Below are 144,179 nucleotides of genomic sequence, written 5' to 3' on the forward strand. Positions count from 1 at the left end.
AAATGGGACAATTGTAGCTTCATATTAAGAGCTTTTCCTTGGGTGGAATAAATGTTACTGCTATACTGAAATCATACTGTTTGTCATTCTCTAAGCTGAAATGTTTAATGACGTGAAAAGGCGAGAACAGACAAAATACAATTATTCTCTGCGTTTCTTTCACATAGTGAGCTTTGCAATATAAATGAGTCTGTTGGTGAATGGACAATATAAATAGGCTCTGCCTTGCCTTGTTGGAAAAGCATGGTTATGACCTGTTCTCAGCTCAGGAACTAGGACCCGTATGATATCTGGTTGTTCAATAGGTTTGCCTAAATAAAAAATTTAGCTATGACTTATAAATATATTCCTGCAAAAAGGTCTGATGTTGCAGGGGAAGGTAATGAAAAGTGTTTGGAGCATGCTCTGGTTCTGATGCCAGTTTGTTTGAGCCTTATCCAGTCTCCTGTAAAAGGGCTGGTCACATCACAGGTTATTAGCATTGCAACAAGGACAGTTAGCAAGGTAGAGTGAATACACAAACTTGAAGAGGGGAGGGGGGCTTGCAGGAAAACTGAAATTCTCCGGGACATCTAGTGTTAATTCTGCAGGGATGTCTGGTCTCACAGTGTGATGGGGAGCAGGGCTGCTGCACATAGTGTCATGTAGTCTGAGAAGCTGGTCTCGCGTGTAAACAATAATATGATCGGAGTCACAGAAAAGGGTTCTCTATTTGAATCATCAAAAGTCCCGAAAGTAGGAGAAAGCTCAGCACTATAGTCCAAAAAGTTGGCTTCCTCTGTGCACATACGTTCAGAATACCAAATATTGTATTAACTAATGGAAAAAAAAAAATTTTTTAAACTATAAAGGAGAGAAAGTAGGAAACGAGAGCACGAAAAGACGTAATAGGGTGCTGCATCACAAGCGCCATCTTGACCTCTCCAGTCTTTTTATTTCTCTCTTTGTCATGGTTTGGTGGAGTTTTTGGAGGACCAAAATGAGGAGATCAAGAGGCAGAGGTGAGTCTTGCAGATTTAATTAGAAGTCTAATGCAACAGAGAAAAAAAACAAAAACTGGGAACCAAAAAAATCTGATACTTTAGGGAAAACTCACGTGGGGAGCCAGAGGTGGAGGCTGGTTTTACATTGGAGCTCACGTACCCTAATGTACCCTAACCCTTACAGATGGAACCAGTATTCAAGGAGAGACAGCCAGTAGGCAAGTTCAAAACGTTTGTTAAAACAAAAACAGACAGAACAGAAGTGTGCTGCTCTGGAACTGCAACCACAGCGACTACAGAGGTGGGACGCAACGCATCACTGGTTCTTTAGAAAAAAACACAGGTAAGTGACCACTATCATCTGACAGGAGATGATACGGAGTGAGTCACTGACCTGGTTTAACAGTTCAGTCCATTCTCTGCATGATAGGCAGGTTGCATCCGATGGAGTGCTGAACGGGATCCAATGCAGAACAATCCAGGGTGTCCACGATCAATGAACCAACCAAAGAGAGCTGACACGAGACCAATCCAGGCAAGAACCAGACAGTTCTGAGATCCAGGAGATCTCTGCTAGGTCAAGGGTACAGATCCACACAGGAACAGAACAGAGTCCAGAGTCAGACAGATGCAGAAGCGTGCCCACAGGCAGGCAGACTCAGTGGTTGAGGGAAGCAGAAACGAGACATTGTTCCAGGGTTTATACAGGACTTTAAACTGGTCTCCTCCTAGGAGCCAGGCTTATGGGAATAAAACGGACCCTCCCCGTGTTCTGAGCCAAAATCCTGAGGACTCCGTGGAGAAGGATCTGAACAGGATCAGAAAACGAGACAAACATGAAACCTCTCAACCCACTGGCTGCCAGGAACCAGGACATGAACCTGGGAATAAACTAAAAACCAAACAAACAGAAAACAAATAATGATCTGGCCCTGATCACTCGGGCTGGACCAGGTATAAAGCAACAGACGCAGGTGGATGAGATTAGTGATAATTACAAAACCGGGCAGAGTTAGGCAGGTGAGTGAAATTAACAATTAGGGTGAGCTTTCACGACAGATCATGACATTACTCTACATAAACTATGCTTCAAATTTGATCAATACTGACAAACTGTCACATCATCAATAGAGAATCTTCGGACGGAACTCAAACTCAGCGACTGCCCAGAAAAGATCTGTGTGGTAGTGTGGGCCAAAATCCCTCATGCAGTGTGTGCAAACCTGGTGAAAACTTCAGGAAACATTTGACCTTTGGAATTGCAAACAAAGGCTACTTTGTTACTTACTCAATGTTAATATCACTTACATAATATTAACATTGATTTTCTCAGGTGTTCAAATACTTATTTTAAGCTGAAAGGTAAAAAAAAAATATATAATAATTTTTCATCAGGGGTGCCACTTTCCAGTGCCCAGATTATATTGTTATGAAGTTGCATTTCTGTCCTTCTGTGAAAGTTGACAATCGCCAATATCTGTGACATTGTCCATGGAGATCTGGGGGCTTTGAATCAGAGTGCCAATGCACGATAATTATCAGGTATTCTACCAACATAGCACATTCAAGACAAAGTATTAGTTTGTCGGTTTCTCCACAAACCTGTCTAAGCTGAAAGACTCAGTCAGTGAAATGATGGCCTCCTTATGGTGATGGAAACTTTTCCCTGGTTATATCTAAAAAGGGGTTAATCTACTGCAGAAAATGGATTATTATGACTAGAGCGTCTTTCCTCCATCTGAACAGCAGAGGTTGCTGTTGTTCAGCAGACAAGCCTGGCCTGTAGGTCTGACATCTGCCCAGTGTTGCCAACTCAGCGACTTTGTCGCTATATTTAGCGACTTTTCAGACCCCTCCAGCGACTCTTTTTCAAAACAGCGACTAGCAACAAATCTAGCGACTTTCCTGGTGTCTGCCGTGGGGCGCCTCCCGCGTCCCAACCTCGTTCTCCTGCTTCCGCAGCACTCCCTCTCAGCGCTGCAGTCAGAGCCACAGCATGTTTACCCTCAGCTTCCAGACTGCAAATGAACCGCTCGCATGCGCCGGGATTGACGGCGCAGGTTGATCACGCTGAAGTCAGCTCCCTCAGTTGCTGAGCCTGCCATAGAGAGCCTTGACCAACATGACCATGATCCACTCTTTCTGTGAGCAGGCAAGCACAGCCTGTGTGTGTGGAGGGAAATCTTATTAGTTTGAAAAAAAATTCACAATAATTACCATTATTTGCTTACATTGTCATTGATTCTTTGTAGCCTTTTTTTGTTCCATTTAGATAGTTAATTGTTGTTGTTCAAAATGTTAATGTTTTACCGTGATTTTTAAGCTCCTTAGTGGACCAGAAGGGGAAAAGAAAAAGTAAAAAAAAAAGTTGAAAAGTATATATATTATGCAAATTAGGCAATGACGTCATTCAGCGACTTCTAACGACTTACAGCACAGCCAATAGCTACTTTCCTTTCTGAGGAGTTGGCAACACTGCATCTGCCACCGAATTATTTTCTGTCTCATTCTAGATTTTCCTCACATATTTAGAAACGTATAACTGGGCATCAAAAGCATTTTTCTGTAATGCAGTCAAAAAAAAAACAGTGTCATCGGCTTTTTATGATGCAGTCATTCCTGCGCACAGAGGCACAACTGATTGGCTCATTTTCTAGTCTGATTATGAATCATTTCGAGTCACACAGTTTTTTTATTAAACATTACATAAATCTTATTCTAAATGTTTAAAAATTTAAAAGAAAATCTGGCAGAAGATGATCTCTTAGCAGTTCTCCATTATATGTCTTCAACTCTATTCAGTTTATTTACAGTGGTGAGAAAACATGCTTGCCCCCTTCCTCATTTCCTGTTTTTTCGCATGTTTGTCACACTTAAGTGTTTCGGAACATCAAACCAATTTAAACAATAATCAAGTACAACACAAGTAAACACCAAATGCAATTTGTAAATGAAGGTATTTATTATTAAAGGAGAAAAAAAATCCAAACCATCATGGCCCTGTGTGAAAAAGTGATTGCTCCCTAAACCTAATAACTGGTTGGGCCACCCTTAGCAGCAACAACTGCAACCAAGGGTTTGCGATAACTAGCAATGAGTCTTTTACAGCGTTCTGGAGGAATTTTGGCCCACTCATCTTTGCAGAATTGTTCTAATTCAGTTACATTAGAGGGTTTTCCAGCATGAACGGCCTTTTTAAGGTCATACCACAACATCTCAATAGGATTCAGGTCAGGACTTTGGCTAGGCCACTCCAAAGTCTTCATTTGTTTTTCTTCAGCCATTCAGTGGTGGACTTGCTGGTGTGTTTAGGATCATTGTCCTGCTTCAGAACCCAAAGTTCGTTTTAGCTTGAGTTCACAAACAGATGGTCGGATATTCTCCTTCAGGATATTTTGGTAGACAGCAGAATTCATAGTTCCATTTATCACAGCAAGTCTTCCAGGTCCTGATGCAGCAAAACAGCCCCAGACCATCATACTACCACCACCATATTTTACTGATGGTATAATGTTCTTTTTCTGAAATGCAGTGTTCCTTTTACGCCAGATGTAATGGGACACACACCTTCCAAAGAGTTCCACTTTTGTCTCATCTGTCCACAGAATGTTTTCCCAAAAGTCTCGGGGATCATCAAGATGCGTTTTGGAAAAATTGAGACAAGCTTTAATGTTCTTTTTGCTCAGCAGTGGTGTTCTGCATGCAGGCCATTTTTGCCCAGTCTTTTCCTCATGGTGGAGGCATGAACGCTGACCTTAACTGAGGCAAGTGCGGCCTGCAGTTATTTGGACGTTGTTGTGGGGTCTTTTGTGACCTCTTGGATGAGTCGTCGTTGTGCTCTTGGGGTAATTTTGGGCGGCCGGCCACTCCTGGGAAGGTGCACCACTGTTCCATGTCTTCACCATTTGTAGATAACGGCTCTCACTGTGGTTCACTGGATTCCCAAAGCTTTGAAAATGGCTTTTTAACCCTTTCCAGACTGATAGATCTTAATTACTTTCTTTCTCAATTGTTCCTGGATTTCTTTGGATCTTTGGCATGTGGGAAGCTTTTCAGGATCTTTTGGTGGACTTTACTGTGTCAGGCTGCTCCTATTTAAGTGATTTCTTGATTGAAAACAGGTGTGGCAATAATCAGGCCTGGCGGTGGCTGGAGAAATTGAACTCAGCTGTTAAAAACCACAGTTATAGTATATATTAATGAGGGGGGCAATCACTTTTTCACACGGGGCCATGATGGTTTGGAATTTTTTTCTCCTTTAATAATAAACACCTTCATTTACAAATTGCATTTTGTGTTTACTTGTGTTGTCCTTGACTATTGTTTAAATTGGTTTGATGTTCTGAAACACTTAAGGGTGACAAACATGCAAAAGAAACAGGAAACGAGGAAGGGGGTAAACACTTTTTCACACCACTGTATATAGTGGCAATTTACAACACTTGTAATCTCAGGTCACTTTCCAGTTCACCAGATCATCCATTCAGATTGATTCAAAGTTTTCTATCTAAGGAAAACCAGCTGATTGCATCGACTCATTGACTGGAAGGTATTCCCTTCGAGTCAACGAAGGGAATACCTTCATTGACCCACAGCCATACTTAATGTAGGGCTGTGGGTCTGTGGGTAGAGTCAACATGTAGAAAACACAAGCACAGAGTGATGAAGGTTTATTGTCTCCTTTTCCTTTACTCATCAGCAAGACTTGACTTGTTTCAGGAATGTGGGACAGATTAATCACAGTTGCAGCCTTCGGCACCACATCAGGTAGATGTGTTTACTGCGTCATACTAAGGAATGCAACAGAAGCTTCTAAGTAGTTGAAGAAAAGACAATCAAAGTTTTAATATTTTTTATTTCCAAGTACGTTTTGGAAATAGTTCCAAACTATGTATCAAAATCTTTAAAGATGCAATGAAACCTATTTTCTAAATCTGCTCAATGTTTTTACTAATGTTGCGTCTGTTTAGCTTGGGTCTAAACAAAGAGTGAATGGCTATTCATGCATTCCCACTTTTGAAAAGAACACAAGGTGTCACTCTTCTATTTAAAACGGCAAAAATGTCATTCTGCCTTCTCTGGAAAATCTGGGGCTAAAACAGTTATTGATGAGAATTTTGTATTTAATGAGAAACTCAAATAAAATTCCTGAAATCCAGCCCTTCATTTTTAGACCAACCTTGTAGTGTCACAGAAGAGCTATTATTCTGATGATCGTGAGAAAGGTGCAGGATACACCTATGTCTATTACACAGCAACCCAGCGACCAACAGAAGCCATCAGTCCTGTTCTGCAGGGTTCATGCGTGATATCTAAGAGCCAATCAGCAACGACGTGTCATGTTACATTTATATCTTGAGCAAAGTCAGATTGTTAGAACAACAGAGAAGTCAAATCAACCAGACAGTCTGTGGACATCTATAAATCAAAACCACAAGGTAAGAAAAATGAATAATTCTAAAAAGTTATGAAAGCTAAAATAAATCCAAAACAATAACAATATTTTTTTTTCCTTCTTGCATTTAAACATTTATATTATAATTATTAGAAACAAAGAGACACTTAATATCATGTTGGATTACAATGCAAACCTCTTTGGAGAGAGAGAGATGGAAAGTTTATCAAAAAGTTGGTCCTGAGATGTATGTGATATATGCGCATATACTATTTTAAAGCATAGAGTAGGTTTGTAAATAGTCTGTAATCAGTTTGAATGTAACAGAGACAAACTTTGTCTCTGAACTTGGACCGACCATCAATTTTCCTTGAGTGGATCACTTGTTTTGCATCCACACCACCACAGTCAGTTTGTTTGAATCATAACCACTTTATCAAGAGGAATCAATTCAGATCACATGAGAAGTCACATATAAAACACTATTACATTATTAGTCATGAACCCCTCCCCCCCCAAAAAATAAAAACAAAATAAAATGTAGTTGTTGTCTCCAAATATAAGATCTACTAAAGGATCTGTTGATATAAATTGAGTATTTGGGTTCACATAAACTCTCCCCATTGGATTAGTTAAAATGTCCTAGTATCTTCCTGGGTTTTGTGGATATAGAATATAAATCTAGTTGCTGTTGGTGAATCTGTGGTGCCCCAAAGTTTCAGGACACATTCTAAGGATATGTGTGATGAAATGAGTCTGCGTTTTGTATAAATTTTCAACAGCATGCCTGATAACAGGGAAACTAAAGATCAACAGGAAAGCACACCTTACTGCTTTTCTATCATAATTTATTAATATGGTTTTTTTCCTACATTTTACATCATATGTAAAGTGAAGAAAAGATTTTATAATAGAATCAAGCAAGAGAATATTTATTAATTCATAAACAGTCATGCATTAAAAAAAAAAAACAAAAAACAGCGGAAAGTAAAAGGAGCTGGACAATAATCCAGGCATTATGATTATAGACTGTCTCATCAGAACTGAGAACTTTTCTTGAAGAGATTATACAGGGATTATTTTTCCTCAAAAAACAGATGTATATGACATGACAGATTGGAAAAGCCTCTCTGTTTGACTTGTCTGCTTCCCTGCCACTAGAGGGTGCTACTGCTGCTGTTGGTCAGAGGTATTGTCTTCACTTCGTCTTTAGAATACTGAGCAGTGTTCTTGCTGTCCAGACGATCTCTGTCTGAATTAAGTTATTTTCTCTGTGATATGTCTGTATCTAAGTAACTAACTGACCAGAACTACTTTAAGACATAGCGCCTTCTGTTGCATTTTTCTACTGAGCACTTGTCAGTTTCACACGGTTTTATTTCTGATAGCAAGGAGTAGCTAGCCTAGGCTAGCACTAGCTTAGCATTGCTATGGTTTCTCTCTCTCCCTCCCTTGACTCTTTTCCAACTCTTCCTTCTTCCTCTCCTCTCTCCTGCTCTCTGTGTCAGATGTTCAGTTATTCCTCTGCCTCCTTTAGTGATAATGGGATGTGTAATAAGTGTAGTATTTATGTAGCTTTGGAGGCGAGGGTGTCAGAGTTAGAATCCAGGCTTCAGGCTGTTGAACATCCAGGAGTTAAAGTAGGCCCCCCACGTAGCTGTCCTCCAAAAGTGCCTGAGCAGCCAGGCGATTGGGTAACTGTACGCAGAAAGCGTAGTCGTGGATCTCTGCCCACTGGTCACCACCAACCGTTCACTTTTCTAACCGGTTTTCCCCACTCAGTGACACACCCACTGAGAAGCCCACTCTGGTGATTGGCAGCTCCATAGTCAGAAACTTGGCATTAGAGACACCAGGGACCATAGTCAAATGTTTGCCGAGGGCCAGAAATCCTACCTGAAACTGCTGGCTAAGGATAAGGTTAAATACAGTAAGATTGTTATTCACGCTGGCAGTAATGACACCGGGTTACGCCGATTGGAGGTCACTAAAATTAGTGTTGCTTCGGTGTGTAAGTTTGCCAAAAAAATGTCGCACTCTGTAATTTTCTCTGGTCCCCTCCCTGATCTGACCAGTGATGACATGTTTAGCTGCATGTTGTCATTCAACCGCTGGTTGTCTAGGTGGTGTCCTGAAAACAACGTGGCCTACACATTCACAGGTTGATGACAGGGTTGCTAGTTCTCTGCGTACTGCCTTAGACAACACAGCTCCTTTGAAAATGGAAACTGTTAAAAATAGAAAGCTGGCTCCTTGGTTTAATGCAGAGCTGCGTACTTTGAAGCAAAATGCTAGGAAACTGGAGAGAAAATATCGCTCCACAGGCCTGCGGGAGTCCCTCCTAGTCTGGAAAAATAGTTTACTGCTGTATAAGAGGACCCTTTGTAAAGCAAGAGCAGCATACTTCTCCTCATTAATAGAGGAGAATAAGAATTATCCTAATCTTTTTAATATTGTTGCCAAACTCACCCAGAGCCATAGCTCTGTTGAACCAACCATTCCACCTGCTCTTAGAAGTAATGATTTTATGGGATTCTTTGTAAATAAGATTGATTTTATTAAAAATAACATTAGCACTCTACGATTGGTTTATCTCTGGAATCTGAACCAGGTTTAGACTGCTTTGATCCAGCTGAACTTTCAGAGTTAGCAAAACTATTGTCTTCATCTAAGCCTTCAACTTGGATGTTCCAACCAGGTTATTTAAGGAGGTATTCCCTTTGATCTCCTCCATTTTAGATGTGTATAATGATCCAGTCAGAAGACCCAAAGTTTCAGCCAGAACACAGAATAAGGATTTAAACAGTTAATTAAAAACTCAGGACTTCAGGAGCACATCCACCGTGGGCCAGGGATTTCCAAGAAGGGAGATTTAGGTTAGTGGATTGAAGGAGTTCAAATAATGAAAAGCATGAAACCGACAAAACCACTAACCTTAAAAGAGTCCTCCCTTCAGTAAAATCAGCAGCTTGAATAGAGCAGATTGCTCCTTAAACTGTTGTTGGGTGACCAACAGTTGGGTGGCTTGGAGCACAGAGGCAGGAATTAGGTCCTGAAAGCCAGACTCGGGCTTAGTGAACAGGGAGCTTGGCAGGAGGCAGAAGTCAAGAGGCAGAAACAGGGTCGTTGTCCAGAGGGCAGAAAAATCCAAAAAGGGTTAGGCAAAAAGGTAAAATCCGTGAAGCAAAGACTTGGTCAGGTAACTTTAAGTGCTGGATACTGCTTGCTAGTTGGTTTGCAATTATCTGGCCCTGTCTGCCTGCCACAGGCAGCCCTATAACTGCTTGAACACAGGTGAGAGACATTCTGCTGATTGCACTGCAGTGCAGCAGGCAGCAGCTGGAGATGATTGCTCACAGGGAGAGCAGAGCAGGCAGACAGGCCAGAATCATAACAATGTGAATAATCTATCTCCGTTACAGGGATATGTACCTAAAGCTTTTAAGGTTGCTGTAATTAAACTTCTGCTTAAGAAACCGTCTCTTGACCCAGATGACTTGGTCAATTATAGACCTATATCCAATCTTCCTTTCTTATCCAAAATTCTTGAGAAAGTAGTTGCCAAATAAGTTTGCGATCACTTACACCATAATTAACTTTTTGAAGAGTTTCAGTCTGGCTTTAGAGCTCATCATAGCACTGAAACAGCTCTGGTGAAAGTCACTAATGATATTCTCATGGCCTCAGATAATGGACTTGTATCTGTGCTCGTCCTGTTGGATTTCAGTGCTGCATTTGATACAGTTGACCATAATATTCTTTTAGAAAGACTTGAATATTTTGTTGGAATTAAAGGAACAGCTCTAGACTGGTTTAAATCTGATCTATCTGATGGAATTCAGTTTGTTCACGTTAATCAGTATTATGCTCATAGGTTACCTGTCTAGCAGTGTTAATTTTGCCAGTTTTTAAAATTTAGACTTAGTCTGAATGACCAAAATCAATTTAAGTCTTAGCCATATTTAGTCATTTTTGTCATTTTAGTCATTTCTGTAATTTTCGTAATTTTAGTCAACACTGTAAATAATAAAACTTCTCCACATATTGCTTCTCTTTTTCTGTATTTTATTTATATAACACTGTAAATAACAGAACTTTTTCACACACTGATTTTCTTTTTAACATATATCCCTCTGCACACATTGAACCTTTAGTCGGCTTGTTTCATCATATCCACAAAGTCTTCATCCTAAATGGTCCTCGCAGGCAGGCCAGAATGCCCAGTCTGCTTTTGCAATTGAGTTCTCCAGGGCTTTCTGCTCTTTGGCGTCAGGTTTGCACGGTGGGTGGGGGTGGGGGGTCTCCCAACATCTCTGCAACAGACTTCCCTTCCTTCCCCAACCTCTGATCTGGCTGTGCTGTCACTATGTCAGGAATCTAGCTGGGAGGAAGAAATTTAAACAATTAATATCCAGAGTATCAGTAGAACATCTTTCTTCTATGACAGACAGACAGACAGACAGATACAGGCACAGGAAATCAAACACACACATAGCTACATGCATGCGCGCCCACACACATACATTAACATGCATGCACCCCTGTGTGCACACACACACACCCGTTCCTACCACTACAGGCCCATCCGTTCCTTACCTTCTTCCATTTGTCGGCTTTTGGCTCCTCAGAAGTAGCTTGAGATTCATTGTGTTCTTTCGTGCCATTTTGAAGCCGCAGACTCTTTGGTGGCGTCCTCCCTGCTGTTTTTTCCTTCGAGCTGTAAACGAAATGGCTCCATACATCGAAGCTTTGTTTAACAAACCACACACCGGTATCCGCAATGACTGCAAAGTTGAGCTAAGAGTATAAAGGCTGATTAATACTTCGAAACCGGGTCGTCTTCGTAGGTGTCGCAGTGAACAAAAAGACGTCCCCGCCCCCTCCGCAGGCACTCTGCTGCAGCTCTCCCAAATTGTAACTGACCGCAGACAGTGCCACAGACAGGAGGTCGGCTTGTTTTGTTTTTGGCAGAAAACAACTCGTGAAGTTTGACCAGCTAGAAGATCGAGATGCTCGAGCACGCCGGAAGCCTTTTTCCACCTGGATCCCCGCACTTTTTAACTGTCAAGTCCCTCTGTTGTTGGACTTACTTGCTCCAACTTCCTCAACGCCTCGACCGTATCTAGACCCACAGCGTATAGTGCAGACCACGCTTCATTACTGAGCATCAATAAAAAAAATGTCTGCGTCAAGCTCACTGCGACACACCCCCTCTGCTGCTACTGACTGAGCGGTGTGGGGGGCTATGGGACAGGTGCCGTGTAGGGACAAACAAGGCAACAACACGTAATCTTCTATGAAGCTCAAGAAACACTTATATTAACAATTACAAATTCATTATAAAAAATGACATTTCTTAATGTCATTCGTCAATAGATCGTGAATTTTGTCTGTCCCAGTCTCGTTGAAGAAAATCATTTTTTTATTTTCGTCTTATTTTTATTTTCCAGAAACAACTTTTGTGCGTTTCGTCTCATCATCTTTGTGGTTGAAAAAATTAACACTGCTGTGGAGAACCACAGGGATCAATGCTAGGACAAATTCTCTTTACTTTATACATGCTCCCAATCGGTAGAGTTATTAGACAGCATGGGATTAATTTCCACTGTTATGCTGATGATACCCAGCTATATCTGTCTATAATCCAGATGAAGCTAACCCATTACATAGATTACAGGCATGTCTGAAGACATAAAAACCTGGATGACTCTTAACTTTCTGCTTCTGAATGCAGACAAAACAGAAGTTATAGTATTTGGACCAGAGTCTCTGAAAAAGAAGCTGATTAGCCAGTCACTTCATTTGGATGGGATTAAACTGATTTCAGATAATAAAGTAAAACATCTTGGTGTTATTTTTGATCAGGACCTGTCATTTAAATCCCAGATCAAAGAGGTTTCTAGAATTTCCTTCTTTCATCTGAGGAACATTGCAAAAATGAGCAATCTCCTGTCCAGGGGTGATGCTGAGAAACTAGTCCATGCATTTGTTACTTCAAGGCTGGACTATTGTAATTCTTTACTATCAGGAAGTCCACAAACTGTAGTTAAAAGCCTTCAGCTGATCCAAAATGCTGCAGCCAGAGTTCTGATGAAAATAAAAAAGAGAGATCATATCTCTCCTATCCTGGCTTCTCTTCATTGGCTTCCTGTTAAATCCAGAATAGAATTTAAAATCCTCCTTCTCACATATAAAGCCTTAAATGGCCAAGCTCCATCTGATATCAGAGATCTGATTGTTCCTTATGTTCCTAACAGAGCCCCTTCGCTCTCAATCGCCAGGTTTACTAGGGGTTTTCCTAAAATTTTTCTAAAAGTAGAATGGGGGCAGATTTTTTAGTTCTCATGGCTCCCCCCTGGGGAAAACCAAAACCAAACCATTTTTTAGCCCTGAGGCAGACCCCCTTTGTCTATTTTTAAGGCAAAGGTTTAAAAACTTTCCTTTTTGATAAAGCTTCATTTTAAAGTGCTCAGGTTATCCGGAAGCTATCTCTAAGTTCTGCTGTAAGGCTTAGCCCGCGGAGGACATGGGGACCCCTTTTTCATCATTCTCCCTTCATTCTATCCTATCCTCCCATTTTTTTAAAGAATCTTTTTAAATCTCAACTTTTTTGCTCCCCTCTCTTTTCTCATAGTATTTCATCTGGTCTTTCCTGTTTGGCTGTGACCCCCTTTCTGGAGAAAATATCAGCTTGCTGCGCCTTTGTTTGGGCTTTTAAAAGGTAGAAGAAAAAAATTTCGGGACCCTTCATCATCATCTGATTCCCCCAAACGCGGAGAAAAAGCATTTTTTTAAAAGATAAAATTTGAAAAGCTGTCCCCCTTATCGAGCGCTGAACTTTAAACCCGAACACATCTGGTTTTTTCTCAACTCTCTTTAATTCAAACCCCGGGGCTTTTATATATTTTAAAACATTGCACGGTTTTGGATCACCGCAAGATTTACCTCTTTAGAACCTTGGGGGATTTTCTTGTCCTGTGACCCGTTTGGGCATGCGCGGGGCCTGAAAGACCCTGTTTTTGTAAAACTTGTAATTTCCATTTTGTAAACATTCTTTTTTGGCGCATAAATTTTCCAGCTCGCAAAACAACTTTTATTGCAAAAAAGGGGCCCCTTTTGACTTCCAGCCGTAAACATGTTGTTTTTGCCAAGATTCGCATGATTTTCCAACCCCCGCTTCCCTCGGGTTTTTAATCAAGTGACCTTAAAAAGTCACAATAACATAAAAACAACACAATATCTTCTATATCCCCCCTTTAGTTCATTAAAAAATAAATTCCCAACGAAAAGCTGCATATTTGGGGGAAAAATTTTTACGAAACTAATTTCACTTACTTTAATGTAAAGAAAAAAATGAAACGGTACCCAAAGGGTTTTAAACCAGACCACCCTTTATGGATAAAAGTTGAGAAAAAAAAAATTTAAATGAAAAAAAAAAGGGGCCCATGATTAAAACAAAATTTAAAGTAATAACAAAGAAAAGGGGAATATTACTGAACCTTAAAAAGGAAAGATCATCTTTTTTCCACTGGCCATGTTCGATTAAAGGGGGACCCAAAAAAACCCCTTTTTTCTTTCCTTGGCATTTTAAAACCTGTAAATTTAAATACTCATGAAGGGGAAAACAATCCCATCGCCCCCATGTTTCCCCCCAAACATCCTCCCCGGGCGTCGGCCGTACACAAATCCATCCTGACCATGCTACCCACAGGGTTTCTGTGAAACCAACACTTTTTTAAACCCTTTTTAAAAAACCCAATTTTTGATTTTTACTTAATATGTGAAAGAAAACTATTCAAAACATTTTCAAATAACTAAAATTTAAAGTTATAGTTTTTTGTAGTATATAAGGCAAAGGTAAATAAAAAAAAAAACAAAAATAAAAAAAAAGAATAAGTAAGTTCATCAGTTCAGCCCATCTGAGCCCCCAGCCTCTAAACGCCCCCAGGGGTATACTTACCAAAAAAATTTAATAAACAGTAATACAGATTAAAATTTCAAAAATAATACAACAAAATAAAAGTTTAAAAAGTAGAATAATGGAACAAATACATCATCAGGATTATTTTATAAAATCCCAAAGGATTTATGTTGGGATTTTTTCTTATCTGTGAAAAATCAAAAATATATTCTTTCACTTCCAGGGCTCCCCCCGGGCCTTTAAAAAGGGCATGAACACGGGAGCACGCGTTTCCCCCCCCCGCCTTCAGCATTCTTGCAGGGGCTGTTGGATGGTTCATAGTTGGGCAGTCCCTGGCCCCGGGTTTCGGCCCGTCACCCCTTTGTAAACCTCTTCGTTTTCCATCCCCTTTAAATAATAGGCAAGATCAACACACAAGCAAAAAAACAAAATTTCAGTGAATTGTCACAACCCCCCCACCCTTAATTTGCAAGTGCTCCCCTTTCCCTAAAATTTTCCCCAAAGGCTTTTTAAAGGGAAAAACCACTTTTCCCAAGCATTTTTTTGCATTTCTATTTTTAGCTTGTTTAGTTTACAAAAGACCGTGTGAAAGGTTCCTTTTGGGTCATTATTAAAAGGTATTAATACAGCATTGGGTACCAATAAGATGACACACTCCCCCCTTTTTTGGCCCAAAAATATAATCTAAACCCTTGCCCGTTTTAAATTTGCCTTTCTACGGTCTCATGAAAATTTGGTCACCTATTGCTATAAACCCCTTCCACGGTAAAAGTTAACCATTCTTTTTTATTATAAAAAAATGGGTTTATCCATTCAACTTTTTTAATTAATTGAAACCCCCGGGGCAAAAAAGGGGATTTTTATCCTGCAAGAACCTCATGGGTGTTTTAAAATTCTTTTTGGGAAAACCTCTAGGCTTCCAATTAAACCCAAAAAAACCCCTCTTCATTAATCCAAATTTTCTGTATGCTTCTGCGAATTTTGGGTTTTGGGTTGCTCCTAACCCAATTAAGTCTTTAACTCCTTCTAAAATGGGGAAATTTGGGCCCCTTCTTTCCCTAACAAAGGGAAACGAGCCCAAACCCCATTTAAAAGGGAAAAAGGTTTTTAAACCCAAAAATACCCTTCCCCCGCACATCCATAACTGCTGCTACGGGGTATGTTTGATTTTTCTAAGAAAAACAAAGTTGGGATGGGGCCCATGGGTTATTTTTTTCACATTGTTTTTTCCCCGCAAAGTAAAAGGTTTTTAAATACCAAGGGGTTTTTTTTCTACAAAAACGGGAGTTACTTTTGGGCTTTTTTTAAACCCAGGGACACCACCCATTTTTAAATTGCTTTTCCACTGTATATTACCTACAGGGTTTCCCTTCCTTTTGCTGCAAAGCCTCCACGGGGAAAAAACTTTTCGTATTCTGCACTTATAACTTTTTAAAAATTTAGTAGGTGGGCCCCTTTTTTGGTGCGGGGTTAAATTCACACACAAAGACTAAAATCGGTCCCCCCCCCATTTTTTCCCCAAGATTGTTTGAGAATTTCGTGAACCATAAAAAAAGTCGGGCAACTTATCCCGCCCCCATATAATTTAAAAAAATGACACAACATCATTTTCCGGGGAGTAAAACCCCCTTTTTCGACTTTTTCCCTTCTTTGAAACCTCTGAAACATTCACAAAATTTGGGGTTTTTTTTGTTTTCGGAAAAAACAATGGGGGCTCCCCAGGGCCCCGGGAAACAGATTAAAAAAACCTTTTTTGGCTTTTAAATTCTTTACCCCGAAAACCATAACCAATTATACCATGTATTCTAACGGGCCCTCTGCCATAGAGCATCACCTTTTGGGTCTAAACCCATACCATCTAATGCCAAGTAATCTTTTCACAAAATTTTTGGTAAAAATATCTTATGGGTTTCATTATAAAAGGGAAATTAAAAGGTCCCCCTTTGATAACCCACAGCCCTGTTTTTTTTCAGAAAAAAAAACCAAACTTTTTTGTTTCCCCCAATTTTTCCCTGTTTTTCCCTTTCTTCTACAGGGGAGTGTCACCACTACAGTCTCCCTCTTTTAATGGTAATTGGTTTCTCCCTTTATTCATTTGGTTATTTTTTTGGGGATGTTTTGGGGCATCGCCTTTTTGGGTTTGACATCTTTCCTGCTGAATGCGTGTTGATTGTTTGACCCTATTTCCCGTCGCTTATCTATATTACAAAGCTTTTCCTCCCTTTTTATTGGGGGAAAGGGGCCGTTTTTTTAAAAGGGTTGTGGTTGTCACCCTATTGGGGTAGGTGCGTCCCTTTTTCGGGTAGAAGGCATCAAAAAATTTTTTAAAAAAGGGAAAAAAATTCGGGGTGGGGGCCCTTTTAAACATGCACTTCACTAAAATCGGGACTTTCAAAATTTTTGGAAAATTCTGCTTTTTAATAGTCTTATTTAAATCCCCCAAAGCCCCTTGGTGTTGTCAAAAGAAATGTCGTCCTCTGGGGGAAGTTTTTGGAGAAAATTTTTTGTCCTCTAGAAGAGTCCATCTTTGGGGTTTTGCCCATAGAAACGGGACCAAATTTTTTCAACCATCGGGTTTATTCTACCTTAATTTCTATTCCCCCCTAAAAAGGGAAAGCTATTGCATTTTCTTCAAAAAACACACCACAATTCGTTTTTCCTAACCCCTGGGGTTACATTTTTACACCTTTTCATCCTGTATCTTTTCCCATCGGGGAAATCAAATGAACCACCCATTTGGCCTTTAACCCGGGGCCCAAACAAGCAAAAATTAAAAGTTTCTTTTTGAAAGGTAAATAGCTCCTCTTTATCTGCACCTTTATCATTTTTTTCCCTTTTTAACCTTAGTTACTTAAACCGGTCAAAAATCAGTATCCTTTTGCGATTAGTTTACCTTTCTCCTTGAAACCCTTTACGTTTGTTTTAGGGTTAGTCATTAACATGTTATAAGTATAATTTTGGGCATATCAAACCCCGGGGTTTCAAATTTTTTACTATTATACCCAAAACCAAAGCCCGGGTTTTTATAAAACTAAATTTTTAAAGGGTTCCTTTTCCCCTTACTTCTTTTTGCTTCTTCCTGTCGTCTCCCACAAAATACCCCCCACCCATTTTTTACTTCTACCCTTAAAAAAGAGTGTTTGGGATCGAGGAAAAGCCTCAGTATCACTATCCCAGTTTTTCCAAAACCATTTTAAAATTTTTGCTTGCCCAACCCGGCGAAATTTATGGGTAAAAATTGGGCGTTTGAACCTTTTTTTAAAACATTATGTTCTATTTTGGCTGGCAGAGATAGGGGCATTGCTTGTCGGTTTTCATTGCTTTTGTTGAAATTTATCAATTGTTTGGAGATGGATCCCTCCGGTTGATGCGCCCTCACACTTTCGTCGGGCAGAAGCTTTTTGGTTTTTGGTCTTCTGCCATTTCAGGCCCTCGGGAGGGGGAAACCTTCTTGTCGTTCAGCCCGAGATTTGGCTGTTCCGGGGTGGCTTTTGCCCCACTCCCGACGCCCATCCCCTGTCTTTTTTGTCACCCCGGTTTTCACACTTCCCCAACCACCCAAAATTGAACAATTTGCATTTCCCATCCTCATCCCCCCGCACCCCTTTTTGTTCCACATTTCCATTTTCTATTTTCTTCACTTGGGTTTTTCCTATAACTTTATGCAGTGACGAGGTGGAACCAAACGTTACCCCCCCCTTCTTTTTGTTTGGGGTTTGGATTTTCCCCGCGTGACCTCTTTGGGACCACCCCCATCTTACGTCAACGCCACTTGCCCAACCGTTTTAAAAAAAACCGGGTCCCCGGGCCCTCCACTGGTTTTTTCACCACGCTCTGGAGGGGAAATGTCGGGCCCTTTTTTCCTTCCGCAAATAGTTTGCTCTAGGGTTGGCAGTTAGTTGTTAAACAAAACTTTTCATCTCTGTTTGCATTTTTTCAAGAGAAAAAAAAAGGCCCCTCAAACCACCTCCATTGGGGCCAACAGGCTTTGGTCTGCCAGAAAAGCATTTCATGCGGGGTTAAATTGTACTTCTATGCCTTGCATGCGAAAGCTCAAAGTGCAAATGGGCAAAGCATCAACCCATTTTAAGCTTAGGGGAAAGAAACAAATTTCAATATTTTTTTGTTTTCAAATATTTTTAAACCCTTCTTTCCCAAACGGGGCCTTCCCTTTTGGGGGTGGTAAACCGCACCCTTTCCGCGCTTAATCTGCAATTTTTTTAAACACGCCTTTTAATTTTTTCTGTAAAAAACCACCGTTTTTCCAGAACTTTTTCAGAGGGTACCCCCAAACCCTTTGGAATCACCTTTTTTCCCCAAAAACTTTTTGGGCGTTTCTGCCCCCATTTTTTTTTGATGGAACAGCCTAAAACCCAAAAAACGTTTAAAATCGATAAATAACAACAAGCTTTAAACTTTTTCCCAAAGAACAGATTTTATCAGTAAACATATCCATCACCGGGTTTTTAAAAAGGGTCCTTTTCGGGAATTTGGTAGGTTAACCTGTTGTGTTTAAATTTCCCTTTTTTCGAACGTTAGGGTTTGTGAAAAATTTTTTCCACTTTGGGCTCAAAGTTTCGTCAACCAATGCTCCATGTATGGAGCCCAAATAACCTATTTTTTAAAATTTTTTCACATTTTTCCCTTTTATCACAAAAAACGGGTCCTTTATTCTGAAATTAACCCTGCCCAAAAGTGCCACTGGTGCCACCAAAGGGCCCAGTCAGTGACCCGCCCCCCAAACCCTTTGTCACTTCGAAACACCCTCTTTTTTCGCCCAAAAGCCCCCTTCAGCTGGACTCGTTCCGGTTGCATCGAATTAAATCTTAGGGGTTCCCCCAAGAGGGTTTTAAAAAATGTGACTGTTGCTATAACAAACGGCCCGCAAACCCGGGTCCTTTTTAGCGGCTTCGGGTGCTTTCATTGTTTTCCCCCTTTAAATGTCAACCCACTTGGGCCCTCTGGCGCCCTTTAAAAACTTTTCAAATTTCCATTTAGGGAAAAAAGCATCATTGCAGCGATCATTTTTTTCAGTTTGGTTTTTAAAGGGTACTGGGGACCGTCTGCTCTCCTGAAAACCCCCTGCTCCACACCCAGCGAACAGATAACAGAAAACCATGTTTCTAAGCGAATCGGGATAAATGTTTTTCTACTTTTCCTTTTGCTAACTTACATCTTCTTCAAGCTTTAAAACTTTTTGCCAACTGACCGAGCAAGGTTTCTCGCACATTTCACTTTAAAAATGTCACAAAAAACATTAAACCCTTTTTGTTCAACCCCTGCAAATCCTCATGGGTTTCCCAAATTTATCCTTGAAACAGGAAAACCCTCAACAAAGTATTTAACTTTACATTCATTAGCGGGGTCGACTTCCCCAAATCTGGTCCCCTTAAATCTGGTAAAACTTCATTGTTTTCTGCTACACACCGGGGATTTTTCCCCAAATTTGGGGGAAAGGGGTGGGGTTTTGGGAGGGTTTTGGGAGTGTGACATCTTGGGATGGGATGTCCCGGGTAAGTCAAAAGGGGGTTTTACTGTAAGCATCTTTTTTCCTGTGTTATTAAAAAATTTTCCAGGGGTTTTTCAAATTTAGCGATCTTTTTGGGTGTCAAATCGCCACTGGATTTAAAACCCCTATTTATTGTGGCAGCTTTCTCATAAGCATGGGTAGACTGCTGCTAGTTCCCCTTTATAACACGGGGGCCAACCTTTGCCACATTTTCCCCGTTTTTGTACTATAGAAAGGGGAAAAGCCTGTTTTTTGACGACCCTCAAAAACTTTTCCCGCATTAGTAAATCTGAAGACATAAAGTCTTGTCTGTTAGCCACATATGTAAAAAGGTTTTTCATAATCTGGCTTTGCCAGTGGGTTGGGCATCGCATTCCTTTTTTTTAGTGGGTTCAAAAGCTATTTTTGCTTCTGGTGTCCCCTTTCAGGAAAAAATTTTTGTGACTGGTTCTTGACTCCTTCATGATTCCTAAGTGGGCGTTTTTTTTTTGCATACCACTAAACCAATCTCTTTAAACCTGTCATTCCCCGAACGGCATCACTCACCACTTTTTTTTCTTGGGCATGGGGCTTTACTCACAACCCTTTCCCGCTGGGAAAGGGGAGATAGCAATACTGCCCTGCGAAATCGTCTAAACCTTTTACTCAACCTTGCGGTTTTACAGTATTTTAAACTTTGTTTTTTGAAACTTTGTGTCCCCCCTTCACCAATCGCCCGAAGTACTTTATGATCCCTTTGGGGACAAATCCCCCCAATGTTGGGGCCCATATTAAAAAAGTCCCATACATACTGTAGAAGGGGGCTTTTTATTTTGAGTCCCTTTTTAAGTCTTGTTTTAGGGTTTGGTTTTAAAAACAGTTTACTAAAAGTTTTTAAAACCTTTAGGGAAGCGCTTTAAATGAATTTTTTTCCTCTGTAGGTAAATGGGAAAAAAAAAAACCCTTTATTTTTTTTTAGCCCAAAGGGAAAGCTAAAGAAAGCTGAAACAAGGGCGAAAAACAGTGAAAAATTTAGTTTTCCGGTTTACCCGCGCTTAAAAACGTTGGGGGGTTTTTGGGGCAAACTGCAGGTGTATCTGGGCACTATTTGGTTAAGGAGCGCCCGGTCATAAACAAACGGTATCTTGAAATTTTCTGCTTTTAGGGCTGAAAAAATTGGGGTATTACAAATACTTTTTTTTGTTTCCCCTCAGCAAAATCCAGCTTTTAAAAAAACCCTTCAATGGTTTTGCTTATGGCCCCTTCCCGCCTCTGCTTTTAAAAGGGGACTGTGGGCAAATGGGAAAAGTCACATTTGGGTTTTTTTTTCAAACCCCAAAAGGAGTGGCAAAATTTTTTCAAATCCCCACATCCTTCCCTGCTTGGACCCCAAATGATTTTGTTTTTTTTTGTTTTAAAATTTCAATTTTTAAAATTGAGTTTTATCCCCTAAATGCTTTCTTTTTTTTTTTTATTGTGGGTTCTTTTCGAAAAGGCACTGTATTACTTGTGGTTTTTTCTACCATTGTTTTATCACAAAAAGGGTCTTTTTCATTGAGGCATCATGCGTTTTTTTGAAATATTAAGGGGTTTTTTTTGTCTCTTCCCCCTTTGCCCTGATGGCGTTTTTTCCCCTCAAGGTCCCAATCTTTTGCAAAGACCATTTTTTTTTCACAAACAGTGTGATGTGTGGTACGGGAAACTGGAAACCCGGGACCATTTTTGAGATGAAGTCATTTGGTGCAAAAATTTAAAAAGCCGCCCCTTTTTTTTTGGGCCCAAAAACAAAGTTTTGGGGTCCCCAAGGTCCACCATTTTGGGCTTTTGTGGGGGTTTGTCCCAAATTTTTCTTCAAACTGTGTACTTTTAGAAATATCATAGAACATTGTACAATGATACTCCAATGCAGGTGGTTTTGCTTCTGGAATTTGTGCTTGAATGTATGTTCCCCATGTGGAGATCAAATCCCCAACGGCTCCGCCAATGTCCCCAAGCCAATATACTTTAGCTTCAGGTGTTTGCATGTACATCTGGAGGTTCAGTCCGGTTCTATCAATATAAACACCTTGAGGGGAACACCAAATTCTTATTTTTAGTTTACATAATGCATCTCTTCCCAGCAGGTTTATTGGTGTATTTTCTGAAACTAAGATCGGTATTTTGATTTCATTTTCGTTGGCTGCTAGCCGGACAGGAGCTGTCATTTGTAGAAGTTGTATTTTTCCTGGTATATTATGATCTTTAGCAGGCCCCTGTGGGGGGAAATAATAGCATGTAAATGTTATCTCTCCACTCTCCTCCTCCAATAACGTAGTAAATATAAAAAATAAAATAAAATAAAAATTTCCTAATCCATTTTTTTGTTTTTTGTGTTTCTTTCCGTGTTTCTCGAGCTGTCGGATTTTGTTTGGCGCTGTTTTTGGGGTAGACGTGATGACTTCGTGTCGCAACCAGGAAGTGCTCCAAAGGCTAGACCTTCCCATTTACCAACGGCTGAGGATCCTCCAGAGCATCCTCCCAAGGCTGGGTCCTCTTAAGGCTGGGTAGGCTGGGTCCTTCAAAGTACGCAGCCTGCAAATTGAGACACAGATCATGGCTCCAAGAGGCTTTCTTGTAGGTCCTGGCGGGTTAAACACGTGTGCCAACTTACAGAATGCTAAGTAATAGCATGGCTTGGGGCTGGTCATTTAAGCTTTTCTAGGGGGCGCTATAGAAAAAGTAAGCCACGCCCACCAATTATTGGCCTAGATTCTTGAGTGGGCTTGGACCAAGTTCCATCATAGTGACTTTGGTGCAGACTGGAAAAACTATGAGGAGACGAGAGCCAAAAGTATGGTCATGGCGAAATGCCTGACTTTGTCAGGTTGCCCTGGCAACGCCATTTAACTCACACACTCTGTGCTTTAAACAAAGTTAGACCAACATATTTTCTATCATCTGACCTAGTTTCAAGGTGCTGGTGTTTAAAATGACTGAAAGGGACCCTCCCAAGAGAAAAAAGTGACTTTCTTTCCTTAGGGGGCGGGGCTGAGATCATGTCATCATTTGACCATCCAGTATCATCAAGCACCCAAAGGTGCCCATTACTGCCAAACTTGATTCAATTTCAATTTTATTTGTAAAAGTTATTCATCCCATTTTGAAATTCTTGAAAAGTACCCTAACTTCAGAGCCCCTGGGGACCCCTTAAACATGTGTTTAATCTCCAATGCCTAATGACTGAGTTTGAAGTCGATATCTTATAATCCCTAGGAGGAGTTTGTTAAAGTTTGACATAAGCGAAAATGAAAAATGGCCAAAAATCGCACTTTGACCTAAACTGGCCGACTTCCTGTGGATTTTAGGGCATACCTCCAAGAGACTTTTTTTCATGATTTGAGGAGATCTACTTGTGTGCTAAATTTCAAATCTCTGTGACTTATGATTTCCCCCAACTCACGTTAGGGGGCGCTCTGGAGTAATTTGGGGGCGGCAATTTTGGGTTCCATTATAGACAGGCTATTTCACGCTGGGGATGATTTACTGCCATGTTTTTGTGAGTTTTTGAATATGCAAAGTCCCCGTAAAATGCGTTCAAAGTGCGAAAAGAAGCGTAATAACAAGAAACTTTCAAAATACAATAGGCCTTCACAGCGCTTCGCTGCTCGGGCCTAATAAAAGAACACAAAAACAACGCCCACAACTGGAACCCTAACAGGTTCAGGTTAGGGTTAGGCTGGGAGCTAAATGAAGGGGATTTTAAAGGAGCTTACAATGCTGTCAGTGGTAGATATCGAGATGTAGACTTTTGGTTTTATAATAATAATAATAATAATAATAAATCCAATTTGTACCGCACTTTTCATTAAGAAAAATCTCAAAGTGCTACACAGTGCAAATAAAATCAAAGATAAAAATCAACCATAAAAATCATGTGGTCAATAAAATCAAAGATAAAAATAAACAACATAAAAATCATGTGGTCAATAAAATCAAAGATAAAAATAAACAACATAAAAATCATGTGGAGGCAGAATAGGCTTGCTTAAATAAAAAAGTCTTCAAGGTTTTATGATACTCAGATTTCTCCTGTTTGGATTTGGGGGATACCTGATGTATCTACAATTGCACAGGATGTTGGCAGCAATTTTGGCATTGATCACTTTACAAGCAGCGGTTGACGTCCTCACAAATGCAGTGAACGAGCAAGATTGGGAGATGACCCACATGCTGGGTGTGATTGAACGCAGGCTTGTTGCGATGGTTTAACTCAAAGGTAAGATGGAATAATATCCCATAGTATGGGATAATATTGGATGTGCACACTTGCTTCAAGGTGGGAAATCCCAACAAATTTGGAATATTGGATTCGCCACTGAGCACCAGCAAGAAAAGACTCAAGACTGACAGTTAATTCCTGGGTTCCAAAATCCTGGACGTTTTTGAAATTCCTCCCCGACATTTTTTGAGGTCTGAAAAGTAGGACATGTCCGGGAAAAATGACGCCTTGTCACCCTAGCTTAAGGTATATCTTAAATAGTAAAACTTATACACAATAAAAATTTGATGGATATCATGACAAATATTACTTTTCTAAAGCTAAGTTTTGATCTAACATTCTTCTAATTTACATTTTCCAGGATAAATAAAACTGTAGGTGTATTAATGCTTAAGAATGTATATTATGTTATGTTGCAATGATTCTATGACTTTTATATGTACAAACCCATATTTCTAAAAAAAAAACAAAAACAAATATGCAATCTGTCTGTCTGTATATTTATATATACACAACCTTTCAAAAGTTTGGGGTCACCCAAAAAATTTTATGTTCTCCTGAAAAGTCACACTTATTCACCACCATACGTTGTGAAATGAATAGAAAATAGAGTCAAGACATTGACAAGTTTAGAAATAATGATTTGTATTTGAAATAAGATTTTTGTTACATCAAATTTGCTTTCGTCAAAGAATCCTCCATTTGCAGCAATTCCAGCATTGCAGACCTTTGGCATTCTAGCTCTTAATTTGTTGAGGTAATCTGGAGTAATTGCACCCCACGCTTCCAGAAGCAGCTCCCTTAAGTTGGATTGGTTGGATGGGCACTTCTTGCGTACCATACGGTGAAGCTGCTCCCACAACAGCTCAATGGGGTTCAGATCTGGTGACTGCGCTGGCCACTCCATTACTGATAGAATACCAGCTGCCTGCTTCTGCTCTAAAGAGTTCTTGCACAATTTGGAGGTGTGTTTAGGGTCATTGTCCTGTTGTAGGATGAAATTGGCTCCAATCAAGCGCTGTCCACTGGGTATGGCATGGCGTTGCAAAATGGAGTTGTTGTGATTCTATAGTTAATTTCTATTCCCAGCCAGCTGGGAATTTATGTTTCTGATACTTTAAGATATTTACTGCCCTCCCCTGTAGGGGGGGTAAATATCTTATTTAATCAGATATTATTTCAGCTGTTATATACTGTTTATGACACACAGTCCTACTAACTGTGTGTTAGAACAATAAATGAAAGAGTGATTCGAGCACTCATCATGGTCAAACAGTTATTTCTGCACATACATGGAATAAATTCACCACAACTTCTGTTCAAAATATAAGATTTTATTAACAACAATCATTCAGCTCCAAGTCAAACGTATTTCAGTTTAACACTCTCAACTAAGACTAGTAAAACTCAACTAAACTAAACTAACTACTATGTACAAAGAGAAAGGGGAAAACGGTTGAAAAACATATTACAGTTTAAGATGGATTCTGTGTTTGAAACCAAAGTTTATCTGGGAGAATTTGGAATGTGATCAAATTAGCTTTTCACTAATTTTAAAGAAATTGGAATGTTTTCAGACCAATTCACAATGCAAATCCATGAGGTGAATAAAACATTATTTGGCCAAATAATGTTTTGTTGAATGATTTGCTTAATCAGGAACCAAAAACCTTTAGTTAAATGATTCTTTTACCTCCTTGAAATAGCTAGCAGCGAATAGACATCAGGATTCCACTAAATGACTCTTGGTCATACTTGGTAATGGAAATGTAATGAGCATCTGAGGAACACGTGAACACTAATTTTCTATCAGTGTTTAAATCCTTAGTGAATAAAGCTTGTCTAAGCTTTAGCAACAGCTCAACACATATTCCTGTGGCATAGCGTAGCAGGCAGTCCATTCTTTAGCATCAATTAGCGTTGTCTTTACTCAGCAGTAAACACACGATATGATTAGCATCATCAAAAGACACATTGCTTGTTCTGTCCCTAATCATGCCAGACCTGCAAACCTTTTTCCATGTCCATTTGGAAAGCTTGAGTTTCATCCAGTTTTGCAGCTCTGCAGTCAGGGACTTATTGTCTCAGTCTCACAGCAGGGGTCTCCTCAGTCTCACCCCGAAGGATATGGTTCTCATCCAGTTTGGCTCTAAAAGTTCTGAAACTCAAGAGAAATGTGTTGCAAAAGTTCTGTTTGCAGCAGTTAGGTTCTGAAGAGTTCTGACTCATCCTTGATGGTTCTGGGGATCTGGTTCCCCTGGGGCCTGCATCTCTACTGTGGGCCACAGTGGGCCCCAGCTTTGAGCGCAGGAGCAGAAGCAGGCTGGATCAGAAGAGGGAGAAAGAGAGAAGAGAGAGAATCCTGTGTGCTCTGTGGTTTTCTCTGTCCTCACAGAGGGGGGTTGGTGGTTGGTCACACCTCTGTGACTGCTTTGGCTGAAAAAGGGGGGCTGCAGAAGTTCCCCAGCTGTTATTCACCAAAGCTGCGTTTTCTTCTCTGGTCATCCTATCAGGATGAAATATGGACACTGCTTCCCAATGTCCAAAAAGTATGATCATGGCATATGGCATAACGGAGCGATAGCCTTCCTTATTCAGAATCCCTTTTACCCTGTACAAATCTCCCACCTTACCAGCACCAAAGCAACTCCAGGCCATCACATTACCTCCACCATGCTTAACAGATGGCGTTAGGCATTCTTCCAGCATCTTTTCATTTGTTCTGCGTCTCACAAACGTTCTTCTTTTTGATGCAAACACCTCAAACTTGGATTCATCCGTCCACAACACTTTTATCCAGTCTTCCTCTGTCCAATGTCTCTGTTCTTTTGCCCATCTTAATCTTTTTCTTTTATTGCTAGTCTCAGATATGGCTTTTTCTTTGCCACTCTGCCCTGAAGCCCAGAACCCTAACCCTGAAAGTTCTCTTTTTCTGGCCATTTTGAGCGTTTAATTGACCCCATAAATGTGATGCTCCAGAAACTCAATCTGCTCAAAGGAATGTCAGTTTTGTAGCTTCTGTAACGAGCTAAATTGTTTTCAGATGTTTGAACATGATTGCACAAGGGTTTTCTAATCATCAACTAGCCTTCTGAGCCAATGAGCAAACACATTGTACCATTAGAACACTGGAGTGATAGTTGCTGGAAATGGGCCTCTATACACTTATGTAGATATTGCACCAAAAACCAGACATTTGCAGCTAGAATAGCCATTTACCACATTAGCAATGTAAAGTTAACGTCCCGGAGATACAAGAATTTTCGTCAGTCTCCATCCCCCGCGGTATTTATCAACTCATGAATCCCTTATCAGATGTAAATGCCCCATTAGCGCTGTGGCTGGAGAACAAATCCACCCCTTCAGTTTCGGTTTCAGCTAAAGTTTTACCTGAGAGCAGGGGGAAAAAAATCATATTTGTGATTAAATATAACCAGGTCTACATCAGCAGTGTCGCCAACACCGCAATGATTTCAGCGCAGCCAGCCGCGCAGCGATCATACAATAACTGATCTGTACAATGAAAATAGCTGCATGAGCTGGAACGCTGTAGAAAGCAACAATATTTATACAATAATGACCATTTATAGGATAATGACCGTTATTTATTTGGGGGGAATATAACTCCGGCGATCTCTCTTCCGCTGCAGACACACAGCCAGCATCGCGAGACTGCAGTAAAGTTGGCAAAAATATTCACAGATTCGGCTTTTCCGGATTAATAACTCGGCGGATGATTTATTCTACAAAACAGACACCACAGCAAGGCAGACAGTGAGCTACAACTGTAGTTTCCTAAAAACGAGTCTCCTATCGCGCTGGGAGAATTACATTGAACCCTATGGGGAGCTCACTGCTCCAAAAATGCTCCGTCTGCAAGTCGCAAAATAATCAGAGAGAAATATTTAAAAGCGTTACCAAGGAGTGGTGGATTATTATCACATTCATTGGATTCGAAAATAATACTTTTCTGAGGAATTTCTAAAAGCCTAAATGATAAATGGCACCTCTATTGTATTATTTGTATAAGTATAAATGAGCAATGACTACACTATAGAACACTGTAGAGCCTCCAAACTTGTACGATAGACACATAACCTCATCTGGATTATACTGCTACTCTTACTTTGGGAAGATAGGCCAAACTTTACTTTTGGAGATTTTGTCTTTTTTATTATAAGTATATAATAGCCAATAATTTCACTATAGATCATTGTAGTGCCTCCAAACATAGATACCTCATCTAGTTCACACTACAACTGTTACTTTGGGAAAATGTGCTAAACTCTATTTTTTAGATTTTTTCATTGTTATTCTAAGCAGTCCAGGTGTGCAGTCTCTGCAACAGGAACCACAGCACTGAGCGTTGTGTTCACTGCACAAAGTATACCTGTCACAAATGCAGGAAGGACTCACCTTGGGTTTGTAAAAACTGCTAAATGGGAAAATTGTAGCTTCATTTCTAGAGCTTTTCCTTGGGTGAAATTAATGTTACTGCTATACTGAAATCATACTGTTTGTCATTTCTAAGCTGAAATGTTGAATGACGTGAAAAGGCGAGAACAGACAAAATACAATTATTCTCTAAGTTGTTCTTTCTTTCACATAGTGAGCTTTGCAATATAAACGAGTCTGTTGGTGAATGAATAGGGCTGGGTATTGTTCAAAAATTTTCGGTGCCGGTACCAATACCGATACCTTCACTTCGATACCGGTTCCTGAACGATACTTTTTTCGATACCAGTTTTATAATATCATTTCAAAGAAAAAGAAAACTACACAACATAATAAAGTACAAATCTTGAGTTCTATTTTAAGCTCTGATTTTCCCATTTACATTTTTCCTCTTAAATAATAAAAAAAAAAAAATCAGTGTCTAATATTCACTGTTACATTGTGAGGACCTTTTTACTCAGCAGTTTTCCTTTAGAAAAATTAACATGTCTGCTTTCTCATGAGACAATCAAGCCCGTTGAATGGGATCCTACTGACAGCACACCGCTGGTATGTGGGGGTCTGAGCGGCTCCAACAGAAATATTGGAAAGCAGGATGAACTGACTGCACTGATTAAGTTTTCAGGTGGATTTTCTCACTTAAAAACATAAAAAAACTACTTTATTCCCACTGATCACAGCAAATATAGCTGCAAGGCAAATAAAGGATAGAGTTGCTCCGCCCAACGCGCGTCAGACCGACCGCGCAGCCAGAGCAGCAAAGCTGCTTCAGCCGCGCGTCAGAAGCTGGTACAAGCAGCAAAAATGAAGCAGCAGATGTGATTTTGCTGCTCCTGCTGCGTCCAGTTTGAAAGCAGCCTGATTCCCTCCGCTCTGGCTTTGCTCCGCCCACGGGCTGCTGAGAGGAGGATGGTCGCGCCGGCTGCGGTCCGCTCTTCTTGCAGTCAAACACCGAGCAACTTTCTGCTCTTAAATTGTTTTCGTGCACGATGTATTGCATTGCGCAGTATTGGCATCAGTGTTAATAAAGTGAAGCCACACTTTTGACCTGGGAGGCATTTTAAAGGGGTTCCATGACACTCGCAACCAGTAGACAACAGACACACATGAACCCTGCTGTAGGCGTGACCACCTGTGTATTTTTCCTGGATGACGCAATCACGTTAAGTGTTACAGCCAATCACCGAAACTTGGTACCGAAAGACGAGGCATGTTTCGATACTCTGTAGAACCGAAGCATTAAAATTCCATAGTTTGCAGTAAAATCCTGAAAAAAATCTCAAATGCCAAGGAATACATCTTCCATATCCTAGAATTTGTTGATATGATTTACTAAACAATTCAAAGAAAGAAAACTCTTTATACTGGAATGCCATATACTGAAGCAGTTGAATACCCCATAAGATGCTCAAACATGCATAGATTCACGCCAAACTTGGCACACTTTACTATAATCAAAGGACAAACAACTATTCCACATTTGGCTAGGATTGCTATAAAACTTTTTGAAAAACAACAATTTCCTCTTAACATAAACTTTTGAAAAATCAGAGTGACAGACTTTTAAGAAGAGATAGCCTATGCTATGCTTATAGCATAGCATATTTTAACATAGTAATTCTATTTTCATAAGGGTGCCGTTTGATTCAAAATGGCCGACTTCATGAGAGGTTTAGACCATGGCTCCAATGAAACTTTTTGTAGGTGGAGAGCTCATACAGATGTGTCCCAAATTTCATTATCCTAGGAACGAGCATGGCTAGGGGCTGAATTATTTCCTCTTGGCCAACTATTAGGCGAGAACGCAAACTTTTCAAAAATCAGAGGGACGGACTTTAAAGAAGCGCTTTGCTATTGTAACCAACTTACAGCAGGCTTCGTAAAGAACATATTTTGAAAGTTTTAGCTCATTTGGATAAAAGGCTGATTTTACACAATTTTTTGAAGAGAGGTCTGTCCTTTCACAACAGAGTAAAATGTAATTCAAAATGGCCGACTTCCGGTGGGGTTTAGACCATGGCTCCAAGAGGCTTTTAGTTAGGGCCTGATGAGATGGAAATGTGTTCAAAGTTTCAATATTCCTGGACTAAAAACGGCTTGGGGCTGATGGTTTGAAGTTTGTTATTTCTAGGGGGCGCTGTAGGAAAATTAAGCCCTGCCCACAAAATATTGCCCTGGATTACTGTTTGGAGTTGGACTAGGATCATCTCTTGTGATTTTGGTGCAGATCTGATTATTAATGAGAAAATAAGAGCTAATCATATTTTCATGGCGAAACGCCTCACTTCACCATGGCGCCATGGCAACACCCTTTGACCAAAGCTCTCTGTGGCTTAAACGAAGTTAGGACAACATGTTGTCTGTCTGCTGACACAGTTTTAGATTGATGAGGTCAAGTAGGACAGAGAGGGACCATTCCAAGTAAAAAAAGTGACTTCCTGATCTCAGGGGGCCTGGCTTCAATCATGTCAAAATTTCAATGTGCAATTTAGTTGGGAACCCAGAGAGGATTAAAACTAAGTGTGTTGTCATTTCAGTTTCATATGTAAAAGTTATTGCATTTTGAAAATGTTGGCGAGTCAAGGTGAGTCTAGCCTTAACCTGATGACTTGATGGGATTAGTGGAGTCTGGTGTGCTGCTGCTTGGGTGGAAAGAAAACTAGCAGCCACACGGCCCTTTCTGGAATGACTTTGACACCTGTGCTGTAGAGGCATGTGGACACGCCCATTTTGAATTCTATTTTCATACGTAAATTTCACTACTGGGACAATTTACTGCCAAGTTTGGTGAGTTTTTGGGCATGTTAAAGCCTCCAAAAAATGTTGGGGAGGACTCCACATAGCTGGGAGGCACAGATTTGAGCACCTAGGGGCTCACACCATCTGGGTGGGCGTGGGGATTTTTTTCATTCAGTGAAAAAAAGCTGTTAAAGTTTCAATTAAAGATGTACATTAGGAAACAATTTGTGATCAATAATAGTTTTCTCATTTTTTCATCAGTATACCTGACATGGAGAAGAAATCCAGGGAGAAATCCAAGAAGAAATCAAAGAAACAGCAAAGCGAACAGTAAGACATTTTCTGATATTTTGATTTCTCTCAACCAGTCAAGCTGCGGACGGAGGGTGGGGAGCTAAAGTGAAAAATAATCAGTGACCAAGCAGTTGGAGTAATGATAAAACAATGCAATGCGATAATGCCTGGGACGATGCTGACAGTAAGGCATCTCATAGTAAAGATGATTTGTGATACTATAAGGAGAGATGAATCGAAGACAGAGGACTACATAATCACCAGCCAAATGGCAGACGCAGCAGTAACATTATTCCTTATACAACAGGCTAAAACAAACTGATGGCGAGATGGAGCGGGGACCTACTAATCATATATATATATATATATATATATATATATATATATATATATATATATATATATATATATATATATATATATATATATATATATATATATATATATAAACTGGTCCTATAGTCACTCTATTATAGATGAAATAATGTAATGAAAGTCATTTCACCCTGGGATTATTAAAGTGTTTCTGATTCTGATTCCTGTAGTATTCCTGATCTAGTATTGAGATAGGATCCCAGTTTTCATCTGCTAAATGTTTGTTTCAAAACAGTTTTTAATTTTTATGTCTAAATTTATCCCTATTTCTTGAGTTTTAATTCAGATTTGATAGAAAACTGTAATTTTAACTTAATTTTATTCAAAAATATGTAAAATTCCAAAAAAGTATAAAAGAGTCTACTCAACCAAAACTTTCACAACCCCCATGCAGTACCTCCGCGGACCCCTTGTTGAAGACCTCCGATTTAGAGTGACAAGACTACCAGTAGGAAGTTCCCTCCATCTATGCGAGAAAGTGGTGTGAAGGCTCGGATTGTATTCTACGTGATAAGCTAGAGCCTAACTGCCAATTTTTGACATTGACAAATGTTTACTTAACTGATGATTTATGCTTTCAAGCATGAAGTTTTCAAGATCAGTTTAGCCTGATGAGAGATGAAAAGAGTTTAAACGGATTTAGTGACATGTTATGCGTTTCCAAATTAGGAATTTGGGTTCCAGTTCTTCTAGAAGATTTTGTTCATGCAGAGAAAAACATTGTTCAAATGTGAAAGACGCACATTAAGAAAAAGTTGTGGTAGATGATAATTTTCTTATTTCCTCATCAGTATTCCTGACAGAGAGAAGAAATCCAAGAAGAAATCCAAGAAACAGCAAAGCAATGTCAGGATTTGGCTGAGGTTTGTGTACCCAAATGCAGAGGCAGGGAGACAGAGGTGAGTTTCTTGTGGATTTACTGAAGAGTTAACAAGCAACTGAGGCAGGAATCCAAAAATCAAATAATCAAAAAGGTGTGAACAGAGCAGAGCAGGAAAGGAGCTAGGGGAAAAGGAGAACACAAGAGGGTAGCAGAGGGCAACAAATAAAAACCTGAAAACTGAAAATAACCAGAAAACACAACAAAATAAGAATTAAACCACTAAAACTAGAAAACATGGAGCAAAGAAAAACTGAATACTCAAAAGAAAACATAACCAAAAAAGAGTCCAAAAAACAACCCACCCAGGAAGAGTGAGGCTTACCGAAAGTCTCTGGAGGCGAGGCAGAGTCTCTGTAGGAGGCCGTCTCTGATGCAGTGACCTTGGAGAAGGCCGCTTCTTATGCAGCTGCCAAGGAGGAGGGCGCCGTCTCTGCAATAGGAACCTTGGGGACTGCCCATAGCAGCACTAGAACCGCCTAGGAGGGGGCCGCCGACTGCGGCACTGGAACAACCTCAAGGGAGTCCGCCAACTGTGGCACTGGAACCACCTGGGAGGAGGTTGCGGACTACGGCACTGGAAGCACCTCGGAGGGGGCCGCCCACTGCGGCACTTGAGCAACCTCAGGGGAGGCCGCCAACTGTGGCACTCGAACCACCTCGGAGAGGGTCGCCAACTGCGGCACTGGAACAACCTCAGAGGGGGCCGCCCACTGCAGCTCAGTAACAACCTCGGACGAGGCCGCCCACTGTGGCTCAGTAACAACCTCAGAGGGGCGGCCCACTGCGGCACTGGAACAACCTCGGAGGGGCCGCCCACTGCGGTGCTGGAACAACCTCAAAGGGGACCACCCACTGCTGCTCAGGAACAGCCTCAGAGGGGACCACCCACTGCTGCTCAGGAACAGCCTCAGAGGGGGCCGCCCACTGCGGCACTAGTACAACCTTGAAGGGGACCCCCCACTGCAGCTAAGGAACAGCTCTTGGAGGCTTGGAGTGCCAGCCGATGGCTCTTGGAGGCTTTGAGCGCCCACTGAGGGCTCTTGGAGATGAACTCCCACCGAGCTTTAACTCTGAGCCCTCTTATTTGGTGTGCTTAGGGGTGTCTGGACGGCACAGAGCGGGCAGGGGGGGTCCCTGGACAACACAGAGCGCGCTTAGGGCTCTCTGGACGGCACAGAGCTTGATCAGGGGTCTCTGGACGGCACAGAGCTCGCTCAGGGGTCTCTAGCCCGCTAAGGGGCTCTGGAGACATTAGGGGGGAAAACAATCACGAGGAGGAAGACTCAGAGAGACAGAGTTGGGGGAAGTTTGACGAGGAACCAGCACTGAAGTACTGCACTGAGAGAGTATTTATGGGAGACTGAAACGAGAGGACTAATGACCAGATTGGGAGCAGGTGTGAACAGAACAGAATAGGAAATGAGATAGGGAAAAAGTAGAACACAAGAGGCCAGCAGAGGGAAACAAATAAAAACCTGAAAAATATCCAGAAAACATAACAAAATAAGAATTAAACCACTAAAACTAGAAAAACTGAATACTCAAAAGAAAAACATAACAGAACAAGAACTGTGACAAGCGAACATTAAGAAATTTTCTTATATTTTGATGGTAACGCCCAAGTTTTATTTCTGCTCCTTCATCACCTGTTATATAACAGCAGTAAAAATGTAACCAATATTTTTTTATTCTAAATCATTTGATGGAACATGACAAACTTTACATCATCTAGAGACCCAACAAAAGGATAATGTTGTTGATGCTCTGGGATATACTGTCATGATGGGTACTCTAAGAGTGACCCAGTTATGCAGAACACCACTGACGGACACAGGAATAAAAGTTCAACAAGTTTATTTGAACACAAGCACACTGAATATACTGGTTCTGGCTCAGGCCTGGACACTGGTTCACCGGAGTCTGCGTGAGAGACAGTTCAGTTAGCGTTGCACGTTGGAGCTTGATTTCTTGATTATAACTGATTGTACCTTGAGGGTTCTTGAGGTTAGCTTTGGGAGAGTCACTGTTGGATCTGGAGAGGAGTTGATCAGCAGAGTCCGCTTGCTGCTTCAGCGTCTCACGTCTAGTAATGAACAGACCTTGGCTTTGGGTTTTCCAGAGCTGCATGGAAGTTCACTATGGTTCTTCGGGTTTGGCTCTGAGGGTCGGCTCGGCAGGTTAGCTCTTCCAGAGCTTCACAGAGGAGACACTGGTTTCCTGGAAGATAGAGACAACGGTTAGAATCCAGGCTGGATTCAGAGTCACAAAGATTCACTGAGAGGCTAGGCTTAGGCGCTGACCAACTGGATCAACACTGCGGCGTTGAGGCAAGGTCTGAAGACAGCTTATATGGTGGATCCTCTGATGATCTGATGGGCTGCAGCTGTGCAGGAGGCTCACTCAGAAGGAACCACGGCGGACTCTGCTGGAGAAAGGTGGAACTTCTCCAGCTCCCAACAGTACCCCCCCCTCAACGACCGCCCCTTGGCGGTCCGGAAGAGGTCGAAGGGCAGGAACGCTCGTACTCCTCGAATAGGGCAGGGTCGAGGATGTACGAGCCCGGAACCCACTGGCGATCCTCCAGTCCGTAGCCCTCCCAGTCGACGAGGTACTGCCAGCCGCGACCTCGTCGACGGGAGTCCACGATGCATCGAACGGTGAAGGCGGGATGACCATCGACCTCCAGGGCGGGTGGTGGGGAGTCGGAAGGTGGGCACAGAGAACTCAAGATGACAGGTTTAACTTGAGATACGTGGAAGGTTGGATGAATCCGAAGGGACTGAGGCAGTTGGAGACGGACGGCTGATGGACTGATGACTCGGGAGATCTTGTAGGGACCTATGAATCTGTGCGAGAGTTTTCGAGACATCCCTTTAAGGGGAATGTCTCGAGTGGACAGCCATACCTCTTGGCCTTCAGTGTACTCGGGGGCGGGACGTCTCCTGGAGTCAGCGAATCGTTTGTTGGTTTCAGAAGATCGGTTGAGGGTAGCAATGGTTTCTCTCCAGATCTTCTGACAGCGTCGGATGTATTGATTCACTGACTGGACCGAAATCTCTCTCTCGTCTGCGGGGAAAAGTGGAGGTTGATAACCGAGACTAACCTGAAAGGGAGATTGTCCAGTGGAAGCAGATTTGAGGGAGTTGTGTGCGTATTCGATCCATGTAAGATATTGGCTCCAGTCGACGGGATTGTTGGATGTGAGGCAACGAAGGGTTGATTCAAGCTGCTGGTTCATCCTCTCTGTTTGTCCGTTAGATTGTGGATGGTAATCTGAGGTCAGAGAGGGTTTACAGCCGAGTGCAGAACAGAATGCCTTCCAAACCTGGGATATGAACTGAGGACCCCGGTCCGAGAGGATCTCCTGGGGGATGCCGTGTAAGCGGAAGACGTGCTTAACGAGGAGCTGGGCTGTCTGGAAGGCCGTGGGAAGTTTCCTAAGGGGAATGAGATGGCAGGCCTTCGAAAAACGGTCAACAATGGTGAAAATGGTGGACATACCTCGAGAAACGGGGAGGCCGGTGACAAAGTCAATCGCAATATGGGACCAAGGACGCGAGGGAACCGGAAGTGGCTGAAGCAGGCCTGAAGGAGGTTGATGTGAGGCTTTATTACGGGCACATGTGGAGCAAGCCAACACATACTCCTTGACATCTCTATGGAGGGTTGGCCACCAGAAGCGTCTTGAGATCAAGGCGATGGTTCTACTGACTCCCGGATGAGCAGAAAACTTGGCAGCATGCATCCATTGGATGAGCCGGGACCTGACAGAAGATGGCACATAGGTTCGGTTAGTGGGACCGTTACCTGGGTCGGGTTCTGTAGCCAGGGCGGAGTTGATAAGGTCAGTGATTTCCCAGTTAACCACTCCAACAGTGCAGGAAGCCAGAAGGACTGGTTCAGGTGTCTCGGGATGATCGACGGAGTAAAGACGAGAGAGAGAATCGGGTTTGACATTCTTGGATCCGGGTCTGTAGGAAATGATGAGATTAAACCGTGAGAAAAAGATGGACCACCTGGATTGACGAGGATTGGCTTGCTTGGTTGACTGGATATAAGCCAGGTTCTTGTGGTCAGTCCATACTAGAACCGGGTGCTCAGCTCCCTCCAGCCAATGTCTCCATTCCTCCAGTGCTAATTTGATGGCCAACAGCTCACGGTCTCCCACATCGTAGTTCTGCTCTGCGGAAGAAAGTCTACGGGAGAAGAATGCACAAGGATGGATCTTTTGATCCGTGTCAAGTCTCTGGGATAGGACCGCTCCAACTCCAGAATCAGAAGCGTCCACCTCGAGGATAAACTGTTTAGCAGGGTCAGGCTGCATTAACACTGGTGCTCTGGAAAATAATGATTTCAATTTATCAAATGCAGCTTGTGCCTCAGGAGTCCACTGAAAAATGCGTTTGACATAGGTCAGAGAAGTTAATGGAAGGGCGGTCTGGCTATAGTTCCTGATGAACCGACGATAAAAGTTTGCAAAGCCCAGAAATCTCTGTAGCTGTTTGCGGTTCTCTGGAACTAGCCAATCTAACACGGCTTTTATCTTGTCCTCAGATGGTTTTACCTGGCCGCCCTCGAGCACAAACCCCAAAAAGGTGACTGAAGACTGATGAAATTCGCACTTCTCGGCTTTAACGAACAGCTTGTTCTCCAGCAGTCTCTGTAAAACAAGGCGGACATGTTTTTTATGTTCAGAGAGGTTCCTAGAGTAAATGAGTATGTCGTCAATATAGACGAAAACAAACACATTTAAAAAGTCTCTGAGAACATCGTTCACGAGGGCCTGGAAGCAGGCTGGAGCGTTAGTTAGACCAAAAGGCATTACCAAATACTCAAATTGGCCCAAGGGAGTTTTGAAGGCTGTTTTCCATTCATCTCCATCTCGGGCCAAGAAATGATATGCATTCCTAAAAACCAGTTTTTTGAAAACTGTAGCCCTTGTACATTTCGAATGCTGAGGCGAGTAAGGAAGTGGGTATTTTTTTCTTTATAGTGATTTTGGTTTAAACCTCGGTAATCAATACATGGCTCAGGGGGCCTTTTCTTACCAACGAAGAAGAACCCGGGGCCCAAAAAAGAGGAAGATGGGCGGATTATTCCGCAGCTAAGGATTCATTTTTGTATTTTTTCCCTGGGTTTTTCTTTCAGGCTTGAAATTTTATCAACCTCTGCTAGGGAGTGGTGCACCAGGTAAAGTTTAATGGCGCGTCAAATGGTCTGTGTGGGGGGTAGGGACGTAGCACTGACCTTACGAAGACGGACTAGGTCATGGACCGGGAAAAAACGGAAGAAAGGTCAGGAGAGTCCATCCCCCCCCCCCACCTCTAGGAGACCCCACCAAGGGGGAGCCGAACCGGGGGGCATGTTTTTTTATGGCAAAATGGGCCTGTCCAGGTGCACAGTCCAAATTTATGTGAGGATTATCTTCCCAAACCCTTCGAAACCAAGCACCCGGGGAGAGCATCGAAGGAAAACAAAAATGTTTTTGTCTCCGGTTTACCTGACAGAAGTACTGGAGGGTTGAGTTTATGGGGAACTTGAGGGGTCTCTTTCCGTCAATGGCAAGACACTAAAGGTTTAGTCAGAGGAATGGTTTCTATTGGATTGTTGGGCGAGGTTCGAATCGATTAAGTTCCGTTCACAGCCTGAATCGATGAAAGCAGAAAAGGGGAGGGTTTGGTTTGAACAAAAAAATGTGGCAGGAACAACATCAGGGAAATTTCTTAGTGTTTTAAATTTTGGGCCCGCCAACTCCTCAGACCTCGGCGGGGCCCCGGGTTTTGATTTACCGGGGAGGAAGCATGAAGTTCCACTCTCACCACAGTAAAGCATAATTTGCTTAGAAAATTTTTTTTGTCTCTCCTCAGGGGGGGCCCGGTGTGGGCCCACCTGCATGGGTTCGACATCTCTTTCACCCGAATGAGAGGCCTGAATAGGCAGAGGGAGAGACGGGCCTTAGTCCTGAATGGGCAGCTGCTCTGTGGGGGGAAAAACAAACAGTCAGTTATGTGAGGCAGAGGAAAGGTCCCCGATTTCTTGCTTAGAACTTTTTTGGCACGGGTTTTATTTTTTTCCAATCTGATAGTCAAACAATTAATTCTTCGGAGTAGCGGTTCGTCGAGGGTTGCGAGCTCACCTTAATTTGCTCATTTAAAGCCATGAAAAAGGCTCCCTTTAAGCGCTTTGGTTCCACCGAACAGCCGCTTTAAAAACCCCGGAAGTTTGATGGAAAATTTTTGCCACAGAAAATTTCCCTGTTTTAAATTTTAAAAGGCTCGTGAGCAATAGTTTGATCATTTCCTGATTGAAAAATTGAGTAAATTCGGGAAAGAAAAACAAGTAATAGCAATTAAGGCATCGTCGGGGGCAAATCTTTTCCGACCCACTCCAAGGCTCTTCCCCGTTAGCTGAAAAAAAAAATGAAGGGTTTTCTTTTTGTAATCCGGGAAAAGCCCTGGGGGAAATTTTTGAAAATCAACGAAAATGAAAAAGAAAATCCTTTTCAATCTTTCATGACCAAGAAAACTCTCTGAAACTTGGGGGGGAACTCGGGAGTCACCCCCCTGGTGACCTCGGAGGGGGAACTGGACCCGGGAAAAGGTTTGAGGTGTCGGGGTGGCATTAGCGCTGTTCAAGTAGTTAAACATAGCTCTGAAGCATATGATTATGAGTATCAACCAGGTGATATAACTCCCGGAGCGTTTGGGGTTTGTCCTTGAATTTGGGCACCTGCTCCCCCAATCGAGGATGAATGATCGCTGGGGCCTTTATTTGGGGCCCAGTGTTTTTGTCATGATGGGTTCTCTAAGAGTGACCCAATTATGCAGAACACCACTGACGGACACAGGAATAAAAGTTCAACAAGTTTTTTTTGAACACAAGACCTGAATATACTGGTTCGGCTCACCTGGACACTGGTTTACCGGATCCGGGGGACGTTCAGTTAGGTTGCACGTTGACTTTATTTCTTGATTATAACGATTGACCTTGAGGTTCTTGAGGTACTTTTGGGGGGGGGCACGTTGGATCTGGAGAGGAGTTTTCAGCAGAGTCCGCTTGCTGCTTCAGCGTCTCACGTCTATAATGAACAGACCTGGGTTTGGTTTTCCAGCTTTTAGTCCTGAGCTCAGGAAGTTCTTATGGTTTTTCGGTTTGGCTCGAGGGTCGGCTCGGCAGGTTAGCTCTTCCAGACTTCACAAAGGGGGACACTGGTTTCCTGGGAAAATAGAACAACGGTTTTGAATCCAGGGTGGATTTCAGATCACAAAAATTCACTGAAGGGTAGGGTTAGGGGCGACCAACTGGACAACACGGGCGTTGAGGCAAGGCGAAACAGCTTATATGGGGGATCCTCTGATGACTGATGGGCGCAGCTTGCAGGAGGGGTCACTCGAAGGATCCACGGCGGACTCTGCTGGAGAAAGGTGGAACTTCTCCGGCTCCCAACATATACTTACTATGTTATTTTCTTTATTTTGATCCCCAGAAACAATGAGAACCAAAATAGTGAGGGAAATTATGTTCAAAGCATGTTTATTTTATAACAAAGGGTTTTTTTTTTTTAAATAACCTTAAATTCTTTTTAATTTCATTAATATGATTACACAATTTGTGGATGGTGACGTTGAGAAAAGAATAGCTAAATAACTGAACTATTTTCAACAGTGCCAAAGACATGAAGGATGAGGAACATAAATTCAACCTGGAGAGATGGCCACGGAAAAAATCTGCAATTAGAAAATGTACCATTTATTTATACAGGTAACAGTCATATTCTTTGAAATATTTAAATCTTAGCTTATTGCATCGACTCAATGACTCTCTGCAATCCCTGTAGCGACAGTGGAGAGGAAAAATGGCAAAGCAGCAGAGATAATTGCAGATATGCAGATAATTGTGTATGCAACACACACACACACACATATATATATATATATATATATATATATATATATATATATATATATATATATATATATATATATATATTCAGTTTTTCAGTGCTATGATGAGCTCTAAAGCCAGACTGAAACTCTTCAAAAAGTTCATTATGGTGTAAGTGATCGCACACTTGTTTGGCAACTACTTTCTCAAGAATTTTAGATCAGAAAGGAAGATTGGATATAGGTCTATAATTGACCAAGTCATCTGGGTCAAGAGACGGTTTCTTAAGCAGAGGTTTAATTACAGCAACCTTAAAAGCCTTCAGAAATAGATTTATCACATCTAAAATGAAGGAGAAGATCAAAGGTAATACGTTCTTACATGACCTGGTTGGAACTGGATCTATCATAGAACTGGATCAAATCAGTCTGAACCCGGTTCATTAAGAACAGGTGGAATGGACGGTTCAACCAGTGGCGTTGCTAGGGTCTTATGGGGCTCCAAGCAAGACATTTCTGGGGCCTCCACCCCACCTCTGCGCGCAAAAGAAAAAAAAAGTTTTTTGGAGAAATAAATACACAATTTCTAGAGCATTTAAGATGTATACTGAAAAAATAGACTAGAATAGATTAGTGGATCTCAAAGTGAGGTCCAACAGAAGTCCATGACAGCCCAGGCCTATCAATAATCATTGTAAATAATCTGACACCAACAAAATATATAAAATATGAACTTTAGTTTATTACAAAAGTGCACTGTAAATTGTTAAACTTCAAATATAAAAAGTAAAATCTAGTAAATAATTAAACAATGTAGGAAGCCATATAAAAAATGTAATAGCCTTAACACATGCAGTGGAGATAAATAATACTAAATTCGTACTCGTACTCGTCGTCTCCCGCTTTATCTGGAACCGGGTCGCGGGGGCAGCAGACTAAGCAGAGACTCCCAGACTTCCCTCTCCGCAGACACCTCCTCCAGCTCTGCTGGGGGAAGCCCTAGGCGCCCCCAGGCAGCCGAGAGACGTAGTCTCTCCAGCTTTGTCCTGGGTCGTCCCGGGGCCCTTTTCCTCAGGGGGGACGTGCCTGGAAACCCCCCGAGGGAGGGTCCAGGGGGCATTCGAAGAAGATGTCGACCCACCTCAACTGACTCTCTCGAGTGGAGGAGAACCGGCTCACATGGCCTCCCGAATGACCGGCTCCTCACCCTATCTTAAGGGAGAGCCCGCCCCCCGCGGGGAAGCTCATTTAGCCCGCTTTTTCCCGGGATCTGTTCTTTCGGTATGATCCAAATTTCTGACCATAGGTGAGGGTAGGAAGTGGGGCCAAAGGGTTTAAATTGAGAGTTTTGCCTTTTCGCTCGCTCTTTTCACCCGACAGCCCGGGGTGCAGCGTCCGCATTATTGCAGCAGCCGCCCCGATTGTCTACGATCCCCCGCTCCATTTTCCCTATCGTGAACAGGCCCCCAAGATACTTTGAACTCCTCCATTGAGGCGGGACTCTCCTCCAACCTGAAGGGGACAAGCCACCTTTTTCCGGTCGAGAACCATGGCCTCGGATTTGCAGGAGCTGATTCTCATCCCGGCCGCTTCACACTCGGCTGCGAACCGCCCCAGCGCACGCTGTAGGTCTTGGCAGGAGGGAGCCAGCAGAACTACATCATCCGCAAAAAGCAGGGACGAGATCTGCTGGTCCCCGAACCAGACCCCTCCGGTCCTTGGCTGCGCCTAGAAATCCTGTCCATAAAAGTTATGAAAAGGACCGGTGACAGAGGGCAGCCCTGTCGGAGTCCAACATGCACCGGGAACAGGTCCGACTTAATGCCGGCAATGCGAACCAGACTCCTGCTCCGCTTGTACAGAGAACGGATGGCCCCTAAAAAAGGGCCCCCGACTCTATACTCCTGGAGCACCCCCCACAGGGCAGCACGAGGGACACGGTCGAATGCCTTCTCCAAGTCCACAAAACACATGTGGACTGGTTGGGCAAACTCCCAAGAATCCTCAAGCACCCTGCAGAGGGTGTAGAGCTGGTCCACTGTTCCACGGCCAGGACAAAAACCACACTGCTCCTCCTGCAGCCGAGGTTTAACAATCAGCCGGACTCTCCTCTCCAGCAACCTGGCATAGGCCTTTCCGGGGAGGCTGAGAAGTGTGATTCCCCGATAGTTGGAACACACCCTCCGGTCCCCCTTCTTATGGAGGGGAACCACCACCCCAGTCTGCCAATCCAGGGGGACTGTTCCCGACCTTCACGCGATGCTGAATAGACGTGTCAACCATGACAGCCCAACAACATCCAGAGATTTAAGATACTCAGGACTGATCTCATCCACCCCCGAAGCCTTACCACCGTGGAGTTTTTTGACCACCTCGGTGACTTCAGCCTGGGTGATGAACGAATCCAGCCCCAAGCACCCCGTCTCTTCTTCCCCCATGGAAGGCGTGTCTGTCGGGTTGAGGAGATCCTCAAAGTATTCCTTCCACCGCCCGACAATATCCTCCTTCAAGGTCAGCAGCTCCCCACTCCCACTGAAAACAGTGTTAGCTAAGCACTGCTTTCCCCTCCGGAGGCGCCGGACGGTTTGCCAGAATCGCTTTGAGGCCAACCGATAGTCTTTTTCCATGGCCTCTCTGAACTCCTCCCAGGCCCGAGATTTTGCCTCTGCAACCGCCCGGGCCGCGAGACGCTTGGCCTCACGGTACCTGCTTGCTGCTTCAGGAGTCCCCAAAGCCAACCAAGCTCTATAAGACTCCTTCTTCAGCTTGACAGCATCCCTTACTATCGGTGTCCACCACCGGGTTCGGGGATTGCCACCACGACAGGCACCGCAAACCTTACGGCCACAGCTACGGGCAGCCGCATCGACAATAGAGGCAGAGAACACAGCCCATTCGGACTCCTTGTCTCCAACCTCCCTCGGAAACTGAGAGAAGCAATCCTGGAGGTGGGAGTTAAACACGTCCCTGACCGATGGTTCCACCAGACGTTCCCAGCAGACCCTCACTACACGTTTAGGCCTGCCGAGTTTTCAGGTTCCCCTTTTTCCGGTATCCGCTCCCACCCCGGTGGTGGTGGGGACGCTCCCCCCCTCTCTTCCCCGAGTGTCCAAGACATGCGGCCGAAGATCAGAAGTTCGACACAAAGTCGATCATCGCCTTGGCCTAGGGTGTCTGGGCCGGTGCACCGTGGAACTCCCTTTTGCCTGAACATGGGTTTATTAGGACAATCCATGACTTTAAAAGAAGTCCAATAAAGAGACACCACTAGGTTCGGCTGGGGGCCCGTTCCCCCCGATCACGCCCCTCCGGTGTCACTGTTGTTTCCACATGGGCGTTTAAGTCTCCCGCGAATGTGGAAACCCCCGAAGGGGGGCTTTCTAACACCCCCCAAGGATGCTAAAAAGGCTGGGTACTTGTAGCCCTTCGGCCCATGGGAAACAACTGTCAGGTCCTCCCTTCGACCCGAAGGGAAGGGATGCGACCCCCTATCTACCCGGGGTGAACTCCAAAACGAGACGGCTGAGCTGAGGGGAGACAAGCAGCCCCACCCCCGCCCTCCGTCTCTCCCCGCGGGTCACTCCAGAGTAGAAGAGAGTCCAGCCTCTCTCAAGGAGCTGGGTTCCAGAGCCCTGACTGTGCGTAGAGGTGAGCCCAACTATTTCTAGCCGGTATCGCTCCACCTCCCGCACAAGCTCGGGCTCCTTCCCCGCCAGTGAGGTGACGTTCCACGTCCCCAGAGCCAGTCTAAGCGCCTGCGGATCAGGTTGCCGAGGTCTCCGCCTCTGACTGCCGCCCAATCCTCTATGCACCGGTCCCTCATGGTTCCCCCTGCAGGTGGTGGGCCCACTGGGGGATGGCCTCGCGTCGCTCCTTCGGGCTGGGCCCGGCCGGGTCCCGCGAGGAAGAGCCCGACCACCAGGCGCTCGCCGACGAACCCCAACCCCAGGCCTGGCTCCAGGGTGGGTTCCCGGCTCCGCCGTACCGGGCAACGTCACGTGCCTCGCTGTAGTCCTCGTCATAAGGGTTTTTGAACCGCTCTTCGTCTGACCTGTCACCCAGAGCCTGTTTGCCTTGGGAGACCCTACCAGGGGCATTTAGCCCCCTACAACATAGCCTCTGGGATCACTCAGGCGCTGAAACCCCTCCACCACGTTAAGGTGGTGGTTCAAGGAGGGGTAATACTAAATTAAATAAATAATTAGGCTTGGCTAGTGCAAAATTTTCAGATGCATCAAAATGCAGTCAATAAGTCAACAACTTGTAAGGCCACATCAAGAGAAAAATAAAATGGCACAATACAGATGAAAAAAATTAAATACTGAAAATAAATAATGTCCAAAAATAAAACATAACAAATTAGGCATGGCTAGTGCAAAATCCGCAGGGTACCCACTGGTCCGGTAGTCTAAAAGTGATGCTTACGAGCCTTGGCTTGTGCAAACACTGTCACAAGGTCATCAAGATCCAAAGACCTTTACACATTGTGCTCTATAGAAATGAGAGCCAGTCCAGAAAGTCTCTCCTGGGACATAGTTGACCTGAGGTAGGTTTTAATGAGTTTTAGAGCTGAGAAGCTTCTCTCTCCAGAGGCAACAGTAACTGGTAGTGTTAAAAGCAGATGGAGAGCAATGCTGAGGTTTCCGTACAGATCCAGAAGTTGCTCCTTGTAGATGTAATCCAGCATCATTCTTGGACAGGAGGCCACAGCCTCAGGAAAGGTGTGGATTGCAGCTCTTATCTCCAGAACCAAATCCTCAGACTCCATATCATGTAGAATTTTTTACAATTTCTTGCAGTTCTCTACAAGTTTGCCATCCTGATCAATCACCCTCATGTTTGTTTTGAAAATAGAAAACCATAAAGGCCAAAAACATCTTCCATTTTTGAGAAACGGTCAGTCAAGCTGCTGAGGGCTGTGTCCACTAGAGGCAGGAAAAACTCTCTCCTGAACTGCTCATCTGGGGTGGACTCAGTTTCCTCTCTGCCCTCATACAGGAACTGCTGGGTTGTTTTTGTCTTTCTTTTTTCAGGAAATGTCCTGTCAATCTCCTGGGTTTCTGCTATCTCTCTTGCATCTGTTTCAGCGGCAGCAAGTCAACTTTCCCTTGCTTTCTCACTGATACAAAAAAGCAAAAACAACAACAGAGCATATGAGAGTGTTTTATGGCAGCCATATGATAATATTCAATCACAGCATTTTCTAGAATCACAACGTAACACTACTGTCACAAAGAACATTTAGAAGGCAGGCCATAATTATCATAAAATAAGTGGAATACTGAACATACCTGTACAGTTTTCATCGTCAGTGTTGGGAGGGTGTACAGTATCCTTCGTTGGATTTACTGGTTTTAAAAATGTTAGTAATGATCCTGAGGAGAGATAAGTTAGTTTAAAAAAATGTCACATTTTAATGCAACATGTCCTTTGTTTAAAAGTTCTCTTTTGAGTGCACATATATATAGCCCAATACAAATTTCCCACTCTGAGCACAATGAAATCAATCTCATTATCAATTTATCATCAAGCATATTTTTTTACATGCAAGGAGTAATTTATTATTATTGTTGTAGGTGTTGATATTATTTTTTGACTGTCTGCCTCAGAGTTGTTTTCTGCAGGGGGAGACTGCAGAGTAAAGCACTGCTATCTGCTAGCTAACGGTTAGACATATTAGCAGGTTAGCTGCTAATATTGATGTTTCTTGTTAAGCAGCATTCATCATGATTAATTGTTAGCTCTGTCCCTTTGGAGTCTGTGACAATACAGTATGTCAGTAGGTAAAATGCTCTTACCGCTGTCTTTCTTTCTTTTTTCCTCTTTTTCTTTTCTCTGTCTCTTTTTTCTGCCACACTGGGATAACTCCTCTTCATGACTCTCTCATGGAAGGTTGGGAAGCTTTACGACAAAGTTCAACTTTATGCAGAGTCGTGCCAGCAGCGTCAGATGCAGGCTGAAGGCATGGGGTGGGGGTTTTGACTACGGTGTCATTTCATTGTAAAGTAAATCCCCAGTCTTGTCGTTGCTGTGAAGTACAATTTGTCAGCCCTTGGGGGCCCCCTAGAGGCCGGGGCTCCAAGCAACTGCCTGGCTTGCCTGTCCACAAGCCCCGCCCGTGGGTTCAACTAAGCTATGGCTCTGGGTGAGTTTGGCAACTGGATTAAAAAGAAATCTAGGATTATTCTTATTCTCCTCTATTAATGAGGAGAAATATGCTGCTCTTGCTTTACAAAGGATCCTCTTATACAGCAGTAAACTATTTTTCCAGACTAGGTAGGATTCCTGTAGGCCTGTGGAGTGATATTTTCTCTCCAGTTTCCTAACACTTTGCTTATAGGTGCGCAGCTCTGCATTAAACCAAGGAGCAAGCTTTCTGATTTTAATGGTTTTCATTTTCAAAGGAGCCGCGTTGTCTAAGGCATTATGCAGAGAACTAGCGACCTGGTCCAAAAAATCATCAACCTGTGAAGGGGAATAAACTAAGCTTTTGCACTCTGCAGCACTGCTCAGCGACACAGAGGAGAGAGAAAGTGAAGCAGATTCTTTAAAATGTATAACTGCACTATCCGATAAAGATCTGCTAAAATGTAACCTTTTTTCTGGTAAAGTATCCTGAAGGTTATTAAAAAGTGGTCAGAGAGGACAGGGTTGTGAGGAAATATTGTCATTTCTTCACGTTCTATGCCGTATGTCAGCACAAGATCCAAAGTATGAAGATGAAAATGTGTGGGACTATTCACATTTTAAACAAAGCCAATAGCATCTAAGATAGCATTAAAGGCTGCTCTTAAGTTATCGCCTTCGTGTGTGTGTGTGTATATATATATATATATATATGAGTGAGCATGTTTTTGATTTTGAGAAAAATTTACTTTTTCCTCTGAGATAATTACTCTGTTGATACTTGAGGACATATTAATTCTTTATAATGAGACTTTTTTTTTTTTTTTTTTTTTTTACAAACCCTTAATCCACAGAAATCTTCACGAGAGAAAAAGTGATGACCAAGAAACTGGAAGCAGGTAGAGCACATTACTGTTTGCTAAAAGATTTTGTTCATGCAGAGGAAGACAAAAACTGACCTTAAGAAACAATTTGTGGTTGATAATAATTTTATATTTTCTCATCAGTATACCTGACATGGAGAACAAGTCAAAGAAACAACCGCTCTCGGCTTCCGTATAAATACAAATATGCATTCCATATATATAGTCACACACACACACACACACATATATATATATATATATATATATATATATATATAAATACATTTTTAAAACAAACGTTACTCGTTACTCTTGGCTTCGGTTTAATGTTTCTAAATATTTATTTCCCGTCATGTCCTCCATCCAATGCAGATCATTGGCTCCGCCCACATCTAGTGAAAACTAGTGTGATTGGATGAGTCATAGAACGCAAACACTCATTGGTTAGCTAAAGGAAAGCCTCAGAAGCAAGCAGGTGTTCTTCAAACTGCTAACGTGAATTGTCTATGCCATGCTACAATGTGGGATTCAGAAAAAGATGTTGAAATGTCTGAAAGGTCGGACACAGGCGACAGCGTATCGGGAGACGGAGACCAACAAGACCTCCCTCATCCTTGGCCCAGTGGCGGCTGGTGAAAAATATTTTTGGTGGGGCTGATATAGCCTAGTGTATGTCTCCAACTAATCCAGAATAAGAATTTAAATAAACAATTGGAAATGAAATACAATTTAATAGTAATGATTTAATTTACTATATAATAACAGTAACAGTGATGATTTGGGTCACTGTGACGGGGTTCTTTGGCCTCCAAGAATCCAGGCTCAGTCTGGTTACCGGTGTTGGTGATTTATTGTGCTCAAAAACTCAAAACAGGGTGCAAAAGAAACTAAACATATACAAGATCCTCTGGGCCTTAGCCTCCCTCCAGTTACCAGCAATGGAACAAAGAAACAGAAAACAGAAATGGCCGCTCTTATCTCTGATCTTATTTCTGATTTCTTCTCATAAATCAGTTTTGTCCATATATTACCTCCACAAACAATTGATATACAAAAACTAATATTTTTTACAACTTAATTCCTTTAAACAGATTCATTGAATTATTCAATTACATAAAACTTTTAAACATAAAATAAAAAATATATATATTCTGACAAACATTTAGCGAGTCAAGTGTTGGTGACGTCACTTTCGCACTCCAACAACTCTGGAATTTTAACCGCTTACTGAGCGATGCCTCGGGTTTGAACCCAGCAAAGACGCAGCCAGACTGAAGATGACAAGTCCCCGTAGCATACACACGTACACACACTCACACACACACACACCCACCCACCCACCCACACACACACGGCTAACCCCACTGAAATATTAAGTGTGCCCCCTCAATATGCCAGCAGGTAACCAGGAACAGCTTGTGTTTTTTAAGTTAATGGAGCTACTGGTCTCAGCGCGAGTGAATTGGTCCTCATAAGCACAGTATAACAGGAATGTGTGTGTGGCGCGCAAAGTTAGAGAGGTTGTTTTAAGCGATGAGGTGGATTCGTCACAGTCACAATAACCATGATAGGAAATGTTCATATCCTACAACAGGGATGTTCTTCTGGCAAACGGGTAGATAAATAAGGATCTCACCCAATTTGGTGGAAGCTGCATCTCGCTCGTTACGTTCACCATCTTCCCTCTAATTGTCTGCACCTGCGCTTGGGTTCAGAAGCCTGTTAAAGCGCAGTATTTTCAGAGCCCCAAGACCATAAAATTCTGAGACGCTGATTGGCCATTAAATTATTAAATTCACCTAGCAATAGTACATGATTGACAGATTCTCTGCACTTGTGGGACAGTCTGATCAGCGCCCCAAGACAGAGACGGCAGGAGTCTGTCTGTGGAAATCCACAAATGAATGACAGTAGATAGGGAAATGTAGTTTATATAATTTGTTTTGCTTATAGGTACACAGTCTAGAGAGTAAAACTGACATTTATGAGTTAATTTCTAAAAATATATTTTACGTTTCTCTCTTCTTATTGTCATGTTTGTCTTAAGGGATCTAACCCACATGCAGAACACTCAGAGGCTGGGAAAAAGTTCACAATGTTTATTGTACAATCACAATGAATGAATATTGATTCTGGGCTTAATCGGGTCCGGGTCTGGTCACGACTGGTCTCACTGCAGAGAGGGACAGATTGATTAGCAGACTTCCAGGTAATCTTGCAGGTTGAGTGAGTGCAGGTCTATACCTGTTCAGAGGTTGAGCTGAGCGGCAGAAGGGGGGAACCAGGAGGGTCCAGAGGCTGTTGGCTGGCAGAGGGCTAGGCAGAGGCAGGGCTTGATTGTGATCTTGCTGATCAGGATCTGAGCTTCTCTGTCTGTTTCTTCTGAGAGTGGGCAGGCAGGTATCAGACAGGTTTGGTTTTCCAGGGTTCTTCAGAGAACTGACAGATTGGTTTCAGACTGAGAAACTCTTCCAGGTTTCAGGTTTCAGGCTGGTTCTTCCTGAGAAGCAGAGAGGACAAAAACAGATTAGGTTCAAGTCAGGTTATCAGGGAGTCAGAGATTCAGACAGGCAGGTTGGCTCAGGCTTGCTAACCATAACTGGCAAAACACTCTGGCGCTGGAGTGTTGCCCTGCCTCTCCTTAAATGCTGGTCTCCTGATGAGCAAACGAGCCGCAGGTGTGGTAATCAACTTCAGCTCCAGGAGACCTAGAACGCCCTCCGCTTTAGCCCTATCTCAGAGAATTTATAGAAATAGTCAAAAAATTGAGCTTTCAGTTTATATAGTGGCAGCTGGCAGTTTATTTTAAAGGTTACTTTATACTTTTATACTTTAAGTAGTTTTTGGAGCACACACTTTTTCACTTTTACTTGAGTAAAGAGGTTAAGTTGATACTTCAACTTTAACCAGAGTGTTTTTACACTGCAGTATCTATACTTCTAATGAAGTAACAAATGTGTGAACTTTTGACACCACTGCTCTTGATACTTATATATATATACATATTGATTCTTTATAATGAGACTCAGTTTTTTACAGACCATTTTTTTTATCCACAGAGATCTTCACAAGAGAAAAAGTGATGATCAAGAAAGTGGAAGCAGGTAGGGCACATTACTGTTTGCTGAAAGATTTTGTTCATCTAGAGAAAAACATTGTTAAAATATCAGTGACAGACATTAAGAAACAATTTGTGGTCCATAATAATTTCATATTTTCTCATCAGTATACCTGACATGGAGAACAAGTCCAAGGCACAGCAAAGCGAGAAGTAAGACATTTATTATGCTATTTGATGGAAAAGACTTAAAGGAGTGATAGAATTATTCTATAGGATTTTTGCTGCTGGTTCTTAAGATCTCTAAATAGGGTGTGTAACATTGGTTGGGCTGAAAATGGCATATTAGCTGTTCTATGAGCCCTAATGCAGCCTGGTTAAAAGCCCTAGAATGAAACGACAGGTTTTATTCCATTATGGTATGACCCTAGCCTGGACAAAAGCGGCGCCAAGCTACCCCCACGTGCCTTTCGGTGCAGGCGGGGGGAAGTAAAGTCACCAGGTTGCTCCACGTCTGTCGAGTCTTCGGATCCTTGGGAAGACTGTGAAACTGTTCCCCTTTCTCCGGTCAGCCTGGAACGCTGCATTTCCACCCGTGGTTCTGGCTCATTTTCAATAGAGAAACTACCTTCTTTCTAATTCTTGTAGAAGTAAACCTAACTGTAGGCTTAACAGCTAAACTGGTGTCTTTCATCTACCTCTATTAATGTTCTTGGGCCGGGAACCAGTGGGCTGGTCTGGATGTCAATTTCGTGGCCAGACAAAAGTACAGGCCAGATGAGGCATTGAGAGGCATTTCTTTGGTGCTACACGGGACCTGGCTAGGATGAAAGCCACGTGGACATCCCCATCATGAGTTATGGTACCCACATAGGTTACCGACCCATATCCTCTCTCCAATCCATCACAGAAAACATGAAGCTGTTGACCAGCCTCATTCATTACGCGTACAGGTTAATCATCTCGTTATCTCAAGAAATCAATAACTGTTTCTAGTGATAACTGTTATCTCGAGAAAACAATTGATGGTTTAACCGTGGTAACGAGATAGTTATGTCATTATCTCGAGAAGGCAAAGGACAAATAAAAAGTCGAGTACAACCGCTCTCGGCTTCCATACAAAAACAAATCTGCATTCCATATATACGTATATTCACACATATATCTATATATAAGTGAGTAATATAACGCAAACACTCATTGGTTAACTTTTCAGTTTGAGAAATAAATAAACTTCCTTGGAGTTAATTACTCTTTTGATACTTGAGGACATATTGATTCTTTAAAATGAAGCTCCATTTTTTACAAACCCTTTTTTAATCCACAGAAATCTTTACGAGAGAAAAAGTGACGCTCCAGAAGCTGGAAGCAGGTAGAGCACATTACTGTTTGCTAAAAGATTTTGTTCATGCAGAGAAATTAACATTTCAAAAACTGTCATTAAGAAACAATTTGTGGTCCATAATAATTTCATATTTTCTCATCAGTATACCTGACATGGAGAACAAGTCCAAGACACAGCAAAGCAAGAAGTAAGACATTCATGATGCTATTTGATGGAAAAGACTTAAAGGAGTGATAGAATTATTCTATAGGATTTTTGCTGCTGGTTCTTAAGATCTCTAAATAGGGTGTGTAACATTGGTTGGGCTGAAAATGGCATATTAGCTGTTCTATGAGCCCTAATGCAGCCTGGTTAAAAGCCCTAGAATGAAACGACAGGTTTTATTCCATTATGGTATGACCCTAGCCTGGACAAAAGCGGCGCCAAGCTACCCCCACGTGCCTTTCGGTGCAGGCGGGGGGAAGTAAAGTCACCAGGTTGCTCCACGTCTGTCGAGTCTTCGGATCCTTGGGAAGACTGTGAAACTGTTCCCCTTTCTCCGGTCAGCCTGGAACGCTGCATTTCCACCCGTGGTTCTGGCTCATTTTCAATAGAGAAACTACCTTCTTTCTAATTCTTGTAGAAGTAAACCTAACTGTAGGCTTAACAGCTAAACTGGTGTCTTCCATCTACCTCTATTAATGTTCTTGGGCCGGGAACCAGTGGGCTGGTCTGGATGTCAATTTCGTGGCCAGACAAAAGTACAGGCCAGATGAGGCATTGAGAGGCATTTCTTTGGTGCTACACGGGACCTGGCTAGGATGAAAGCCACGTGGACATCCCCATCATGAGTTATGGTACCCACATAGGTTACCGACCCATATCCTCTCTCCAATCCATCACAGAAAACATGAAGCTGTTGACCAGCCTCATTCATTACGCGTACAGGTTAATCATCTCGTTATCTCAAGAAATCAATAACTGTTTCTAGTGATAACTGTTATCTCGAGAAAACAATTGATGGTTTAACCGTGGTAACGAGATAGTTATGTCATTATCTCGAGAAGGCAAAGGACAAATAAAAAGTCGAGTACAACCGCTCTCGGCTTCCATACAAAAACAAATCTGCATTCCATATATACGTATATTCACACATATATCTATATATAAGTGAGTAATATAACGCAAACACTCATTGGTTAACTTTTCAGTTTGAGAAATAAATAAACTTCCTTGGAGTTAATTACTCTTTTGATACTTGAGGACATATTGATTCTTTAAAATGAAGCTCCATTTTTTACAAACCCTTTTTTAATCCACAGAAATCTTTACGAGAGAAAAAGTGACGCTCCAGAAGCTGGAAGCAGGTAGAGCACATTACTGTTTGCTAAAAGATTTTGTTCATGCAGAGAAATTAACATTTCAAAAACTGTCATTAAGAAACAATTTGTGGTCCATAATAATTTCATATTTTCTCATCAGTATACCTGACATGGAGAACAAGTCCAAGACACAGCAAAGCAAGAAGTAAGACATTTATTATGCTGTTTGATGGAAAAGCCTTAAAGGGGTGATAGAATGATTCTACAGGATTTTTGCTGCTGGTTCTTAAGGTCTCTAATAGGGTGTGTAACATTGGTTGGGCTGAAAATGGCATATTAGCTGTTCTATGAGCCCTAATGCAGCCTGGTTAAAAGCCCTAGAATGAAAAGACAGGTTTTATTCCTTTTATGGTATGCTCATGAATATTTAGATGAGCTGTGCTCTAATTGGTTGGTTTACAACGAGCCAAGCTGCTGAGCAAAGACGCATCATAGCAACAAGCACTCACTCACTGAAACATCAGATTGTTGATATGGTAGGGGGACCAGACGTCCTCTTTTTTTTGGACATGTCCTACTTTTCATACCTAAAAAAAACGTCTGGGGGGATTTTTAAAATCTTCTGGGATTATGGTCGACTACAGTGCAGAACGTAGTCAAAACAGTGAGCCAGCGGGGGACGGAGCGGCCGCACCTGACCTGGTGATGGTAGCCTGGACAAAAGCGGCGCCAAGCTTCCCCCCGCTTCCCTTTCGGTGCAGGCGGGGGGAAGTAAAGTCACCAGGTTGCTCCACACCTGTCGAGTCTTCGGATCCTTGGGAAGACTGTGAAACTGTTCCCCTTTCTCCGGTCAGCCTGGAACGCTGCATTTCCACCCGTGGTTCTGGCTCATTTTCAATAGAGAAACTACCTTCTTTCTAATTCTTGTAGAAGTAAACCTAACTGTAGGCTTAACAGCTAAACTGGTGTCTTCCATCTACCTCTATTAATGTTCTTGGGCCGGGAACCAGTGGGCTGGTCTGGATGTCAATTTCGTGGCCAGACAAAAGTACAGGCCAGATGAGGCATTGAGAGGCATTTCTTTGGTGCTACACGGGACCTGGCTAGGATGAAAGCCACGTGGACATCCCCATCATGAGTTATGGTACCCACATAGGTTACCGACCCATATCCTCTCTCCAATCCATCACAGAAAACATGAAGCTGTTGACCAGCCTCATTCATTACTCGTACAGGTTAATCATCTCGTTATCTCAAGAAATCAATAACTGTTTCTAGTGATAACTGTTATCTCGAGAAAACAATTAATGGTTTAACCGTGGTAACGAGATAGTTATGTCATTATCTCGAGAAGGCAAAGGACAAATAAAAAGTCGAGTACAACCGCTCTCGGCTTCCATACAAAAACAAATATGCATTCCATATATACGTATATTCACACATATATCTATATATAAGTGAGTAATATAACGCAAACACTCATTGGTTAACTTTTCAGTTTGAGAAAAAAATAAACTTCCTTGGAGTTAATTACTCTTTTCATACTTGAGGACATATTGATTCTTTAAAATGAAGCTCCATTTTTTACAAACCCTTTTTTAATCCACAGAAATCTTTACGAGAGAAAAAGTGACGCTCCAGAAGCTGGAAGCAGGTAGAGCACATTACTGTTTGCTAAAAGATTTTGTTCATGCAGAGAAATTAACATTTCAAAAACTGTCATTAAGAAACAATTTGTGGTCCATAATAATTTCATATTTTCTCATCAGTATACCTGACATGGAGAACAAGTCCAAGACACAGCAAAGCGAGAAGTAAGACATTTATTATGCTATTTGATGGAAAAGACTTAAAGGAGTGATAGAATTATTCTATAGGATTTTTGCTGCTGGTTCTTAAGGTCTCTAATAGGGTGTGTAACATTGGTTGGGCTGAAAATGGCATATTAGCTGTTCTATGAGCCCTAATGCAGCCTGGTTAAAAGCCCTAGAATGAAACGACAGGTTTTATTCCATTATGGTATGACCCTAGCCTGGACAAAAGCGGCGCCAAGCTTCCCCCCGCTTCCCTTTCGGTGCAGGCGGGGGGAAGTAAAGTCACCAGGTTGCTCCACGCCTGTCGAGTCTTCGGATCCTTGGGAAGACTGTGAAACTGTTCCCCTTTCTCCGGTCAGCCTGGAACGCTGCATTTCCACCCGTGGTTCTGGCTCATTTTCAATAGAGAAACTACCTTCTTTCTAATTCTTGTAGAAGTAAACCTAACTGTAGGCTTAACAGCTAAACTGGTGTCTTTCATCTACCTCTATTAATGTTCTTGGGCCGGGAACCAGTGGGCTGGTCTGGATGTCAATTTCGTGGCCAGACAAAAGTACAGGCCAGATGAGGCATTGAGAGGCATTTCTTTGGTGCTACACGGGACCTGGCTAGGATGAAAGCCACGTGGACATCCCCATCATGAGTTATGGTACCCACATAGGTTACCGACCCATATCCTCTCTCCAATCCATCACAGAAAACATGAAGCTGTTGACCAGCCTCATTCATTACGCGTACAGGTTAATCATCTCGTTATCTCAAGAAATCAATAACTGTTTCTAGTGATAACTGTTATCTCGAGAAAACAATTGATGGTTTAACTGTGGTAACGAGATAGTTATGTCATTATCTCGAGAAGGCAAAGGACAAATAAAAAGTCGAGTACAACCGCTCTCGGCTTCCATACAAAAACAAATCTGCATTCCATATATACGTATATTCACACATATATCTATATATAAGTGAGTCATATAACGCAAACACTCATTGGTTAACTTTTCAGTTTGAGAAATAAATAAACTTCCTTGGAGTTAATTACTCTTTTGATACTTGAGGACATATTGATTCTTTAAAATGAAGCTCCATTTTTTACAAACCCTTTTTTAATCCACAGAAATCTTTACGAGAGAAAAAGTGACGCTCCAGAAGCTGGAAGCAGGTAGAGCACATTACTGTTTGCTAAAAGATTTTGTTCATGCAGAGAAATTAACATTTCAAAAACTGTCATTAAGAAACAATTTGTGGTCCATAATAATTTCATATTTTCTCATCAGTATACCTGACATGGAGAACAAGTCCAAGACACAGCAAAGCAAGAAGTAAGACATTTATTATGCTGTTTGATGGAAAAGCCTTAAAGGGGTGATAGAATGATTCTACAGGATTTTTGCTGCTGGTTCTTAAGGTCTCTAATAGGGTGTGTAACATTGGTTGGGCTGAAAATGGCATATTAGCTGTTCTATGAGCCCTAATGCAGCCTGGTTAAAAGCCCTAGAATGAAAAGACAGGTTTTATTCCTTTTATGGTATGCTCATGAATATTTAGATGAGCTGTGCTCTGATTGGTTGGTTTACAACGAGCCAAGCTGCTGAGCAAAGACGCATCATAGCAACAAGCACTCACTCACTGAAACATCAGATTGTTGATATGGTAGGGGGACCAGACGTCCTCTTTTTCCCGGACATGTCCTACTTTTCAGAGCTAAATAAAACGTCTGGGGGGATTTTTAAAATCTTCTGGGATTATGGTCGACTACAGTGCAGAACGTAGTCAAAACAGTGAGCCAGCGGGGGACGGAGCGGCCGCACCTGACCTGGTGATGGTAGCCTGGACAAAAGCGGCGCCAAGCTTCCCCCCGCTTCCCTTTCGGTGCAGGCGGGGGGAAGTAAAGTCACCAGGTTGCTCCACGTCTGTCGAGTCTTCGGATCCTTGGGAAGACTGTGAAACTGTTCCCCTTTCTCCGGTCAGCCTGGAACGCTGCATTTCCACCCGTGGTTCTGGCTCATTTTCAATAGAGAAACTACCTTCTTTCTAATTCTTGTAGAAGTAAACCTAACTGTAGGCTTAACAGCTAAACTGGTGTCTTCCATCTACCTCTATTAATGTTCTTGGGCCGGGAACCAGTGGGCTGGTCTGGATGTCAATTTCGTGGCCAGACAAAAGTACAGGCCAGATGAGGCATTGAGAGGCATTTCTTTGGTGCTACACGGGACCTGGCTAGGATGAAAGCCACGTGGACATCCCCATCATGAGTTATGGTACCCACATAGGTTACCGACCCATATCCTCTCTCCAATCCATCACAGAAAACATGAAGCTGTTGACCAGCCTCATTCATTACGCGTACAGGTTAATCATCTCGTTATCTCAAGAAATCAATAACTGTTTCTAGTGATAACTGTTATCTCGAGAAAACAATTGATGGTTTAACCGTGGTAACGAGATAGTTATGTCATTATCTCGAGAAGGCAAAGGACAAATAAAAAGTCGAGTACAACCGCTCTCGGCTTCCATACAAAAACAAATCTGCATTCCATATATACGTATATTCACACATATATCTATATATAAGTGAGTAATATAACGCAAACACTCATTGGTTAACTTTTCAGTTTGAGAAAAAAATAAACTTCCTTGGAGTTAATTACTCTTTTCATACTTGAGGACATATTGATTCTTTAAAATGAAGCTCCATTTTTTACAAACCCTTTTTTAATCCACAGAAATCTTTACGAGAGAAAAAGTGACGCTCCAGAAGCTGGAAGCAGGTAGAGCACATTACTGTTTGCTAAAAGATTTTGTTCATGCAGAGAAATTAACATTTCAAAAACTGTCATTAAGAAACAATTTGTGGTCCATAATAATTTCATATTTTCTCATCAGTATACCTGACATGGAGAACAAGTCCAAGACACAGCAAAGCGAGAAGTAAGACATTTATTATGCTATTTGATGGAAAAGACTTAAAGGAGTGATAGAATTATTCTATAGGATTTTTGCTGCTGGTTCTTAAGGTCTCTAATTGGGTGTGTAACATTGGTTGGGCTGAAAATGGCATATTAGCTGTTCTATGAGCCCTAATGCAGCCTGGTTAAAAGCCCTAGAATGAAACGACAGGTTTTATTCCATTATGGTATGACCCTAGCCTGGACAAAAGCGGCGCCAAGCTACCCCCACGTGCCTTTCGGTGCAGGCGGGGGGAAGTAAAGTCACCAGGTTGCTCCACGTCTGTCGAGTCTTCGGATCCTTGGGAAGACTGTGAAACTGTTCCCCTTTCTCCGGTCAGCCTGGAACGCTGCATTTCCACCCGTGGTTCTGGCTCATTTTCAATAGAGAAACTACCTTCTTTCTAATTCTTGTAGAAGTAAACCTAACTGTAGGCTTAACAGCTAAACTGGTGTCTTTCATCTACCTCTATTAATGTTCTTGGGCCGGGAACCAGTGGGCTGGTCTGGATGTCAATTTCGTGGCCAGACAAAAGTACAGGCCAGATGAGGCATTGAGAGGCATTTCTTTGGTGCTACACGGGACCTGGCTAGGATGAAAGCCACGTGGACATCCCCATCATGAGTTATGGTACCCACATAGGTTACCGACCCATATCCTCTCTCCAATCCATCACAGAAAACATGAAGCTGTTGACCAGCCTCATTCATTACGCGTACAGGTTAATCATCTCGTTATCTCAAGAAATCAATAACTGTTTCTAGTGATAACTGTTATCTCAAGAAAACAATTGATGGTTTAACTGTGGTAACGAGATAGTTATGTCATTATCTCGAGAAGGCAAAGGACAAATAAAAAGTCGAGTACAACCGCTCTCGGCTTCCATACAAAAACAAATCTGCATTCCATATATACGTATATTCACACATATATCTATATATAAGTGAGTAATATAACGCAAACACTCATTGGTTAACTTTTCAGTTTGAGAAAAAAATAAACTTCCTTGGAGTTAATTACTCTTTTGATACTTGAGGACATATTGATTCTTTAAAATGAAGCTCCATTTTTTACAAACCCTTTTTTAATCCACAGAAATCTTTACGAGAGAAAAAGTGACGCTCCAGAAGCTGGAAGCAGGTAGAGCACATTACTGTTTGCTAAAAGATTTTGTTCATGCAGAGAAATTAACATTTCAAAAACTGTCATTAAGAAACAATTTGTGGTCCATAATAATTTCATATTTTCTCATCAGTATACCTGACATGGAGAACAAGTCCAAGACACAGCAAAGCGAGCAGTAAGACATTCATGATGCTATTTTGATGGAAATGACTTAAAGGAGAAGTTCACTTTTTAACAATTTAAGCCCATTTTCTGTAGTGTCCAGGATGAAATCGAATGATCGACACCAAAATTTTGACAATTGGTCCTGTCTCTGCTTTTTGGCTCATGCAGAATCCACCCCTGGCTGCTTTAGAATGGCTTGCATAGAGCATGTCAGATAATGTCCTTAAGACAACCTTAAACGTTCTTTTTTTAAAATATGCTACTCACCGGGTCGTCAGCGCTGTTCAATGACGTTCCAAAAAAAGTTTCGTAAAGAAAAAACGTTCCTGTAGTGTTTTATTTAGCATTTTGTAAATCCCATTGAGTTCTGTTGGAATAGTCAATATTCCGCTGCCACCGGAAACGGAAATGGGGCCTGTTTACACAGTTGTAGTCTTTTCGCTTCACTCTGTGTACTCCGACGTCGAGAATCAAGAATCCACCTTTCGTATTCCATTTTCAGAGTTTTTTAAAGTGTTTAACAGAGACGTTAGCACCTCGACGTCGGAGTACACAGAGTGAAGCGAAAAGACTACAACTGTGTAAACAGGCCCCATTTCCGTTTCCGGTAGCAGGGGAATATTGACTATTCCAACAGAAGGAACGTTTTTTCTTTACAAAACTTTTTTTGGAACGTCATTGAACAGCGCTGACGACCCGGTGAGTAGCATATTTTAAAAAAAGAACGTTTAAGGTTGTTTTAAGGACATTATCGGACATGCACAATGGAAGCCATTCTGAAGCAGCCAGGGGGGGATTCTGCATGAGCCAAAAAGCAGAGACAGGACCAATTGTCAAAATTTTGGTGTCGATCATTCGATTTCATCCTGGACACTACAGAAAATGGGCTTAAAGTGTTAAAAAGTGAACTTCTCCTTTAACTTAATGAATAAGCTATTAGTGACCTTAAGCTCTTTTTAATTTCGTTAATAAGATTAAACCATTTGTGTATGGTAAAGTTGAGAAAAACAATAGCAAAATAACTGAACTACATGCAACAGTGTCAAAGACACGAATGATGAGGAGAATCAAGGAGAACAGTATTCTTCATTGTTCATGATGAAGAATTTCATTTTCTCAAACAATATAATCATTAACAACAGGAGTTTTACATAACAGCACTCCGTAAAAGTTTAAAAACAATCCACAGGACTTGGTTTCCAAGGTTTAGAGACGTTTCGCTTCCCCTCCAGGAAGCTTTCTCATTTCAAATGTTTGAGGATGTTTGAAACATTTGAATTGAGAAAGCTTCCTGGAGGGGAAGCGAAATGTCTTCTTTGAAAACCAAGTCCTGTGGATTGTTTTAAAACTTTTACGGAATGACTATAACCTGGATGACTGAGAATCTTCATCAACATACATAACAGCACAGATTTCTGGTGGCATAAGCTTGGGCAACTCTGGTAAAGTGGTCTGCAACAACCATGATATACTCAAAGCCTCCCTTGCTAGGTTCTAAATGCAGGAAATCAATAGACACAAGTTCTAGGGGTGAGCTGGTGGTATTGCTTACCATTGGCGCTCTGATGTGGGAGAACGGTTTGTTCTGCTTGAAACAGGGACACTTCCTTGTCACATAAGCTTCAACATCCTGTTTCACATAGTGCCATTAAATCCGGTCTCTAACGAGGTCCAGGACTCTTTGCATACCCATATGACCCATGTCACATGGGTATGGAAAGGAGGTGTTAGGTGTTTAAGGACCAAAGTTCAGTACTGGGAGGGCAGGACAAGTTGACTACTTTGACTGGTTTCCTTGTACAGCAGACCATCCTTCAGCTTTAGTCTCCCCCACTCATGCAGTAGTTTCCTCACCAGGCCACATACTCCTCTTCTCATGCCACTGGTCAGTTTGTTGGGGTTCTCTTTCAGTCTGATGACTTGAATGATGACAGGATCATCTTGCTGAGATTTCATAAGTTCGGCATGGCTTATGGCAGGGAGCAATCCTGGTGATTGAGATGCTGGGCTTTGTGAGAGGTTCAGAATATCCACATAAGCAACGTCTTGTTGCTTTGCCGCCCCGCTGCCCTCCCACATTGCCAGAATGTCTCTTAACAGCTCTTCTGTGCAGGAGTCGACATAGTTGTTGATGTCCACTGGCAACCTTGACAGCGAGTGTTCTGGACCCATAGGCAATTACTCTGAGACTCCCTCCCTACCGTTGGTACAGCACAGCACCGAGTCCTTTTTCTGGTGCATCTGTGTGTAAGACAAAAGGGGATTGAAAGCCAGGATAGGCAAGAACTGGTGGGTTTGACAGGACATGGATGAGCTGGTCCAAGGCCCTTTGATCTTCCTCCCTCCACTGGACAAGAGTCGTGGATGAAAGCTGTGCTCCTTTCCCCTTGTTTGTTCTGGGTGGTAGTGTACCACTGGCAGGGCATTTTGTTTGCAAAAGCTCATACCAGTGTTAATTTCGTCAATCAGGATGATGACGAAAAATATTCTGTCAACTCCCCTTTTTCCTGTGACAATGAAGAGACGGTGATGCACAAAAATTGTTTCCAGAAAATAAAAATTTGACAAAAATAAAAAATTATTCTCATTAACAAGACTAAGACCAGATGAAATTTACAAGCCATGGATGAATGGACATTAAGAAATGTAATGTTTATAACTAATTTGTAATTGTTAATATAACTGTTTCTTGAGCTTCATAGAAGATTACGGGTTGTTGCCCTGCTTGTCTGCTACTACTGACTGAGCGGCGCTCAGTCAGTAGTAGCAGAGGGCTTTATACTGGTCACTAGTTAACCGTGGTTAGCTCAACAGTGTTGGGATCTGGAGCTGTACCACCTGTCTCCAGCAGAGTTCGCTGTGGATCCTCCTGAGCTGAGCCTTCGACACACCTGAAGCCCATCTCATCATCAGGAGGATCCTCCACCATATAAGCAGCCCTCAGACCTCGCATCAACGCCGCAGTGTTTATCCAGTTTGGAAACCTGTTTTTGTCCTGTAAGCTCTGGATGAGCTTAACCTGTTGAGCCTGCCCTCTGAGCCAAACCTGAAGACCCTTCTCTGGATTCCCATGCTGCTCTGGACTAAGAGCTGGAAAACCAAGGTCTGTCCAAACGTTAAATGCAAGACGCTGAAGCTGAAACTGAACTCTGCTGAATCAAACAGTCTCTGGACCCAACAGTGCCTCTCTCAAAGCCAAACCCGGATTCTTCAAGGTAGACCTCAGAAGAAAACAATTCCACATTCATCTGATACGTGGCTAACTGAACTGTCTCCCTTACAGTATCCTGTGAACCAGTTACCCAGACGTCAACCAGAACCTGACTCTTTACATATGCCATTGTCAATAAACTCATTTAAACCTTTTCCCTGTTTCCCGTGGTGTTCTGCATCTCTGAACCAATCATGACAAACAGTCATTGCATGGGGCTCGGATGCTGGTGTATGGTTTGTTGGAGGAGCTGGGTGATAAAAACGGCTGCATGAATGGAGCCATTTCATTGACAAGCTAAGGACAAAACCGGAGGAAGGACGCTACTAAAGAATCTTCGGCTTCAAAATGGCAGGGAAGAACGCAGCAAATCTCAAGCGACCCTATAAGCAGTTAAAAAAATTTTGATAATTTATTGCTAAATCATTGTTAACAACTGAACAACCTAAGAGGGCACAATTGCCAAAGTAAATGTTGATACGCTACAAAGCATCTGGGATAATCTATGGACAAATGAGACAAAGAATGAGCGGTTTTGTCAAGGACCATCAGTTCTATGTTTGTAGAACAGACTGTCTTGAAACTACTAAGAATCCAATAAAATCTCCAGACTATCACAAAAGAGAAATGTGCTGCAGTGTCAGAAAGCTTGGTCTCAGTCACTGGTCATGGGTCTTCAAAAGGATAATAGGTTAAAACACAGAGCTAGAAACAGCCAAGAATGGCTGAAAGGAAAACATTGGATGATTTCGTTAGTTTATGTTTTTAATAATTTTGTTGAAGCCTGGCTGAAAACAATGTCTGACTTTCCTTTGTTCATTTGTTATTCATCATTACCTTTATCAGATTAAAGTTATTTCTGTGACCATTGTGGGGTTTTCCTTCATTGACCAAGGTGTATCAACTATTTTGTCTGTGTGTATAATTTTAATACAAGTTCTCAATGAGTACCATTTTTAATTGATAGAAAATGATTAAAACATGCTTTCTGGCTGGAAAACTGGCTTCTACAAGTTGAGTACTTGGTGCTCTTTTGTACATTTAAAATCGCACCCATGAAACTTTGACCAATCAGACAAGTTTCACAAACTAAGGGGGCAAAATGTTTGACATGCAAGTCACTGCTAGAAGGGTTGAACAACATGAGGCTGAAAACAAAATTAGATAGTTGTGACAGCGACGATAAGATTAAGATATTTAAGCATATCAGTACAACAATGCAGGACATGAATCTATGGATTGACAAAAAAAATCTAAATGTAAGCTTTTACTACTTGATATTTAGTTCTATCAATCTGATTTAAAACTTGTTTTATATTCAGTAAAACACCTACGAAAGAATCTGGTGGTGGATCCAGCTCCCAGCGATGTGAACAACATAACCGTGAACACGAACAAAGGTTAGTTTTCAGAAAAACAATGATTTAAATATTGGTCTTAATTACAAGTGGATATTATCTGTGTACTTTTACTTTGGTAACTTTCTGACCTAAAAGCACATCTATGCATAGCTTTACTGCACCATACGTATACTTACTGTCACTATTACTTCAGTACAATTTCTATGAGGTATTTATTTTCCTTTTATATGAATTAGCCTCAGAAGCTTTCTATTGTAATGTTATTGGTTTTCTAAATGTTTTAATGCTGTAAAATACGTTATAGATATCTTGTCTGCCTGATTATGTATTGTGCTTTTATACATAAAATTAAAGGTGTAGTGGAAGATTTTCTATTTTCTTGTGGATCATCTCCATCATTGGTCCTCCTAACTGTCAATCATTCTGCTGATATTTTTACATCAGGCCATCCAACATGCTCATCCCCCGTTAGCTATCTTTTTCTGTGAACTTTCAGGCGTATATGTGTGGTGAGCTACGGTGTCAGACCGTCATTGAAGCCCACCTTAGTCATTGCAATTCTTTGAAAATAGACAAGGGAAAAGTGTCTAATAAGGGACACTTTTTCTTCGGGCCTTCCACTGATGCCTCGGTTTCACATTACCGTTAGTAATGGGCTTGTGCATGTTCTCGGACTTATTTATTAGGCCTTCCCTCTTGGGAGCGGATACAGGGTTGTGCATGTTCACAAGTGGAGATGGTGCACAGATAACAAATTCGCGAAAATCCTCCACGACACCTTTAAGAATGGTAACAGTTAGTACTTCAGAAGCATTTCTCTATTCTTTTTCTTTGACACAGATTAAAACAGATGGAAAAGTTTTACAAGAAAAGACTTCAGGAGCAAGTGTGAGTATTATTAATGTTTATGAAAATATAGAAATAGTTAAATAGTAATTATTAAATGCCACAAATAATGAAAAACTTGTTGGTCCACTTATAAACACCTTGATTTTCAGATTTTCAAATGTGCAAAGAGGACAGCTAAATGCTTTGGGATTCCCAGAGCTACATGGTAGCCCAACAGATTTGCTTTCACAAACTGACCATTATGGTTGTTGCCATGAGGTTCTGCTTTGTATTTATTTCTGAAACTCTATTTAAAATTATTTAGGAAATAAAATTTTGTACAACAAACACAGAGAACGAAAGGGAAGTGGGAAAAGGGAGATAGGATAAGAATTAATGATGAGCATACACTGTATGATTTTTTTTGCCCTTTCCAGGCCTATTCTCCAGTCGTGCAAAAATGGAGCATCTTGCGTTGTGTATACACGGAGTAACGAGGGCTGATCAGCCCCTTATGACCATCTCCCAATCAGGAATCGCAAGGAAAATCAAGCATTCTAGAGGGGTTTGTGAGCAAATCCTGCTGTTGAAGCAGAGCTACGAGCCTATTTACCAGAACCTTATGCAATTGAATGTGCAAACAAGGGAGATCTTCCTCTTCTTCCTTCCAGATTGCAGATTCCGACCTGCACCATCTCTTGGTGCTGACTGACGTGGTTTCTGGTCATGCAGAGTGAACAAGTAGATCGCATCAGAGCGTTGGGCCATGCAGTGTGAGAACAAACACTGTGAGCTGTGAACTTTTAAACTATGCAGTTTCATTCTACAGTTTGAGCTGTAGCTGAGTTCAACACTTGAAAATATTGTACAGTCTATGCCCAGCCTAAGGGGACACTGAAAGAGATAGATACAGGAAAGAACACATGAAAAGTGAGAAAACAAAATGACAACAAAGAAGTAATAATAAACAATTCAGAAGATGTACAGTGGCTCCTAGAAGTCTACTTCTGCGCCTGCATCAGACAGAGGGAGAGAACAAAACAACAGCACAAAGAAGAAAATAGACAAACTAAGTAAACATCTAAATAGCTTCAAGAGCAATGGCTATCCATTATGGTGTGTTCAGACCAGCCCAGTGTCCATGGCAAGTGCAGTGGATTCACATAGAATTCCTATACAAACCATGCGGGGAAGGGTGGTGAAGTGTCCAGCCGTGAATCCCCTACGGCAGGGGTCTTCAACGTTTTCCAGGCCAAGAACCCCCAAACTGATGATGAGATGGAGAGGGGACCCCCAAATATATAAATTGTATGAAAAATGTGTTATATCAAACTGCTCCTATAGTCCCTCTATTACATATGGAGTAATGTAACTAAAGTAATCCCTCCCTGGGATTATTAAAGTATTTCTGATTCTGATTCCTGGTTGATGGGACAGGTGTTGTGAATGAAACGGTGCCCAGCTTGAAAGAGCTCCTGTGTGTCGCTGAATGTGTGCATTGATGATGATGAGTGAAAGACATCTTCTGCCTCCATTAATCTGTTTACTACAGTCTGTTCAATTCATGTTAATATGGATTTAAAGACATTTCAATTAGTGGAAAAAATTGCAGGGGGAATATAAAAAAAGGTCAAATCAATCTAAACTTTCGCGACCCCCATGCAGTACCTCTGCGGACCCCCTAGGGTTCATGGACCCCCTGTTGAAGACCTCTGCCCTATGGTGAAAGCGTTCACTTCTCCACCCTCACCCAGTGCTACTAGATAGAGCTGAGGTGTCAAACAGCCGCACCGCATGGAGGGAGAGGAGCGGCGATCACTGACGTTGAGAAATCTGAACTTTTCTATGAAATCACAACCCAGTGTCAAATCTGACTGGTTGGAGGAATAGCTTTTTTGCTTAACATTGAATACAGAGAAATAATCTTAATAAAGGTAGAAATAAGGAATGCTCTGTAGATGTCTTTAGGTGGCTTTAAAAAAAAAGGCTTTTTGATTTAGTCGTCAGCAATGTCGAACAATGCTGTGTACTAACTTTTTTTCTTTTTAAAATAAAGTGACAACAAATTTATTCCTGGTCACCTTGCCATGCACCCTGAGATCAGTGGGTCCAAAGCAGAGCGTCTGGGAGGCTGGTGATTAACTAAATATTAAAAAATCATTCCAGCCACTAAATAAGGTCAACACTGTTATAATCAGGAATGACATGTGATACAATAACTTAATATTAGGAAATGAGTGCGTCAATAACGTCTGCTGGAATGGTGATAGTCATTAGCCAAAATTTAGAAATTATTCTATCTCCAAAACCAAATCACCCCAAAACAATAGTTTTACCTGCAGAAATTAAGTAGCACTGAAAAAGTTGACTGGATCTTTGGAATCAATTCAGAGCTTAATGGGGGGATAAAAAAATAATCTTTAATATCTCTGAAACAACAGCAGTACATCCTTAAAAAACATTAATTATTTTTCAAAATGACCATTTAAAATGCACAAACCTGCACTAAAAAAGGGATGACAGTTCAATCTATTTGCTGAGTTTTTTTTACATCAGAGGGGTGCCATCTTCATGCGGCTGAAGTTCCTCCTCCTCTATGATGTGGTTCAGGATGTAAACACTCTGTATCTGAAATGCAGAGCGGTGAAGCACCTGGTGAACTACCTGCTGAGTTGGAGGAAATCACCGCGACCACCGTGTTCAATATGAACGCACCATTAGATACTGTCAGTATATGTGTGTGGAAAATCGAAACATATTATGGGGATTATACAATATTAGTCAGGGTGTTATATATCTGTACTGCAGCTTAGTAGTTAGTACTAGTGTGCATTTGTGAACACCTGGAACCAAACTCCTGTGGTAGGTATGCATGGGCATGCTAGTGAATGAAGGATTTAGTTAGGAAAGGTCAGGATGTGTTGAGGAGAACAGGTTTCTTGCTTCTGGTCTCACAGTTCACAGAAACAAACTCAACTGCCATAAGTCATCTTATCACCGCCATTATCAGTAACCGTCTAGAAACTTGTCATGTACCCTTAGCACCCAAAAACTGCTCCTATATGACCCATACTGAAAAAATAAATCCTCACTAAGTCTTGAAATCCTGGTAAACTACCATCCCATCTCTAACTTCCCATTCCTCACTAAGCTTCTGGAAAAACATGGCAGCACACCTTCAGCATCACCTACAGTCAAATTAAATTTCTGATTTTTGCATAGCTTGCAGCAGAGAAAGTCCTGGTCAGGGTCACTAATGACCTGATCGTGGCTTCTTCATCCTCAGATGGTTCCATTTCTTAGTGACAGATAGAGATGATTATGTGACCCTGGGGGTGGAAAAAATCTATAGCTCGTGTAACCTGTAGGGTCCCTCAGGGGTAGATCCTTGGTCTGAACCTTTTTACTATCTACATACTCCCCCTGGGTCACATTGTCAGCAAGCATATGTTGTGCAAAATAATATCCTGCAGATAATGAATAAATGATTAACTAGAACTGGACTTATAGTTAATTATTTAACTTATTGAAAATCGGAGGTGAAATCAGTTTAGGGTTCTTAGTTGAATAATTGCAGCTTTAATTGACTTACTTATCAGGGTTCATGCCTTTCACCTCTGGATGGTTCCTGGACCGGCTGTTAAAATCCAGGTATCCACACCAATCTAGTGACCCAGGCTAGGTTATCAGCAGAGCTATTAATAATCAATAAAGAACCTTATCTCTGTTTATTTACACTATTACCAAAAAAGGGTGGATCTGGCCTGAGTGATAAATCACTTGTTTATGAATCACAAAAAACTACAAGTTAAATAATGATGTCTTTGTTCTAATAATTCAGGATTACAGAAATCTAACATCTATGCAAACACTACACACTACTAGAAAATAAACACGAGGTAGATTAAATTACTAGTTTAAAGAAAACAAAAATAATAATAAAAAAGAATAAAACCCTAAGAGTCCATTTAACTGGCTTCTGAGGTTGTCCAAAATATGCCAGATGTTAATACATTTACTAATGTCCGTTGGAATAGCAGCAGGTATGATGATGACAGAGCAATTAAAACAACGTAAATAAACTGAGGAGAAGCACGGTCCGGTTTCAGCCACACGCGGGTTGTCTCCATCAAAAGATCCATTCTCTGGAAAGTTTCAGTCAGTTTGATGCTACAGCAGAGGGAGTGATGGGCGAGGAAGATTTAATTACGGAGACTATCAAAGTAGAGGTGTTCCCCTGCCGATAGGCCATGGTGTCCTTTTCAAGGTCCTAACAAAAAAAAGGGGAAAACTCCACTTAGCGCTCAGCTCTGGAGATCCCCATCTCATCAGTCCAGCAGACGGCGCTATGCACGATGGACACTGCGATCCATGACTTTTGACGCAGGAAAAACGAAAGCTACTTCCAGTTAGCTTTCTGTTAGAATTTCACTTGAAAGGGGTCTCTCCTTACAGGCGTGGTAACCCAGGAAAAAGAGAAAGATTTAACTGGCGCTCTGAGTTTTAAACCATGAGTGATGTAGGGGCATTTCCTGTTCAAGTATCAGCCCCCTCAATCAGCTGATTGGTCCATGTATGAGCTGGCCGCCCCTTTGACCGGAAGCTCCAGAACTTTTCAGAGCATCTTTTGTTCTCTTTAGGTATAAAGGAAGGGGGATGGTTTATAATGGTTCATCCAATTGATTTGGGCTCCATTATGGCAATATATCCCAAAACATAGAATTTCTTACCATTGCTATGCTAAGCTCCACCTATACTCAGCTCTACCTCAGCACAGGCCCAATCTCTGCAGCTCCACCCCCAGCCCTCACAGCCTGTCCGGAGGAGATAAAGTCACATTATCAGCAATGTTTTACAGCTTTATAGCGGAAAAACTGAAGCCTTTCTTATTGGCACTCCACATTAACTCAAGGCAAGGCATGGCAAGTTTATTTTTATAGCACAATTCAGTACAAGGATATTTCAAAGTAGGGCTGGGCAATATGGTGAAAATTCTAATATCACAATATATTTGGGCTTTATCGTGAAACGCAATATATATCACCATATGTTTGAATTATGTTCAAAAAGAATAGATCGCACACAATTGCAGTGATATACTCATTCAAATTTTTGGTTTCAAATTTTAACTTTTTATTTTAACCAGCTCAAAGCTTTTCACATATAATCCTGCCATATTCTGTCTATTAGACCTTTAACAAGATCCCGGCAACCAAACAGAAACAAAGCAAAACCACACAATAAAAAATAAAAGGAAAATGAAAAAGGCTCTTTTGTACATAATTGAAAAAATGCCGAATGAAAAAAGAAATTTATCTCAAATCACAAAAACAAAAGTGGAAATACTGTCCAGAAATTAGAGCATTATCAGAGCATCTTCAAACTATTAGCATTGATTTTTAATTGATCTAGGAATTTTAAAGAAGCACAAAAACTAGTCAAATTGAGAACATGACCAAGTTTAGAAACACCTGAAAAACCTCTGAATAAGATCACATTACATCACAGCTATTAGAGCATCTAAACAACATTGAAACAGCATCATAAACAGCGTCTGTGGTTTCCCTCCATCTCTTCCTGTTTCTCTCATATGGGATCGATTTTTCAAAGTCGAGGCCAACGCCATCGGCTTCACAGCTAACTGATTGAATGTTTTAATTGGTGAGTGGGGAGATGCTGACATCTCTAACATTCCTCATTCTGCAGCCGATTACTATTTAGGTATTCAAATACATCTGTACCGCTGCCTTTTGGAGCGATGGTTTTTGGTCTTAGCACCTTTTGTTCGATGTTTTCGGCATGAACTGAACACTGCCATATTCTGCTCAGCTGAAACACCTGCTGTCGCCATATTTCCTTTGCCGGGCACACAACACAGAAATTCATCTTGTTTCGAGGTGGGGTTTATGATGCATTCAAAGTTTCTGGGGAAATAAACCTCTCAGTAAAATAGATGCAGATGGCTTAATATCGTCATGTGAATTTGTACTCGATGGTTGCTATAGAGTCATTTTAACTATTGTGCGCTGGGGAAACTCAAGACACATCAAATATATTCGTATATCACCCACCCCTATTTCAAATTGCTTTAAATAAATTAAACATTAACATAGAAGGAAAAATAAAAGCAGAATGAAATAAAATAAAGATAAAAGCACCGTAAAAGCAGGTAGTTAAGCAAATTAAGCAGTTGGATTACAAACTTATAATCAGTGATGGGACTAACGGCGTTGAAGGTAACAGCGTTACTAACGCTGTTACCTTGTTTTAGTAACGAGTAATCTAACTAATTACTTTGACTGTAACTATAACGCAGTTACCATTGCAGACACCCCATTACTGCGCGTTACTCAGGTCGCACAATTAACCTTTTTTCATGATAGGACTCGTGCGCAGCTGCGTGAAGCTGACACCCCACCCACGTCATGGTTAGTGCAAAGTTAGTGCAGATTTGTGCAGAAACAAATATTGTTTGTGCTACTTTTGTTTAAGAGATATTAAAGATTATTTTTTAGGTCATCCAGAGGTGCGCGCCTTGTCATGAGAGAGGGTAGGATGAGAATGGCTGATGTATAGAGAGATTCCGTCTGTCAGTTGGGTAGGTGGGTGTTTCTGCTGGTGGGTGTTAACGTACAGCACACACAGAGAGATGGAGAGTGAGGAGGACTCCAGCAGCAAAACAGCATTTTCCAGATGGAAATACAGGTGTTACATCGAGCCGCGTTTCCCCATCACATACGGTTTCCTCTGCATCTCCGCACAGCGCAGGCGGCACGAGTCACCGCGCAAGCGACAGGAAACGCACATGCTAGCTAAAGGCGCGCAACAGTCGCCCTGTGCTCGCGCCACAGGAGAACTATGGAGAGCGTGAACGATCAAATGAAAGGGAGAAATCTGGATGGATGGATGGATGGATGGATGGATGGATGGATGGATGGATGGATGATGGATGGATGGATGGGTGATGGATGGATGGATGGATGGATGGATGGGTGGATGGATGGATGGATGATGGATGGATGGATGGATGGATGGATGGATGGATGGATGGATGGATGGATGGATGGATGGATGGATGATGGATGGATGGATGGATGGGTGATGGATGGATGGATGGATGGATGGATGGGTGCATGGATGGATGGATGGATGGATGATGGATGGATGGATGGATGATGGATGGATGGATGGATGATGGATGGATGGATGGATGGATGGATGGATGATGGATGGATGGATGGATGGATGGATGGATGATGGATGGATGGATGGATGGATGGATGGATGGATGGATGGATGGATGGGTGATGGATGGATGGATGGATGGATGGATGGGTGGATGGATGGATGGATGGATGGATGATGGATGGATGGATGGATGGATCGATGGATGGGTGATGGATGGATGGATGGATGGATGGGTGGATGGATGGATGGATGGATGATGGATGGATGGATGGATGGATGGATGTTGCAGTATCTATAACAACCCAAATACACAGGATTTCAGAATTAGACATCCCCAGTTATTAATTTCATTCACTCACCAGATCTGAACGCCCTGTTAAAAAACTTCCCATGGCGTTCCCCCCCGATGTCATTTGCTTTGAGTTGCAATAAATGCTAAACTCTCTGCAGGTTCTTGTCTTTGTCGTCCGCTCTATTCAGCTGGCTTTGAAACACACAGCGAGAAGGTGGGGGCCGGGTGGTGAGGGTTACGGGGGCGAGAAACGCAAAAGTAATGCAATAGTTACTTTTACTAGTAACTAGTTACTTTTATTGTGGAGTAACTCAGTTAGTAACTCAGTTACCTTTTGGGAGAAGTAACTAGTAACTATAACTAATTACTAAGTAACGTGCCCAACACTGCTTATAATGGTCCCTCAGTAAACTCCATGAGTCAAAGGCAGCTCCAAACTAATGGGTCTTTAACTCCGACTTCAAAGATCTCAGGCTTTCAGCTCTTTTCCAGTCTGCTGGGAGTTTGTTCCAGATCCATGGAGTATAGATGCTGCTTCTACATGTTTGGTTCCAGTTCTGGGTGAACACAGTAGGCTGAAAATAGACCTGAGTGGTCTGGGAGGTAGATCCACTGACAGCAGATCTGTTATGGATTGAGGTAAATATTCTCGCTCCTTTTGGAAAATATTTCTCCTTCTTTTACCAACCTGGGCAGAAAATTTTACCCCCACCTATCATTTCTAAGATTGTATCCAACAACTGTCTTTTTTCCTTTGAGAAGTACAGTCATGGCCAAAACTATTGAGAATGACACAAATATTCTATTTTCACGTGATCTACTGCCCTCTGGTTTTCATGTGTGCATGTCAGATGCTGTCATCACATCCAGAAATACAATTGCATCATATTCTGAGTAACCAAAGCTTTTAATGACAGTTAGAATGAGTTAATGCAGCAAGTCAATATTTGCAGTGTTGACCCCTCTTCTTCAGGACCTCTGCATTTCTCCCTGGCTGCTCTCAATTAACTTCTGGACCAAATCCTGACTGATAGCGTCCATTCTGCTCAACCAATGCTTGCATTTTGTCAGAATTCCTAGGTTTTCATTGTCCGCCCGTCTCTTGATGATTGACCACAAGTTTTCAATGGGATTAAGATCAGGGTAGTTTCCAGGCCATGGACCCAACATCTCTCTGTTTTGTTCCCTGAGCCAGTTAGATATCACCTTTGCTTTATGGCCAGGTGCTCCATCATGCTGGAAAAGGCATTGTTCATCACCAAACTGCTCTGGGACGGTTGGGAGAAGTTGCTCTCGGTGGACATTCTGGTTCCATTCATTCTCCTGTTGCACAGATGTGGAATGCCCTCCCAGCCTACCATAGAGCTCCCCAATCTGTGGAAACTTTTAAAAACCATTGATAACATTAACAAAAGCTTTCCACTAATGTTTATCAGGTTCTTAATTTGTTTAATTGTAGTCCCATTGCATGTGTTCCATTCATTTTTTTATTTGACACTTTGTTTGCTTTTATTGTAGAATGTAAATATCTGGCTGGCTTGCCAAATATAGAAGCAGTTGTACTGCGTTATGTAGTCCTGTGTCTGACCTTATGCTCACAACACAGAGAATGCAGCATGTAGACAGGGTGTCTACATGCTGGAAGTCACGTACGAATCTTGGCAGGGTTCTTACTGGCTGACTCGCACGCAATCAGGTCATAAGCTAAGAGATTTCCAGGAAGAGCGTCCAGTCATGCATGTGCATCCACACAGTGCGATGTGGAAACTATAAATGCCGCCTAGAATGGACTGAAGTTTGGGGGGGATAACTGAAATGTGACGATGCAATGCTGAATGTATGAAGTGTTTAAGACAGCTGTATGAATTCGGTTTTGTAATTAAATGTGTCCCCCCTCCGGCTGATAAAATTGTGTGAATTGTGGCCTTCTTTCCGTCATAAGGGAATTCCACCAATGAGCTTCCATATTATCTGTTCTAACTTTTCCTTTGTAGCACTGAGAGATCTGTTTTTATGTATAACTTATGATAGAAAACTAAAATTTGGAGAGAGAAATAGAGGTCTGACATAATCATTATTGCATGTTAAAATATATGGTAAAAATGGTAAATGGTTTGTACTTATATAGCCCTTTTTTAAGTCGGGAGATTTTTTCTTAGTTTTCTGCAAAAGGACCACAGGTCTGATTTAAACCCCGGTCGACCTCCATACATGGGCCGTGCGCGGTAACCTCTGCTCCACCAAAGAACACCTATCAAGCCAGGAAACATGAGCAAAGCGCTTTGCTCTACATTCCCTCACACACTGATGGTGGTCAGCTATATTGTAGCCACATCTGCACTGTGGCTCACTGACAGAAGAATTTCAAGTGACCATGTAACTGTCATGGTCTTGGTTCTATTATGCTTTACTTTGCTCCATGTTTTCTAGTTTTATTGGTTTAATTCCTATTTTGTTGTATTTTCTGGATATATTTTAGTTCTCAGGTTTTTCTTTGTTGTCTTCTGTTGCCCTCTTGTGTGTGTTCATTTTCCCTTGGCTCCCTCGTTGTCTCCTCTCACACCTGCTCCTTATCCGCTAATTAACCTGCCTTTGTGTCAGTCAGCTACATATACTCTCCCTCTGCTGTCACTCATTGTTGGTTCCTTGTCATTGCTGGTTTCTCAATGCTGTTTTCTTCCTACCTTGTCTCTCCCTGGCTCCTTGTGTTTGGTTTCCCCTGATGTTTCCATGATTCTAATTTTGTCATGATGGGTTAACAGAGAGGCCCAAGATGCAGCACACTGACGACTCAGAGGGAAAGTTTAACAAGTTTATTGTTTGCACAAGCATGAAGTAAATGAACAGTTGACTGGTTCTGGTCTGGGACAGGTTCACCGGAGTCTATGAGAGAGACAGTTCTGTTAGCGAAGGCTTGGTTGGGATTGATCTTGATTGAGTTCAGGTCTGTACCTTGAAGTGCGTAGAAGAGGCTTTGGGAGCGGAACTGTTGGGTCCGGAGATGATTTGGTTCTGCAGAGTCCGTAAGCTGTCTCAGCGTCTTACTTTTAGAGACGAGTTTGACCTTGGCTTGAGTTTCCAGCTCAGTATCCAGAGCTGCTTGGAAATCCAGAGAGTAAGTCTTCAGGTTTGGCTCGGAGGGCAGGCTCGGCTGGTTAAGCTCTTCCAGAGCTTCACAGGAGAAGAGCAGGTAACCTGGAAGCAGAGACAAAAAGGGTTAGAACCCAAACAGGACTCAGGAGTAACAAGGTTCTCAGAGGATCTATGGCTTAGGTGCTAACCAACTGATTAAGACACTGCAGCGTTGAGGCAAGGTCTGAAGACAGCTTATGTAGTCTGGTCCTCCAGATGAGGTGATCAGAAGCAGGTGCGTAGACAGCTCAGCTGAGAGGAACCAGGGCGGACTCTGCTGGAGAAAGTAGGCATTTCTCCAGCTCCCAACAGTACACCCCCCTCAACGACCGCCTCTTGGCGGTGCGGAGGAAGTTGATGGGAGGGAGCGCTCATACTCTTCGATAAGAGAAGGATCGAGGACGTAGGAACCTCCGGACCGTAGCCCTCCCAGTCGACGAGGTACTGCCAGCCGCAACCTCGCCGACGGGAGTCCACAATCCGGCGGACGGTGAAGGCCGGGTGTCCATCAACTTCCAGGGCGGGTGGAGGGGAGTCGGACGGAGGGCAAAGAGGACTTGAAATGACGGGTTTTACCTGGGAGACGTGGAACGTGGGATGGATTCGGAGTGTCGGGGGAAGTTGAAGACGGATGGCGGAGGGATTGATGACTTGGATGACCTTGTATGGACCGATGAACTTGGGAGACAACTTGCGGGACATCCCCTTGAGGGGAATGTCCTGGGTGGACAGCCAGACTTCCTGTCCGACCGAGTACTCGGGGGCTGGGCGTCTCTTGGAGTCGGCAAACCTCTTGGTGGTCTCGGAGGAGCGGTTGAGTGTGTTGATGGTTTCTCTCCAGATGCGTTGGCAGCGACGGATGTGGTGATTGACTGATTTAACCGATATCTCTCTCTCATCTGCGGGGAAAAGAGGTGGTTGATAGCCGAGACTGACCTGGAAGGGGGATTGACCGGTAGAAGCAGACTTGAGTGAGTTGTGGGCGTATTCTATCCATGTGAGATACAGGCTCCAATCGGTGGGGTTGTTCGAAGTGAGACATCTGAGGGTGGATTCGAGGTGCTGATTCATCCTCTCTGTTTGACCGTTGGACTGAGGATGATAGCCAGAGGTTATTGAAACTTTACAATTGAGAGCTGAGCAGAAAGCCTTCCAAACCTGTGAAATTAATTGGGGACCACGATCTGAGAGGATGTCCTGTGGAATTCCATGGAGACGGAAAACCTGCTTTATCAGCAGTTGAGCGGTTTGGAAGGCCGTAGGAAGCTTTCTGAGAGGGATCAGGTGACAGGACTTGGAGAATCGATCTACAATAGTGAAAATAGTGGACATACCTCGGGAATAAGGGAGACCAGTGACGAAATCAATTGCAATGTGGGACCATGGACGTGTGGGCAAACCAGAGGGTGGTTGATGTGAGGCCTTGTTCCGTGCACAGGTGGAGCAGGCCGACACATATTCCTTAACATCACGATGAAGAGTGGGCCACCAAAAACGTCTTGAAATCAGAGAAACTGTTCGGCTTACCCCCGGATGAGCGGAGAATTTGGCGGAATGCATCCATTGGATGAGGCGAGACCTAACAGACGAAGGGACATAGGTTCGATTAGGTGGACCATTACCTGGATCAGGTTCCGTGGCCAGAGCAGCGTTGATTAAATCAGAGATCTCCCAGGTGACCATTCCTACTGTACATGAGGCAGGGAGAACAGGTTGAGGTGACTCGGATTGATCCACAGCGTAGAGACGAGAGAGAGAATCAGGCTTGATATTCTTAGATCCAGGTCTGTAGGAGATAATGAGGTTAAAACGTGAAAAGAAGAGAGACCACCTTAACTGTCGAGGAGTTGCTTGTTTTGCGGACTGGATGTAGGCGAGATTCTTATGGTCAGTCCACACTAGAACTGGATGCTCAGCTCCTTCTAGCCAGTGTCTCCATTCCTCCAGGGCTAACTTGATAGCCAAAAGTTCTCGGTCACCCACGTCATAGTTATGTTCTGCGGGAGAGAGCTTACGTGAGAAGAAGGCACAGGGGTGGATTCGTTGATCTGAGTCGAGTTTTTGGGACAAGACTGCCCCCACGCCGGAGTCTGAAGCGTCAACCTCAAGGATGAATTGTTTGGATGGATCTGGTTGGATCAGCACTGGAGCTCTGGAAAACAAGGTTTTGAGTTTGTCAAATGCAGATTGAGCCTCGGAGGACCATTGGGAGACTCTCTTGGATGATGTCAAGGCAGTTAGTGGGAGGGCAGTTTGGCTGTAATTTCTGATAAATCTCCGGTAGAAATTAGCGAAACCCAAAAATCTTTGTAATTGTTTGCGGTTCTCTGGAACTGGCCACTCCAAAACTGCCTTTATTTTTAGTTCGGAAGGCTTAACCTGCCCGCCCTCGAGCACAAACCCCAAAAAGGTAACTGAAGATTGGTGAAACTCACATTTCTCAGCCTTTACAAAAAGTTTGTTCTCCAGCAGTCTTTGAAGAACCAGGCGGACATGTCTCTTATGCTCAGAAAGATCCTTGGAGTAGATTAGAATGTCATCTATGTAGACCAGGGGTCTGCAACCTTTCATATCCAAAGAGCCGTTTTGCCCAGAGTCCGACTAAGTAAAAGTTGTTTAGAGCCGCAAAATGTAACATGACTTTTTCTAGAAAACCTTATTTTTTTTAATCTTGTATAGGAAATTAGTTGTTGCCATCTCAAACAATCAACAAATCATGTATTTTTAATGTTAAAACATATAATTTTCAAGCTAATTCATAGAAAAATGTCTCTTAAAACATATTTTGGTTCTTTTAATCTCATTCTTTTCCCACTTATAAAAAACACTAAAGCTATTGATACCGGTATATATTAAAGTAAATTATTTAACTCTTTATATACATTTTAGCCACTATTAAGAGCCACTGGAGAGGGTCCAAAGAGCCATATGTGGCTCTGGAGCCGCAGGTTGCAGACCCCTGGGTTAGATGAATCAGTTCTTCGAGTGTAGCTGGTTCATCGAGAGTAGCCAGCTCATCCTTAATATTTTCGTTTAATGCCTCAAAATATGCTCCTTTTAAGGCGCTTTGGTTCCAACCGGAAGCAGCCGCTTTAACCCGGAAGTTTATGTAAAATTCAGCCACTGAAGAATTTCCCTGTTTTAAGTGAAAAAGAGCTTGTGAATCAAGGGTTTGATCGGTGTCCTGATTGAAAACCTGAGAAAACTCTGAAATGAAATCTGTGTATCGACAATTTAGGCTCTCATCTGAGGCAAATCTGGCTTGAGCCCAGGCTAGAGCTCTTCCTGTTAATTGAGAAAGAATGAAGGTTATTTTCTTGTGGTCCGTGGGAAAACTGCCTGAAGAGTTCTGGAAAATGAGGCGACATTGAAATAAAAATCCCTTACAGTCATTAACTTTACCAGAAAACTTCTCTGGAAGACTTGGGCGGAACTCGGATGACGTCACCGCTGGTGACCTCGGAGGTGGGACTGGACCCGGAAATGGTTGAACTGCCGGCATGGCATTTGCACTATTTATATGGTTAGCGTAGCTTTGGAGCATCTGATTTTGCATCTCAATATGCGTGTTTAACTCACGAAGAGCCAGGGCGTGTCCATGGATTTGGGCTTCTTGTTCCTCTAAACGACGGCGGAGGTGATCTGCTGGGCCTTGTGTCTGGCCGCAGTGTTCTGTCATGATGGGTTAACAGAGAGGCCCAAGATGCAGAACACTGACGACTCAGAGGGAAAGTTTAACAAGTTTATTGTTTGCACAAGCATGAAATAAATGAACAGTTGAACTGGTTCTTGTCTGGGACAGGTTCACCGGAGTCTGTGAGAGAGACAGTTCTGTTAGCGAAGGCTTGGTTGGGATTGATCTTGATTGAGTTCAGGTCTGTACCTTGAAGTGCGTAGAAGAGGCTTTGGGAACGGAACTGTTGGGTCCGGAGATGATTTGGTTCTGCAGAGTCCGTAAGCTGTCTCAGCGTCTTACTTTTAGAGACGAGTTTGACCTTGGCTTGAGTTTCCAGCTCAGTATCCAGAGCTGCTTGAAAATCCAGAAAGTAAGTCTTCAGGTTTGGCTCGGAGGGCAGGCTCGGCTGGTTAAGCTCTTCCAGAGCTTCACAGGAGAAAAGCAGGTAACCTGGAAGCAGAGACAAAAAGGGTTAGAACCCAAACAGGACTCAGGGGTAACTAGGTTCTCAGAGGATCTATGGCTTAGGTGCTAACCAACTGATTAAGACACTGCGGCGTCGAGGCAAGGTCTGAAGACAGCTTATGTAGTCTGGTCCTCCAGATGAGGTGATCAGAAGCAGGTGCGTAGACAGCTCAGCTGAGAGGAACCAGGGCGGACTCTGCTGGAGAAAGTAGGCATTTCTCCAGCTCCCAACAAATTTGGTTTACATTTTAAGTTGGATTTTTGGATTCCTTCCTTTGTTTACTGTTTTCATCAATTAAAATGCAAGAAATCTTCTTCTGGAATCTTGGGTGTTAGCCTCTCTGCCTCTGCATTTGGGTCCTCAAACCACAACCAAACCTTGACAATAATGCTCTTGGTTCTGTTGTTTTTTTCTGGAAGTTTTCAGTTTCACGTTTATCCAGGTTTTTCTTTGTTTTTAGCTTTATTGGTGTGTTCTGGATTTATTTAAGTTTCTTAGGTTTTTCTTTGCTTGTCGTCTGTTGCCCCCTTGTTTTTTCTTTTCCCTTTGCTTCTCGTCAGCTCTAATCACACCTGCTCCTCATCAGCTCGTTAGTCCTGCCTTTGTTTAGTCAGCCATAAATACACTCGCTGTGCAGTCCCTTAATGCTGGTTCCTCATCTTACTTTGTTTCACCCTGGCTCTTTGTGATCATTTTCCCCTGATGTCTCCATGGTTCTGGTTTGTGTTTAATTTTTACGTTGGATTTTGGATACCTGTCTTTGCTACCTGTGTTATCCCATTAAATCTTCAAAGAACTCACCCCTGCCTCTCAGCCTCTGCATTGAGTCCTCACAAAAACCTCAACCAAATCATGACAGACCAAGCATAGACATAATAATCCAAGATTGATACAGAGCCTAAGACAATGTAAAAACAGGGGAAGACCGGTTTGGAGACCTTCAGTGCTTATTAATTCAGTTTTAATAAAAAAAAATTGGAACAGACATTCTTCATGCACACAAAAAACAGCTAGCTTTATAAAAAAAACTCTCATCCTAAAAAGAGAATACAACAGGTTTAGGCAACATCGGCCCTTGAGTGCCGAAGCTTTTGGAATTATCCCTTCTCTGACACACCTGAAACAAACAAACTGTTAGTGGTCATGTCTCTGCTAAACTTAAAAACATGCCAAGGACGTAATTTGGCCTTTGTTTAGGTACTTTGCAGCATGCAAAGACTGTAGGAGAGCAGAAATCCAATGTTTGCTACCTGTTGGATGAAAGTATTTTAACGTTTTTATAAATCGTATCTTCAATCATTTGCAGGATGGTTATCAACATAAAAATAAAAGGCAGCTTCCACTGTCAGTTTACTGTTTTTAAACCCAAATAGGCTTTGACCAAAAAAATAGTATCCTAAGATCCTGTCTAGGCTGAACTATATGCAGTGTAGATATTTTTATTTTTTTTTTCCCGGGATTGGTTGTCATAAAAAAACTCGGGGATAAGTTTTGGGGGTGTTTGTTCCTTTTTTTTCTAATTCTCTATATAAAAATATATTGTCAATTACAAATTTGCTCATAAATTGAAGAGCAGTAATTTCAGGTTCTTTGCATTGTATTTCCCACAGGTCTGCTGCTAAAAGGATAAAGGAAGAATTTGAATCCTTTAAAGACAGGTATTGTACCTTAAAGCCATGAAGAACAACATACTATGTCACATGATGTTCAGGGAGGACATTATTCACATACTGTGTATTTTGTTTGGATAGAGTGGCATTAGACATGGCTGATTCAGTCAAGACAGGAGACACAGAGAGCATGAATGACCCTGTTAGCAAAACCAAACTGACTGAAATGTACGACAGTCTGAGACTGGAGGAGTGGATTGGAATCAAAGATTGTCTGAAAAACAGTGAAATCAGTCCAGCATTTTTAAGTGCTTTGATTGAGGTAAACTAAACTATTTGTTTTTTTTTAGTATCCCTTTTGGTGTAACTTTGGATTTTGTTTATATCAAATTACATCACATTGTTGCAGAGAACCTTTAAAGATGCAGCAGAAGAAATGGAAAGAAAAAAGAGGAAAATCGAAAAGGCGTTTGGATCCAGTGCTGGACATGAAAAGGTATTTAACACTTCAACTGTCTTAAATCAATAAGTTCTGAAAAGTTAAATAAATTTATTTCATGTTAATTTGCATCAAATGTCATTTTAAGGAACAGTACTAATTCACATCAACTGATCTAAAATAAAATTAGTAAAGATCGCAATTTAAATCAGTAAAATTCATGGAAATACATTTTGATTGTAAGATTCAGCAAAAAAGTAAAAAACAGCTATTCATGTCATGAAACGGGGATAGATTAGCCCAGTATTCAAGGAGAGACATTCAGTAGGAAAGGAGCTCCAAGGAACTGCTGCTTGCAGATGCTGCATGGGGGGGGGGACCCAAACACAGACACTATGTTGGGAGAAACACAGCTAAGTGACCATGATCATCTGACTGAAGATGATGTTCTCAGTGAGTCACTTACCTGGTTTAGCAGTCCAGACCATCACCCATGAAGGGGGTGCGATCCAGCAGATGGACTGATAGCTGACACAGTGCGCATCACCCAGAGTGTCCCCGGTGCTGCAGCTCCAGGGGATTAGCAGGCAGCCGATCCTGGTCAGGGATACAGATCAGGCAGGAACAGAACAGGTGGCAGGATCCAGACTTCCAGGTATCCTCAAGCTCCTAGGTGGGTTCAGAGTCTGACAGGGTCTGGAAGCGTGACCAGGTGGTCACGCACAGGAGCAGACAGGATCAGGCGCAGACGGGCAGGCTCAGTGGAAGAAGGTAGCAGAGGCAGGACGTGGAGCCAGAACTTGGTGGAGGACCTTTAAACTGGTCTCCACCTTGGAGCCAGGCTTACTTGGATAAAAACTGAACCTCCCCACGTACAGAGCCAAAAACCCAGAGTGCTCAGCAGGGGAGGAACAGTGGACGATCAGGAGATGAGACAGAAACAAAACCCTCTTTCCACTGGCTGCCAGGATCCAGGACATGAACCTTGGAATCAACAGAACAGACAAGCTAACAGAAAAACAGTTAATGATCTGGCCCCGAATTCTGAGGCTGAACAGAATATAAACCAGAGGAAACAGGTGAGAAGAATAAATGATAACGAGGCAGGGAGGGAATGCTGCAGGTGAAAGAAATGACCAAATAAGGGAGAGCAAAAAGGCCAGATCATGACAATTCATCAATATTCCATCTTAATACATGGCCTTTTTTCTGCCTCTCCGTCCTCACCTCTCTGTCATCAAATGATTAAGCAAAAGAAATTTAAAAGGAAAAAAGACAAACCTGTGCATTCTCAAAAAGGGGTAACAATGGAGTTCCTTTAATGTGTTCCTACCTTATTGGGAGCAATAGGAGGAGGGGAGGTGAAAGATTAGAGGAGCGCTTAATTAGTGATTGTATCATTTACACACACAGTACATCAACAGCCGTTAAGAACAGAATCTTGTAACTAGATATAATTTGTGTCATGATCGGTTCTCTAATGGAGACCCAAAGATGCAGAACACCACTGACGGACACAGGATGAAAAGTTTAACAAGTTTATTTGCACAAGCACGTAATATGCAGATGACTGGTTTGGGCCTGGAATCTGGTTTCACCGGAGTCTGCGTGAGAGACAACACAGTTAAGGACTGTTGACGGGGTTTTGGTTTCCAATGGTGCTCTGATAGTACCTTGAGGGTTCTTGAGGTTCTCCTTGGGAGAGTCACTGTTGGTTCTGGAGAAGGATGTGTTAGCAGAGTCCGTTAGCTGCTTCAGCGTCTCACGTCTTATTAGAACAGACCTTGGCTTGGGTTTCCTAGCTCTTGCCCAGAGCTGCTTAGAGGTAGACTGAGAATCTTCAGGGTTTGGCTCGGAGGGTCGGCTCGGCAGGTTAGCTCTTCCAGAGCTTTCACGGAGGAAGCACGAGTCACCTAGAGGCACAGAGACAAACGTTAGGATCTGACTCGGGATTAAGGACATGGAAAAATCACTGAGATCAAGGCTTTAGCGCTGACCAACTGGAACAACACTGCGGCGTTGAGGTAAGGTCTGAAGGCAGCTTAAGTAGTGGATCCTCTGATGGTCTTGATGAGCTGCACCTGTGCAGGAGGCTCCCTCAGAGGATCCACGGCGGACTCTGCGGGTATCAAAAATTTTTTGATATGGAATCAATGATTTTGAATAATTTACAGGTAATTTTATGTCAATCAAAATCCAACAGGAGTACCCATTTATCTTTTATACTTAAGACATCACATGCAGCAAAGACATGGGCAATCCACTTCACTGAAATCAGTCTGATGCATGCTTAGCTATAGCGTTGATCAAGGCGGGGCCAAAGATCTATCTGGTGGACTGGAACACACTTTGCATTCGAACAATCAAGTAGAATGCAAGAACAGGACTGCGGGTAATGGGAGTGACCAGCCTTCAGCAGGGGGTGAGGAGGAATAAACAGGGGAAGTAGAAAAATTTATCTGAGTAATAAAATAACTAAGACAGGAATACATACAGAATAAACTACAATCAAAATGCTGAACTAAATGAGAATCTAAGAAAAACGGGTTGGAAAGATCAAAACTTTGGTTAAAATGTAATGATCAGGAAAAAGGACCATGATTTTAATGTAAAAACAAAGATAACAAAGAGAAAGGGATTTATTGAGGACTACAATAAAGGAATGCAGGACATTCCTAAACATTGACTAGGAACCGCAGGTAATGCAGAGACCGATTAGTGGTCTTAAAAAAGCTCAGATAAAGATGCAACAATTTAATAGAAAAGCCACCAATCTTCACATAGTCCATGTGAACCTATTCAATGTGACAAAGGATTGGTTTCTAAATAGTGCTAAAAATGCCATTTACAGGTCAGGAAGTCGACTGAGCTATTGTCCAAGACAAGCAGGGTCAAACAAGGAAGTCAGGTCAGCAACATGAGGTACTGTATAGGCAGTGATTGGGTCAAACAGATAGAATCAGACTCAAGCAGACAGATCCAGGACGGGTCCGGGTTTATGGCTTGACCTGGCAAATCAAACTTGGGTGAATCCACATAGAATGATGCGAATGTGGGCAGACTACACGGAATGACTTTGGATATGGGGAACTCACAAATAAAACAATGTGCCAAATTAGTGTTCTCCCACCATAGAGAAAGGTCCTTAGACAAACATACCTTCTGACCCACCTGGTGTTCAGTTGCAGATATATGAGGCCAGATAGCAGGCTTGGTTTGTATCCCTCGCATCCTGATCAAGGACTTTCTGGCCATTCTCCAGATATGTTGTCACCTCATCGCAACAGTGTTGGCCAGTGAAAATGAGCCACATGTCATAGCATCTTCAGCCGGAAGCCCAAATTTACATAAGTTGATCACGCAAACCTGGGAAACATGTCAAGCATTAACCAACTTTAGCCTCCCTCTCTTGAATCTAGAACAGTAAAAAAGCATGAAAAATACAGAAGGGGAAAAGACCATTGGTGTTAGAAGGAAGGACAAGGTTGCATGTTCCACCCATGGTAAGTTGAATTCCCATTTAGCTGGGTCAGACTCACATATGATGCAAAGCTTGGGCTTAATCTCTTGGGTCGGGCTCTCTGTCTGTCCATTCATTTGTGGATGGAGGACAAACTGATGAAAATGCCCAGCATGTAGAAAAACTCCTACTAAAACCAAGAAAACACTTGCGATCCTCTGTCAGAAATGATGTCTGTAGGGAGTCCATGAAGGCGGGAGGACCTCCTGAGGTAGGACCTCCCCGTCTCTTTACCAAATGTCAACTTCTTGAGGGGAACCAGATTGACTATCTAAGATAACCTGCCGATATTATTCCTCATGATAGTGAAACCATTGGACGAGGGCAAACCTGTGACAAAGTCAATGGCAATGTTGGACCAGGGACAGAACAAAAAGATAAGCAATCGCCACGACTTAGAGGGTTGACATTGGTATGGCTTGGCTCTGGTGATATCCCCTGATGAACCCAATAAAATCCTTAGTCAGGGATAGCAGACAAAATGGAGACTAGATCACCTTAAGGGTTCTGCTGATTTCTGAGAAAGAAAACACAGAAACTGTGGCAAAGGTGAAGTACCTTGAGATCCGGAAAATCTGGAAGAAAAAAACGGTCTGGGAAGGATGAATTAGGAATAGGAGGGTCCTTGGTGGTTTTCCTGAGCTCTTTTTCCAACTCCAACATGGTTACTGAGAACCTGACATTCTCTGGGAGGATAAATTCATTAACACAAGGAAATAGCATCAGGTTTCATGTTTTTGGTCCCTACTCTGAAAGAGAGGGACAAAAAAAACACCCAAAGTACAAAGCCCGCCTGGCTTTCTTGGAGTTAAAGCACCCAGTAGTCTTTTAATTGTCCAAATTCTTATCGTCAATCCGAACCAAAAATGACTCCTTGGCCCCCCTCCAACCAGTCTCTCCATTCTTCCAGGGCACTTTTTTTTTTGCCAGATCTTCTCTGCCCCCCATGTTTTAGTTTCAGTCTGCAGTGGATAAAGTTCTAGCCAAGACAGCCCAAGGGGGAATTCAACGCTCTGGAGTCCTTTGGCTTAGAGCAGCATCTACCCCAGTGCTAGAGGCATTCACTTTCCCATTGACTGGAAGTAGATGACTCTAGCGCCAGAGGATTGGAGAACAGAAGCAGTGGAGAGACGGGTATTAAGCTTGGTAAAAGCTTCCTTTGTTTAATTATTCTAGAAAAATCTCACTTTGCTTTAATTGATGGCATGAAGAGGAGCAACCACTTGGCTATAATGCAAATTAACTAGCATTAAAGTTTGCAAACCCCAAGAATTTGTAATTGCTTGTGATTAGTATGTGCGGGTACTGCAAAAGTGCAGGAACCTTGGAGGGATATACAATAACTATCTGAAGAGGTGATGAAACCAAAGTAGGAAGTTCTGGTTGACACAGCCTCAGCATTGGTTAACCTAAAAGGCATGACCAAATACTTAATAACTACTTTTGGGAATGTTGAAAGCAATTTTCCACTCATCACCCTCTCTGACTTACATGGAAAGCACTGCAAAGCATTCAAGTCCAACTTTATAAAGAACTCACTTAGTAAGGAGCTCCCTGAATCTGATCAAACACTGAATTCATGAGGGGTAAATACAGGGTCAGTAAAATAAATGGTAATAATACCGGTGGTGAGTCTTACCTGAAGGTGATCACTCTTTTCTGTCTGGATATTCTCTGGAGGTCTGAAATGCCTCTGTCAGTCATGTCTGTCTGAAGGTCTGTTGAGGTAATCAGCGAGTCTCCTCTCTCCGTTTCTGTAGCTCCACATTTTCTTTTTCATTGTTTTTAATGTGCATTTAACTGGCTTTTTATGAAACCACACAGCTTGCCGTTGTTATCATAAATGATATTTTCTGCTCTGATGATCTCTCGCTCTCCGGCGTCTGAGCAGTTTGTGTGTGGAGTAGAGAGTGGATGGGGTTAGGCTGAGCCTGTGTACTGAACTGGTGATAACACAGTCTGAAGCCTCAGGTGGAGGGTTTGAATGACAGGACTGTACCCCAGTCTTAATGAGCTCCTTCCAGGTGCGGAATTGCTCTGGGTCTGGTATTCCTGTGTTCAATACTACCGAAGCTGAGCCAACAAAGACACCTGTCCTTAACTCACCCTGATTATGCTTTGCTCCGGTACTTGGCATGACTGGCCAATGGTCAGGAGTTTCAATCAGGAAATTAGGTCTAGACCTCCACTGGCTTGGGAGAACTAATGCATTGAGGGTCAGAGCTCAAGTGGTGTGATCAGAAGGGTTATGATGTGAGTCAACATACCTCCAAGTAGCCAGTTCAGCGACATTCTGGATTTCAGCCACAAATGTCCCAACAAAGATCTTGTAGTCGCAGGACTCTTTTTTTTTATTTCTTTTCTTTTTTGTAAGTTTCCGTAAAAATTCAAAAAATATCCACTGGACTTGGTTTCCAAGATTTGAAGACGTTTCTCCACCTCCCCAGGAAGCTTTCTCAATTCAAATGTCTGGATCTGCAGTGAGTTTTAGTCTTATATGGACAAAGCCTTGTATAGCTTGGAAACATGCAAATGGTAGCCGATGAATGGGTTGTTTGGTTCCATCGTTAGCCTGTAATATCAGAAACCTGTCTATGATTGTTAAGAGTCGGTCGTTAAGGAGGTATTGTTCACCGGCTGGGGCGGGTAGGTCCCTCGTTCCTCTGTGATGGGGTGGGGGGTTTGGTGATATCTGGAAGGGATCATGTCTATGATTGAATTGTATGTTTTTGGAAGCTGGAATCTGAGTCCACCACCTCTGTTTAAAGTTGGTTTTTCTCTCTTAACATAGATGGCTTCCTTCACGCCCCTCTCACACCACCTATTTTCTTTATCCAGAATGTGAACATTCTGGTCCTTTTTTTTAACAGTGTCCTGTCTGGCAATGTAGCAATAAGTATAATTGTGTTGATGCCAAAAAGAGGCCAACAGATTTTGCTTTCCCAAGTGGAGCAGTACGGCTATCGCCATAGTGTTCTGCTTGATTTATGCATATAAATAGCTTTATTATAATCATGCAGGGAGTATTATAGATTATATGGACACTGCAATGTAAGTAGAACAGAAAAGGAAAAACAGGAAAAATGAGAAAAGATCAAAGAAAGAGGAGATAAAAGGGAAATAATGATAAAACATTTTCATTCTGCTTCATCACCTGCAAACAGATGTAAAAAGAACAGCACAACCAACGGACATGGTACGAGACATACAATAAAGTAACACCTAGATACTATTGCTGAAGTATAAGTAGTATTATTTAATCTTACATATATACTGTGGTAGCTGAAGAAAAGAATATGGGCTTTCTGTTTGGAAGTGAATCTCTGGAACCTGGAGCCAAGTACCTGTAGTTGTAGTTGTGGGGCCCTGGGGGGACCAGGAATAAGCCAACACCAGTTCAGGCATCAACCCCCAAAACACAGAGCACCACCAATGTACCAGTGAGCCTAAGATCAGCCAGTGGAGGGGGGCAGGATGGGGGGAATGGGCTCCACACATAGCAGAGACTTGAGATGTTCTTGGGAGAGGGAGCAGTTCAGAGCCCTACCTGATAGAAAAAATAAATAGTCTCAATCACACCTTCCCACGCTAGTGCCCCCACCTGCAACACACAGGGGGAAAAAAAAAATACAGCGTATGCACATTCACACATGACACTCACATCCAAATATTACCGGATGACCCAGTAGGTGAACCCTGAAATCAGTATGGGGGAGGGGAGCCGTGTCACTGCCACACTAACACACAGGACCCCTTCCTCCCCCTTCTTACCCTAACTACCCCTCCATCCATCCCCTTTGGGGGGAGCAGAAGTGAAAGCACCAGCACCAACAGGCCACTCAGCCCCCGCAGCAACCCCCCCACCTAGACCCTGGCCCAGGTGGCCTGCTCTTCCTCCAGGCCCCAGACTCTGGGTGGCAGCCGGGGAACAGGGGTTGTTGTGTATTGCTCTCAGGTGTAATTAAAACTGTGAGTAGCAAAAGGGGGTGTCTGGCATATTGAACAGAATTCAGATCGAATAAAAATAATTTAGAAAAGAAAATTATTAATTTGAGTGTAACAAGTATAAGGGAAGTTATTCAATACACCTTGCCATGAAATACAATACAGGTAAAAAAAACAACTGGGAAATGTACTGGTGTAATCAACATGATTCATATCATGCAGGTTAAGGAAAACAAACAGCTGGCAGTTCATAACCTGCAGATAGCTCTTTACCACAGCCACAAAGAAGATCCTCTGAAGGTATGAGAATGTTTAGAAAACATACCAAAAACAATTTTACTTTAAAAGACTTAAAATGTAAATCTATCTAAATTCTGTTTTACAGAGTCCATTTCCAAAATATGACGGTGAGAAAGCTGAGGATATGATGGTGAATCTCAGACATCTGACCTCAGAGTGTCACTGGCTAGGCTGTTTACTTGCCTTAAACAATCCGCCTCTTCAGCCAGATTGGAAGACTCATGATGGGAAAAATTCCTGGGACATTTTCCCTCATGGTCTCATATAGAAAAAGCACATCATGCATGCTCTTCTTTCATACGTTTTAATTTAATTTGTTGATTTAATATATGCATGAGATCATATGTGAAATCAGCAAAAGAATGTTGATCAAATTTATTTAGTTTAAAATTATAATAGGGTAGGTCAAATTCTTGTTGGATTTTAGTAATGTTTGGTGCACTTGTGTTCTTTCTTCAAATTTTTCAGTTTTTTTCCATCAAATACAACTGTTCAGGTCTTGGTAATAAAATGAAAGAATCATTGGGAAGCATGCTGTGTGTGGAATTAACTTCTACCTTACTGTTTTTTCTTTAGTTTCTTTGTCATGCTACTATTTAGTCTAAGCTGATCTAATATAAATATATCGGTGATACATGATCATATCAATCAATCAATCAAACTTCTTTATTGTCAACTACAATTTCCATTGCAATCGAAATTTCAGTTTTCAGTATAAGAGTTCATCACAATACGTCACATACATGCTTGAGAGAGGAGATCGGATTGACTAAGGCCATGCGTGCCACAGAACGCTGCCTTTCAGCAGAACGGCACATTCTTATGGCTTGCCAGGTTACCTAGCACTGCTTTTATCTCTGTGGAAAGATAGGAGCCACGTTGGGGAAGAAAGGGGGGAAGAAAAAGCATATTTCACACTTTATCTTTGACAGGATACAGTTTGAGATATCAAAAAACGTCAGCACAAGAAAAGCACATGTAACACAAGACAGACATTTCAGCAGAGGAGTCACATCGGAGGCGTAGTCACATGAAGTCAATCTGACATTTGAGACATTAGTTGTGTGTGTATGATGAGTGCGTTTAATTTGTCCACGAACGCTGATCACAGGCAATGTCCTTGATAAGATGGAAGTTTATCAGTATCGGTTTATTAAACAGTCACTGAGTGCACCGACAGATGTTTTCACGGGTAGGTGAGAGAAGGGGAGCAGTTCTTCTGTGCCCTCTCGCTATAACATCCAGGGGAGATTAGATAAAGGGGGGAGGTCGAATCCAGAATAACACTTATTGTTTTGAGAGCAAGACACAGCAAAGCAGGGACAGGCAGGGAGGAGCATAGCCTGACGTAGTCCTACTCAATTCTAGTCAGAATGAGTCTGATGCTGCTCCATAGAGCTGTGATTATGGGGCGTGTTTCGAACGAACCAGGAAAAAAAATGCCTCTGCACTCAATTGGATAGACCTACAACCAATAAGAGCAACGGAGTGCGTGACGTATGTTAAGCGAGGCATAGTTGTTGTCCACAAAAATCAAAGCGTGCAGTTGCACGCCTAGAATAAGAAGATGAGCCTTGATCGCGTTTCTCTGTTCCTCTTTTAAAATTAATTTGCTGTCTATATCTTCTAGAACAGACCTAATAGCAGAATCTACTCACCTCAACTCTCCAGCGGCAGCCATTGTTGTTGTCACCCAAGCGCGCTTTGGTCACGTGGTTGATTACGTTACTGTTGGTCATCTGTCCATCATCGTATAAAGCCCGCCCTGACAATTTGATTGGATCGCCTGACAGTGGGCAATAATACTCGCGCTACTATGGAGCAGAGCCAGACCGAACTTCCCGACCTCAAACTTTGTGGGCGGGACTAAGTTCGGAATGGCACCCAGGCTAGGAGGAGCAGGAGCAGCAGGAAAATGCAACCACCTCCTTCAAGAGTCAGGACAGGAATAACTATATTTTCAAGATGAACATTAGTCAACTTGAAAATAACTTGCTGCGTTCTCTTTAAAGCTAACAGAACAGTTTTAAAGTTTAAGTTTTTCCCCTCTACCTATTGTGCATTACAACTTTTTGTGGGAAAATACAAATTACAGCGGTAAGCTCTCCTCCACATTCCATTTAATTTTTCTTTTGGTTAATTGCACTTTTTATGATTTTATATTAGACTTATTCTGGGCCGATTATTAAAATTTAGAATGTAAGGTGTGTTGCCCTTAAGGCATTTCTATTAATGAGTTAATAAGATTAAATAAATAAATCTTAAAACATTTCTATGATTACAAGTTGTTTAGTCAATCAGTTCATGCTTTGTATAAGTTTATATTAAAAAATATTGTCAGTAAATTGTACTTCCGGTTCTGGTTTGCCGTTTTGCTAGGAAAACAAAGAGTCACATGCAAGAAGCAGCATGGAAATGTTATCAGATGCAATCCACTCACACACAATCCACTCACACACAATTATCAGGCAGAAAAGCTGTAAGTTTCATTACATGACAGTTAATACTGATAAGTTTTGATATTATTCATGATCTTATGTGATTGTTATTTTAATGAGCTTGAAGCACTTATTTTAAGTATCAATGTCTATGTGTTGAGAAAGTGTAATCTTTGTCATTTAAGTTTTCACCACATGTTCATGAAGATAATTAAATGGGCTTCTGCTAAGACTCCAGGGTCTTCATTCATGGTTTAACTCAGTGTCACCAACATCTTCGTTGAAAACACTACATAAGGGCTGTAATGATGTGCTACTAGGGGTGGAACGGTTCACAAAATCCACGATTCGGTTCATGGTTTCGTGGTCACGGTTTTCGGTTCGGTTCGGTATATGTTGATTGTTACCCCGAAATCCCATAAAAATTAATTAAATTAATGAAAAAATCCCAAAAAATTAATGAATTGTCATTATTTTTAATCATTGGCGGATCTACCGGGGTGGCATTTGCCACCCTAAATCAAAGCCTTGCCACCCCAGTTGCCACCCCAGCTTACAACTTGGAAATTGAGAATCAGATCATAGCAATTTGGACACTTACAATATGGAAGCTCTGATGTCCGACTGCATTGAATGCAGCCAGGACAGGGTAGCGCGAGTGCGGAAGAGAGGCGGCTTTGTTTTGAATTAAAGTGGCGCGAAGGGAGGAGAGCGCCGCAAGGACAGAGGGCAGCAGCACGGAAGGAAAGAGGTAAGAAGAGTTAATTTACTAAATTATATTAAAGAGAGAATAAGAATGAAAATTTTTGCTAATAATAGTTGTACTGCCGAATCTGAGATAACGAAAAATTCATCGTTCGTGTTCGTACATGTTAGTGTGCAGGTCTGTGTAAGGTAGAGAAGCTGAAATTATTCAAACTTTGTCAAGGAAAACATTGTAAAGTTAGTTAAAATCTACAGAGATGAAGAGGAAAGACTGCAGCAGCATATCAAGTTTTTTCCTCCCGAAGAGTAAGGCGAGAGAAAAGGCAGAAATAAAAGGGAAAAGCAAGGCTGACGGAGAGGGAGATGAGGTGGAAGGAGAAGAACAGCATACATCTGACAGGGAGATCATGGATGATGACCAAACCGATGAGGGAAAGGAGGAAGAGGTAGAAGACCACAGCAATGAAGAGATGGAAGAGGGAGATTTTCAGCAAGATGAAGGAGGAGGCGAGAGAGGAGACAACAGGCAGCTCTCAGACAGTGACAGGAGAGAATCTGAGGCATCAAGCATCTCCAGGCCAGCTGGTCGGCATGGTATGGTGACTGCACACTAAGTTACATCTTAATAAGAAAAATAAATGATGACAAAATGGACATTTTGCTGTATTTAAATAGTTCTTGCTCAGTTCTCTTTGAAAAAATATATTTTGATAGTGATCATTGTTTGCTTTAATGTAAATTACTGAGAAACAAGAAAAAATGAATGAAAGAGTTTCAGTAGTATGTGAAGGCTGCAATGTTTTTAATCTAATGCTTAAGTTAAATTTCAAAATTAAATAAATTGACCTTAACATTTCCCTTAATAGGCTTATACATTATGGAATGCAAATTCATACAGCCTGATGGTTGGCTAATCAGTGATAATTTCATATTCTGTATATTAATTGTTAAAATGTTCATTTTACAGACATATCCAGGTCGTGGTGTGAGGGGCCGGCACAACCAAAACGTGAGAACTTCCCAAAGACTCTACAAGGGGGAGCCAAGAGAAGCTTCAGGATTGACTGGTATAATTCCAATCCCTGGCTGGAGTACTCGCTGCTGAATGATGCAGTTTACTGTTTTGCCTGTAGGCACTTTTCCCTTCCTGATGCACCTAGGACTGTTTTCACCTCCCTCGAAGGCTATCGGAACTGGAAAAAGGCAACAATGAAGGACAGTGGGTTCTGTTCTCATGCCAGATCTGAAAGTCATGTAAATGCAATGTTTGCATGGACAGAGAACAAGAAAACTGCAGACAAAAATACCTCAATTTTTGGACTAATGGATGAGAAAAATAAGAAAGAAGTGATTGAAAATCAGTACTACATTAAAACCTTAGCTGAGATCCTACTTCTCACTGCAACAGAAAACACAGCCCAGCGGGTCATAGGGAATCATCTGACTCAGATAAAAAGGGTATCTTTCTGTCTGTGTTAGATTTGTTGAGTAACCATAACCCAGATATTAAAAAAAGGCTTAAACAACAAGCTAAAAATGCCAAATATATGAGCAAAACAATCCAGAATGAAATACTTGAATGCTTGGCTGCAATGGTTAAAGAGGAAATCATTCAAGAAGTTAAAAAGAGCAAGCAGTTTTCAGTGATTGTTGATGAAACTTGAGATGTTCAGAAAAAAGAGCAAATGTCTTTTGTTCTGAGATACTTCTACAATGGTGTGGTTCATGAGAGCTTTCTGGAGTTTGAAGTGGCAGAACACATGGATGCTACTGCCTTAAGTGAAAAAATAATAAACTTTCTTGAGAAGCATGGGCTGGAGTATAAGGAAAACCTTGTAGGCCAGGGCTACGATGGTGCTGCAGTGATGCGTGGGGCAAAATAAAAGATGTAGCCAAACATGCCTTCTATGTTCACTGCAGTGCACACTGCTTAAACCTGGTCATAGTAGATGCTGTAAAAAGTGTGGAAGATGCAGGAAACTTTTTCTCCTTGTTGGAAAGAATGTATGTATTTATTTCTGGTTCCTCTGTACATAACAGATGGCTGGAAGTGCAGCGGGAGATGTTTGATTGTGCATCAACGGAGCTCCAGCAGCTAAGTGATACACGATGGGTGTGTAGGCACATAGCTTGTCGAAATTTTATGGACAGGTTGCCTGCAATAGTACAGGTGCTTGAAGAGATTGCATCTGAAAACAATCCTCAAAGAGCTGTTGAAGCAAGAGGGATTTTGGCTCAGATAGATATAAACTTTGCTGGATCTCTTGTTCTGTTCAGAAAGGTCTTGAGTGACTCTAAATTTTTATCAGACATGTTTCAGACTAAAACTGTGGACTATTCAAAAGTTGTTGAGCTTATTGAATCTCTTAAAGAGACACTGGTCCAGTACCGTAGTCAAGACTCTTTTGAAAAAATGTGGAGGGAAACTCTTGACTTATGTGAACGAAGTAACATTGACACAACTCAGCGAAAACCGAAAAGATCGAGACAAATGGCAAAGGTGCCTCAGGATAGTGTCATTGCCTCAACTTTGGGACAGCATACAGCTCCAGTTAGCAAACATACTTTTTGTGTCTTTGTGTACTATCCAGTTCTGGATAACATGATAGGGGAAATAGAAAGGAGATTTTCAAGCTCAAATTCTAACATTATTCAAGGTGTACAGGCATTAAATCCATCTACTCCTACTTTTTTGAAAGAGGAAGCTGTTGTTCTGTTAGCTGAAGCATATGGATCAAATATTGAGGATCTCAAGCATGAGTTACATCAGACAAGGAGAGTGTTGGACAGAAAAAAGGTGGAAAATGAGAACCCTACCACTCTAATGGCATTTACAGAGTTTTTGGACCCATACCAGGATGTCTTTCATGAGTTGTTCAGGTTGTGTAAAATAGCAGTTGTTTTACCAGTGAGCAGTGCATCCTGTGAAAGAAGTTTTTCAACTCTGTGGCTCATAAAATCCTATTTGCGGTCTACCATGACAGAAACTGTCATGATGGGTTTTAGGTTCCTAACCCACATGCAGAACACACACGGAGTCAGTAGGAAAATTAGACTGTTAATTGAAGAAACACGAGGTTATGACCAGTGTTGGAAACAGGTTCGGGGCTGGTAACACAGGTTTCTCTGTCCAGAGTTTCAGGCTGAGCGTCAGGGGGAGAGTACCGGTTGGGTCCAGAGACTGAAGAGAGCAGAGAGCTTAGCAGCGGCAGGAACTGGCTTCAGGGTTGTGAGGTTCAGACCTTGAGGGGGTCTCCAAGTTTTCTCCAGAGAACTGGCAGGGAGACGCAGGTTGAGGTCCTCAGCTTTCGCTTCTCAGAGCAGGCAGGCTGGTGTCCAAACACGAGCTCCACCAGAGCTCCAGGTTTCAGTCAGGATCTTCCTAGAAGAACAGAGAGCACAAAAACTGATTAGGATCAGGTTCAAGGTTTCAGGGGAGTCAGAGAGTTTGGCAGGCTGGTTGGCTACCATAACTTATTCAACACTCTGGCACTGAAGGGAAGCTCAGACGCTGCTTATAAAGCTGATCTCCTAATGACTGATGGATCTCAGGTGTGGTCCTCAGCTCAGCTCCAGGAGACCAAGGGGCGCCCTCTGCTGGAGGAAGGTGGACAGACCTCCAGATCCCAACAGTACCCCCCCCTCAAGGGCGGATACCAGATCAGATCAGACCTGGGAAAACAGGGGCAACACAAAACAACCCACCCAGGGTGGGCTGAGGGGGAAACAGGCAAGGAGGGCAAAAAACAAAAACTGAGTCCAGAACAAAAAAACAATCCACTTAAGGTGGACGAAAACAATGAAAGTCTCAGATAATTTACAAGGAGGCTACCGGTAGCAGCTCAGAAACAGGTTCAGAGGGGGGCCGCCCACTGCGGTACAGGAGCTGATTCAGAGGGGACTGCCGACTGCGGTTCCGAAACAGGAACAGAGGAGACCGCCGACTGTGGCTCTGGCCGCAGCATGGAGAGAGCCGCCCACGACGACACCGGTGCAGCTTCCGAGGTGTCCTGGGGCGCCCACCGAGGGCTCCTGGATGGTCGGAGCGGCCGCAGAGGGACTCCTGTAGGTTCGGTGGAGCGGGGACTGGTTGACTGACAGGAGGCATGGCAGGAGGCAGACCACGATTCAACGTGTCTATTAGTCCAATTGATATGAGGGTTGTGTCGCTCCAACCACTCATATCCCAGAACCAAGGGAGAACAGGCTGATGGGAAAACAAAAAGGTAATGGTCTCTCGGTGAATACCAGAAACTTGAAGCTGAAGAGGCTGAGTCTTGTGGGTAACTAAGTGTAGTCTCTTTCCATCTATGGCTGAGACTTTAAGAGGCTTCCTCAGAGAGATGGTCTCAATCTTCAGCTGTTGAACTAGATTAGAGTCAATAAGGTTTCTCTCACAACCAGATTCTATGAAGGCTGACAGAGTGAGAGTCTGATCAGAACAGAACAGAGTTGCAGGTAACAGAAGATGAGGAGATCTCCTATCTCGTAGATGGTTCGCCAGACTCCTCATAATTTCCGACGAGCCCCAAATCCTTTTCTTCGCTGGACAGGACGAAACAAAGTGTCCAGGTATTCCACAATAAACGCAAAGTTTCTCCTTAAACCTTCTTTGCCTCTCATCGGGTGTGAGCCTAGTGTGACCAATCTGCATAGGCTCTCCCTCAGGTGATTCTAAGGCTGGAGAAACAAAATGAGTTCTAGATGAAGGATCAGATACAGGTTGGGCACGGTTTTCAGTTCTGAACTCATCTCCAGGGGAAACAAAGGAGGAAGAGACGTCCCTTCTCTTAGCCGTAGATACAGAAACAGGTGAAATATGACCTTTAACTTTAGGCTTGGATCTGGTTCGTAGACGGTTATCTAAGCTAATAGACAGCCTGATGAGTTCCTCCAGAGTTTCAGGTTCCTCGATCGAGGTGAGTTCATCTTTAATCTCTTAGTTTAGAGCCTGGAAATAGGCGCTTTTAAGTGCGCATTCGTTCCAGCCGGAAGCTGCGGCTTTGACCCGGAAGTCAATAGAAAAGTCTGCCACAGACTGCCTTCCTTGTCTTAAACTGAGCAAGGCTCGAGAGTCAAGGGATTTATCTGAGTCTTGACTAAAGACCTGAGAAAACTCAGTTTTGAATTCAGAAAAGGTGCACCCAAAACTGGTTTCAGGGGAAAATCTAGCTTCCGCCCATTCAAGAGCTCGACCATTAAGTTGAGAAAGGATGAAGGCTATTTTCTTTGGTCACTAGAAAAACTGGTGGGTGAATGTTCAAAAATTAACCTGCACTGGAACAAAAATCCCTTACATTTGCTTGGGATACCTGAAAATTTCTCTGGAGGTGACGGACGGAATTCCGGAAGTGACGTGACTGGCTCTGACCTCAGAGGCGGATCTGGTTCCGGAACAGGAAGTTGAGCTGGCTCCGCTCTGGGAGTAGCTTCTCTGAGAAAGCCGGCTAACTTCTGTAGAGTTTCGTTAGTTTCATCTTGTCGTGTGTATAGCTCACGGATGGCGGTTTCAAAGCTCCGAGTCAGATGTGTGCAAAAATCATGAAGGGCGGTTTTAAGGCTCTGAATCTGAGTCTCTTGATCCTTCAGCATCTTCCAGAGTGGTTCCGCTGGGTTAGTCTGTTGGCCAGAGTGTTCTGTCATGATGGGTTTTAGGTTCCTAACCCACATGCAGAACACACACGGAGTCAGGAGGAAAGTTAGACTGTTTATTGAAGAAACACGAGGTTATGACCAGTGTTGGAAACAGGTTCGGGGCTGGTAACACAGGTTTCTCTGTCCAGAGTTTCAGGCTGAGCGTCAGGGTGAGAGTACCAGTTGGGTCCAGAGACTGAAGATCGGCAGAGAGCTTAGCAGCGGCAGGAACTGGCATCAGGGTTGTGAGGTTCAGACCTTGAGGGGGTCTCCAAGTTCTCTCCAGAGAACTGGCAGGGAGACGCAGGTTGAGGTCCTCAGCTTTGGCTTCTCAGAGCAGGCAGGCTGGTTTCCAAACATGAGCTCCACCAGAGCTCCAGGTTTCAGTCAGGATCTTCCTAGAAGAGCAAGAGGACAAAACTGATCAGGATCAGGTTCAAGGTTTCAGGAGAGTCAGAGAGTTTGGCAGGCTGGTTGGCTACCATGACTTATTCAACACTCTGGCACTGAAGGGAAGCTCAGACGCTGCTTATAAAGCTGGTCTCCTGATGACTGATGGATCTCAGGTGTGGTCCTCAGCTCAGCTCCAGGAGACCAAGGGGCGCCCTCTGCTGGAGGAAGGTGGACAGACCTCCAGATCCCAACAGAAACAAGGCTAGCAAGTTTGGCTGTACTCAGCATTGAATCAAAACGCACAAAAGCTTTGGATCTTAGCGTTTTGCTAAGCAACATGGAAATCGTCGCATTCAGCTTTTGTAGGTATGACAGCTACAAGATATTTTCATTGGTGAGCCTTTAAATGATGATTACAAAAGTTTTGTGTATAAGAAATTGAAAGTTCTAATTTTTGGTTTAACAAAATGTATGCATGCCAATAAGCAACTGAAATGATGACCATAACATCTGTATAAGAAACATACTGTTTTGCATTTTTCTTTTGGTTTTATACAGTATTTATGCAGTTATTTCAACCACTAAGAAATGAGTGGAAAGACTGTTCTGAGTTGATATTAAAAGCACAGAAATTTCCAGTACTTTGTTTCAGTTAAAATTTATTTCTAGTGCATTGAGGGTCATGGGAGCCCATCCCAACAATTATCAGGTGAGAGGCAGGGTGCACCCTGGACAGGTTTGCAGTCTTTTGCAGTATATTATATACTGCCCTATTTTTAAATCTATATATATATATATATATATATATATATATATATATATATATATATATATATATATATATATATAGGAACCTGTTGCACAATGCTTGCACACTGTTGCACTTTTATCCACAACTTTCTTTCCGCCGTCATCGTAGGTCACTCTAAATGCAAAGCGGTCCCATACAGCAGACCTATAAAGTGCTGCTGGCGCGTCTTCCAACTCCTGTTCTTTCCCACTCGCCATACCCACACAATTCTCCACAACAACTGATTTTTTTCTGCTACACCCGGCTACGCTGCTTCGCTTCTTCTTCTTGTTTACTACTGGTGGTTGGCTTTGGTCGCAGTACCGCCACCTTCTGCTCTGGAGTGTAAACGCTTTGCCTATGAGAAAAAGGAGCAGCGCATGAACCGAACGAAACACACGCGAACCGAACCGAGACAGTCGAACCGAACGGTTTGGACTGTTTTCATAAACTGTCCCATCCCTATGTGCTATATTTTGAAATGTTTAAAAAAAATTCTCCACAGCGTGTAAATATGCCCTGGCAAATCTGTGCCATGATAGGTCAAAAAAGGTGAATCAGTTAATTTGGTGTTACAAACATAGCTATGGAGTTCCTTCCCCTTTAGCCTGTCTTTTAGAAATTATCCTTTTTTGTGTTTAGATGGGTTCTGGAGCCAGTGGGCATTGGAAAAGAGATAGGATTGGTGCTGTACAGGTTACACGTACATCTAGCAGTTATCACAGTGATATATGGGACAAACATTCACACAGAAATACATGGGAAGAAATTTTAATGTCAAAATATTCGATACTGTCAAATCTATTTTTCTAATCTATCTATTTTTATCTTTTTTTTCAACTGCAATGAGGATTTTTACTTTCTCTTTAATTTCAAAACTTGATTTATAATATATTAATGTCTACTTCGACCCCAAAGCACACACTCACCAAGAAATATAGGGATACATACAGAAAGCCCACATTCATATCTTCAGGTAACACAGAGTACATGCCAGACTTAATAATATTACTTTAGCGATAGTTTCAAGGTGTTGCTTTATTGTATATCTCGTACCATGTCTTTTGGTTGTGCTGTTCTTTTTTCATCTCGTTACAGGTGATGAAGCAGACTGAAAATGTTTTGTCATTGTCTCCTTTCTATCTCCTCTTTCTTTCATCTTTTCTCTTTTTTTCCCCTTTCTTCTTCTGTTTTTCTGCTCTACTTACATTGCAGTGTCCATATAAACTGTAAAACTCCCTACATAATTCTAATATAGCAATTTATACACATGAAACAAGTGGAGCAGTACGGCAATTACCATACTGCTCCACTTGTGAAAGTAAAACCTGTTGGGCTCTTTTTGGCATCAAGACAATTATTCTTATTGCCACATTGCCAGACAGGACACTGTAAAAAAAAAAAAAAGAAAAAAAAAAGAAAGAAGAAATAAAGGGATACAGATGTTGTGCAAAAATAATATCCTGCAGATAATTAATAAATTATTAACTAGAACTAGAGTTGTAGTTAATTATTTAACCTATTTAAAATCGGAGGTGAAATCAATTTCATTTTCTTAGTAAAATAATTGTAGCTTTAGTTTTCTTACTTACCAGGGTTTATGCCTTTCATCTCTGGATGGTTTTATGGACCAGTTGTTAAAATCCAGGTTCCACACCATCTAGTGACCCAGGCTAGGTTATCAACAGAGCTTTTAATTATCAATAAAAAACATTTTATCGCTGTTTATTTGCACTGTTACCAAAGAGGGTGGATCTGACCTGAGTGATAAATCATTCGTATATGAATCACAAACAACTGCAAGTTAAAGAAAGACGTCTTTATTCTAATAGTTCAGGATTACAGAAATCTAACATCTATGCAAACACTACACAATATTAGAAAATAAACACCAGGTAGACTAAGTGACTAGTTTGAAAGAAAAGAAAAAGAATAAAACCCTAAGAGTCTGTTGAGATTGCCCAAGATAGGCCAGATGTTAATACTGACGTCCTAAGTTTCAAAAACTAATTTCAGGGAGATGGTTATCGTAACCTAGCCTGACGTAGTCCTACTCAATTCTAGTCAGAATGAGTGTGATGCTGCTCCATAGAGCTGTGATTATGGGGCGTGTTTCGAACGAACCAGGAAAAAAAATGCCTCTGCACTCAATTGGATAGACCTACAACCAATAAGAGCAACGGAGTGAGTGACGTATGTTAAGCGACGCATAGTTGTTGTCCACAAAAATCAAAGCATGCAGTTGCACGCCTAGAATAAGAAGATGAGCCTTGATCGCGTTTCTCTGTTCCTCTTTTAAAATTAATTTGCTGTCGATATCTTCTAGAACAGACCTAATAGCAGAATCTACTCACCTCAACTCTCCAGCGGCAGCCATTATTGTTGTCACCCATGCGCGCATTGGTCACATGGTTGATTACGTTACTGTTGGTCATCTGTCCATCATCGTATAAAGCCCGCCCTGACAATTTGATTGGATCGCCTGACAGTGGGCGATAATACTCGCGCTACTATGGAGCAGAGCCAGACCGAACTTCCCCGAACTCAAACTTTGTGGGCGGGACTAAGTTCGGAATGGCACCCAGGCTAATCGTAACCCCCCACCCCCACCCCACACACACACACACACAAACACACCATGCCCTCTTTACAAATTCTGTTTTACTAATAATCAAAAACAATAAGGTGATAGCTTCAGTGGTACTGAGATAGGATCCCAGTTTTCATCTGCTTAATGTTTTTTTTATCCAAAAATATGCTCTAATTTCTACAGATTAATTTAACAGGTTTTTCTTGAATTCTAATTAAAACTTTAAAGAAAACAGTAGTTTTAACTTAAATTAGGTGAAAAATATGTAAAATTCCTAAATTTTAAATGTATATTGACCTCATAAAAAATAAAGTTTTTATTAAACCTCATTAAAAAGAAATTTCCATTCATGCAGCTCTCTTCATATATTTAAATCTCTTGCCCTGTTTTTTATTTCATGCTTTTCTGGGCCCCCATGAAAACATGCTGGCCCCCTCCTGGCCCCCTGGTACATTTGGTCTAGATCTGCCCCTGTTCCTCCCCTTCACTAGACGTGGATATACTTTAGTATATTCTGCTGTAGAATTAGTCCGATATTTTCGTTATTTACTCAAGGATTGACCCTCTGCCGTTTCCCAGGATGCACTGCTTTCAGTGGTAACTAGGTGACTGCCAGAGAGGAACCAGAGAAACTAATGGGACTGATCCAATCAGCTCTCTGATCAACCAGTCGCCAGGAACGCTGGTTGATCAGAGCATCGCTTTGGACAGATACGCTGCACAGGTTTCACCAGTAACCTCCTCCTCACGCCCTCTGTTGCTCTCTGTTGTTGTTCCTGTGCAATCGCAGTAGTTCTAATCCGCACAAATTATTGTTTTGTCTGCTCGCTCTCACTCGCTTTAGAAAAAACACAGCCTCCTATGGTCTAAAATCCAGGATAATTTCTGTGACTCGCGGGCATCCATGAAAAACTATCTATATCAGGGAGACTTCCGGAACTTCCGGGCAGTCTGTGTGTCGGGGGTGAATGTGTGTGTGTTTGTGTGTGTAGTAACCCTTTTCATATGATGAAGGGGCTGCTTGTAACAATGGGTCCACACACACATTCCTGTTATACTGTGCTTGTGAGGGCCAATACACTCGCGCTGAGCCCAGTAGCTCCATTAACTTAAAACACACAAGCTGTTCCTGGTTACCTGCTGGCGTATTGAGAGTGCACACTTGTTATGCCATATGCCATGATCATACTTTTTGGACAGTGGGAACCAGTGTCCATATTTCATCCTGATAGGATGACCAGAGAAGAAAACGCAGCTTTGGTGAATAACAGCTGGGGGACTTCTGCAGCCCCCCCTTTTTCAGCAAAAGCAGCCACCAGCAAGTCACATGGGAGCCACCAGAGGTGTGAAAACCTACCCCCTCCCTGTGAAGACAGAGAAAACCACAGAGCACACAGGATTCTGTCTCTTTTGCCTCTTTTGCTCTTCTGCTCCAGCACCTCTCTCCTGGTCCCTTCTGCTCCTGCGCTCAAAGCTGGGGCCCACTGTGGCCCACAGTGGAGATGCGGGCCCCAGGGGAACCAGATCCCCAGAACCATGGAGGATAAGTCAAACCCTTCAGAACCCAACTGCTGCAAACAGAACTTTTGCAACACATTTCTCTTGAGTTTCAGAACTTACAGAGCCAAACTGGATGAGGAGCATGCCCTGGTGTGAGACTGAGGGGACCCCTGCTGTGAGACTGAGACAATGAGTCCCTGACTGCAGAGCTGCAAAACTGGATGAAACTCAAGCTTTCCAAATGGACATGGAAAAAGGTTTGCAGGTCTGGCATGATTAGGGACAGAACAAGCAATGTGTCTTTTGATGATGCTAATCATATCGTGTGTTTACTGCTGAGTAAAGACGACGCTAATTGATGCTAAAGAATGGACTGCATGCTACGCTATGCTACAGGAATATGTGTTGAGCTGTTGCTGAAGCTTACACAAGCTTTATTCACTAAGGATTTAAACACTGATATAACATTAGTGTTCATGTGTTCCTCAGATGCTCATTACATTTCTATTACCAAGTCTGACCAAGAGTCATTTAGTGGAAACCTGATGTCTATTCGCTGCTAGCTATTTCAAGGAGGGTAAAGAATCATTTAGCTAAATGTTATTGGTTCTTGATTAAGCATTCAATAAAACATTATTTGGCCAAATAATGTTTTATTCACCTCATGGATTTGCATTGTGAATTGGTCTGAAAACATTCCAATTTCTTTAAAATTAGTGAAAAGCTAATTTGATCACATTCCAAATTATTCCAGATAAACTTTGGTTTCAAACACAGAATCCATCTTAAACTGTAATATGTTTTTCAACCGTTTTCCCCTTCCTCTTTGTACATAGTAGTTAGTTTAGTTTAGTTGAGTTTTACTATTCTTAGTTGAGAGTGTTAAACTGAAATACGTTTGACGTGGAGCTGAATGATTTTTGTTAATAAAATCTTATATTTTGAACAGCAGTTGTGGTGAATTTATTCCATGTATGTGCAGAAATAACTGTTTGACCATGATTAGTGCTCGAATCACTCTTTCATCTATTGTTCTAACATACAGTTAGTAGGACTGTGTGTCATAAACAGATAATAACAGCTGAAATAATATCTGATTAAATAAGATATTTTACCACCCCTACAGGGGAGGGCAATAAACATCTTAAAGTATCAGAAACATAAATTCCCAGCGGGCTGAGAATATAATTTAACTATAGAATCACAACATAAATATGGCGTCCCTGGGTGGGCCCATTAATTGTAACGTTTATTTAGCGTCCCATGCTACTGGGCTCATTGAATGTAGCATTTAATTGGTGTCCCAGTTTGGTGGTCATCGAATATAACAGTCATTCTGCACATATATGAGAATAAACTTAGAGCCATTATTGAAAACCGTGTGAAAGCATTAACATCAGCTCTCACCACTCAATAATGAAATCTTAAACTCACAACTTAACAATCCAATACTAAATGTCTTAGCTTATATGAGAAGAAAACATAACCTTTGACATTCTTGGAGAGTCAAACTACAGAAATTTAACAACATCTAATAACTCCAAAATATCTCTTCAGTTAGTGATAACTAACTTTACTTCAAAGCAAAACTCAGATGATTCAAATCAATCTGATCACTTTGGTCCAACTAAAACTAAAAGATTTAACTCCCAAGTTAGTCTTATCGTTCGACCAAAATTTATGCACATCTATAACTAGATGCTGCCATTTGTGGTTTCTATAACCACATCCCAAAAATGACAACTCCCAAGTTATGCTATTTCAAAGTCTCCTCCAGTCCAAAATAGGTTAGATGCCTCAAAATTTAACCTAAATCCCTTTGTCTATTAGTTTCTAAAGACTCCTAAACACTTATTTTATATTGTGTAGAACAAGATTTGTTGCCAGATTTAACGTAAGTTAATCTGTGGTCCTACCCGACCGAAAGGGGGTGGATTCAAGCTAAATTGCTTAAAATCCCTTAAAGAAAGGTGAATCATAAGCTAAATTGCTAGTAAAACCTTAAATGTTAGGCTTTGCGCCAAACTGCTTATAAATCCTCAGAGACAGGTAAACCATGCGCTAAAATAGCTAATAAATCCTAACCAAGGTGTAGCATTTTTAACATTGAAAGAAATTGTTTCTTTGATATCACAGGTTTTAAGATAACCCGTGACCCGTTTCTACACACATAAAAATAAGTCCTTACAATATGTATATGTAAATATACAAGTATAGTGGGTATTGACTGGATTGTGTTCTTTTGATATTTCTTCATAACTTGAGTTTTTGTGCCATCAGCTGAAAATGGATCCAAGCATCCTTAATTCTGGCCACATCATTGACTCCATAGGCATAGAGAAACAGAAACAAATTGTTGCAAAGCTTATCCACTTATCTCCAGAAAAGCAGGATAACCTAAACAATTTTAACCTCAGCTTATGTGAAGAAAAGATTCAAGAATTAATTAACTTAATTCAAAACCCAAATGGAAACTTTCTGATAATGTCATGATGCGTGGTTGGTTTGCTAGCCCAAGGATGCAGAACTCCACAGACACTGAGGCAGGATTAAAGTCCAATATTTATTAGTGACACACAGGGTTCTGCCCTGGAAGGCAGAGAACACAGAGCACAGGTTAAACTCAGGGACAGATAAACAAGCTCAAACTCACTGGTTCGCTGGTTCAGACAGACTGGGTTTAACAGGCACAGATAAGCAGATTCAGGCAGGCATGGCAAAGGCATGGAAGAGCATGGCAAGGCAGCACATGGCAGAGCATGGGAGAACATGGCAAGGCTTGGAAACGATCCGGCTCAGAGTGAAGCTATCAAACAGTTTATATGGGGAGAGGTTAATGAGCAGAGCTGATGGGAAACAGCTGTGCGCTGAGAACCAGCTCCCAGGAGAGGATCCATGGCGCCCTCTGGTGGGCAAACCTCTGGATCCCAACAGAAACAGAAGCCCACAGGAAGGGATACAAACAGAAACAGAAGCTACAGAATGGGATCCACACCGCCCTCTGGAGGGCAAACCTTGGATCCCAACAGTACCCCCCCCTCAAGGGCGGATACCAGACGCCCAAAAACAAAAAACCAGAAACCAAAACAACCCACCTAGGGCGAACAGAGGGGGAAACAGGCACGGAGGGCCAGGCACAAAAAACAACAGGGACCAAAACTCAAAACAACCCACCTAGGGTGGGCGAGGACAGAGAAAGTCTCAGGTGACCGGCCGAGGGGCCGGTAGCAGGGCTAAATCTCAGGTGGCCTGCCGTGGAACCGGCAGCAGGATAGAGTCTCGGGTGGTCGGCCGTGGGGCCGGGGACAAGGCAGAGTCTCAGGTGGCCGGCCGTGTGACCGGCAGCAGGACAGAGTCTCAGGTGGCCGGCCGTATGGCCGGCGTCTCAAAAGCTGCAGGGGCCTTGGAGGAGGGCGCCTTCTCTGCTGCTGTAGGAAGCTCCGAGTTGGACGCCGTCTCTGCCTCTGCGGGGAGCAACGAGGAGAACACCGTCTCAGCTGCTGCGGGGAGCATCGAGGTGAATGCCGACTCAGCTGCTGCGGGGAGCGTCGAGGAGGACGCCGTCTCTGCTGCTGCGGGGAGCAACGAGGAGGACGCCGTCTCAGCTGCTGCGGGGAGCGTCGAGGTGAACGCCGACTCAGCTGCTGCAGGAAGCGTCGAGGAGGACGCCGTCTCAGCTTCAGCGACACAGCAACAGGCTCAGCTGCAACCGACGACTGTGGCTCAGGGGAAGGCTCAGAGGAAAGCGTCGACTGCAGCCCAGGAGGAGGCTCAGAGGAACATAATGGATTATCTGCAAGAAGTTGAGCACTGTCTAAAAGGCTTGCCATTTCCTTCTTCTCATGAGAAATTGAAGCTTATTTGGAAAACAACAGCTAGAAGCGTCCATGTTTTCATAAAATCTCTTCCTCCAAAAATCAGAGAAAGTTATTCAGCTCTTTGTCAAACCTTAAGAGAAGAATATTCTGGTTACAGAGATCCGGCGTTAGCAACGCTTGAGGCATCTTTAGTTCTCCAAGGAGAACATGAAACACCCAGAGAATATTACTTTCGCTTGAGACAGGTTTATTTTGAGGGGTGCAGTTCTCCAGATATTGACGAAGAAGATCACACATTTAAAGCATTGTTCATCCAAAATCTACATAAAAGTGTACGATATGATGTAGCAATGCATTGCAGGATAGAGAACCTTTCTATGCAGGAAACTCGCAGATATGCTCAGCTTATTTGGGAAATACGTCTCAAATCAGATAGATTTCAAAGCAAGCTTAGAGTCTTTAACCTTCAAACAAAGAACAGGACCAGAAACAGACACAGATTCAGTTCCCCAGTGGTTCACCAAGATGAAGGAATTAATGACTTGAGAGAACGAAAACCAGAACCCCCAGATAAACGTCATAAACCTTCACATCACAATGCAAAACCAAAGCTTTACACTGGTAAAGGGGGGCATCAACAAGCTACAGAAACAACCACAAAAGAAAACTTAGAACAGATCTGCAAAACAGTTCCTACAGAGCTAATGGCTTCTCTTACCAATCACAAAGTACCACAATTCCAAGCTAATGGTAAAACTTATCATATCCAAGAGTATGATAGTTGCTGATAATTTCTAACATACTTTAACCTTTAACCTTCTTTCTTCTGTTTCACAACTTGAGAAATGATAATGGTTGAACAACAGCATCAAGAAGTTGTTAGGAAATTTTGTTTGGAATGTATATATCTGTGTATCAGGGTCAGACTTTCCTGCCAGACCTGCTTCAACCAGACGCAAAACCTCTGGAGAAAATGAACTGTTTTATGATAAGATAGGGTCAGCTTCTGCCAGACCTGCAACAAATCATCCAGGGACAAACACTGGAGAAGATATGAACCCTAAATGAACTTTCTTCCTACCAACAGGAACCTGACTCATCACCGCTCCAGATATCATGGCTTTATGGACTTCTTTATTGATCTGAAAACAAATAACTGCATCATTTATTTCCAGATCAAAAAGGGGGACTGTTATGCCATATGCCATGATCATACTTTTTGGACAGTGGGAACCAGTGTCCATATTTCATCCTGATAGGATGACCAGAGAAGAAAACGCAGCTTTGGTGAATAACAGCTGGGGGACTTCTGCAGCCCCCCCCTTTTTCAGCAAAAGCAGCCACCAGCAAGTCACATGGGAGCCACCAGAGGTGTGAAAACCTACCCCCTCCCTGTGAAGACAGAGAAAACCACAGAGCACACAGGACTCTGTCTCTTTTGCCTCTTTTGCTCTTCTGCTCCAGCACCTCTCTCCTGGTCCCTTCTGCTCCTGCGCTCAAAGCTGGGGCCCACTGTGCCCCACAGTGGAGATGCGGGCCCCAGGGGAACCAGATCCCCAGAATCATGGAGGATAAGTCAAACCCTTCAGAACCCAACTGCTGCAAACAGAACTTTTGCAACACATTTCTCTTGAGTTTCAGAACTTACAGAGCCAAACTGGATGAGGAGCATGCCCTGGTGTGAGACTGAGAGGACCCCTGCTGTGAGACTGAGACAATGAGTCCCTGACTGCAGAGCTGCAAAACTGGATGAAACTCAAGCTTTCCAAATGGACATGGAAAAAGGTTTGCAGGTCTGGCATGATTAGGGACAGAACAAGCAATGTGCCTTTTGATGATGCTAATCATATCGTGTGTTTACTGCTGAGTAAAGACGACGCTAATTGATGCTAAAGAATGGACTGCATGCTATGCTATGCTACAGGAATATGTGTTGAGCTGTTGCTGAAGCTTACACAAGCTTTATTCACTAAGGATTTAAACACTGATATAACATTAGTGTTCATGTGTTCCTCAGATGCTCATTACATTTCCATTACCAAGTCTGACCAAGAGTCATTTAGTCTAAACCTGATGTCTATTCGCTGCTAGCTATTTCAAGGAGGGTAAAGAATCATTTAGCTAAATGTTATTGGTTCTTGATTAAGCATTCAATAAAACATTATTTGGAAAATTTTGTTTTATTCCCCTCATGGATTTGAAATTGTGAATTGGTCTGAAAACTTTTCCAAAATTTCTTTAAAATTAGTGAAAAGCTAATTTGATCCATTCCAAATTATTCCAGATAAATTTTGGTTTAAAAACAGAATCCATTTTTAAACTGTAATATTTTTTTTAAACCCGTTTTCCCCTTCCTCTTTTGTAATAGTAGTTATTTTAGTTTAGTTGAGTTTTACTTTTCTTGTTGAGAGTTTACAAAAAAATAATGCGGGTATTAGGAAACAGTCTGTAAATAAACTCCAGTCCAATGCCGTCCCCAATTAGAATAACCCCAAAAAATGTGCCAGAAATCCCAAAATTAAAATACAAAAGTTTAAAGAAATTGTTTAGCGCAGTTGTTTAAAGCTCCCTTTTTGTGTTTAAAGTTAAACTTTTTTTGAAGGGACTTTATGTAATTTTAAATATTTTCTTCAATATCCTTTGTAGTCAAAAGAAAAAAACTGCAACACTTTTGTGCTCGTTCTTGTAGCGTAAGATCGTACGAGCAAACTTGAGAACTGAATAATCTGCTGCAAAAAATACCCAACTTGTTTCATGAGAATGATGTTCACCGGGGTTAAGAAAAGTAATTTTCTTATTATAGTCTTTTTTAGAAACTAGGTTCTCAATAATATGTTTGACACTCAAAATGTTCTAAATGGTCTCAGAAAAATGCAAACTACCAGTGTTACAGTAAATAAGTCCAACCCTGTCACAAAAAGTCAAGTGTCTTTATAAAATGTCAATCCTTTGTTGACCAGCTACACGAAGAATGAAATAGGTAACCATGGTTCATTGAGCCCATGTTAGTGTAGTTACCTGGATAGCTCATAGTGAACATTGGCTAACTACCAAACTTTTTAATATCACCAATTCATTATGAATTATGTTTCAGAATACAGCCCATCTACTGCAACCCTCGCTCTTGGTCCAGCACCCGTATGGTCTATTGGGGGGATGTGCATGACCCAGCTGTTTGATTTTTGTATACGTTCAAGTAATATCTAATGGTCTAACAGCTCCACACTGCATCACACTTCATGGTAATCTTTTTTTGATATTTAGAAAACCCAAAATAGCTAACTGCACTTTGTATAACACAATTAGAAAACAGTAAAAATAATTATTGTTTCATAAAGGAGAATCCAAGCCGAGGTAAATAAAACAGTGTAGGTTGGGGAACAAGCAGGATCCAGAAAAACAGTGCAAAAACCACAGTACACAGAACAGACAAGGGCAAGGCAAAAACTCTGATATCCAAAGCTGAAAACAGGTTAAAATCAGAATACCAAACAAACTCGCTTGACCTTAGAGTAACTCTCACAACAGCTCGATTAATCTGCTGCTGATGGAAGGCAGGCAAACAACATAAATAGCTAAGGGAACCAGGTGGAAACGAGTGGCGTTAATCAGCCGCCGGGCCAATTAGGCAGGAGAGCAGGAGCAAATGAAAAAGCTGACTATCAACGCCAAGAACATGACACTTACATGATCCTGGTCACAAATACAACAATCATCCTGGGAGGAGGATATCCTATGGTTGGTGGTAGGTCGCCTTCCTGGGGTTCTTCTAGACATAATGGAGTAGACATAATACAGCAGGACCAGAAAGGCCACACCAGCATCAGCCAGTTTGGTGCACCTGCCTGAAAGTTGATGCCTACAGATGTGGAGAACAAATGCTGTGGGTAAACCCCAACAAACTGCATCAGCAGAAGTGCTCACATTGAGCTTTACTGTCTGGATGAAGGCATCTTGCGCCTGCCGTATTTAATAGCACTTTAGCTTGTCTTTCACAATGTCTAAGACAGCAAGCACTCACCTTTGCATCAGTTTGAACCGAGAGGTTTAGCAGATTAGGAGACGGCACCTCGGGTCATGCGTGAGGAGAACAAAAAGTCACAGCACCATGGTTTGTAAACAGCCATACTAAACACGTTTCTAAAAAAATCTGAAACACGATCAGACTTATACATTTATGAATCCTGAAGTTTGTAATTTCATGTCATTCCAGGCAGCTTAAATATCAAAACTGGGAAAATATGTTTCATACCTGCACACATACCTTGACTGTATTCATAACATCTGAAAAAATGTTTTGATGCAGTATAGCAGCTAACTTCATTACAGGCACATATACTAGGGTGACCATATTTTCATTTGGGAAAACCAGGACACCTTGGAGCGAGGGGTGGGGTGGGGGGGGGGGGGGGGGGGGGGGGGGGTTGATTGAAAGAACAAATGTCTCATCATCGGGATTTGCTCCGTGATCAGAGGAAATGTTACTTGGCGCAAAACAGTGGTGAAAATTGGAAGTTCAGTTTAATATAATACAACTCAGTGAATAGTTCCGTCTGAAATGAATGAAAATAGTTGTTTTAATGGTTATAGAGTCACATATGTGGCGGTAATGTTTGATTTATCTAAAGGTTTTTTTTTTTTTTTTTTTTATCTGTTACTGTATAAATGGGTTTGGCTGGAATTTAAGGACAGATTCTAATATATCTGCAGAGTGGGAACTATAAATCTGATAGGAGTTTAATGTTTTTATTTTGCACAATATGCTTAACTAAGATTTTTTGTTGTTGAATATAATAGATTTTGAAGATATATTTTGTAGATACATTGTTTAGATTTACTTATATATTTCTATCCCTTTCATAGAATAGAGTAGAAAATCCCTTTATTGTCCCACAATGGGCAGATTTACAGCAGCAGAAAGATTATTGAAAATGGTCACACAAATGTGGACCTTAGAAAAATGTAAAGGAATAACATAACAGGGAAGAGTTAAAATATAAAAAATAAAATCCTGTAAAGTGTATTAACAATATAAAACTGGAGAATTAATAACCAATATGCAGCTATGGACATTTTTACAGTAATGGATATTTGAAAATAGCAGCAACATCAGAGATGTGCAGAATGACAGCAGCAGGTTATTTAACTGACTAAGGTTTCTATCTTTACATTTGATTTGATTTGTTCCTGCTCCCGGTGGTTGGAACCTTTATTCCACTCTGGATTCTTGTGAGTGTAGTCTTTGTTCACTTCACAATAAAAAAGAAATAAATAAACAAACAGTTTTGAAAACCTCGGTATTCATTCTTTTCCTGCTTTGTGTGTCAACTTTCACGGTTGCTAAGCAACAGAGCATACGGCGGTAAAACCCGCCGAAGGGTGGACCTGTTCGAATTCCCAGCCAAAACTCTTCCGGTCTCCTTATTTTCAAGGACTTCAAAGGATCCAGTCTAGGTAGACGGCGTCCTTGGAGGATGCAGCCCAGGTTTTCGAACAGAGCCTCATTAAGAACAGGGCTGCCCGCACTGACGCGGCTCAGGGATTACGTCACACGCAGCGTCGTGCGCAGTGAAATCAGGACATTTCCTCACTTTCTAAAAAAAACCCGGGACGCCCGGGACGGGACGTGAAATACGGATATGTCCCGGGAAATACGGACGTTTGGTCACCCTAACATATACATAGATATAAAAATGGATGGTCAGTTCTGGTTATAACATGGTAGCTCTAGCTTCTTGCCACCAGATTTGCAGATAGATGTTTATATTTAAGCTAAGTAAAAAAAATCACCAGCAACAAAACTGCTATCAGGATAACAATAGATTAGTATTATCTTGTCAGCAGCAATAGAAAAAAATAAATAAAAAAAATCAGCAGAAAGCTCTCCTTTCTTTATGCACTTTCCTAAAACGACCGATAAAATTTGGTGTGGTTGCATTAAGAGTAACTTTAATATTGCTGATTTTAAAGATAGCTCCTTTTTTATTTTGTGTTGTCAAGTAATCTTTGTAGCAAAAATTTATGATTTTTGATGGCAGATTAGCTTCCATCTTTACTGATCATTCATTAGATTGATGAAGGCATTCCCCTATTTACTTTGCTGATATCCAGGAGCACTTACGCAAAATAGAGCAATGATTATCTAATCATTTATTTGCTAATAATGATAATAAAATGAAAACGATTGCAATGACTTATGTAATGATCTCAGGAAGTAGGACCCAGAATTCGAGGCGAGACAGGCAGTGGGAAAGTTCAAAGCATTTATTAACAAACAGGTGCGCGGGGCTGCTCGTCTGCTGTGGGAGGGATCTCTGCAGAAACGGGAGAAAACAGATCAGTGACTGGACATGGAGCTTAACACGACTTGGAGCAAAGTCACTGACCTGATTCAAAGGTCAGTCCGTTCGCGGAGCTTTGACCGCAGTTGCGGCGGGAGACGCCCCCAGACTTCCTAGAGAGCGCGCAGCAGACGCCGAGCAGCAACAGAGTCCAGAAGGGAAATCCAAGGCCGAAGTCAGAAGACAGTTCCAGATTCAGAAGCCGGTAGAATCCAGGATCAGACAGGACAAACAGAGCAGACAGGGGCAAGGCAAAAACTCGAAATCCTCAAGGCAGAAAACTGGTCAATGTCAGGAAAACAGGCAGACTACAGATTGCTAGGGAACGTATCACAAAAACACACGAATAACCTGGCGCTGATGGGAGGCAAGCAAACAACTTAAATAGTAGAGGAACCAGGTGGAAATGATCGGCGATAACCAATTAGACAGGAAAGCAAGGAGCAAAGGAAAAAACCAAACCATCAGCGCCGAGATCATGACAGAACCCCCCCTTCAAGGGCGGATTCCAGACGCCCCAACAGGCTGATCAGGATGATCCCCGTAGTGGGGGTCCTGATCACGGATCAACCGGGCCGGAATCCAGGACTTTCCCTAGGTCCATAACCCTCCCAGTCAACCAAATACGGAATCCGACTGCCTATCCTCCTAGACCTGAGGAGGCGCCTGACCGTGAAGGCAGGGCCCCCCTCTCTGAATCGGGTGGGTGGAGGTGAACGGAAGGGAAAGAGGTCTCCTCTATCCCCATAATAAAAATCCACCAAACCAGACTCAGAAGAAGGTGGAGAAAAGTAACCCGGACCAGGCTCCGGGGGTGCTGGGGCCGAGGTTACTGGAGGATCTGGAGTTCTGGAAGAAACCAAATGAGTAACAGGAGAGCTGGGGAGGCAGAGAGTCTGGTGCGTCCCAGCCTAGTTTTACCCCTAGAAGGACAGGAACTGAGGAAGTGTCCATCACTGCCACAGTACAGACAGAGGTGGCAGCCGGTTTCGACGTGCCCTCTCCTCCTTGGAGAGGCATGTGCGTCCCAGCTGCATCGGTTCGGGCTCCAGCATCCGAGCCGGACCAGGGGCTGAGGCGGGAGCATAGGGTGCGGACTGAAGAGCAGGTTGAGGGGAGGTCATCGTCAGTGCTCTCCTCTCCCTGCAACGCTCAGTGGTGACAAAGGTCGATCCGGTTGGCAAGGTCCTCCAGCTGCTTCAGAGTCCGGGGGTAGTCGCGGGTCGAAAGCTCATCCTTGATGCTTTCCCGCAGGCCAAAGAAAAAAACATCCATGAGGGCATCCTCATTCCAGGAACAATCGGCAGACAGCAGATGGAAGTCAGTGATGTACTCCATCACTGACCGATCTCCCTGTCTAAGAGTCAATAGTCCCCGGGAGGCTTCCTACTTGGAAGAACTGGACAAAAAAGTTGGATTAGTTCCAAAGAAAAATCATCATACGAGCTGCAGAGTTCAGGATCATTCAGCCACTCTGACGTTCCCCATAATTTGGCTTCTCCCGCTAACAGAGATATAACGTAGGCCACCTTGGCACGATCAGAAGGGAAAGCAGAGGGCTGTAACTCAAAATGAATCTCGCACTGAGTCAGGAAAGCTCTGCATTGGTCAGGATACCCTTTAAACACTTCAGGAGGGGACAGATGCGGTTCGAGATAAGCTGGACTATCAATAGCAGACGTGGGCGTGGCAGCTGTCACAGGCGGGGCAGCGGGAGCACCCTAATTACGCAGTTAATCGAGGATCTCCTGCATGCCTGATTCTAGACGGGAAATGCTCTGATCCACGTCATTTCGCCACTGCCCGTCTGCCGATGGGTCCATGTTTTGGCCAGGTTATTCTGTAATGATCTCAAAATGTAGGACCCAGAATTCGAGGCAAGACAGGCAGTGGGAAAGTTCAAAGCGTTTATTAACAAACAGGTGCGCGGGGCTGCTCGTCTGCTGTGGGAGGGATCTCTGCAGAAATGGGAGAATACAGGTCAGCGACTGGATATGGAGCTTAACACAACTTGGAGCAAAGTCACTGACCTGATTCAAAGGTCAGTCCGTTCGCGGAGCTTTGACCGCAGTTGCGGCGGGAGACGCCCCCAGACTTCCTAGAGAGCGCGCAGCAGACGCCGAGCAGCAACAGAGTCCAGAAGGGAAATCCAAGGCCGAAGTCAGACGACAGTTCCAGATTCAGAAGCCGGTAGAATCCAGGATCAGACAGGACAAACAGAGCAGACGGGGGCAAGGCAAAAACTCGAAATCCTCAGGGCAGAAAACTGGTCAAGATCAGGGAAACAGGCAGACTACAGATTGCTAGGGAACGTATCACAAAAACACAAGAATAACCTGGCGCTGATGGGAGGCAACCACACAACTTAAATAGTAGAGGAACCAGGTGGAAATGATCGGCGATAATCAGCCGCAGAACCAATTAGACAGGGGAGCAAGGAGCAAAGGAAAAAACCAAACCATCAGCGCCGAGATCATGACAACTTAGCTGATCTCTGAGGACTTCAACCTTATCTACCTGTCCTCCATCCTTCCCACATTCATACAGTATGCCAACTGCCAGACCAGAAACAATAAAACACTAGATCTACTGTATGCCAACACTAAGAGGCATACAACCCATCATTACTCCCTCCCTTGACATCAATCTGGTTTATTTCCAGCCTGAGTACAAACCTCTGATGCACAGAGAACCAGCTGTGAAACAGAGATGGTCCCTGGAAGCTGAAGCAGCTCTTACAGACTGTTTCTCCAATACTGTGTGGGAAGAACTCTGTGCTTCTAATGAACAGGACATCAATAGTAGCACAGACTGCATCACCCATTACATTAACTTCTGTGTGGACAACACTGTGCCTATCAACAACTCCAACTTCTCCAACAACAATCCATGGATCAGCCTGGAGATAAAGGCAGTCCTGAAGGAGAGGATGAGATCCTTTAAATCAGGAAACAAGGAAGAGCTTCGAGCAGTACAGAAAGAGTTTAGGAAGAAAATCAGGGATGGGAAGAACCACTACAATAAGTATATAGAGGACCATCTCTGACAGAACCACATTTGAGGGATCTGGAAAAGCCTGAAGACAATCTCAGGTTAGAGCACCCAGGCTGCTAGAGACTTGAAGCAGGTTAATGATCTGAAACAGTTTTTCAACAGGTTTGATCAGCCACCCACTCCTCCCCCAGCCCAGAACCCCCTGCTGTTATCTTCACCCCCTTCAACGACTGACTACTTCACACCTCCCAGCACCCAACCAAAAAAAAAAAAAAGAAACTTGGTATCCATTAACTCTGACATTTAACTAGGGTGACCGTATTTCCCGGGACATGTACGTATTTCACGTCCTGTCCCGGGAGTCCCGTTTTTTTTTTTAGAAAGTGAGGAAATGTCCTGTTTTTTAAATTACCTTCATTGGACCATTACATTTATATATTGTTTATTGTTTATTCTTAATGCACCTTTTCCTCCTTGTTTGCACCTTCTTTGACTTCTATGCCAATATGTGACAAGTGAATTTCTCTGCTGTGAGATCAATAAAGCTCTCCTAATCTAATCTAATCTAAATTTACAGGCACTAGGGCACTGCGCACGACACTGTGTGTGACGTAATCCCTGAGCCGCGTCAGTGCGGGCGCGCTGTTCTTAATCAGAATATAGATAGCGTGGCTGTCAGTACGCCAACAGCATGCAAAAGCGCAAATGTATGTTTACCAATGATTTACAAAAGAGTTTCCCCGCTTTCAGACCGAGTCCAGACAAATGGGAGGCCTTGTGCACAGCGTGCAAAGCAGGCACATATGTCTCGGTGTCCAATGGAGGTGCCAGGAATCTGAAAAGCCACCTGGACACCGAAAGTAAAGATATTCTATTGATATGTTTGTTCGTTTTTGGTACATTTTTTATAATTTTTGCTACACAAGAGGTATTTTTTGCTAATTAGCTCATTTGTTAATTTATTTTTCCCAATAGCCTACAGAACAGACATTATTGTGTTCATTGCTGAGGCTGAGTATCATCTGTTATTGGGAGTTGAGAGTTATTGTTAACTTTTATTGTTAAGTGAGGGATGTTTAGATGAGACATTATTTCTTTCATTGTGCTATTCATTCATTACAGGAATTGTTAAGCATTTTTTAAGTAATACATTTTGAATAAAGTTATCATTTGTTATTGGATTTATTGCTGCTGACATTTACTGAAAAGCATTTTTAATAAACCAACTGTAAAATTTACAGTAAATATCATGTTATTGTATGTTGAGTGCATGCCACAGACATCTCTATGCATGGGAACAGAGATCCCCCCACCCTTCACCCCCCCACCCCCACCCCCCGCTCCAAGGTGTTCTGATTTTCCCAAATGAAAATATGGTCACCCTAATTTAACTAATATGATTGCGGATTATGACTCTGGTGCAGCAGCAATTACGTATGACAGGAGAAAGCAGTTTACTTGAAGAGTTTTTCTTATTTAGGCTGGAAGTTTAGTGCAGCAGAAATTCACTGCAGGGTCTCACTGAAAAACAGACAACCGAGATTAGTTACAACTGATGATAAGATGAACAGAGATGGCTGACTTGCTTTGCTGGGCTTGGAAACAGTCTGAGGAGGTCAGGTAATAGTATCCACAGAGAGGGAGTGAAATCAGAGTATAGGAGGTGAGTTGGAGGGTGGACAGACAGCTAAGTTTGTTTGTAGAAGATCTTGGAAGGAAACGTTTGGTAGGAATGGAAAGAGTTGCTGAGTTAAGACCAGGTAAACACCAAGTTAGATATAATCGGGAACCAACCTTCAGCAGAGGCTAGGAGGAATCAGAAAAACACGACAGGTAAGTAACAGCCTAAGGACAACTACGACTATGACTAGGAAGTTTTCGACTACAAACCCACTGGGATTAGATAACCATCTGTCGTCTGCCTTAGGAAATCCACTTCTCTAAACACTGCTTCCTTGTTTGCGGCTGATGAGTTCCAAAAAATGAAGTGGGAAAAGAAAACAAACACTCACATTCCCCCCACCCTGTCCACAGCTCTAAGGACACAGCAGTAACACCCATAGTACTACGGCATAATGCTTGCATCAAGTTATTTATAGGCAAGGCAAGGCAAATTTATTTGTATAGCACAATTCAGTACAAAGACAATGCAAAGTGCTTTACATGATTAAAATACAGGAAGATAAAACAGAATCAAAGCAAGTAGGAAAAAATAAAAAACAAATAAAATAAAATAAAAAATGCAGAAACAAAAAAAGAATATTAAAAACAGTTGGATTAAAGAAAACATGTTTTTGTTGAATTGTTTAACTAGAACAGTCGAAGGCAATCCTAACCAAATGTGTTTTTAGTCTTGATTTAAAGGAACTCAGGCTTTCCGCACTTTTACAGTTTTCTGGAAGTTTGTTCCAGATAAGTGGAGCATAGGAACTAAATGCTGCTTCTCCATGTTTATTTCTGGTTCTAGGTCTGCAGAGCAGGCTGGAGCCAGAAGACCTGAGTGGTCTGGAGGGTTGATACACTGATAGCAAGTCTGTGATGTATTTAGGTGCTAAGCCATTCAGAGATTTATAGACTAACAGAAGGATTTTAAAGTCTATTCTCTGAGATACAGGGAGCCAGTGGAAGGACTTTAGAACTGGGGTGATGTGCTCTACTTTCTTAGTCTTAGTGAGGACACGGGCAGCAGCGTTCTGGATCAGCTGCAGCTGTCTGATCCACTTTTTAGGCAGACCTGTGAAAACACCGCTGCAGTAATCAATTCGACTAAAAATAAACGCATGGATTAGTTTTTCCAGATCATGCTGAGACATTAGTCCTTTAATCCTGGAAATGTTCTTCAGGTGATAGAAAGCCGACCTTGTAATTGTCTTTAAATGCTTTTGGAGGTTCAAGTCTGAATCCAGCACTACACCTAGATTTCGGGCCTGATCAGTGGTTACTAGCTGAAGCGACTGAAGCTGTGTGCTAACTTTAGATCTCTCCTCTATTGGTCCAAAGATTACTACTTCAGTTTTGTTTTTATTTAGTTGAAGAAAATGATGGCACATCCAGGCATTGATTTCTTCTAAGCATTTCCTCAGTGCTTGAATTGGTTCATAGTCACCTGGTGACATGGTGATGTAAAGCTGTGTGTCGTCTGCATAGTTATGGTAGCTGATGTTGTTGTTTTTTATTAACTGAGCCAGAGGGAGCATGTAGATTTTGAAAAAGAGGGGCCCCCAGGATGGACCTTGGGGAAACCCAAAATGTGATTTTTGTTCTCATGTAAAGTTGCCTACTGACAAAAAAAAGTCCTGTCCCTTTAAGTGGATTTAAACCAGTTGAGAGCGTACCAGAGAGGCCGCCCCGTTTTCAGGCGTTTAACAGGATGGAGTGATTACGATCGAATGCGGGCCACTGGGGCCCAATAGTACCAAACTGTGGTTCTTCCGCGTCTGTATTTTAGGGGATTCATTAAACACCTTTGAAAAGGGGGGCTCTGTACTGTGGTAAAGGGGAAAAGACTGGAACACGAAAAGCGGCTGGTCATATCAAGAAAGTGTTTAACTGTTGAAACACGCTTTTTCATAATCTTATGAAAAAGGGAGGTTTGAAGGGGCCTGTAGTTCTGCGTAGTAGTTTGCAAAATGTTCTTTTTAGCGTGGTTTGATTTTTGCTTTTTTTGGGGGCTGGGGGGAAAACACCTGACAAAAGGGGGAGTGTTTATTATCTGAGTCAAATCAGATGCTTTTCCAAAAACTTTTTTAAAGAAAGTTGTGGGTAGAACTAAAGGGCAGAGGGGAAACTTGTGCTAAATGTTTTCCCCCAAGCTTTTATAGTTTTTTGGCTGAATTGGGAATTTGGCCAAGATCAACCCAGTTGGAGACAAACTTTGGTACTGAACTTTATGGATGTAAAAACGATACTCTGATTTTAGGTTTTTTCATTTAAAGAAATTAGCAAATTATTGCAGGCCGGGGGTGGAGTGGAGTTCAGGAGCCACGGACACAGGAGGATTTTTTAACTTGTCGACTGTGGCAAATAAAGCACGAGTATTATTAATGTTTTGGTTTATATTTCAGGAAGAAAGATTCTCTTGTTTTTCATTTGAAAGCTAACTGTAAAGTCTCTCTTTATGATGTCATGTGAACCGGGGTTTTCTCTTTTCCCCCCGGGTTTCAGCTTTTCGACACCCCCTTTTTTCATTCAAACTGCTGGAGCACTTCCCCCAAGGGAGATTTTTTCTTATTTGGAAAAGATTTCATTTAAAATTGGAGCAATGCAGCAAATGATTCTGAGACTTTAGACTAAAATTTTTATCTACTGCTATTATGAGTTGCACCCCAAAGGGTTTAAAGTAGCAGAGTAAGCTTGAAAAAAATTTTCTGTGGATTTTCCTTAAAGGTATTTTTTTATGATGTCCCTTTGGCAAAAATGATCAGGAAATGATGCCCTCAAAGGTAACAAAAAAGTGATCAGATGGGAACTCGTAACGTGACTTTAGAAATCTTCAGCCCTTTATGATGATAAAAGTCTAAAATATGTCCCTGTTTGTGCGTTGGTTGTTTAACATGTTGAGTTAAACCAAAGTTTCAAAAGTTTTTCACACAGTTTTTTTGCACTTCTGTTTCGGGGTTTGAAAAGGGGAAAGTTAAGTCTCCACAATAATTAAACAGCAATTAAAACCCATACACCAGACAGGAGGTCACTAAAATCATTAAAAAAGTTTGACGGGACTTAGGAGGCCTGTAAACTTTTAGAAACTAGTTCGACCGGGCTTTTTAAACTGCAGAGCCAAATGTTCAAAAGAGTAAATTTTCCAAAAACACCTTTTTCCACTTCAGTGAGTCATTAAAACAATGTTGCCACCCTCCCCCTTTTTTTTCTGTTGTTTTCCACAAATAAAATAGAGTTTTAGGAGACGACTCCAACAGAAAATGGCTTATTAAGTCATGTAACCCCGTTTCTGTTAAAAACATAACATTATTTCAATAATAAAGTATTTAAATTAAAAGGGGTTTTCCTGACAGAGATTAATGTTTTAAAAAGGCCGTTTAATGAATTAGTGGTTGTGTTGTCTCGTAGCAGGGTGCATCGAAGTTTTTGACTCTTAAGTGTCTGTTCCTGTTTGTTCCCCTTTTGTTTTTTTTTTTTCTGCCCCGTTCATACAGAAATTCTCATCTCCGGGGAAGGCCCAAGTGATCTGGAAATGTTATGTCTGAAAAGCTTGTTGCCGGGGCCCCGGGGTGATCACGGAGAAATTATCTGAAGGTCCTGACGTTCCCTGATAGTAGAGGAGGACTGGGGCTCGCCTTTTTTGAAGTGCTGGTTTTTTTACATGCTGGGCTTTGGAATGGCTTTGTGAGGATGTCAATGTAGGCCCAAACTTTAAAAATTTGTTCATGTTATGAGAAAATTCCCGAAAAGGAACATTGGGGTTTTTGGGGGGGGGGAATTGGGTGCAGTGTGGGCTGGTGTCCCGTGGGGTGGGGTTTTTTTTTATTTAAAGGGGAGTCCCATTTTTGTCCTGCTGAAATCTGGGATGTCCCCTGTGTTCTGACGTAGGTTTTTTGTGTCATCTTTTTGGGCCCTTTTTATCTTTGGGTTGTTTGGGCTGTCTGGGTTATGTTTGTTTTTTGGCATGGTTGTCTTTGTTTGGAACAAAATGATGGTGGGCCCCCCCCCCCCCCCCTTTTACAGAATAGAAAAGTTTGTATCGCCCTTTCGTCCCGACCTATTTAAAGAGAAAACCATCTCTTTGAACAAATGTCTCCCCTCCCAAAAGATGTTAAAATTTTATGAACTTACGTTTTTTGTTTGCAGTTGCATCAGCCTTTGTTTAAAAATTAGAACTCTGGGAAAAATTTCATCTCCAAATTAAAGGGCCCTGGGGCCGTGAGAAACCCTTGACTTAAGACCATCAACTAAATTCAGCAGACGAAAGTAAAACCTTTTCAGTATTTTGATTTTCCCAGGCCTGCGTGCCCCGGTTCGTTGTATGATAGTTTTTCCAAGGGGGGCGTTTTTTATGATCTCTGGAAGGGGTCTGTTACATTAGACACCGGCCCTAGTTCAAAAGGGGGATAAATCAACACCTCTGTGTTTTTCTTGTTACAGAAAGTTTAATCCCCACGTTTGATCCACTGCATAATATCAGGGTCTTTGGCCCCCGTGGCTGTTTTTCCCGGGTGTTAGGTGAAGATTTTTGAATACCCTTTTTTGTCTTTGTGATCTTTGGGGTCTCATCTTGAAGTGGGGCAAATCTGTTTTGTAACGGAATTCCAATATTTCCCAGGTTTACTCCCATAAATTTTTGGAGAACATTTTTTTCCCCCTTTTTGTTTCACTTTTCTTGGGGATATTCTGTGGTCTCGGCCCGTTTTAGTTTTTTGGGGGGGGGTCGTTGTTTTGGTCTAGCACCAGAGTGGTAGGGGGATTTCCCCTTTGGGAAAAATGTTTGTTCGCTGAGGGTTGCTGGGTGGTGGTCCCCCTTTGGAATCCAGGCAGCGTTGGTTTTTATTACCCTCTGGCGTTTTAAAAATAGTTTTCTTCAATTGGTGGATTTTCAGCTCATGAAGCTTTTTTCTGTAACGTAAAGTCGTCTGTTTCTTGAAAGGGAGGCATCCTTTAATGGGGTTCTTCTCCTATCCCCTTTGGGGGGAAAAAAAAATAAAAAAAATAAATAAAAATAAAAATTTAAAAAGAAATAAAAAAAATAAATCAAAAACTAAATCCAACTTTCTGTAGTTTTGGGGTTTAAAAGTAAAAAGAAGATAAAAGGACCATAAAGTGTAAGCAAGCAGGGAGCAGAGAAAATGTATAGGATTTCAAACACGAAAGTATGAACACTGTACTCTAATATGTTCTAACACTGATGTTTTAACTGGAGAATTTGCTGTTTGTAATTTGAGCCAAAATCTTCAATAAAATAATTCTTAGTGTTGAAGGTACAAGTATGTTGGATCACCATTTCCTCTGATTGTGAAACATTTGCAAAAATTGAAATTCACTCTTCCTAATCTTCTGCTTCAATGTAGTAAAAGAAAATATTTGGGGTTAAAAAAGATCCAGATTTATGTATTAAAGGCAATATTCTTTAAGCTACCTGTAAGTTTTATTTTAATGAGAATCATCACCTTCTGTTAAAATCCTATTTTTTTTATGAAATCCAAATGTTATCCATACAAAAGCCTATTCATTTAGTATGGCACAAACTTCTATTGAGAAATAACTGTTAAAAACTTTTAAAATAAATTTGAAAACCCAAAAAAACCCCCGCACTGAAAAAGGATCATAAAATAGGTAAAAAATTTTTTTAAATTAAGTGTTTCACCCCCTTAAATTTTAGAAAGGGAAATGAGGGAGTTTGCCAGGCATGAGTATCTTACTCTTAAAATAAGATAATTAGATAATATGCACTTGAAATAAGACAATGAAATTGTGTTTTTTTTTTATTTTAAATGTAAATTGTCTTGTTCCATTGGCAAGATTTCTCCTCAATCCAAGAACAAATACACTTACTTAAGAAAAAAAAATCACTTATCTACACTGATAAGAATGTCCACTTTTTTGTGTAGCAAAACTATATTAAACAATTTACTTTGTAATAATTTCTAATTTCTGATTTTTAAGCTTCTTAAGAAACTACATTTCTGAAAGTAAAATCTGAAACCTATTTCTTTATGTAAATACTAAACATTGAATTTTTGGAAGAAGAGATAACATTTACTCTCGATTTACCTTAAAACTATTTAAATATGTACACCAGTTGTATGAAGATCAAACCAAAAATACTGCGTTTACAAACAGTTAACTCAAAAAATAGTAGCATTTTTGAAGCGGAGCACCGATCGCGCAATGATCGACAATGTAGTGTCAACACGCGCAAGGACTGATATCGTGCTCTCCCGAGTCCAACGTGCCAGAGAGTAGTGCCCGACAACAAGTTTGACAGGTAAGTTATTATTGCTCTACTTTACATTGTGAAAATAACTAACTCTCTGCGTTTAAATTGACTGGAGAAAATGTCATCTGTATCGCGTATTCTGTTCCCCCTTCTATAATCTTTTGGTCGCAAACATGTGATTGTAAAGCTAGCTTAGCTTAACTTGACTATTTCAAGATAAACGAACAACGCTTAGGATTGGGGCGTAAGCTGTGTCGTGCTGCTTAAAATAAACTTGTGCTGCTTTAGATTTATGCAAGATAATATAACATTTAATTTCGGCGAGAGGTGGAGGGTTACTGCACCTCCGGATAGCGCTTTTATTTTGAATTGGCAGCACTGTGAATGACGTCACTATGGCCGAAAATTAAAATTATAATATCTCAGAAACCAAAACACACAAACGCTACATTTTTCTCTAACAGTCTTTCTTAACAGTATGCTCATGTAACTGCCAATGTCCCGATATAAATGTCAAGTTAAAGAAGAAAGTAGTCAAACAAACAAGGTATCCTGATAGTTCCATTACACCATGATAAATAAGCCCCTCACTTTGATTCAACAAACCATATCCTCAAATTGTTGCTCTCCATGGTGCTAGATGACGTGCGATTCCCGTAATGTCTCCATGCCTTGTTTGAGATGCCAGGAAGAATTTTACCACAGTACTGCACAAAGCCTGCTGCGCGCTGCTCAATGGGACTGACTATAATGCGCTAACACTCTTTGTGCTATACCCTCTGTTTGGATCTGGAGATCTGCCACCTTTGTCTACCAGCCGCAGCAGAGAGCAGCTTACCTGGTCTCCTGAGCTACAGCCAATTCTGCACACCTGAGGCTGATTCATCTCATCAGGAGACCAGCTAGTATAAGCAGCAAGGCTCTGACTTCTCTTTCAGAGCCAAGTGTTGATATTCTAGTATTCACGTAGCCAACCATACATCTGCCTGACTCTCTGACTCCACCTGAAACCATTGGGACCCTGATCCTGCATCCAGTTTTGTCCCTCTGATTTTCTAGAGAAGATCCTGAACATGAAACCTGAGCTTCTAGGAGGATGCTCATGTTTCTTGGAAATCTGCCTCCTGCTCTGACTAAGACCAAACCTGAAGATCTACCGTCTGCACTGCCTGCCAGTTTCTTCAGGAGAGAACTTGAGAATCTACAATCAAGGTCTGAAACCGTCACAAGCCCTGAAGCCAAGCTGTGCGCACAGCTGCTGAAGCTCTCCTGCAGACGAAATCCTCGTCTCCTGGACCCAAACCGGCCTTCCCACCTTCTTAGACCTCTCAGCCTGAATCTCTGCGAAGCATGAAACCCGTCGTGACCCAGGACCCCCTGATCAGTTTCCTTCATCTGTTCCTGCCAGTGTTTCTCTCCATAAACTGTTAGCTTTTTCCTCCTGTCTCCCTGGTGTCCTGCATTTCGGCGGCTAGAAACTTATACCTATAGCACCCATGACAACACCCTCTACCTTTGCACTACACGTTGAAGTGTCTCCACAAAAAGCTTTTACCTCACTTGCATGGATTCAAACTATCCACGCAAACAGTAAACCATCTTGAAGTTAACGTTAGCTACTTACATCTTAGAGGAGAGCAAATGGGCATCAAATACCAAAGAATTAGACAAGTGGGTTCCAGTTAATGTTAGTAGCAAGGTTGCATTGACAGTTATGTATATATCTTTTTTTCCAAATAAACGTATAGCGTTATTTGGCAAAAATAATATGTTCAAATATGCTAGTGCGAAGATTCTTCTAGTTCATTGAAGAATTGGTTAAGACTGATTTTTTCTATTGTATGCAAATTTGCATTCTAAAGAATCCACATATGTCTGGAACACTGCTATCAAATGTTACACACATCATGCACTTTTTGTGTGGCAGGTTTGTAAGAATTATTATTGCTGATACTCTGAGTGGGCGACTATATTAACTGCAGCGCATTCCCAACAGTTTCCAGTAACTACTCTAAAAAGTAATTGATGTGCAGTATGAGAAATAGCTAAATTATAAACGGGGAAGGGGCGGCGTCTTAAAAGAGATATATATATATATAACTCCATCAAAAGTATTCAAGCGTCTACACTGTGTAACAAATCAAAATGTGTTTGAGACAGAGAAACCCGCGACAACACTCCCAAGAACAAATTCAGCATCACTGAGGGATGTCGTAACAACGATTATCTTTTATTTTTTTATTGTTCTTTCTTTTTTATTTCCTAAATGTTAGAGGCAAGTTTACAGTAAACTGTCCCACAACTCCAAATGAGCATAACAGTGAGCAAGTTATGCCAAGTTAAATAAAAATGCATCCCCAAATTCTGAGAGCACTTTGCACGATCTCTCTGGGGGGTGGGGGGGAAGAGCGAGGTTCTATGATTGGAGGATGTTTACATTGTCAAGACTCGAAGAGTCAGTTAGTGCACATTGTGTCACAATACAAATGACTAAACCTCAAGGTGTTCTCTCAATGGGATTGATTATACGATAAGCCAAAAAAAGTGAAGGCAAACAACAAGGTGCGTTCTGTTATTAATAAAAATGTTTAAATTACCAGACCTGTGTTGCTGTATATATTAAATACTGTGTAACCGATTTTCACGACCATCAAGGCGCACACCGTACTAAAAGTGCGGAGCAAGTACTCCAGTATTATGTGTGCCATTTCTGTATTTAACACACACATAAGGCGCACCGCGGACTATAGGGCGCGTTTTTCTATATACTGGTACAAGTCCCTCTACTACCTTTAAAAGCTCTACTGCGTATTCTTAAAAAATAACAGCGGAGCAAACTGAGTATGACTGTGCTTTATTCATGTATTTATTACAAAGTATTAATCAAACCTGGGAGCTGGCCGTAAGACAGACACATCGCAGATGACAGAGCGCTGTGGTCACTCCTAACTTAACTTAAAATCCTGAAACCTGCCGACGGAATATGTTCGCTTTTATTACCGGTATCCTGGTGCCTGCAGTTTAAATTATTTAGATGAAAAACACCTGCCAGCCGCCGCGGTGAACCCGGAGGCTGCCCGGCCTAGAGGCTGCTGATGAAGGGATTTCTGCTGTCGGTGCACCGCTGGTATGTGTGGGTCTGAGCGCCTACGACAGAAATGGATAATCTGGATGAACTGACTGCAATTATCAAGTTTTCAGGTGGACTTTCTCACTTAAAAACATATTAAAACTACTTTATTCCCACTGATCACAGCAAATATAGCTGCAAGATTTAGATTATTTAGATGAAAAACCCACCTGCCAGTCCCGCCAGAGTGAAGATAGGAACCCGCCCAGAGCTACTGTTTGAATTTAAGTTATTCAGTAGGGAAAAATAGAGCGGAGCAAAACTGAGATATGATTGTGCTTTATTAAATGTATTTATTCTTACAAAGAATTAATCAAACCCATCACAAGTCATCATCCTCGGTCTCTGAATTAAACAGCTCGCTAAATCAGACATCCCAGTTTCCCCTTCTTTGTCTGTCACAGAGACACTTTCCGAAGCAGCGCGGCTCCACGAGAAAATAATGCGCCGGCTTCTGCAAAAAGCTTGAACAACAGAGCCAGCCGACACGCAATCCAAGCATCAACAATCCATCCGCAAACTGTGGCTTAACTGCCGGCGCTGTCCATTCCACTTACCTAACTGTAGTCCCTCTAGTCATCACCCATAAACACGCGCCTCCCGAGACGACCGCTCCCAAGTCCTTACTTTGAACCGGCCGGTTCACACCGATGTCCAGCGTTCGGAAGTCTCCTTTGTCAAACCCCCAGAGATAACGGCGAGAACAGTTTTAGTTTTTTTCACCATGTTTTTTCACATCGGAACTGTGAGATGTGCACGCAGTGTGAGTCACATATTAAAAGCGATGGTGATGCGTGGAGAAAAAAAACCCACACTAGTCTCCTCACATACACCTGTCGCCTCAGCCTCTTCTTTTCATCATCTCCCGTCATCCATCCAGCCCTCTTCAAATTTCAGCTTTAATAACATATGTAATCAGAAAGCGATGTGTAGCTCACACCACTTCCAGTTCAGCTTCTCCTGATTCGTTGATTGCGGCGCGTCCATGCAGCAAAACTCATCTTCAATTTTTCCATCTCGAGCAGCAGCAAGCCCGCTTGCGGCCGAGGGCGGCGCAACTCCCCGACGCACTGCGCAGGATCCTTTTCTGCGTCATAATACGCTCGTCAACCTATGACTTTAACATGTAAACTCGCTGCATCTGCTGCCACCAGCTGCGTCCGGGTTCACAACCGAGCACAGCATCATTGTTTCACCAGTTTATCTCACATCACTGTGAGATGGGCACGCGCATTGGAGTCAGAAAAGCCATAAACACGCAATGGAGATGAGTGCGCGTAAAAACACCCCACCCCGGTCTCCTAACCAATTCAGCCCACTCTTATCATCATCCTCCTCAATGAGGTGTCTCAAAATGTCCACAGTTGCAACACCCATAGGGCGCAACCCGCACAAAGGGCGCACCGCACATTCTTTGAGGGAAAAAAAAGACGTTTATGGCGCCTTATAGTCGTGAAAATACGGTATTTGTTGTTTACAAGTCATACCAAACTTCCTCTTTTTTGTACAATTCTAATGCAGTACAACAAAAATGCACTTAAATTTAATGCAATCTTTTTACCTGCTTTTTCAATTAAATAAGGTCATGCATAACCTATACTCCCACTGCTCAAAGTTTAAATGGCTGTTTCAGTTCTGATCCTCACCCAGAGGTTATTTTTGAGCCTGTTTGGTGTAGTTAAAACTTCTTGATCTACATAGTAAATTTCTGTATTGAATCTTGAAACTAAGTTTTAGATGGTTTTACATTTATATTTGTCTATTTGAATAGTACAATTCCATTAGACTGTCAAATTTCTGCTGGCCCATGAAAGTTGTACAATTTAAAACAATAGGTTTGTCATGCCATAAGGCGATGATAAACTTTTATGACATTGGAACCAGTTCCATATTTCATCCTGAGACCATAGGATGACCAGAAGAAGAAAACGCGGCTTTGGTTAATAAAAGCTGGTAGTCTTCAGCACCCCCCACTTTTTTCAGCCAAGCGCATCCACAAGCAGTCACAGGGAAACCCAGCAGAGGTGTGAAAACCTACCCCCTCCCTGTGAGAACAGAGAACACCACAGAGCAACACAGGATCGCCTCTTTCTCCCTCTTTCTTCCCACTTTTGGCTCCTGCCACCTCTCTCCTGGTCCCTAGCTGCCTCCTGCGCTCAAAGCTGGGCCCACTGTGGGCCCACAGTGGAGATGCGGGCCCAAGGTGAAACCAGATCCCCAAACCATCATGGATAAGTCAGATCTATTCTGAAACCAAACCTGGCTGCAAATAGAACGCTTTTGCAACACATCTCTCTTGAGTTCAGAACTTACAGAGCCAAACTGGATGAGGACCGTGCCCGGGTTTGAGACTGAGAGACCCTTGCTGTGAGACTGAGAACAAAGAACCCCTGACTGCAGTGGCTGCAAAACTGGATGAAACCAAGCTTTCCCAAATGGACAGAAAAAGGTTTGCAGGCTCTGGCATGATTAGGGACAGAACCAGAACAAGCAATGTGTCTTTTGATGCTTTAGCTAATCATATCGTGTGTTTACTAGCTGAGTAAAGACAACGCTAACTGATGCTAAAGAATGGACTGCAATATTAAGCTATGCTACAGGAAATGTTTGGAGGCTGTTGCTAAAGCTTAGACAAGCTTTATCTCACTAAGGAGTTGAAACACTGATATAACATTATGTACACATTTGTTCCTCTGATGTCTCGGCTTACATTTCATTGCCAATTCTAGCCCAAGAGTCGATTTAGCTGGCGAATCCTGATGCTTTTATTTCGCTCCTCGCTCTTTGTCCAGGGAGGTTAAGAATCATTTAACTAAAGATTTTTGGTTCTTGTTAAAGCAAATCATTCAATAAAACATTATTTGGCCAAATAATGTATTTATTCCACACCCCATGGATTGCATTCTGAATTGCGGTCTGAAAACAGTTTCAAATATTCTTTTGAAATGTAGTGAAAAAAATTTGATCATAACCACAAATTCTTCTAGATAAACTTTGATTTCAAACACAGAATCCCATCTTCAACTGTAAAATGATTTTTCAACCGTTTTCCACCTTCCTCTTTTGTACATAGTAGTCTAGTTTTAAGTTTAGTTGAAGTATTTACTCAGTCTAGTTGAGAGTGTTAACCTGAAATAACGTTTGAACTTGGAGCTGAACAGATTTTTTTGTTAATAACTCTTAATATTTTAGACACAAGTTGTGTGGACATTTATTCCATGTATGTGCAGAAATAACTGGTACGAACCATGGTTAGCAGCCGTATCACTCTTCACTATTGTTTCTAAACACACAGTTAGTAGAACTGTTGATGTCATAACAGAATTAATAACCAGATGAAATAATAACTGATTAAATAAGATATTTTACCCACCCTACAGAGAGCGCATACAACACCTAAAGTATCAGAAACATACAAGTTCCCAGTGGGCTGGGACACAAGAATTTTAACTATAGAATCACAACATAAATATGGCGTCCCTGGTGGTAGCCCATTATTTGTAACATTTATTTACATCCCATGCAGCTGGACTCATTGAACAATGTAACATTTAATTGGTGTCCCCAGTTTGGTGGGCATCGCGAAGTACTCAACATCATAATCTGCACATATTGAGAATATAACTTAGAGCCATTATGAAAACCATCGTGAAAGCATTAACAAGCATCTTCTCACCACATCACAATGAAACCTTAAACTCACAACTTAACAACAAGTATTAACAATGTCTTAGCTTATATGAAAGCAAAATATTACCTTTGACATTCTTGAGAGCAATCAAACTATAGAAATCTTTAACAACATCTAATAACTCCAAAATATCTCCCCTTCAACTAGTGATAACCAACTTACCTTCATAGCAAAACTCAGATGATTTCAAATCAATCTCGACCACTTTTGGTCCCAACTAAAAAATAAAAGATTTAACTCCCAAGTTAGCGTTCTTAATTGTTTCGACCCAAACCCCCAAAATTATGCCCATCTATCACCTAGATGCCTGCATTAGTGGTTTCGTAATAATCCACATCCTAAAAATGAAAACTCCCAAGTTATGCTATTTCAAAGTCACCTCCAGTCCAAAATAGGTTAGATGCCTCGAAATTTAACCTAAGTCCCTTAGTCTATTAGTTTGATAAGACTCCTAATCACTTATTTTATATTGTGTAGAACAAGATTTGTTGCCAGATTTAACGTAAGTTAATCTGTGGTCCTACCCGACCGAAAGGGGGTGGATTCAAATTAAATTGCTTAAAATCCCTTAAAGAAAGGTGAATCATAAGCTACGTTGCTAGTAAATCCTTAACGGTTAAGCTTTGCGCCAAACTGCTTATAAATCCTCAGAGACAGGTAAAGCATGCGCTAAAATAGCTGGTAAATCCTAAACAAGGTGTAGCATTTTTAACATTGAAAGAAAAGTGTTTCTTTGATATCACAGGTTTAAAGATAACCCGTGACCCGTTTCTACACACATAAAAATAAGTCCTTACAATATGTATATGTAAATATACAAGTATAGTGGGTATTGACTGGATTGTGTTCTTTTGATATTTCTTCATAACTTGTGTTTTTGTGCCATCAGCTGAAAATGGATCCAAGCATCCTCAATTCTGGGCGCACCATTGAATCCATAGGCATAGAGAAACAGAAACAAATTGTTGCAAAGCTTATCCACTTATCTCCAGAAAAGCAGGATAACCTAAACAATTTTAACCTCAGCTTATGTGAAGAAAAGATTCAAGAATTAATTAACTTAATTCAAAACCCAAATGGAAACTTTCTGATAACAGATGTACTCTGTGAGCTCACGCTTCTTTATCAGCTTAAATCCCAAATAAAAGCTAAATATCAGATGATCTGCCACAGAGTAAGTGCTGCAAACATTTATTGTCAGGAGCTGACAAGATGAAAGACCCATGTGGTCAGACTGACCATGCCTCAGAACAAACACTGGCCCCCCTCTTGGAGGACCTATGCAATAAACAAAGCAAGCAGACTTTGAAACAGCACGAGGTCACCCCAGTCAAAAGGAGAACAGTTCCTGAAGCAGATACAAAGTCTCTAAACTCTGAGTTAACACTAAATAGATCTGAAGATGTTCAAAGTCAAAGTAGTGTCGCAGACAGAGATCAACAAGAAGATAACTTCTTAAACTCAAGCAGTTTAAAATTTTGCAAAGGACAGCCATGCAAACCAATCTCTGACTCACACTCCGTTGACCGAGCATCAAGTGCTAAAGTTCACAGCTTGAAAAACTCCAAGGAGAACCAGTCTCCCTTTTGTCATCAAAGGTTAGCTCTAAACCCCCCACCACTTAATGAGCAGAACCAGCTTCCTGACGGGCCAGGTCCACCGAGTGACCATAGAATTCAACAAATTGAATCCTTGGCCAAAGACATTGATATTTTTGACTCAGAAAGTCAACACTCCAACATAGCTGATTATCTGCAAGAAGTTGAGCACTGTCTAAAAGGCTTGCCATTTCCTTCTTCTCGTGAGAAATTAAAGCTGATTTGGAAAACAACAGCTAGAAGCGTCCATGTTTTCATAAAATCTCTTCCTCCAAAAATCAGAGAAATTTATTCAGCTCTTTGTCAAACCTTAAGCGAAGAATATTCTGATTACAGAGATCCGGCGTTAGCAACGCTTGAGGCATCTTTAGTTCTCCAAGGAGAACATGAAACACCCAGAGAATATTACTTTCGCTTGAGACAGGTTTATTTTGAGGGCTGCAGGTCTCCAGATATTGACGAAGAAGATCACACATTTAAAGCATTGTTCATCCAAAATCTACATAAAAGTGTATGATATGATGTAGCAATGCATTGCAGGATAGAGAACCTTTCTATGCAGGAAACTCGTACATATGCTCAGCTTGTTTGGGAATTACGTCTCAAATCAGATAGATTTCAAAGCAAGCTTAGAGTCTTTAACCTTTAAACAAAAAACAGGACCAGAAACAGACACAGATTCAGTTCCCCAGTGGTTCGCCAAGATGAAGGAATTAATGACTTGAGAGAACGAAAACCAGAACCCCCAGATAAAGGTCATAAGCCTTCACATCACAATGCAAAACCAAAGCTTTACACTGGTAAAGGGCGACATCAACAAGCTACAGAAACAACCACAAAACAAAACTTAGAACAGATCTGCAAAACAGTTCTTACAGAGCTACTGGCTTCTCTGACCAATCACAAAGTACTACAATTCCAAGCTAATGGTAAAACTTATCATATCCAAGAGTATGATATTTTGATGCATAATTTTCTAACCAAACTTCCACCCTGTTTTAATCCTTTTCCTTTCATTTGTTTACACAAACTTGAGAAAAGATTAACCTTGTGAACAACAGCATCATGGAAGGTGTTAGGGAAATTATTGTTTCTGGAATGTATACTATTTGATGTAGTCAGGGTCAGACTTTCCTGCCAGACCTGCTTTCAACCAGACGCAAAACCTCTAGAGAAAAAATGACACCTGTTTTATGATAAGAAAAGGGTCCGCCCTGCCAGACCTGCAACAAATCATCCAGGGACAAACACTGGAGAAGATATGAACCCTAAATGAACTTTCTTCCTACCAACAGTTACCTGACTCATTACCGCTCCAGATCTCATGGCTTTATGGACTTATTTGTTGATCTGAAAACAAAGAACTGCATCTTTTTTTTCCAGATCAAAAGGGGGACTGTTGCGCCATATGCCATGATCATACTTTTTGGACAGTGGGAACCAGTGTCCATATTTCATCCTGATAGGATGACCAGAGAGGAAAACGCAGCTTTGGTGAATAACAGCTTGGGGACGTCAGCAGCCCCCCCTTTTTCAGCCAAAGCAGTCACAAGCAGTCACATGGAAACCAGCAGAGGTGTGAAAACCAACCCCCTTCCTGTGAGGACAGAGAACACCACAGAGCACACAGGATTCTGCCTCTTTCTCCCTCTTTCTCCCACTAAGATAAGTCAGATCCTTGCAGAACCAAACTGCTACAAATAGACCTTTTGCAACACATCTCTCTTGAGTTTCAGAACTTACAGAGCCAAACTGGATGAGGACCATGCCCTGGTGTGACACTGAGAGGACCCCTGCTGCGAGACTGAGACAAAGGAACCCCTGACTGCAGAGCTGCAAAACTGGATGAAACTCGGGCTTTCCAAACGGACAGGAAAAAAGGTTTGCAGGTCTGGCATGATTAGGGACAGAACAAGCAATGTGCTTTTTGATGATGCTAATCATATCGTGTGTTTACTGCTGAGTAAAGACAACGCTAACTGATGCTAAAGAATGGACTGAATGTTACGCTATGCTACAGGAATATGTGTTGAGCTGTTGCTGAAGCTTAGACAAGCTTTATTCACTAAGGATTTAAACACTGATATAACATTAGTGTTCATGTGTTCCTCAGATGCTCATTACATTTCCATTACCAAGTCTGACCAAGAGTCATTTAGTGGAAACCTGATGTCTATTCGCTGCTAGCTATTTCAAGGAGGTTAAAGAATCATTTAACTAAAGGTTATTGGTTCTTGATTAAGCAAATCATTCAATAAAACATTATTTGGCCAAATAATGTTTTATTCACCTCATGGATTTGCATTGTGAATTGGTCTGAAAACATTCCAATGTCCTTAAAATTAGTGAAAAGCTAATTTGATCATATCCCAAATTCTTCCAGATAAACTTTGGTTTCAAACACAGAATCCATCTTAACCCTGTAAGACCCACTGTTGCAGAATTACAACATTTTTTGTCCTCCCAAAATAAACCTTTTTTTTTTTTTTTTTTTTGGTTCAACTGCATTAACATACTCATTGAGTCATGTTGTTTCATCTCACAATGCTATTGGGTCCTACATTTGTATACAAGGCCTACCCTCAGGTGAAGAAGTCACACAACCTCCAGATTTTTGCTTGAGCATCATCCCCTCGATTTACTGGACTGGATTTATCTAATTGAAGTAAGTAAAAAGCTTTGCATATTTTTTTCTGTGTTTATTACAGTGTCTACAACATGTAAATATGTAGTTATTGTGGAAAATGTGCCCTACACTTTATCTAGAGCCTGTTTTGTAATTGTTGCAATATTACAACATTGGGTGAATGTGGTAGTCAAAACAACCCTGTTTTTGAGAGGAATGTCTTGAGAGGAAGTTTTCCCAATATAACTTTGAACCACACAGAATTTACACAGTCTAGCCCTTTGCCTTATATTGAATTATATGTATTATTGTGTTAGAAGCTAATATACTAAGATATATTGCCATATCTAATCATTTTAATTTACTTATAAGGATTTCTAACCACCTTCAACACTTAGTATTTTTCCCTTATCACAGAAGGTAGGGCTTTCTAACATGACTACAACACAACAGCCATGTTGTGCATGTCTGCCCTTTGTCTTGGCTATTGATAAGGTAATGTTCCAATCAATTCATAGTCAAAGCAGGTGTGGGGATGCTTGGAGAGGCCTATGCATTACATTGCTCTGGAACAGGGGTTGATGTTCAGGAATGTAAGGTGTGGCTGTAAGTTGGAGGCTACTTGGATTCCTATTTTGATGATAATCAGAGTTTAGAATTGGTCGGCCACACAGTATTGTGTGACCAGTGAAATGTGTGAATGGGTTACTTCAGGGCAATGTGTAAACACTTCAAATTAACATCAATCTCTCCACCACCCAGTCTTTTCCTGCAGGTTATCTAGAATCTAAGTATGTGTACTATTTATATATACATTTGTTTAAATTTTATCTTTTCCATTTCAGAATGCCAGCAGCCAGGAAAGATCCTCGGTACAGTGTGCAGGATATCATTGCAATCATCCAAGATGGAGAGAGTGATGTGGACATACCCCTTGATGACACTGATGCAAGTGATGAGGAGTCAGACAATGATCCCTGTGTGGACAAAGAAAACCAAGAGCCGTCTCACTGCCCAGCCAATGTGGACATTGAGCCCCAAGAAAATGAACGCATCATGCCCCGTGACAGATATCGCTGGCAAAAAAAGGGATTTTATCAGTCCCAATACTGATTTTTCTGGTCCACCTGTCACAGACGATGTAACCTTCCTCCACACACCACTCCAATACTTCCAAAAGTTTGTGTCAGAGGACATGATTCAAGCTCTGGCTACAAGTACAAATGAGTACAGCATTCAAAATGATGGAAGATCTGTTAACACTAATACAAAGGAAATACAGAAAATGTTGGGCATGTACCTGAGGATGGGCTTGGTACAAATGTCTGGAAGCCGTATGTACTGGGAGACAGATACACGGCACCCCCCTATTGCTGATGTGATGCCACGCAACAGATTCCAATCTCTGTTGACAAAATTACATTTTGTCAACAATTTGACAGTGTCAGAGATTGAAAAGAGGGACAAACTCTGGAAACTCAGACCATGGCTTGAATCATTCAGGGAGAAATGCCTGCAGGTGGTACCAGAAGAGCACAATTCTGTGGATGAAATGATGATTCCTTTCAAGGGGAAGTTCAGCAGCATCAAGCAGTATATGCGAGGCAAGCCACATCCATGGGGGTTCAAAGTATGGGTGAGAGCTGGAATCTCTGGCATGATGCTTGACTTCGATGTTTACCAGGGCAGCAAGAATGGAATACGCGTCAAATCTGAACTTGGATTGTCAGGTGATGTTGTATTGAAGCTTGCCTCCACACTTCCTAAGGGTCAGAACTACAAGATCTATGCAGACAACTACTTCACCTCTGTTCCACTGGTAGTGAAGCTCCTTGAGCATGGAATTCATTATGTGGGTACAGCCAGGCAGGTGCGGCTCCCTAACTGCAACCTTGAAGATGAGAAGAGCTTGAAGAAGAAGGGTAGAGGAAGCTTTGACCACAGAGTGGAGGGGACACACAACATCTGCGCTGTGAAATGGTATGACAACAGGGCAGTCACACTTGTGTCATCCTTCACTGGACCAGAACCTGTGCAGGAGATTCAGCGCTGGGACAAAGCCACCAAAACCTACATTGACGTTGAAAGACCTTACATTGTGGATACCTACAACAAATACATGGGAGGTGTGGATTTGTTGGACTCATTTACAGCAAAATACAAGATCACCCTGAAATCCCGCCGATGGTACATGTACATCTTCTGGCACACCATCACCCTCGCCGTGGTCAACGCCTGGCTCCTCTACAAACGGCACTGTCAGGCTCTCGCAATGCCAAAGAAGGAGATGCTAAACATGAGAAAGTTCCAGGCACAGCTAGCATCCTCTCTCATCCTGGTAAGAATCTATTTCTGCTATTTGCCATGTTTTGCGATATCTGCATGCATTTTTGACACGTGCATGAATTGATTATTAATATTAATATTGATTCTTCTCTTTTCAAATCAGATGGACACAACACTCACAACTCCAAAAAGAGGACGTCCATCATCAGGCAGCGGGAACCCAGACGCAGCAGGGAGTCCCTTGACTGCTAGGAAGAGACCATCCTCAGATGATGGGAGTCCAAATTGTCCGTCCAAGAAATCATGTGCACACCCCCCACTCGATGTGCGCAAGGACCTCTCTGGACATTTCCCCATGAAGGTCAAGAGAGGACGCTGCAGACATTGCAGTAAAGGGTATACGAATACCCATTGCTGCAAGTGCGATGTTCGCCTCTGTTTTTCAGAGGAAAGGAACTGTTTTTGGGACTATCATTGTAAATAAAAAGTTCTCTTTGCTGGAATAAATAAAAACAAACTGTTCATAACAACATGACTGAGAGTATTTTTCATGTTATACTGTTCTGGGATAAAAGCAAAACCCTGCAAATTAATCCGTAGTCCTATATTGTTGTTCAGACAATGAGTACACATACAGGAAATTCTGCTCCCCATTTGGCCCAATGTTGCAATATTACAACATTTCTGTAAAAACTTACTAAAACATAAAATTTTTGAAAACACTTCATTTTCAGCCTCAAAGGCCTCCTACAACAACATCTGAGTGGTTTAAAAATTTTTTTTTAGTGTCTTTCTATATTTGGGTTTTACAGGGTTAAACTGTAATATGTTTTTCAGCCGTTTTCCCCTTCCTCTTTGTACATAGTAGTTAATTTAGTTTAGTTGAGTTTTACTAGTCTTAGTTGAGAGTGTTAAACTGAAATACGTTTGACTTGGAGCTGAATGATTTTTGTTAATAAACTCTTATATTTTGAATAAAAGTTGTTGTGAATTTATTCCATGTATGTGCAGAAATAACTGTTTGACCATGATTAGAGCTTCAATCACTCTTTCATTTATTGTTCTAACACACAGTTAGTAGGACTGTGTGTCATAAACAGTATAACAGCTTAAATAATATCTGATTAAATAAGATATTTTACCACCCCTACAGGGGAGGGCAATAAACATCTTAAAGTATCAGAAACATAAATTCCCAGCAGGCTGGGAAAAGAATTTAACTATAGAATCACAACAGTGTATTTACTTTGTTAAACTGTTCAAAATGAAAAATAGTTTAATGTATATAAAAAGTCGGTGGCGCAATGGGTAGCACTGCTGCCTTGCAGCAAGAAGGTTCTGGGTTTAATTCCCGGCCCGTGGTCTTTCTGCATGGAGTTTGCATGTTCTCCCTGACTATGCGTTGGTTCTCTCTGGGTACTCCGGCTTCCTCCCACAGTCCAAAAAGGGTTGATTAGGTTGATTGGCTTCTCTAAATTGTCCTTAGGTGTGAGTGTGTGCATGAATGGTTGTGTGTCTCTGTGTTGCCCTGTGATGGACTGGTGACCTGTTCAGGGTGTACCCTGCCTCTCGCCCATTCACTGCTTGAGATCGACACCAGCACCCCTCATGACCCCCCTCAGGAAGAAAATGGATGGATGGTATATAAAATGTATAGACTTTTATTTCAATGTATTTGGTAACATTTATCCAAAGAAAAAAGGCAATGGTTACCTAATATTAGTGAGTAATGTAACATAATGAAGCAAAGTAAAGTGTCAATCAGAGAAAATAATTAATATCTACTTAAATTACTTCATAACAGCAAATTCTACAGGGATATAACATTTACTTAAAAGTTTGAGTAAAATGCTAGTTCACTTTATTTAATTTTTTAAATAAATCTCACTTACAACTTAATATCTTCACAACTGTTATGTTTAATGGAAAGTAAAATTCACTTGATACTGGCAAGTGAATTTTACTTGATATTGCAGCATTAAATTTTACTTAAATCATTTGAGTGCAATACTTACAATATATTTTTTAAGTAAAGCTTATGAGCTGTTTTTTTCAGTGTATATTTTGATTTTTTTCCCAGTGTGTATGAATAGATAGTTTCACTAAGATAATTTGACTAATATAAGATCATAATTTCCAAGCAGAAGGGAAAATCACACCCTTGTTAGGGTTCATTATTTATTTGCTTGTTTTTATTTATTAATTATTTTCCTAAACTATATAATAATCTATATATGACTACATTTCTCATAATATCCATATGGATCTACGGTAAAAGAAAGTGGGAGGGCTAGTCTAATTTGTAAATATTATTGATAAAATTATTTCTAATTTGGAATCCTAATAGCAAAAGGTGTGTTTTCGAATCATCTCTGCATGTGGAGTTAAATCAGCTGTGTTTTAAATTAATTGTGTCCTAACCTCCAAAAAAATAATTTAGATTATTTTTTTGGCAGAAAGTGGCAGTGCTCATATTACAGAGTTCTACTCATGAATATCTCATACATTTTTCCTATCATGCAATAGAATGACTGGTATTCAGAAATAAACCATTATGGAAACTGTTAAGGTGATATCAAGGAGTTTTCTACATTTGCCAGAACTGTGAACTTTTCTAAAAAGAAAAGCTTAATTTTTTATGTCCTAATTAAAATCCTGTAAGGTTCACAATATAGGCCCTGCCGTATACCTAACTTGGTAACTTGTATGGACAATACAGCCCACGCTGCTCCAACCTGCTCCTCGCTAAGAGGTCTCGTTGTTTGTTCTGGATAAACATCCTGAATATTAAACTTGTGCACATTTAGCTCTATGGTTATCTTCACCATAGATTATTGTAGCCTTTAGCAATCTGATTACATCCCATAACCTTTAAGTCCACAGGATTTAAAGACTTTAGACCCATTGGCCTGACCTCTGTGGTTGTGAAGTCATTTGAATTCCTTGTGCTTTCACACCTGAAAGGGATCACTGACCTCCTCCTGGACCCTCTACAGTTTGCCTACAGAGCCAAGAGGTCTGTCAGCTTAGCCCTTCACCACATCCTCCAGCACCTGGATTCCGCAGGTACCTACACAGGGATCCTCTTCGTTTATTTCAGCTCTGCCTTCAATACAATCATCCCTGCTCTGCTTCAGGTGAAGTTCTCCCAGCTTGGTCTACCTGACGCCACCTGCAGGTGGATTACAGACTTGCTGTCAGACAGGAAACAGCACATGAAGCTGGGAAAATATGTCTCAGTTTTCTCTATTTCTCATTTCATCTGTTAGCTTCATCACTTAATTTCTTTCCGTTTTTTATATTCTTTCTTTCTATCATATAATTGTAAAGCTAGTTGTTCCTTTGCCTTTTGACCTCTAAATAAACTGACAATTCACACACATTCGGATCAGCCTTGGTAAGATTTGACACTAATGCTTAACTTGTACAGACATTTCAGGAAAAAGTCTCTGCTTACTTTTTAAAATGGCACCATTTTGTTGTTCTAGAACCCTTTCATTACCTGGTCCAAAACCAATGGAGGCATTGTTTCTCAGATAACGTACACAAAGGGAGAAACATTGATATTTATTCCACAACATAAGCATTTATTCCATTCATGGTTTACAAAATTGATATAAGCATACATTGCAGAGGAAGACCTCACCTTCTATCGGGCCCTTTTTTCATCATGACCACTCAGCTTGTGAACTAGATAAATGGCAGAGTGCCTCTGGAAATACTTAAATAAATCCTCATCAAGGATGAGTCTGGCTGGAACCCTGGACCTCTCCTCAGGACCATAACCCTCCCAGTCCACCAAGTACTGGAAACCCCTGCCCCTCTTCTTGGACTTCAAAAGCCGGTTGACCATCTAGCCAGGACCCCAAAAAATGAATGGGCTGGATGGAGGGCACCTGGAGGTGGATAAAAAATCTAGAAGTACCAACCGGTTTGACCAGAGATATACTGGGATGTAGGAGGGAGCTGGAGGCGGACGGCCACGGGGTTCACCACTTTGGTGATGGGGGATGGCCCAATAAAGTGATGAGCCAGCTTCTGGCTATCCATCCCTGACTCTCCCTGTAAACAGGTGCCGGAACCCTCCGACAGTCAGCAGCTTCGATCTGGCTAACCAAGGTCTGGGAACTAGCATTCATAGCTCTAGGTGCAGTGGCACCTGAGGGCAGATAAACAGGCTGATGGAACTTTGGAGTCTCTCAACTAAAAACAAAAAATGGAGAGAGCCCAGTGGGAATGGAGGGGGCAGAGTTAATGGCATGTTCTACTCAGGGTAGCATACTGCTCCAATAAGTGGCATCAGCTTCACACAAAACCAGAATCTTAGTCTCGACCTCCTGTTTGGCCCTCTCTGTCTGACTGTTAGTTTGAAGGTGAAAGCCTGAGGACAGGCTGATAGAGATCCCCAACAGAGAACAGAATTCTCTCCAAAACTGAGAAATGAACTGAGGGCCCCCATCAGAAACAATGTGTGTGGGGAGCGCATGCAGACGAATAACCTCTCAAACGAGGATTTCCACCATCTCCTTAGCAAAAGGAAATTTGGACAGTGGAACCAATTGGACCATTTTGGAGAACTTGTCAATGATGGTGAGAATGACAGTATTACCTTAGGAGCAACTTAACCCAGTAATGAAGTCCATGGCTATGTAGGACCAAGGACGAGACGGAATGGGTAGCAGATGAAGAAATTCAGATTGAGTTACCTTGGACTGATTTTGGAGGGGAAAAGCTGCCACAAACTCCCATCCATCTGCTGATGGCCACCAAAACTGAGTCCGAACAATGTTAATGGTCTTACTAAGCAGGATGACAACATAGATGAGAACCATGACAGAACTCTAAGACCTTTCCTCTCAAAGCATCTGGAACATAAATATGATCATTGGGACAGTCACTTGGAAAAGGTTGGTTGATGAGGGCTTTTTGACTTCTTCCGATTCAGGTAAGACAAATTCCTCTGCACCACCAGAACCCTCCTCATCCACCTCAAACACCCTGGACAGAGCATCAGGCATAACATTTTTGGTGCCTTGTCTGTAGGACAGAGAAAAGTTAAAACATCCAAAGAGAAGTGCCCACCTCACTTTTAGTGGATTAAGTCTTTTAGCAGACTTCAGGTACTCCATGTTATTGTGATTGGTCCAAAACAGAAACAGAGTCTTGGGCCCCTCTAACCAATGTCTCCACTCTTGGGATTAATTTCCACTGTTATGCTGATGATACCCAGCTATATCTGTCTATAATCCAGATGAAGCTAACCCATTACATAGATTACAGGCATGTCTGAAGACAGAAAAACCTGGATGACTCTTAACTTTCTGCTTCTGAATGCAGACAAAACAGAAGTTATAGTCTTTGGACCAGAGTCTCTGAAAAAGAAGCTGATTAGCCAGTCACTTAGATAGATAGATAGATAGATTTATCCCAAGCTGGGAAATTGCAGTGTAGCAGCAGCTTTACACATAGTGACAGTCACAACACAATAAGATAAGAAAAAAGTAAAATAAGAAAAAAGTAAAAATAACATAACATCCAAGCGTATTTACATTATAAGGGTAATTTACATTATCATTTGGATGGGATTAAACTGATTTCAGATAATAAAGTAAAAAATATTGGTGTTATTTTTGATCAGGACCTGTCATTTAAATCCCATATCAAAGAGGTTTCTAGAATTTCCTTCTTTCATCTGAGGAATATTGTAAAAAGGAGAAATCTCCTGTCCAGGGGTGATGCTGAGAAACTAGTCCATGCATTTGTTACTTCAAGGCTGGACTATTGTAATTCTTTACTATCAGGAAGTCCACAAACTGTAGTTAAAAGCCTTCAGCTGATCCAAAATGCTGCAGCCAGAGTTCTGATGAAAATGAAAAAGAGAGATCTTATCTCTCCTATCCTGGCTTCTCTTCATTGGCTTCCTGTTAAATCCAGAATAGAATTTAAAATCCTCCTTCTCACATATAAAGCCTTAAATGGCCAAGCTCCATCTGATATCAGAGATCTGATTGTTCCTTATGTTCCTAACAGAGCACTTCGCTCTCAATCTGCAGGTTTACTAGTGGTTCCTAGAATTTCTAAAAGTAGAATGGGAGGCAGATCTTTTAGTTCTCAGGCTCCTCTCCTGTGGAACCAACTACCAGTTTTAGTCCGTGAGGCAGACACCCTGTCTACTTTTAAGGCTAGGCTTAAAACTTTCCTTTTTGATAAAGCTTCTAGTTAGAGTGGCTCAGGTTATCCTGAGCTATCTCTATAGTTATGCTGCTATAGGCTTAGACTGCTGGAGGACATAGGGACCCCTTTTTCATCATTCTGCTTCATTCTATCTCTATTCTCCCACTCTGCAGAATCTGTTAGTTCAATCTCTAA

The 144,179-nt window shown here is 41.9% G+C and overlaps 1 protein-coding gene across 2 annotated transcripts; it reads left to right on the plus strand.

The window, feature by feature from the left end:
* The first annotated feature begins 58,057 nt into the window (after positions 1–58,057).
* Positions 58,058–89,917, plus strand: LOC119778722. Of its 2 annotated transcripts, XM_038278070.1 has the most exons (10): positions 58,058–58,112; positions 59,226–59,270; positions 59,386–59,430; positions 63,954–64,031; positions 64,833–64,880; positions 81,185–81,232; positions 81,326–81,506; positions 81,594–81,680; positions 89,311–89,388; positions 89,474–89,917. In XM_038278070.1, the coding sequence occupies exons 1-10, from the start codon at positions 58,078–58,080 to the stop codon at positions 89,654–89,656; spliced, it is 828 nt and encodes a 275-aa protein (XP_038133998.1). In that variant the 5' UTR covers positions 58,058–58,077; the 3' UTR covers positions 89,657–89,917. The 2 variants fall into 2 exon arrangements, with proteins under 2 accessions (XP_038133998.1, XP_038134000.1); XM_038278072.1 differs by lacking the exon at positions 63,954–64,031.
* Positions 89,918–144,179: the final 54,262 nt, after the last annotated feature.

Source organism: Cyprinodon tularosa, unplaced genomic scaffold (assembly GCF_016077235.1).
Source record: "Cyprinodon tularosa strain WSP-4 unplaced genomic scaffold, ASM1607723v1 ctg1374, whole genome shotgun sequence".
Taxonomy (NCBI): domain Eukaryota; kingdom Metazoa; phylum Chordata; class Actinopteri; order Cyprinodontiformes; family Cyprinodontidae; genus Cyprinodon; species Cyprinodon tularosa.

Coding starts and splice junctions, on each gene's coding strand:
- LOC119778722 (XM_038278070.1), top strand. CDS start 58,078: ATGGAGAACAAGTCCAAGACACAGCAAAGCGAGAA. Junction 59,431..63,953: donor AAGACACAGCAAAGCGAGCA/GTAAGACATTCA, acceptor TTTTATATTCAG/TAAAACACCTACGAAAGAAT. Junction 64,032..64,832: donor AACCGTGAACACGAACAAAG/GTTAGTTTTCAG, acceptor TCTTTGACACAG/ATTAAAACAGATGGAAAAGT.